Source organism: Haemaphysalis longicornis, unplaced genomic scaffold (genome assembly GCF_048455015.1).
Source record: "Haemaphysalis longicornis isolate Haplotype H1 unplaced genomic scaffold, Haemaphysalis longicornis Haplotype H1 scaffold_2, whole genome shotgun sequence".
NCBI lineage: Eukaryota > Metazoa > Arthropoda > Arachnida > Ixodida > Ixodidae > Haemaphysalis > Haemaphysalis longicornis.
The window spans coordinates 154,769,644-154,913,822 of record NW_027526295.1 but is presented as its reverse complement, the minus strand read 5'-3'; the positions used below and the strand labels follow the sequence as shown (position 1 = coordinate 154,913,822).

The 144,179-nt window shown below is 48.4% G+C and overlaps 2 protein-coding genes across 5 annotated transcripts; one reads left to right on the top strand and one right to left on the bottom strand.

Moving 5' to 3' along the window:
* Nucleotides 1-48,828: 48,828 nt before the first annotated feature.
* On the top strand, nt 48,829-75,543 carry LOC144169362 (polypeptide N-acetylgalactosaminyltransferase 1-like). The gene is made up of 12 exons (XM_077698471.1): nt 48,829-49,007; nt 58,283-58,677; nt 59,529-59,709; nt 60,652-60,821; nt 66,975-67,182; nt 67,837-68,007; nt 68,208-68,325; nt 70,430-70,616; nt 71,046-71,188; nt 71,686-71,799; nt 72,338-72,478; nt 74,843-75,543. The coding sequence occupies exons 2-12, from the start codon at nt 58,404-58,406 to the stop codon at nt 74,987-74,989; spliced, it is 1,854 nt and encodes a 617-aa protein (XP_077554597.1). The 5' UTR covers nt 48,829-49,007; nt 58,283-58,403; the 3' UTR covers nt 74,990-75,543.
* A 663-nt stretch (nt 75,544-76,206) lies between these two features.
* On the bottom strand, nt 76,207-126,461 carry LOC144169361 (activating signal cointegrator 1 complex subunit 2). Of its 4 annotated transcripts, none has more exons than XM_077698467.1 (20): nt 126,322-126,461; nt 125,787-125,867; nt 124,323-124,525; nt 123,059-123,130; nt 118,211-118,325; nt 115,283-115,480; nt 111,864-112,090; nt 110,802-110,882; nt 109,077-109,091; nt 103,407-103,514; nt 101,100-101,183; nt 100,256-100,330; nt 98,160-98,253; nt 96,193-96,417; nt 91,053-91,165; nt 89,560-89,658; nt 81,882-82,073; nt 80,749-80,833; nt 78,639-78,771; nt 76,207-77,326 (listed from the first exon to the last, which is right to left on the bottom strand). In XM_077698467.1, the coding sequence occupies exons 1-20, from the start codon at nt 126,349-126,351 to the stop codon at nt 77,193-77,195; spliced, it is 2,364 nt and encodes a 787-aa protein (XP_077554593.1). In that variant the 5' UTR covers nt 126,352-126,461; the 3' UTR covers nt 76,207-77,192. The 4 variants fall into 4 exon arrangements, with proteins under 4 accessions (XP_077554593.1, XP_077554594.1, XP_077554595.1 ...); XM_077698468.1 differs by having other exon boundaries at nt 78,639-78,768; XM_077698469.1 differs by lacking the exon at nt 109,077-109,091.
* Nucleotides 126,462-144,179: the final 17,718 nt, after the last annotated feature.

The following is a 144,179-nucleotide window of genomic DNA, read 5'->3' as shown; positions in this document are numbered from 1 at the left end:
GTGCCTTGAACCCCCAATACTTTCCACATCCGACGATTCCATGTGGCGCCATCACAAGTTATAAAATCCACAAAAAGACCACTGTTCTCGGCCAAGATTGTGGCTTCTACCATGATCTGTGCCAACAAGTCTCCTTTAACATTTCCATGTGTAGCGAACGTGCCAATGACCTGGCTCCATTTGCCGACAAATGGCACAAACAGTATTACCATCCCATGGTCTGATGGCACTTGCTTGTCTCCAGCTGAAGTATAATCTCCTAAATCTACAAAGCCTTCTATGTGGCCGGATTGCTTCACGCACAAGTGCTCTGACAGCTTTAACTCGTCAACAAGCAGGCCACCATGTTTCTTAAACGAGTCCATATCTTGTGTCTTCTGCTTGAGTTGCTCCAAAACTTTTTTGCTAAAGCCAAATGCACTCCTGTAGACAGCCATGTACCGCTTCAGCGTGGACTTGCTTGGAAGAGCAAGTATGTTATTGTCTCTGATGTGGTCGTAGAGGCGGGCACTCTTCATCTTCATAATTATGCACTCTAGAATCCACATTTTGCTATAGCGGAAGCCCCTTTTCTTCACTCTTGCCGCTGCGAAGCATTGCTTCACACTCTCCTGTTGCTTCTCCGGAAGTTTTGAAATGTACTCGTCGAGAACTTCTTCCGCAACCAGAGCATTTTGTGCTTGCATCTTCTTGATATCATCATTCATAGTGGCAATTCGTGATGAAAGACGCCTGTTTCTTCGGACTGCACATCTCAGCCTTTGGGAAACGGTTTGTAAAGTCCTGGCAGGTGCTCGCTTGATCCTGGACTGTCGAGTCAGAAGAACCTTACGGAGGTACTTGCAGCTGATACACTGTCCACCTGTAAACAAAATGACAGGTGAATTAAACTCAAAATTTGTAGTAAGGGATCGAAATGATAGACAAATACTCATTGATCTGAAGAAATAACGCACTTGTGATGGTACTAACCTTTGCTTTCTACTTTTCTCAGGCAGTTTTTGTTGTAGTACGTGCCTTGGCTGAGTGTCAACTGGTTCTGGATTCCTTTAGTTAGGAAGGCTGGGCTGTAGTCTCGGGCATTCAGTGCTCCAACACAGAGTTCAAAGGCTTCCACCTTTTCTAATAGGCTTTCTGCTTCTGCTTGGGATCTCGGGAAGCATTCATGTACCAGTCGCCCTCTCAGGTACACCTTACAGTGGGCATCAGGTGGCTTGTCGCAGACGAACATCACAACCTTTTCAGAAGTGACGACCGCATCCTGCTCCAAAACCGAGGTACAATACAGTACACCATCCAAGTCCGGGAAGTAATGGGTAGACCAGTATTTGGAAGGAGTTTTGAGGTGAAATAAGAACGACAAATGATGCGGCTCCCCCTCAAATCCAGCTGCTGCTTCACTTGCTTCGTCGGTGGAATGGGCGCTGGCGCCAGCGGTCGACGGCCCCGACGGATCAGAGTCCATCGTCTTTCGTCTCTTTTCACTGCTCGTCGTTGCTTCACTTCCCGAACACCTTCTCTTCCTTCTTGGTTTTGGGGTTGTTTTTGTCAGGTAGGCGGGAAGATTCGGAAGAATCGTGGGAACGGCATCATCCGATAGTTTGGCCTTACCTCGCGGAATACGCACCTCTGAGCCATTGATTACATGTACGTAATCCTTAATTACATACCGTGGCTCAAAATGCAATTCGCAGACTGCGCACGTCTCGTCCAAAACTTTATCCGCACGGTGCAGGTTTCTTTCCCACTGTTTTCTTCTTTCTTCGTCTCGCGGGACATTGAAGAGAGACGCCTTCGGCGCATCTTTTACACGGCTGTATCCTGTCCGGCACCCAGGCGCGAAACAGAAGTTCCGGCGACGGTTCGGCATTCTTATCTGTCAGACACGCATGTTGGGCGAACCACGAAGGACTGCAAACCACTGCACTGGTTAATAAAAACGCGCTTTTTTTGCTGCGAACAGCCGAGCGACTCGAGCGCAGGAAAACAGAGGCAGAGCGGGGCTGGAGGAGGCGGGAGAGTCGTCAGGAGGATTACACTGCAGCGCCTCTAGCGGCTCCGCCGCCGCCGTCAACATCAGCGGGGACAGCGAGCCGTATGGGAGGGGTGGGGCAGTGAACCCACTACAACCTTCTAGAGCACTGTAGCTGGGGGATGCGCCGAATGGGACGGCCGGAGCAACGGCGCGCCGCCGGAAGCCGATCGCGGAGGCCGTGCTGCCAGCACCGCGGTGCGGCGAGCGGCCGAAAGATGGCGCCACCTGCGCGCTAGAATGAAATCAGGCCGCGGCAGATGCCTTGGTCACCGATCGCTGAAACGTAAATTAGTATTGCCAAGATAAAGCTCCATATGCGGAAAAGGGGATGATAGTGTGATGAAAAGTTGTGTAAGGGATGGTCATTCGCAGTTGTACAGATACCAGCGATCAAATAGTCGCCACGATACTAAGCCTAAAGTTCACAACACCCAAGGTGACCCGTGCAACCCCGAGCCCGCTGTCTTGGGCGACAGTTCTTGCGGCCTCCGCTGCGCACGAACTCAGTCCACGTTTTGCGCTGCATGTCGTTGCGTGGAAAATAATGCAGCTTGGCGTCGCCGTCGATTTGCTCGGACAGGCTTCCACGAGCAGTACTTCGCATACCGCGAGCTCGCCATAGCACAACTTGGGCAAGCTCGGCGACGCGCATCGCCGCGTCGCCGCGGTGCCCGTCGACATCGCGCACCGCGCGGTGCCGGCACCGCGCAGTTTTCGGCACCAGTGCAAGGGAACACCATGCGCCGGCCACGAACTGAAGAGCAAAGACGTCGAACACGCAACGTTTACAAGCATTGCTCACACAGCTACGCCCACGTCTCCTGCCCAAACGAATACCACCGACAACAGCAGCGCAGGATATCGTTTCCGGTTCCGAAAACGACTATATGACGTCACCCTGAACCGGCCAGACACGCAGGCCGATGTTTCGTCACGCCGAAAGCGATTTCGCTAGTGCTGCCGATTTGTGGAAGCTCGCGGCCGGGACAATCAAAATCGATTTTAGATGTGATTCCGGCCTCGGATCGCTGCAAACATTTCTGTGAGGCATCTGTACAAACTACTGGAGCCAATTATATCATTTTTTAGGCGTCAAAATTTGGTGTCAGTACTCCTTTAAGAATTTGTGTGTGCATTGATTACTGCTTGTTCTAACTTCTGTGATTTTAAATGTTCTTCAAACTATTTTAGGCGATACATTTTACCTATCCTCAACTCTGACTGCCTACGAAAATTTTCCAGCCGACATCGCCCCCCGGTCGCCCATTCTTTAGCTTCGATTGCTGATACCCGACTTGCACCCCGTATAGTGTATTTCGCAGTGGAAGAAAAAAATAAAAAAGAAGCAATAATAGGCATCCCGTTTTTCTTATCATCAATATCTCTTTCAGCCAAGTCGTTAGACGGTATGTTTCGGCAGGCACTGTATATGATTTATAATATGTGGGAACGATAGGTTCCCACTTCTTACCCTCACTTATAAGAACCCCTTACACGGCGTTTAATAGCGCGGAAAGTGCACAGAGCTACTTGCACGTTTGCCCTTGCGGCCACTTACGATGTTCAATGCGTCATCGGTAAAAAACGATAAAAAGATAGGTAGTCAGCCTTTCCGTCATCGTTGTTCATCGTGTTGACTGGCTTTTTGATAACCTACATGCTTTGGTTATATCACACGTCAGAGCGATTGAGTGCATAACCGATTCCCGAAGGCTGCCCAACAAGGCGCGATAATATTCGACGAGGGACGATAAATGCCTAGCAGAGCTTGTCTTTACAAATATATGTGTTCTCAGTATATTTATCTATTTGCGTGACATTTTGTTTCAACCGCGGAAGCTCTAATCAAATAACTTCGCTTCGCTTGGAACGAGATAAATTTCTCTCATTTCTTGTCCTCGTAAAGCTAGTTACTTTATTCCGAAAAAAAAATACCGTCGATTTTTCTTTTGTAATTGACGGAAACAAGCGGCTAGCGATGGCCAGCACGGTGGCGCCGAGCTTGAGAAACCACCGAAAACCGACGAGGTGGCTGCCCTGTGTGCGCTGCTAGTAGGCAGCGAGAAGGTAACAGGAATGGAGCTGGGGACTCGAAGCTAGAAGTATCGCTTTGTCAAAGCGAAGCTTTTCACCTCTACACCAGAAGGGTTCTGTCGTGACTGTTGGTGTCAACAGAAAACTCCCGCGAACAAATAAAAGAAGCTAGTGGCACCACCAGGAATCCAATCTAGAACGAATAGAGAAACAGAGCGAGAGCCCTTGTGTTACCTATTGAGCTGCGAGTCCATGCGGAGACGGGGGAGACAGACGGTGCACTCACCAAGCACATCTGTGGGTTTACCCCCTGCGTTCTCGTTAAATGACACGTGGTAGCGTCACGCGACCTCTCGCGCCACTGTGCGCTCTACCCATGGCCCGTCTAGCGGCCGTGTGCGCGCGTTGCGCGTGCGCTAGGAGTTACAAAAATTCAAGGAAGCACACTCCAACGCATGGCATCGGCACTTCTACTCCGTCCCTGCCGCCGATCTCGCCGCCTCAGTCGGCGGCGTCAGAGACGGAGGAGAATTAGGATCGTCTAACACCAGGGCCCGTTTGCCCGTACGCATAAGTTCTCGATTAAGTTCCTGCTTACGAATAAGACGCCAGTAAGTTGAAGACGGCCACGGCAAATGAGCGCGTTGCCAAAAAACCCGACGGAAATGCTACCTTAACCGAGCGTTTGTATCAGTTTCGGGCAAACGACTTATTACCTAGACATCGCTAAAGTCGTAGTTTGAGAACTTATTCCCACACTTATCGCGTTCGGGCAAACGGGCCCAGGTTAGAGCTTCCTTTAATTTTATAAAAAAAAGTTTCCACTGATGTTCTTCTCCAATACAACTCAACGAACCACCGTTCATGAACCATGCATTGATTTAACTTTAGCAAAGAATGTCTCTTTTAAGTTATGAAGGGTGTGGTTAGGTGTATTTCACTTTTCTCTAGTTTCAGTCTTTGTAGAGCCACGTGTGTGAATTCAAGTGACGTCGCGTGGGTAATCGTTGTGGGTGTCGTTTACAGCTTCGCTTTCCAACCACCTTCAGAGGGTGGATGGGCGCGCATTTTTTAAATGCAGAGCATTTCTTAGCCTCGCCTGTTCCTGCGTCGGACGGCGTCCACAGCTCCGCGTCCGCAGCAGGTGCGCGCATGCGTCGTAGTTAGCCCGTTCGCTCCGTCGCGGTCTCTGCGTAACAGGTGCGTGATAGCAGCGCGGTGGCGCGTGGAAGGGCGCGCGCTGCTTGCGCATGCGCGCTCTCCCCCCGTACAGCTCTCCCTCTACTGCGCGCGCTGCAAATACAAAGCGGCTAGCGGACGCTCGTGCTTCAGTCACTGCGTTGCTCCTTCCTTCCTTGGTTGACGCTCGCTCCCACGTTTACTCGTGTCTGCTACTCCAGCATCACTGAAGAAGCGATGGAAGCAACACTGCCTTCAACCAGTACTGAGGCCCCAATGCTCTGCATTTACTCGTGTTCCCCTCGCGGGAAGGCGCGGGAATTTTTTACTCGGTATTAATCCTGCAGGGTCCGCGGCCGGTTACTAAAAACCTACAACCACAACAAATAGTTCGCACGTACGAAAGTAGAAAAACAGAAAACACAGGAAGGTATGTTCGTTAACCGCAGACGTTTATCTGCTTACACACCATGTAGAGACGACGTTTCTCAGTTTCTTTAAAGCAGAGTTGAGTGCTCGCGGCAGCGTATGGTATCAGCAACTTGAAGCCGGAGGGAAAGTGTACTTGGGAAGCAAATAATAATCGTGTTAATATTCATTAGCGCGAGAGAGTTACTATACTCATTTGAGCCATTTTCCGTGTGAGCTAACCTTCCGCAGTTGCCATGGTTATCAGCCGCGCTAATCAAGCGCAGGTGGCAAGACGTAATCACCGCCATCCAAAACTACGATGGCGGCGGCCAGAAGCAAGCGCTCGCCTGAAGCTGAAATCAGGCGCCGCGACAACTGGAGTGTGGAAAGGAGGAGGCACGGCGCTTCAGGCACTGGGGTTAACTGGCCAACCAATTGTCACTCATTTATTGATTGATTTATTGCGAGTGTTTAAAGTGTCGACACTGTTGATTGATTGATTGATTGATTGATTGATTGATTGATTGATTGATTGATTGATTGATTGATTGATTGTGACGTTCAACGCGCCGACGCTACACATGCGATGAGGCGCGCCGCAGTAGAAGGTCCGGACCAATTTTGACCACCTGGTGATCTTTAACCTGGGGAGCTTTTCGCCTCCATCATACACTCATTCCTGGCAGGTAAAGTGGTGCAGTGTACAATGCAGTGCCGTGCAGGGTGCCTACAAAACCGTTGCTGCTAGTCTCGCTCTTGCAGTGGTCCTGCAGGTCTCCGAGAGCACGGACGGTTAACGCAGCAGTTCCATGCACCTCGAAGACGACGTAACCCTAGTCTCACATCCCCAGACTTCAAAGGGGCCATGCAGTCAAAATACCAAGTTTATTTTATGCGAAAGATTTCGTGTTTTGTAGTGCCCCCAGCGCTTTTGCGGAAGCAAACGATGTTTTATTCACTGACAAAACAATCAATTTAAGTTAAAATTTTGGTTCTCCCGCCATGTGTAATGGCATCATATGTGCTAGGGAGCCTTTTTTACCGTTTGTCAACCTAGATGGCGCAACCATACCGCGGCGGGCTATTTTCTGCCTTTGCTTTGTTTGTGACCGTATTTTGAAATGGCTTGTTTTTGTTAAGGTAGGAAATAATCGTTTCGTGAAACATAGTGCTCGCTCGACCAATTAGCCACGTAAGACAACGTCGCTTCCCCCAATCGGCCAGTCTCGTCTGAGACAACCGCAAAGCACAGCAGTGCTGTGCAGCTAAAACAGCGTAGTGCGCGCAGTACCAACAGCACCACGCATCAGTACGTGCACTTTCGTAACTTCCACTGTTTGCCCTTACCATTCTTACTGCTATAACAAGAATGTGCCCTAAATGTGCAAATGGGTCGTTCGACAAGCTTATAAGCCCTGCTAATTGGCGTTTGCTTTTACCAGCCTTAGCTAATCGCAGAGCTCATATGACCTCATAGGTTCGTTGGCGGGAACTGAGCTAATGGGTCGCATGGCCATTCCCTTTTTTTTCCTAATTATGTGGCTTATTTGAGCGAAGTTTACGTTAAAAGTGGGATCAATATGATTCTACCAATCTTTTGAATGAACCAAACGTGTTTTGTCGGCATGGCCCCGTTAATGTAGATGGCCTGTGCAACTTCTTTTTGTACTGCGTCGAGAGTCGCGCTGGGTTAGCCTCGAGAAACGCGGCCCGCCGAACGTTCCAGATTTTGATGGAATGCTTTGTCCTTGGCTTTGTGCCGTACGCTGCGCGCTTCAGAAACTAAAGCCGAAGGCGAGAAAAAGGTTCGCGTTGATTTGAAGTCAGATTATGATGGTCCATTGAAGCTGATAGTCATTCTTATCGAAGAATCGGAACATGGGTAATTCATAAGCGGCAGTTTCGGTCATATCAATATTGAATAACGTTACTGCTCTTCTCCTATATCTGACGTCTTTCCTTTTGTAAAGGAAGGACAACGCGTCACCTACGTAACAGCGACATACAACTCAAGGAGTGACGTTGTAGTTATTTTTGTTTCGATATATCGAATATGGGCATGTGGAGTGCCAGTTTGAATAATAGTTGACGCGTTCGTCCTGCCTATCATTCGTCTGTCGTGTCTCTATTTTTCGCAATTTTTCGAAGAAATCCAGATTGAAGGGGAAAATGCCATGTCCCACGCTCCTAACTCGTTTGAGAGAGAGAGAGAGAGAAATGACCTTTATTGATTCGTCCTGCGAGAAAGGTGCGGGTCAGGCCACGCAGGGCTTCGCCGCACCTCGCCTAACTACATTTTCTTATTTTTACTCAGTGCAGACTTTGCAGCAGATTTCCTTTATCTACGCAGGTGGCGGACCCGAAGATCCTGACGGAGGTGCCACTCGCACTTTTGATCTAAAAAAAAAAAATCCCTGTCTTCTGCCCGGTGATTTTCTCTGTATTTAGGAAGCGGAACAGCGTCTACGAGTGAGAAATGCGGGGAAACTCGCATCCGAGCTCAGCTTGCTGCTGCACGCTACGCACACAAGCTTGACGCGACCGTCGCAAGTTTTGTCGCTTGTTTAATCGCCGCGAAGTAGCAGCAGCGAGGCAGCAAAGCTATATAGCTCGGCAGCTCTGCAACCGGCCTTTTCGCCGAGAAGCCCCAGCGATGCCAACTCAGGTTAGCAGGATATGGTACCACCATGCATGCCATGCATGGAATCCCTTCCGGCGTCTGCTGCACCGCCTCACTGCTGCACCGCCTCACAGGCTGGCGCGAACGGGAGCTATGACGGGCTTATTAGCAGCGGATGGCACCGTTGGTGCCGTCTCCTCCTGTTGCTGCTGCTGCGATCGAGTGAGCGAAAAAACGTGGAGCTTGCCGAGTCATTGTACTGTTCTGTCGGCGTCGCCGCCTCCCCCCTTCTTTTCTCCTACTCTTAGTTTCGTCCGCCTGAGCCTTTCTTTGCTCCCCTTCTTCGTCTTCGTTTGGATGCTTCCTGAGAAGACTCGTCCTTCCCTTCCCCGCCTTTCCCGTCTGCGTCAGTGCCGGTCGCTTGCTCAGTACCCGACGAGGAAGCGACAAGCCGCGCAGCGCTTAGCGCGTCCATCTTGTTTCTTCTTCACCCACGTATCATTTACTGTCTAAGCGCCTGGGCCCCTGCCGTGGCATTTTTATTACTCGTATGCTCCTCCGGCGTATGGCAAAGGAGTGGACACTCCCCTTTCTTCCGGCTGACGTAACGCTATCTGGCCTCGTCGGCGCTGGGAAACGAGTGGGGGACGCTTTTCCCTGTTTTTGGAGGCCGGATGACGCGCAAGGAGAGGGGAAGACAAGCCTCCAGTTGGGAGCATCTTTTCCAAATTGTGATGCCGCCATGCTGCACTTCTTGCGTCCACCCCTGATGACGACTGGTGAAAGCAAGCGCTGGAAAGGAAAAGAAAAACTTTAAAAGGAATGCCAACTTCGTAGCGGTTCATCTCACAAATGGCGTCCATCTTTTTTCTGCTGTTTAAGGGCTTCCACTTTTCTTCGTGGACTCAGTCGGCCTTTTCACTATCGCATATGTATGTAGTCAAGGTGAAATGAGGCCAACCCAGCACTCCAGTAGCAGTCGTGTTCGGAATAGATCTATAACGCTTCTTTAAAAACAACAGTCTTTTTAAGGCTACTTAAACGCAAGAAATTTGATATGTCTGTCTGCATGTTTGTCTTTCTGTCTGCCCCTCGATACAGCCGCGCGCTCGCAAGACGAAAGAAATATTCTTGAACGAGACGTGTAAATAGATAGAAACATATTTTCAAACTACTAAATCTGGAAGCATATTTTATACTTGATAACATTGTTCAGCAAAAGGAAAACATCGGGAGTATTTGAAGCAAATCGTAAGTAGAAAGTAATGTTCTCTTAAATAAATATAGACATGGGTGTATTTTTGCGTTCGCACTCACAAAAACCCATCAAAAACAATATTTTAACCACAAAATATAAAAATGGCTCGCGCTCAAGCCTGTAGCACCTGTCTTAAGACCGAAACTAAAGCAAAAGGTCCCATGCAAGAGTTATTGCGCCGGTACTGCGAACGCGGGAAAATCGAATGGATTTCAGCAAACATCTATTGCGTTTATTAAAGGAGGGCCAAGACAGGAGAGAAACAACGTCAGATGTGGGCGGAGGATAGTGGTGTGGCACGGGCGGCAAAGCAGTATCGTTTTCGGTGACATTTGCGGCGAAGCCAGCAGATACGCGGCCAATTTTCCGCGAACCCCGCATTCTTTTTTTTTCTTCTGATCACGCTCTCCCTACCGCATTCACTCGGCTATGCAGGTAGAGTAAAAATATATGTCGGATTTCGGTTCATAACTCCGAAATCAAACGAAGGTAAAAAAAATTGCAGCAACTCTCAAATGGGGCTCGTTGAATGAATTCTTACGCTAGTCTGCTCTACAACAAGCCCCTTCAGAATCGGTTTCACTACTACACTCATGTTCGTTGCTGGGAAGATAGTTTCCATGCGCCGTATAAACAGGCTAATACCAAGGTAGGAAAGACCTAGGGCCTTTTTTTAAATGCCTCATAAAACCCCGCGTATCCTTAAGAAGCGGTACGAATCAACCCCCTTAAATGTCGCCTTCACTTTTTATACACACGTGCGTTGCTGGGGAGGCGTCTGTAGGGAATAGCATAAGGAGTCTGATAATAAGCGTAGGAAGAACCCAGCGCCAAGTATTAATAGCATTTTCGTGTGCGGCGAAAGTGCGAAACATCAAGCGTTACAGAGGAGCATTTGGGTTCCCTCGCTGTGTCCCCACAGCAATAGTTAAGCGTTCAAAAACATAAAAAATAAATCTTGGAAGTAAAGAAGCCGCTTATCGGGGAATGCGATCACGCTTGTACCTTGCTATTTACTCAAAAAGCGATCGCACCGCCTTGTGAATACCACATTTGCCTAATTTGGGAAGCGTGCTTGCTGATTATTTTACTAATACTGTCCACGAGCGATGAGGCAAGCCTTCTTGAATATGCGGCTTTTTTTTTATTTATTGAAAGGCTTCTTTTTCTCTCTCGATTTTACCATGCTGTTCTGTGGCACCGCTCTTCCCCGCGTGCACAAAACAGTTCGCACTATTTCTTTCTGCGCATGAAAGGCAGGGTGCCGCGAAGGAGAGCCAGGACAACCGCTTGCCACATCTCTTACACGTTTCATACCTCATCTTTCTGCCGAAAATGAGCGCACACGACACCTCGCACGAACGCGCAGGATTGCAATCTGAATATGCAGAAAAAGAAGGAACAACAGGCAGATATCCTTTTGCCGCGTTTTTTTGAATTTAAGAAGGCCACAACTTCGTCCGACGTTACCCCCAAATCACCCACTTTTGTTGATTCGGTACGTAATGAAGGTTTCGCATTGGACTTGCAACATGACCAGACCGACCACGGTTCATTCCTCTCGCTTTTTCTCTGCCTGCCTGCCTGCCTGCCTGTGATGCTTGTGTCTAGTCTTCCTTGGTCCTGTTTTTTTTTTTTTTTTTCGCTGTTTTTTCCAGTTCGATCAGTCAACCACGCCTTCATTAAGCCACCACCTCCTCGTATTGATTGATTGTAGGGTTTAACGGGCCGTAACTACAAAGGTTATGAGGCGCGCCGTAGTGGAGGGCTCCGGATTAATTTAGACCACCTGGGGATCTTTAACGTGCGCCGAAATCTCGTACACACGGGTGTTTTCGCTTTTCGCCTCCATCACAAATCAGCCACCACGGCCGGGAATCGAACCCTCGTGCTCGTGCTCAGCAGTACAACGCCTTAGCCACTGAGCCACCATGGCGGGTACCTCCTCGTTCTAACGGCAGCAAAAAAATGTGTATGGGCGATGGATTTGTATACTACAGTGGTTGCTTTCCAGTGGAAAGATATGTCCCGCTGAATTATAAGTGTAAAATTGGGGCAGTTTAGTTTGAATTGTACGAAGGGCACTAATAACATAGTTATAAACTAGATTACCACTTATATAATGCGTAGCATTGTTTGCCCAGTATCCCCCAGCCAGGACCAAGCAACGCCCTGCATTTGCACGAAAATGTAGAACTGGCGGAAGTAACAACTTTAATTTCAGTAATGGCGTGCATCGGACGTAAGTTCGAAAAACCAGAAAATACAAAAATAGGCAAAATAATTTTTTACAAAAAGGAACTAACAAAAAGAACATGCATCTTGATTGATTGATTGATTGATCGTATATGGTTTAACGCGCCGACGCAACGCAGGCGATGAGGCGCGCCGTAGTGGAGGGCTCCGGATTAATTTTGGCCACCTGGGGATCTTTGCGCCGAAATCTCGTACACACGGGCCTTTCTGCTTTTCGCCTCCATCAGAAAAGCGGCCGCCGCGGCCGGGAATCGAACCCGCGACCGTGTACTCAGCAGCGCAACGCCTTAGCCACTGCGCCACCGCGGCGGGTAGAATATGCATCTTACACATCTCCTCCAAAAACGAGGCTAAATTAGAAAATGCCGGAAAAGAAGGTCGCAAATACGAATAAAAATGGCGAAAATGAGCCAACCTTGTAAAGCCCGGCGTTTCCGAAAAACGCATAAATGGCAGAAATATCATGTCTAATCGTAATAACAGCGTAAATTGAGATAATTCATCTAACCAAATTTCAAAGAACAAAAAATGAATACAATTAAAAAAAATTACACAAATGAATGGACGAAATGACAGGAGCCACGCGAAACGGCTATCAAGCGGCTACGGCGCACCGTCAAACTTGGCCACTGCGCAACGGAGGCGCACAGCTGGACAAGCGCCGGCGCCAGTGCGCCTGCCGCGGCTATGACGTCACTCCTCTGGAATGGGCAGACCGGCGAATGTGCAGACCCAATTCTCTACACACGCGTACTCCAATTGTATTGGATTTCCAATCCAATGCAATCCATTCCAATCCAATAATGCAATGCAATGCTCCTCGCGCTTGCGCAGCACGGCCCTTCAGGGTCCACCCGAAACTGCTCAACCTCGGCCAGTGTAGCTTACGCTACAAACAAAAAATATGCACCTTACACATCTCTGAAAAGATGAGGCTAATATAAAAATTAAAGCCAGTTCCACGCCTGTGAAATCTCCTGAAACAGCGGAGCTGACTTTGGCCCATGCACTGGCAGCCGGCTCGCGCAGGGGCGGGGGTCGCTCACAGCAACTCGCCGTGGTATGTACGTACTCGAAACTGACCAGCAGAAGTCTGGTAGTTTATCGGTGCATGTATGTGGGGTTTAGTACGCCGCGTGCCCCGGCACACGAGCCGAGATCGCACACTGGGCGGACGTCGCATCGTCTCTGGAGCACTTCTGGGCCCGCGGTCAGGGACCGAAAGTGGGGGGCTCGGTGGGCGCGTACGGCCGAAGGAGTACTACCCGTCACGATCGTGTACGGAAACTTTTAGTTCGGCCAGGGTAGTCATATTTCCCAACTTAGGCACGCAGGCGTGCCGCACCACTCGCCGCAATATTGTCACGAAGCCAAAGACGACGCAGTTGTCTTCAAGGAAAACAAGTTTTATTGGAGCGAACTTGTGCAACCCTAACAATCCAAAGAATACACAGGCGGCGAAGCAGCAGCCAACAAAGTGACTTGCGCAGGCGAGCGTCGTCGAGTCGAATGCCGGGCATCTGCCCTGTGGGAATTTATCACTCGGCGCGAGGGTTTTTCAAATCGTCGAATTGTATCCAGAACACTGAAGATCAACGAAGATTATTCTAGGCTGTTCGCGTTCGTTCGGAACGCTCTCCGTATCAGAAGAGATAACACATGCAGCACAGAAAGAACGGAACACGCGCCTCCCTTGGCACATAGACAACACTGGTAACACAGACCGGCGCAGCCGGGCGGCAAAAGCAAAACACAAATAAACAAACCCAATGCATGGTTCGCGGAAATATGTACGTACTCGAAGTTCACCCACATAGGTGTGGGGGTTTGTCGGTGCAAATATGGGGGGGGGGGGAAGGGGGGGGGGGGTACGTGCACTGCCGGCGCACGAGCTGAGATCGCGAACTGGATGGCCGTCGGGGTGGTGCGCCATCTGTCGGCTCAGCGGGGCAACTTCGCGTGGCGTGACGGACATCAACGTACATTGCGAGTCCTTAAGCAGCTCGGCTATTAAAAAAGCCCGAAAAAATAAACCACGTTGCGGATGCGAATAAAATAATAGCGACAACGGACCGACCCTGCACTAGGCCTTGCATCCGCGGAAAAATGCATATTGGCGAAGTACAGGCAATCAATCGCTATAAAGTTGTAAATCTACATCATTGGCGAAAAGAAACAGAAGAAACTTAAGAACACAAAATAACCCAACGTAGTTGGCTACTCATAACCAAAGCTGGCTGTTAAGAACCCACAGTGCAGACAGGCGGCGTAGGAATACTACGCATTAGTAGACAATTTTTGAATTTCTGCAGATTTTTTATTTACGGGTGGACACTTGAGGGAAGGCTGGAGATTTGGTCGTTCAAGAACAGCGCCCTAATGTTAAACTGCAATGGTTCTCCCTAGGGCTTGGTGAGAAGAGACAGAGACAGAGGGAGGGAGGGAGGGTGGGTGGATTTCCACCGACGACGATGCTACCGCCCCAGCACAACAAATAGGTCATGCGACTCGGAACAAAATATCGAGAGGTGCAGTAAGCGGAGTTACTTCCTCACCCTTTGGAGGAGTCGAAAAGAACTTTGTGCGACGCCAGTAGAGAAGTTCGGAAATGGCAGGGCAACAAGGCGAGAAGGAAGCTTGGAGCTTGTCCTCTAAGTGGGTTAGTATCAACAGAGTTGCGTAGGAGGACATTGTTACCGTTCTACGCAGGGCGGTGCCCATTAGAAAGAAAGACAAAGCCGGCGGGGGGTGTGGAGGGAGGGGAGATTCGGAGACATTTAGGGAAAAGCAGCAGAAGTGAAACATCGTGAAGCGGCACGCTTTCGTCTAGCCGCCGACTGTTGAATTCAGTTACGTACTAGCACGGTGTCGGGATCGGTCTGGTTGCTTGATCTCCATTATTTTTCGTTTCTTCTTTTTTCATTTTTAGTCTCTTTTCTTACTTTTCTTTCTTTATTTTCCCTTGTTTCTACTTTCTCTCTTCGTGTACGATCTCTTGCAGCAAAGGAGTCTCCCGTTCATTTCTCCATGCCCCTGTGTGTTGCAGACATTTGGTCGATTACTGCACGGTAGCTAAAGGATACCATGCGTAATGGTCCGCAAGATGTAGTAAGTTCCTCCGAAGGGAAAAGTTCTTTATGGCTGTCTGGCTGCATTTCGGGCGGCTGTTTCCCTTCGTACGTAGTGAAGTGGAAGTATAAGGAAACCTACGCGGTATTCCTTTCAGTCGATTCTCATCGGTACGTATGACAGTAAGCCGAAGGGCGTGAAAATGAGAAAATAAAAATGCCAGCTGTCTTATGGCCCGTGAAATTTATCCGAGGGAAGAAATAGAGCGAGAACTTGGGCGAAATAAAATCTGCAGAAATTCAGAAAATTCTCTAATAATGCGTAGCATTTTTATGTCGCTTGTCTTGAGTGTGAGTTTCTTACTGCCAATTTTTTCGTTTGTTTTTTTTCTAAATCCTGTCCTAACAATTATCTCCATTTACGCTATTCTAACGATTGCAAGTGTTACTGGCGTGAAATCTTCATTTCTTGTAAATGAAGGGCGTTACACGGCTAGCCATTTTCCATATTTTTTTATATTTTTTTTTATTTCAGTTTTTCAAGATTTCGTTCGACCGATTATCTTCGTTTACGCCATTATAACGATTGCTGGTGGAACTTCCGAGAAATCTGCATTATTGTGGAAATGCACGTCGTGATGCGGTTCGCCATTTTCTGTATTTTTCTATTCTCTTTTATTTTAGTTTTTCAAGATTTCGTTCCACCAATTATCTCCATTCACGCTATTATAACTATTACAGTTGGAACTTTTGCGAAATCTGCATTATTCTGGAAATGCAGGGTGTTACACCGTTCACCATTTTCCGTAACTTTTTTTATATTTCTGTCGTTTTTTAGTTTTTCAAAATTTCGTTCGAACAATTATCACCATTTACGTATGTGGTGGAGCCAGTTGGTTCATTATGAACATACAAAACAGCGCAAAAACACGAGGACTAAGAGCGTCGGAAGCTCAGACAAGCGCTGACAAGCCATTTTCGGTAATTTTTTAATATTTTACTTCTTTCAAAATTTCAAAAGTTCGCTCTTGTCTGTGCTTCCTTTGCTCTATAGTCCTCGTGTTTTTACGCTGTTTTGTAGGTCAATTTACGCTATTATAAAGGTTACAGTTGGAACTTTTGCGAAATCTGCATTGTTGTAAATGCAGGACGTTACGCGGTTTGCCATTTTCCGTATTTCTTGTTTTTCTTATTTTTTAGTTTTTCAAATTTTCCTTAGACCAGTTACCTTCATTTACGTATTACCGCTAGAACGTCCGCAATATCTGCGGTTTTGTGGATATGCAGGGCGTTTCACTGTCCTGGCTGTGGGTGTTCTCGGCAAATAATGCTACGCATTAAAACTGCGCCTTGACCCTGGTGTACGCGATAGGCTGGGAGATATGGTACTCATTTATAGCGTGCTCTCCGCCAACGCCTGGAGCCAGTAGCCAAAACGACCACCGTCATCTCGTCTTCGTCAGTGCAGTAGCTAGGCAAGAAGCTAAATGAAAGCCATCATAAGTGTATATAAACCCTCTTAATTTGGTGCGACGCCGCAATAGTGAAAGTACGTTGCCCGCTGGTTCAGTTTTAGCGGTAAATATTTTTACTCAAAGGGACACTGAAGCGAATTTTTTCGGAACATTGTTTGTGGCAGCATTGCGCCGTGTATACCCATGAAATCTGATATTTTACGGCTTATCGTATACAGTCTGGAGCCTTATTTATCTGCGTTCGGCGGCTAAGGAAAACATAACATATGAGCAGTTTGTGACAGCCGCACCAACCGAATAATGGCGTCACTGTGATTTTAATGGGTTTTCATCAACTCAAATCAAACCTTTATGCACCACTAGGATCAAAAGACTGGAACCGCCACAAAAACATACTGTAAGAAGAAGCTTGCCGTGTTGATTGCACTTTTATCGATAGCATCAGAATATACATGAAGGAGCACTGGCAGATACTCCAAAAGCGTTATCTGGTATGCAAAAAAAGAAAACATTATAGCATACAGAATATTCGTTGATGCATGTACAAGCATGTTCGTTGTTTTACACAATGGCGAAGCTTCAAGAACCTATTTCTCGGACAGTCACTTAAAAAGTGTAGAGAAACGCACAAAAACATAGAACGAGTAAAACAAACCCCCGCAGACCCAAATGGAACAATCCAATGGCAGGAAGTTACTTTGTAAACTGTTCTTTGGCAAGTGAATGTCTATAGCCGGTTCTCTACAAATTCATTAATACACGGGGCAGGGTTTAGGTTATCGATTTAAAAAAATGTTATTTCGTCGGGGCGGAACAAACCACGAACGTGTATTATTTTGCTGAGGATCTTTATATAGCCGGTATTTTCTCTCGGGGTCGTACTCTAATACTTATTGCGTTTCGTGTTCGGGATTGAAGAAAAAAAATAAGTCAGAAAACATAATAAACAAATGCGTACAGACGTAGTAGCCCACCGTTTACCCATATACGTGTTTTACATCGTAACCCTTCGATCTGTGGGGCTTTTCCTGTTTCCGATATCTGGCGGTGTATGACTACCTGCCTCTGAAATTCACACCAACAGAACCGAAAAGAGGGCGAGTTCGAGAAGTTGGCAGTTTTTTGCATCTTCTGAACGATACGAGGATGCATGGCATCACCATAGTCCACACATGTTAGGTGGTGGTGGCGTTTCGTGCAAATATTTGAAAAAAGTAAATAGGTGTTAACGCACCAGAAATGCCGCTGGGCTGGGACACCATCTTTGGGATGAGTCGCCACTGGAGCGCAGCCGGCAGGTATCGGTAATCCCCGTACCCTCCCAGTATGTGTAATTCCGCTTCGGCCCCACTGCCAGCGCGGTTCGTTCGTTATAGATAACTGGTGAGGACACAGAATGTGTGGAGAATAGATTGTACACGCGCACACGCACGCACACACAAAGTGCGTTTGTGTTCACACATGAGAGAGGGAGGAAGAGATCAAATCCGCTGTAGCGGAGGCAGAGAAGAACATAATCTTTGATAAGTGACCCATTGCTGCTTCCCGCAGTAAAAGCATCGCCGAATAAAAGCAAAGAGTATTCGAACGGCTCGGCGATTTCTTACGCAGGTGGTGCTTTCTTGCCGTGCACTACCGAGATGCCGGCGCCGGAGTGAGAAAAGTGGGGCGCCAGGCCGTTTGTCTTCGTTCCAAAAGCATCCCCTCGTGGCAACAGGAGTCTTCTTCCCCACCCCTTCATGCAGTATTCAAAGGCGGGCAGCAGCGGCAGCCTCAACACTTCGACAGTAGGTGGCTCTCAGCGAACGCGACGCAATGCAACTGTTTGGGCTGGCTCCGCTGGTTTCGGGTCATCACCTTCGAGTGCTAAAATGCCCCTGCAGTTTACCATCGTGCACTTGTAAGAGGGCCGTTCTTCGTCCAACGTAACACCTTTCTTAAAATATTGTATTCTATTCAGAAAATGTCGTCTCACCATCACAGCACATATGTGCGCAGCCCGAAGGCTTCCCTTGAAGGTGGCGTTTGAGCCTCATGCAGTGCTTAAGATAGCGAAGTCCCGACGCCGTCGTCGGTGCTGGATAGAATATCGCGGTAAATGGACGAGGCGTGCTGCACCGCACTTCTCGCTTCGAGTGCCGCGGGTGTGATTCTGCTAATGGCTACACGGCCCCGTTGGGTTCCGCTTAGTTAATGCCGCTCCTCTGGCTGGCTGGCCTGCGGCAGGATTTTGTCGTATGCATGGGAACGTGGACCGGCACTTGCGCAAAGTGTTTCCGCACTCGCGTCCTGAGCGGTTGGTTCGCGCGCGGTCTTATTTTCTTCGCTGCCAAAGCTGCACCCGCTGTTGGTTACGTCCGCTTCGCCGGTGTTGAGTTGTTCAAGCAGCGCCAAATCGCGCTCCGTAATAAACCTACACGTGCCTCAAAGGGGATCCTCAGCTTTTGCCATGGTGATGTATTTTCATCGGGCGCCGTGCATGCATCCTCACAGATATCCCGCTTGAAGTTTCCTCCATTGGTCAGAAATTTAATAAGTGCCCCACCCCCGTACAATTGGGGCGAAAATCGCCTGTATACGTTTACGGAAGCTTGTTACCGACGTCGGCCTCACACTAAATTTATTGTCTCGTTGGCAAGAACGTGCGGGGTCAGACGTAATTTACGTCACGAAGTTGTACTGCCATGAATACTACAAGGCAAAGAGCGAATGTCATTCATATTGTCGCGTGGCGGCAGGATGATGGTGACACGACCCATTGCAGATGGTGACTGGAAGATGTATTTGCAAAGCAATGCGAACTATGTACAAGTGGCCATGACATGCAGTCCCAGTCAGGCTGCCAGTAGCAAGGAACAAACCACCATCACCATAAGCCACTGCTCACTTCGTCATTTCGGGACAGTATCAATTCTGTCTAAGAGAAAGAACGGATAAGGGTCAATGCGCTGTTTTGCAGCTTTCCTTCGTGTGTTATGAATAGGTTTCGCACACCTGTTGCAGATTGCTTCGTTGTTGGCATAGCTATCTATGCGAGCCAATGAAGACTTGCCACCGTGATTGGTTTCGCAAACTTTATCAGAAGCTGCAGCGCCAAATGAGCTTACGATGGTTACATGGTTACAATCGTAACACGATCGTTGGGGTTTACCATTGATTATTTTAAGCAATAGTTTTTAAGCAATAGTGTTTAAGCAATAGTTTTTAGGCATTTTAAGCAATAGTTTATTGTGCCTATAAGTGCCCATTTTGGCTACACGGGCTTTTTATTGCCTAAAAAGGCCTTGGTTGTGTTATATATGCCTATTTGAGGTTTTTTAGTCGACGTTCTGCAAGTACTGTTCTCGCTTCAGAAGCGCGCAACTGTGCGTTTGCCGCACGCCGTTTGCGAAAAAATTCCGCGCGCCGTGCAAAACACACCGAGAAGCGCGAACCGAGCTCATGCCACCGCTACCCTCGACCTTGCCACCTCGACCTTGCCACCTCGCCCGATCCGCCAGAGGACCGTGCGCAGCGATACCGCGGCCGAGCTCACTGACGTCCCCCCTGTCCACACGAGCTCTTTTCTCCTATGTCCTCCTGACGCGCTGTGCCCACGGACCCACAGAGAAAGCTTCTGCCGACGTGCCCTATCTCTTGCTAAAGCAAAAAAAAAAACAGCAAACAACTAAATGGACGTGCCATAGCCGCGCAAATGTGGTTCAATGTCAAGGACGCATCCAGGGGGAAAACCACGTGCAAATCTGAGACACCAAAGTTTTAAGGTGACGTCACGAACACGTGCACTGCCAACCGCCGAACACGGGTACACCGGCGGCCGGCAAGACGCAGCACGTGTAGCACGAAGGAACGAGAAACGGAGCTTACAGGAATGAGGATCTCAGCACTTTACAAATACAGTAGAATCTCGATAAACGGTAATCGCTTAAATGGAATTGCCGCTTAAATGGAACAGTTGCCTGGAATTTGGTTGGTTTTGTATTCAGATAACGTAAAAAAACTCTCGGTAAGCGGAACTAAAATTTCCGCATCACCGTGTAAACGGAACCAGAAATGGAACTTCTTGTGAAATCCCGTGGCATGAAAATCACCTTTTTACGGTTCCGGCTGTTTCGTTCTTGTTTTTTTTTCTTCCTCCGTGCTTTTTTAGCCTTGTTGGCCTCGTAAGCCTCGTCTCGTAAGTGGTTAGCCGTGTTAGCGCAACGAATGCAACATCGCAGTTCTTGTTCCAGTCGTTCGATCTCGATTCTAGACGCCGAGGCTACAGGGCTCACCTCCTGTCGCCTGGTTTGTGCCATCGTTGTGCTATTCGTCCTTCATTACCACGTTGCCGTCTTCTAAACTCGGTGGCTCGTAAGCACTCGCGAAGTTGAGGCCTCTAGCCTCCGTGAAGATACAGTTGCAAGGACTCAAACAAAAATAATTGACGCATTTTGTAGTGCACAGCGACTCATTGTTGCCAAATCAACTTTGTGGATGCTGTGCCTACGCTTCTTGTAGTTTCCTTGCTTTCTGAAAACTATCAGCTAAAGTCACTTTCTAGTGGTTAGAGTTCCATGAAATGCCCTTAGAAGTGTGTACGCACATAAATTTGCACCTTAGAACATCTCTCTCAGTAAACGGAACTCCTGTTAAACGGAACTAATTTTTCCGGTCCCTTGAAGTTCCGTTTATTGAGAGTCTACTGTAGTCTAGTCGGGACAGCCGTCATCTTCAGTGCCGGGTAATCTTTTAGGGCATTTGAAAAACTATATATATATGGAAGCAATGGAAGTAGTTCCAAAGAACTTTGCGTGCTGTCTAATGTTGATAATCGGTATATAGTGCCCAGTTACTGAATGGTGTTAGTATTCCCGTAGCGTCACTAAACATCTACCTCTGCACCACAGAATGGCTCAGTAATTTCCACAGAATTATTGCACTTCACTGTCCTATCCATGGGATATTCATCAGTGTTGTGAAGAGTTGAGAAGGTCGTTCTGCTCTGTCAAAGAATAATAATAAGTTGCACTTAAGATCTTTCTGCGAAGCGCAGTTGTGTCTTCAAGGGGCAGTTACCGATTGTGCCTCTTGCGCCAGAGCCCATTGTTACACCTTCTCGGCTGAGGACAGAAAACTATAAAAAAATTAAACCATCTTCCCGTAGGGGAACCCTGAGTAGTACGCGAAGCAGCCATGGGGTCTACTGAAGTTCCCATTAGTTTTCAGTTCGTCGTTTCCATTGACGTTCAGCTTCGCGTGTCTTCGTGGTATCAGTAGCTTCTTGACGTAGTTTGAATGAGTGAAGCGCATAAGGCGGGTTCGTAGCACACGCTCCCGTCTCGGTTTGTAGCGCAGTGGGAAGAGCGCCACGTACCTCCCGTTGCGGCAAGAGAGTCGTGGGATGAACACCGGGCGCCGCCAAACTATTTCTTTTTATAGTGGATTGCGCTGACGTCAGCCCAAACGCTGACGGGGCTGAAGAGACGCGCATGCGCAGTAGAGTGCGGACGGCGGACAAGGGAGGGAGGGATACAGCCCCGAGCATAAGATGCTCCGCATCTAAAATCATGCACCCCTCCGTCTAAAGACGGCGATGGTTGAACGCGAAGCTTTTTCGTGACGGATTCTTTGGTTGTCGTCTGAGCTTTCCAAACCGCTTCGACTATGTCGAAATGGAGCAATTGGATAGACGCCGGCTTCATAACGCGAGAAACGCGAGGAACCCAGGTTCGATTCCGGCCACGGGAAGCATTTATTTTTCTTTCACTTCACCCAAGATCATTCATCGGCATCTTCAGAGAAAGTTGGCTTTCCTGCAGGGCATTTTCGCGTTACATTCGCCGTCAGTTAGAACACTACAGCTTCGCTTTAAAACACTCCGTTGGTACTAACAGATTTGCAGGCGACGAAAGCGTCGCAGCCCAAGGTATTTACACCCCGCTACACTTCAATGCGACAAAGCACATTCGTGGGCTTTTTTCGCATTCTTCGCAGAAAGCATTTCAGCAGCTGGGAGATTTGGCGCCACTCTGTCTAAGAACGCTGAGCTCATTTGGGAGGTCCATGACAGATCCGCCACCATCCCCAAAAAACCGGTTGCTTTAGTCAGTATGACATACAATTCCTCGATTCCGTGCGCTAAAATAACCCATGGAGGTTCTGAGCAGCAAACATTCTGATATTCAAGATCAAATTAGATCACGCAGCGTCCCAATGTACAAGAACGCTCCGCCAACTTCAATGGACGTTGAGCGCTGTTTTTACGTGCACAATTATCGACTGAAAGGGGGTACATCTTCAAGCAGCAAATAATTAAAATTGGGGTAGTTTGTCATGGCATCCAAGCCTTTCTTTTGGCGTTTAATCACCGTGAATTTCACGTAAATTTTAAACTAGCAACTCTTGTGTGGCTTATTTTCCCGAAGAAAATAAAATTACTTTCCCATAGCACAAAACATGTCCGCGGTTTTCACTGCAATTCAAAAAATTCAAAAATTTGTCCTAAAATATGCTTCTGTAGGTTATGCTAATTGAGCGTATACATGTCCAAACGAGAATACTTGGCGGCTATACAGGGTGATCAAAGTTAAGTGGACAGGTATTTTTAAAATTAGACGCTTAGATGTACGTGAAGACCACCTCTACAGTCAGGTTATGCGCCAAGGGGGACACACAATAAGGTGGTAACTATTGATGTCGGAGGCTTAATTAACTAAAATTGAATAACTTTTTTAGCGGCTGCAGTAAGCAGGCAAGTTTGCATTGAAAAGTTAGAAGCAATCGTGTTTCCACGCAGTTCCATTTGGCAGAATTCTTCTAGCGCATTTGTACTCCGAGACATCGAACTGCGAAGTTTAATCGCTGTTCGCATGAGTACGCATGCAAGACAGTGAAGACCGGCGCAAAGCTCCTCCCTTTTATTACGCGCCTGTTGTGTACGGTGCTTAATTCGACAACGGGGTGGAGGCATATGAAAAAGTGATAACTGGCACCCTTTCAGTCTTGGCTGGCGTTATCGCATTCTGCAGTACTCGGAACCCCTATCGAAACAGAACAAAGGGGAGGAGCTTTGCACCGGTCGTCACTGTCTAGCATGCGCAATCATGCGAACAGCAATTAAACTTCTCAGTTCGATATCTCTGAGTACGGATGCGCTAGAAGAATTCTGCCAAATGGCACTGCACGGAAACACGTTTGCCTCTAACTTCTCAATACAAACATGGCTGCTTACTGCAGCCACTAAACAGTTAATTATTCAATTTTAGTTAATTAAGCCACCGACATCAATAATGAGCACCTCATTCTGTTTCCCCCTGGGCGCATAACCTTACTGTAGAGGTGGTTTTCACGTAAAATAAACGTTTAATTTAAAAAAACAAACCTGCCGACTTAACTTTGATCACCCTGTATATGCCGAAATGGCACTTTTCAGTGTCGATTATACGCGTTTAAAACCTTGAATTTCCATGCCTTAAGTTAAGGTCTCTAGTGATGAATGATGCGGGAGCGACAGATAGATGTTGGAATGTAGGAATTTATAGTGTACCAATCGCACAAGGGCCTTTAAGCCTGCTCATTTGTCTCGTTTCAGATAAAGTTAGACTGTATGGTGCGACCGACCACATTACAGGAGTTCATCTTGCTTACTGTACACCGAGAGTGCCTCATTTCCTTGGACGAGTTCAGTGTTTACCCCAAAACGAAGCTTCAATTTTCCAATTTTGACTAAAGACATCCGTGCAGTAGAAAGTTTAGCAATATTTTGCACTACAACGGAACATTTAGCTCGCCAAGACGTAATGCAGTGCGTTTCAGTTACTGCATTAGAGCGAGAGCGGCAACAGTTTTCTACGACCCAACAGAGCTGGAGGCCGCTGACGATATCAGCGCCATTTATAGCATACTATCCATACTCTACCCTGGCTGTTTGAACAAATTCACAAGCAGCCGGCTTTCTGACTCTGCCTTCAGTAAGTTTTTTTTTTTTCCACGCTTCTCTGCCCTGCTTTTTGATTTCAGTTTCTTAGCCTAGGTTCGGCGGTTCGTTTTCGTTAAACAAGCGAGCGAACGAACGAACATACGTACATACGTACATACATACATACATACATACATACATACATACATACATACATACATACATACATACATACATGCATGCATGCATGCATGCATGCATGCATACATACATACATACATGCATGCATGCATACATACATACATACATACATACATACATACATACATACATACATACATACATACATACATACATACATACATACATACATACATACATACAAAATCAACAACTTTTCTTGACGCACATTATGTGGTTGAATAAACGGGATGACCACAACCGCTGGGTGCAGAAAGGCAGATATAGCAGGTCACTAATGAAACTTTCTGCACGAAACTGGACTGCATGTGCCTATAGACTCGACCACTCTTGTCGCTTTCCTCGCTATCTGTGATTTTCGCACCCCCTCTGCCTTGTACAGTGCACAGAGTACAGCATCTCGTAAAGATAAGGGGGGTGTATCGAAGTATTCAAAATATATAAGGCCCTTGGGCCTTCATAGATATCAGATTACTCCGCCCCCAAAGAATGCCTTCAAGCGAGGCATTTGTGCACAGTAGTGAAGCTGACGTTAAAAAGTCTCAATGTATAGCGTTTTAAAGGAATACACGAGGCCATGGATCAGATTGCTAACAGAGCGCCTTCCGTACAATGCATTTTTGTATTGGTGGAAAGCAAACTTTAAAGGGGCTTAGCGTGAGGCAGGGCTGCTTAACCACCTCTACGATTCCCAATACGGAGTTAGTCATTTTAAAGCGAAACTTTCTATGCCTCATTTGTGCCATCGTTTTGCCGAAGCGCACTCCAGGAAAGTCCACTTACACAATTGAATTTCACAAAAGCCCATCAAGCGTCTGGAGAAAAAAATGCTTCCTGTGGTTGAAATCGAACCATGGGTCCCTCACGTTAGTAAGCCGGTGTCTGTGCAATTGAGCCATTTTGACACGGTCGAAGCAGTTCGAATTTTGGACTTTGACTTTGACTCAGCTCGCATGGGATTGGATTGGATTGGAAAAACATTTATTGTGCCTGCGGTTGAAGTCCAAGTTAGGACTTCAGACTTGGCCAGTGTCGTCCTCGTTGTCGCCACCAGGTTTAGAGGCCCCCCGCCCGTTACCGGGCTGTGAAGTCTCCTGCCTGGCCAACGCCACGATGACCCGCTGGACGGCCTCGAGTTGGAGGTCTTGGTTGCCAGATCGCTTAGCCTCTTCAAAGGCGGGTGGAAGCCTTCCTGATGTAGAATCTTCTGGGAAGTTCAGACAGTCCCAGACGATGTGCTCAAGAGTCGCGGGGGCGTTGCGACAGAAAGCTTCGAGTTTTAACCATCTTTCTCCTAAGAAAAGAGGTGCGTCTTTATTTCTAATGATAATCTCGGCACAAAAAAGCATCTTCTCTGAACGGGTACAGTGTCCTATTACGGGGCAAATGCCACAGCAGCTGAACTCGCTCCCTATCTTTCGAAATTCCTCCACAAGAAAGGGAATATCATTGAAGAGGGGAGGAGACCGATGGGATGCCTCTACCGCTACTTCCCAAATCCCTACACGTCGCCCCGGACGCGTGCGGTCGTCTAAATTTGCCTGTATACTGCGCCTGCATCAGGAATGTCGGTTTCCGGAATGCGTATGCACGACCTGGTGCTATAAGCCTCGCGTTACGCCGCTGCGCGGGTATCTGCACACTGTGGAGCAATAAAGCTTCCGGAGACGACTTGAGCCGATGCGGTGGCCCACACGGCTGAGCCGGAACTCTTTCTCCTCCCATCCCCTTCCGCACCGCCTCCAGGCCTATAAAGAATCCCTCGCTGCTGTCGTCCTTCGCCGCATATGAAGCATTAGTAAAGAACCGACCGAAGGCATAATTCTGCGCGTTTCTTCGTTCGCCAGCGCTTCTCCTTCATCCCACCCATCCTTTCATCCTTTTCCCCCCTTTCTCCCGATTTTCCAGGGAAATGTGGAATAGCCTAACGGAGTTAAAGGGATTGAGAAAAAAGGGGGGTGAGGGGGGGGTGGGGGGTCTCTTGGGCGTCCGCATCTGTGACGTGGCGTCGCTCCATCATGCTTACAGATCGGAACGGCGCCAGCTCATGCACATCCTTCTCCTCTTCTCCCTAATTCCTCCTTGTCCTCTTGTTTTGTGTTTGCACTTTCTTTTTTTTTTCCTTTCTACTTGCGAGTAACGCTACGCCACTCTCACCTCGTTTAATACCACACCATACTTCTTTGATGGCATCGCCATCGAGCTATATAGATCCCCACAAAAACGAAAACTAGGTCACGAAATGGCTAGCATCTTTCTGAACGACTCTAAAAAGGTCAAGAGAAGTGAGCATAGAAACGCTTGAACAGGCCGCAGCTTAGCAAAGGCAGTTTGGCAAGGGAAGATTAAGGAACTTTATTATGAAAACAAAGTATCCATGCTCGTTTCTTCTGTAGCGGGCAGGATCGAGGTAATATGAAGATTGCGTAGGCGGTGTCACGTCGACTGCGCTGGCGTTACACCGAGCGTGCGGCATCTGCGGGGTCGGCGTGCTGGCCAGTTCGAATATCGAACCGCCTCGCGCCAGGCTTGTTTGAGAAAAATGGCAGCTGTTTTTCAGGCTCGCTTAATCCCCGTTTAACGTGCCTATGCGTCGATATACTTTATGTCGCTTCCGCTGGCTGGCGATGCCCTAATGACATGAGGGAAAGCCCCTAGGACCAAGCTGTAAATTTGGAGACTTCGCAAACTTGGCCGGACGTCGGCGTTTGATGGAATGCTTTCGTGCGCACATGTACCAACGACGGTTGTGATTTCGGATTTTAACCGCTAAGAGAGGCGGGGATGGACCGAGTAAGAGATATATGTGTCCTACTCGTGTAGTCTACCCTGTCTTCGCGTTATTTTCTCGTTACATATACCGTTACGTTCAGCGGCACTTTAAACAGCCCTATGCAGGTGCCTCAGTAACCTCAGATTTGCTGATGACGTTGCCTTGCTAAGTAACTCGGGGGACGAATTGCAAAGCATGCTTTCCGCACTGGATGAACAGAGTAGAACCGTGGGCCTGAAAATTATTATGCCGAAAACTAAAGTAATGATCAATAACCTCGGGACAGCACAGCGGTTTGAGATAGGTGGCGAGGCAGTGGAAGTGGTAAGCGAATATATCTACTTAGGCCAAGTTGTGACCCCAGATCCCAACCATGAGGCAGAGATAATTAGAAGGATAAGAATGGGATGGGGTGCATATGGCAGGCATTCTCAAATAATGAATAGCAGCCTACCATTGTCGCTGAAGAAGAAAGTGTATGACAGCTGCATCTTACCGGTACTCACCTACGGGGCAGAAACTTGGAGGCTCACTAAGAGGGTTCAACTTAAATTGAGGACGACTCAGCGGGCAATGGAGCGGAAAATGATAGGTGTAACATTAAGGGACAAGAAGAGAGCGGAGTGGGTCAGGGAGCAAACTGGTGTTAAAGACATATTAGTAGAAATCAAGAAGAAGAAATGGACGTGGGCAGGGCATGTAATGCGAGGGCAAGATAAACGCTGGTCATTAAGGGTAACAGAGTGGATCCCTAGAGAAGGCAAGCGTTGCAGGGGGCGGCAGAAAGTTAGATGGGCAGATGAGATCAAGAAGTTTGCGGGGATAAATTGGTCACAGTTGGCACAGGACCGAGGTAATTGGAGAATAATGGGAGAGGCCTTTGCCCTGCAGTGGGCGTAGATAGGCTGGTGATGATGATGATGATGATGCAGGTGCAAGATACGGGTGTAGTGGGAATTTTTCTTTCCTTTCACCACGGGGGACCAGTTTTGCTGCGTGACCACATTTAATGAAATAAAGCTTGTTGAGCTAGTTGGTTCATTGCTGCAGTAAGACAAAGAATAGGGCGTTAAACAGACGAAGACGAAGGTAGGCGAAGGCGCCTGTATATGCCTTTTGTTTTCGCCTTATTCGTCTTCGTCTGTTTAGCGCCCTATTATTGTTTTTACTGCAAAATCTAAATTCCTAGTGGCATGTCGCAGCACTGCAAGTCACTTCTCAGAACCGGTTGGAGAAGAAAGCTGGAAGGATCTATTTGAATCTCTTTGCAAGTGCGTGCTACGTGGACCCTTGTATGGGCGAAACACGTCCACCCCGAACTACAGCCGAGTGATGTGTGTGTGCTGTGCAGTGCTAGTCGCGCTACTATGGCGCACATGCTATGGACATGTGCTGTGACTCCGGACCCAACAGACGTGCTTCCACCCCATCTTGCTCGTGCGGTGGGCAAGGAAGACTTAGACTCTCAACGGGGAGCCGTCCAGTTTGCGATGGAGGCCCTACAACGCCAGCACTCATAGATGCTGCCTCCCCTACAAGAGGCTGGTATCTGCGACTAATTTATCCGGCCAATAAAGATGTTGTTCTCTCTCTCTCTGTACATTCCAAGGCCACCCTGCACCTCTATGATTGATTGATTGATTGATTGATTGATTGATTGATTGATTGATTGATTGATTGATTGATTGATTGATTGATTGATTGATTGATTGATTGATTGATTGATTGAGGGTTTAGCGCGCCGACGCTACGCAGGGGATGAGGCGTGCCGTGGAGGGCTCGGATTCATTTTGACCACCTGGGGATCTTTAACGTGCGCCGAAAACTCGAACACACGGGCGTTTTCGCTTTTTGCCTCCATCAGAAAAGCGGCCGCCGCGGCCGGGAATCAAACCCACGTCCTTGGGCTCGACACACCTCCCTGCTTTCATTACTCTCGCCTCGTGGCTAAGAAAGCAAGCCCAAAAGGAGAGTGCTGCTCATATAAAATAAAAAAATCTACAGTTTAGACAACGGTGGCCATATTTTTCCGCAAGCGCTCTTACTAACCTTTTCTTTGTGCGTTGTTTTATCCGTGCAAGCGGCTGGAATCTTTTCTTCGCTTCCTTCCTCTCAGCTCTGTATAAACTACAAGTTGTGTGCGTTTGATCTCACCTGCCTTTCTTGGGGTCGGCACCTTCAATAAATCAATATTTTCTCTCCCCCGTTCTTTCTCTCTCCCCGCTTGGCCTCTGTTTACACAGCCAGGCACAGGCTCGCGGACACGTGGACGACCTTTCTTGTTCCCTTCGCTTTCCATTTTTTCCCCTCTGCAGCAACGACATACAAACGTGTATGTACTATACATTGAATACTCCCTGGCCAGCGCTTCTTCCCTTCTCCTTGCCGGAGATTTTGCGTAACTTTCATTTTTTTCTGCTCGGCCGACCAGCAGGAACGGAAACTGTTTTGTGCAGAGTCACGTCGAACGTGACTTTCGTGTGAACAGGACCGGCAGCGGTGACGGAGATCCTTTCTACTCGCCGCCCAACACCTGACCTTATTGATAACGTTTTATTTTTTGTACCAAAGCGCGGGGCATGCCGGTCGAGGGTGTTTACGTTGTTTTGTTTTTTGTTTTTTGCAGGAAGGTGCGGGACGCGGCCGACGCGCACATTTATCGCGATTTTCCCAAAGTGCGGCGGATCAATGGGTATACATAAACTTTTCAAATATCCTTTTTGCTGATGAAAGAGAGAGAAGAAAGTGTGTCTGTAAAAGGAACTAAGGTTCGTTAATGGGGCAGCAAATTCTGGAACAAAATAAATTTGTCGGTATTAACGCCGTTTTTCTCTCGATGTGCATAAAATTTTACAACAGGTGACCGAGGTCACTTGTTCTTTCGTCACGTTTGGTAGGTGAGCACTGATCCAATCACGCATTCAAACACGCACGGACGCACGGACGCAGCCACATACACACGCGCGCCCATATGCCCGTTATGCCACCCTCGCATGTCGACTCTGTCTTACTTCGTCCTCGTCTCATTCGCGCCGCACCTATTGTACGCAAGGTGAGCCGAACAACTCTTTTGAAAAACACCCCATTTAATGCGAGGGAATCTTGGCAAAAAATGGGTCTGGCCGAACTACGTATGACTAGTGTGTGCAAGAGTGGGGTTAATACCCCAGCTACACGGGCACCTTAACGGCCGTTAACGAAAACGGCAGTCGGCCTTAACGACCGTTAGGCGGAGTTACACGGAAGCGGAGCGCCGTTGGAAACCCAACGGCGACCGGCGCCAACGGGGGTCGCCGTTCTCCGTACCACCGGTTTCCCTCCGTTCCGTCGGCAGATAGGCAAAATGGCTGCGCCCAGGAACAACGTGTCCCCGCTGAAGGCGAGCGCACTGCCGCAAAAACGTTCGGTGTTGACACCGTCACTGACGCGTTTTCTAAATTAACGTGAGGTAGGACAGCGGTGCCGCGGTTAGTACAAGCGATGGATCGGGAATTGCGACGCTTCACCACGTCTAATCCACAACAAACGCAGCCATTTGCAAAGCCATGGATCGGATTGAATTAGCTAAATGACGTTTCCTGGCATCGCTAGAAAAAACTGCTGGGAAGAGTAAAAGAAGTACATTGTGAAAATGTAGCGCTTATTATTGTGGGAGCAATCCCCGACCGGCTAGCGGGGCTGTTTCTAGTAATGGGTATGTGCTGACTGGTGGACGGAGGAGAAAGAAGTCCAAGCTCGCTTGCTCTAGCTTGCTTGTGGATCGCCAGTGTTTGCCGGCACAAGTTCGCCCTGTTAATAAACGCTTTTACTCTCCTTACTGGAGCTCATCGCTACATAAGTGGTGGAGGAGCTGGGTACATGATACCCCATCCGTCAAGGACGCACAGCTCGGGGTCGCCAATTCAAGTCGAAGTTTCGCCCGTCCACGGGCGAACCAGCCGTCGTCTACTCGGACTTCCAGCGGAGTGCGGCCTTTTACCTGATCGCACAACCAGGATGACAGGACGGGACGCTGGCGCTGTGAGCACGACTCCAACGGGCAGCCCTTTTCAGTACCTGGTTCAGCAGCAGCGGCAACCAAAAGTCTTTTACGGAGAGCCTTATGAAGACGCGGAACATTGGCTTGACCACTTCGAGCGCGTGGCAACGTTTAACGGCTGGGACAACAGATTCAAGCTGCGAAATGTGTACTTTTCACTGGAAGAGAACAGCCCCGTTAGCCGGTCGGGGATTGCTCCCACAATAATAAAGTCGCGGCAATATTTAGAGAAAAAAATATTTTGCAGTTCGCGACGAAAAACTTTTAGAGTCCCTTGATTAATAATCTAAACGGAACTGAACACCGAAAGTGCCGTGTGAGCCCAGCCGCCACCGTTCAGCTCCCATGGCGGTTACGGCATTCAACTGCCGTTTCCATTAACGGCCGTTGCAACTGCCCGTGTAACAGGGGTATAACATTCTTGTGGTATTGAAGCGGATTAGGGTTATGGAACTAAATTCCTTTTACCAACCGTCCGACTCTCCCAAATTTCTCCTATACCTCCCTATAGTCTATCCCTCCACCTCTCCCGGTTTGTGAGTCAAATTGCCCTCCCTTCCCTCGCTACACTGTCTATTCGAAGGCAAAAAGAAGGAAACAGAAAAAAAAGGAAACAGATACCAATAGACAACTGGATGAAGTTGCTTAGGACTTCTAAAAGCATAATAAAAATTGATGGTACATAAAATGATGTCTTGGTTTCTGGAAAGCAGATACATGCACCCGCAATAGTTCCGTGGGCACAAATCGTCTATTGACAGTATAATCACCCTTATCTCATCAGTTGAAGAGGAATTTGATTCTGGCCACACAGCAGTCGCAATTTTATTAGACGTAAAAGCAGCCTACGACTCTCTCACCCACACAGCCATTCTTACCGCGCTCTTGTAGCACGTGGCTTGGGCGGAAGACTTTACGCCTTGATCCAGGATTACCTTGCTGGGCGCCAGCTTTTCATGCGCACTTGGGACGGTGACAGGTCACGTTACCCCGTAGGAACAGGCGTTCCACAAGGAGCTGTTTTAAGTCCATTGCTGCTTAATTTGACTGCTATACAACTGAAACGGAGCATACCGCGAAGAGTCAACATTACGATTTATGCAGATGACATTTGCACCTGGTATGCATCACGTTCTCGACGAATCACTCAGTAACGTTTCCAGTAGGCCCTATTCAATACCTAAAGAGGCTCGACCTACCTTGCTGCTCGAGGACTCTGCCTATGGCACGAAAAAAGCTTCACAGAGGCGTTCACAAGAAAGGCCATGGATCGGTACCCACTTATGCCGTGCCCTTCAGTACGCCCGGACTGACATGTATCTTGGAGGGGTCACTGACCAAAATCTCCCTTGGTCGCGTGATATAAAAATATAGTTATTCAGATTTTCGCGGGTCCCTCGATCCAGGACCCCGGGTATTTTCCGCTCCTCCACAGGCTCTAAAAACCCAGTCCATCTGAACCTCAGGGTCGGGGCTGGTCAGAGCTGCCTCCCATATAGCTCGAGAATGTTTGTGGTGTTGGGTGCTGAAGTCCATATGATGGGGCAGCCCCAGGGTCTCGCTGAACAAGTACGACGGTTTTCCGCACTTTTTGTATTTATAATAATCACATTCTTGTGGAAATTACAGATTATAAGCAGCCTGCACGGCTGTTTCCAGATACCTAATGGCGCTTTTATTTCTTAGGTCAGTTTTCATGCTAAAGAAGCTTACAAAAGTAATGAGGTACGGATTCCTTCGTGTTACGCCCAAAGACACAATGGTTAAGGCAAGGAAGTAAAAGAGTTATTTTCAAGCATTGCTGGTGTTTGAGGGAAGGGCAGGTGAAGCGATAAGTTATAAAGTTCGAAAAGTAAAACTCCATCGATGACGCCCACGGCAGTAAATGCATTATTTTTCCTGACGTCACGTGCCAGCGCACTACAAAACACGGCGCATGCTACCACTATTGTCACAAGTGCAACAGGGAGACCGTACGCGCTCTTGCAACGCTGTGCTTGCTAGCTGTCCTCATTCAGAAGTTTAGCGCGATGTTGTGGCTCCTTTTTACCGGCCTCCCAGAAAGGCATTTTCTCGATTTTATTTTTCGGGAGACCATTGCTGCATTTCCGATGTATCTTTTTTTTTTCATTTGCAGCCATTTCTGCTGGCCAGAATGTTTCTGCTACAAAGCTTCGGGTTTACAACGGTACAACTACACGGCAAGACACAGTTGCTACGGATTGATTGATTGTGGGTTTAACGCGCCAACGCAACGCAGGCGATGAGGCGCGCCGTAGTTGAGGGCTCCGGATTAATTTTGTCCACCTGGGGATCTTTAACGTGCGCCGAAATCTCGTACATACGGGCGTTTTTGCTTTTCGCCTCCATCAGAAAAGCGGGCGCCGCGGCCGGGAATCGAACCCGCGACCTCGTGCTCAGCAGCGCAACGCCTTAGCCACTGAGCCACAGCGGCGGGTGTCACAGTTGCTACCGGGTTCCATGCGCCTTTAAGTATTTCCAAGCCATACACGACATTCCGGGCCACAGCACGAACCGATATGGACGCCATCAGTACTGCACAAGTGACTTTGCAGTCTGCTACACCTCCCACTATTGACATTACACTCCCCACTACACGGAAGCCTCTGCAGACGGCGTCCAAAGAACCGTCGGCCCAGCCGGAGGTCGACGGCCTGGTGAGAGGTGAAATCCACTTTCCATGGGCTGCGACACCACCCCGGCCACGAACGGCACTGCCACTACTGTTGCAGTAAGAGCTCGTTAATCCGCACTCGAAGGGGACTGTAAGGGTCGGGTGATCCCGTCATTATTGCCCTAATTTCATGCCCAGGCAGGCAACAGGGCAACGGCCTCGCGGGCGTAGAGTCCCCCCCCCCCCCTTATGCGCCGTGTTTCGGCCTTGCGTGCCAGATGGAGGCAATCGAGGGAGCTGCTGGGTGGATGACCGCGCTTTGTATTTCGCGCGGCCGATGCAGTGTGCGGCCGGGCCGAAGCTAGCGCTAGGTTGAGGCGTCGGATATCGTTGTGCACGTGCGTTTGGTTTGAGTGGCGCGTATGGTTGCGCGCCCTTGAACGAAGGGCCCGCAACAGTGCAGGTGCGTGGGAACGCGGTCGGAGCGAGCGCGACCTCCTCCCCCGGATGCGAGGTTTCTTCGATTGCAAGCATGCGCTCATCGGACAGACCGGGTTGAGTTGTGGCTCGTCTCTGACGGGGTGCCGCGGGCACATAGCGACCAACGGCCTCAATGTATCCTCTTTGTAACCAACTGTAAAAAGTGTAAATACAAGTTTTCGTTTCGTCTCAACGGGTCGTCGCCTTCATCACAGCCGCAGCGCTGCACTAAACGCAGCGCAGGGCTGGCAGGAACTCCAAGGGTCACCAACGCCCGCCTCGCAAGGAGGCGAATTGGAGAAGAACGAGACTTTACTGGGACCATAAAATTGTTCGAATTAAGCGGAGTTCGAAATAGCACATTTGAATGAATGGGCATCGCGCCGCATTGCGCGGGCAGGACACAAAGAAGCCACCTCTGGACTCGTTGTCGCTAATTAGGCGCTACTGCACGTTTGTGGCAGGTGATTTCGTAAATAATGTTCATGGCGCTCGAACTGCGAACGAAATTGATTGATCAGTCAGTTATACGCCACAAATAGGCACCTACATGCACTCATGTGAGCAGCGAGCGGTATTGTCGAAATAATGACGCTGTTTATGCTCAAAAACGCGTTTATTTACGTGTAATGGTCGAAGCAATCAAAATTAAATGTAATCGCAGGCCTAGAGCAGCTAACGCGGCATAAAGAAAACCTGCAACGGCATGCGCCGGAGCACTGGCGCCGGCGGCGCAGCGCACGCTGCGGAAGCGAAATAAGCTGTCGCGTAAGTGTAGCGCGCGCTTTACGCTGTTGTCTTAAAGCAAAGCTTTACTTCTTTCGTCGAGCGATTTCACAACGGACGTGCAAGTTCACCTTTTGACCTCAGACACCCCTCCAACACACCTCTCGAAGCTCATCGCGTGATTCGCTGGCTCGCTTTCGGCGCTGCTCACAAGGCCCCGTTTTCAGTCACTCTGTTCAACTAATCAGCTGAGCGGCACGTAGTTGTGGGCGCACAGCTTATCCGCAGCCGACCAACCCCGGCGCCTCCCACGCATGCACCCCGGTGTCGTCTCGGGCTACGCGACTCATCTTACGCCTGGCGAAGAGGAACACCTCGTTCGCCGCGAATGAAAGCAAGGAGGACGTTGTCAGCGTTGTACGGGGCCGAACGGCGTTGGACCGTGGTTCGCAATACAGCTACATCAAAGGTAACAAAGCGTAACCAAGACTTAGACTGAGCCCAGCTTTTGCTTTGCATATCCAAGGTTATCTGAGCTAAGCCGCAGCCATTGTTTTCTGTTTCGTTGTTTTTCATATCCAGTAAATTTGGTTTCGTTTGGATTTGCACCACACTGCTATCACTCTGGACCGACTTCTGCGAGGAGCTATAGAAACGAGGAAATCCCAGTTCAAATTAATTGGTATGGATACCGGCGCGTTCGAATAATCGGGATTTTTCCCCCATTGACATATACAGGGCTGTGCCGAGGCCAGGGCGTCAGTTCGAATTAACCGTAAGTTCGAATTAACAATCTTTTACTGTACTATACTCGGTTGCAACTCAAGAACGGCACCACCTCATGTAGTGTATCACTCCGTCAAAGCACCGGACCCGTGACGTCAGTGCGCGCGCGTTTTGAAAGGGGTTTGCTATGAATGCGTGATATCGTCTGCCTTTTCTCACGCAGTTTGTTTGTCGTCACTAGAGTCCTTTATAGGCATATAAAGTCCAAAAAAATCACGGGAACGGCTCACGCCATGTTCAAAATATTCCCAGTAACGCCCTACTTGCGCCGCGCGGAGAAACATCCGGCTACGGTGATAAGGCACAGCGGCAAGTTCCGGTGCCGTTCTTAAGTTGTCACCGAGTATAGCACCACTCCGTCTTTGCCGGTTTCTTTTGTGGCGGAGACATCCAACGGTAGCAGCCCGGTTGAGGTTTTCGCTGTCGCCGAGACGGCCGCTTTACACCTCTCCCCTTAACGACCCCTTCCACGATGCTGACTACAACCACATTCTCTGAAGCGCACTCCTACTACTGCAACCTTCCCTTCGTCATCCCCAGCAGGCAGTATAAAATGGTTACGACAACGTTTATCCCCGTTTCTATCCATCTGCGTATCTAAACCACGTTACTACTGATTTGATTTCATTTCAGAACAACCGTATCTTTTATAAGGGGCACTATAACAGGCGGTAACAGACCTAAGTTATTGGCCAATGTCTACCCCCTCAAGTTCAACCCCCCACTGAGTGGCTACACAGAGATTCTCAACCATTACAGGCAAACTCGCCGCAGCCTCCCACCGCCACACTGGCGCCTCTCCAGAGAGGAAGCTACACCTGGCGGCGGCTCCAGACAAATACCTAGCCCCATCCCAGCCGCCTCCACCTCATCTTTCTCACCAAACAACCTTCCCTCTGTGCTCACTGTACCTAGCCTGGCACCCTATACCACATAGCATGCGCGGGCCAACGCACTCCAGACTTGCCCCCACTTCCCAACCACACCTTCAAGCAGTGGAGGGCTTCCCTGGCCAGCCCAAACCCGGATGCCTACCACGCTCAAACTGGTGACCCGAGCAAGAACAGCCAGCCCAAGTCGAGGAATCCCGGATTAGGGATGCCCTCCGCGGCGCGAGGCCCATACATCAGCATCTGCTCGATAAAGAAAAATATTTATTCTCTGTCTTTGTCTTTCTCTCCCTAGTCTTGTCAACCACGGGCTAACCCGTGTGCTTCTGAACGTGTTTAATTCGCAATTGAATTTTCATAAAATACTGCTCAAGAATTCCGGGTGCTTGGTGACATTGAATGTCACTTGAATGTACTTCACGTAGCCTCTTGGGATAGCAGGGAGAAGCTAAGAGAGAGAAAAATAGAGAAACGAATAATTGAATCTGGCCATTTGACAATTTCAAATTAGTTTTACAAATGGTGTCATTTGGCTAGCAGACAAGATCCACTTATGATTTGCATTTCTAGCAAACTTCCTCGGGTGGCAACTAGCTGGAGCCTACTGGCCATAGAAGAAACTACTGTGCTAAGCTGAAGCTCTCCACGGCACACCTGGCTTGGTGGAGATTGTTACTGGTGTAATTTAGTATGTCTTCTCTCTCTCTTTGTGGTCGGGGTCTTCAGTCCAAAACTCCACTGGTACGGCCGGCTGTCTTCACCTTTCCTCTAATAAAAGCTGCGTTTCAGGGCAGGAGCTGGCCAGCGTACTGTCCCACTGCTCGGCTGATGTCGGGAACATCACATGCGACAGCTAGAACCCTCTGGGAGCAACAGGTGAATAGAGCTGTGACACGTCCGGCAACTGGCTCTTCGTGGCTGCATGTGGCATTCGACGTACTCACAATGGCTGCAAACGAGGTGACGTGAGGGTTAGACGTAGCGTTCGCTGCCAAGGAGTGTGAAAAAATGCACAAGGAGGTGTTCTCTCACCTTCGGTAGGCCTACTTATTACGTACTTATATGACATAGGGTACTTATTATGACACCTCTTATTATATCATCGCTACTAACCGTGTATCCCCAATTCCATGCTGTATGTCTTCGTAGCCTGCATGGTGCTATATAGTACAAGCAGTAGTGCAAACCAATGCCCTAAAGTTGTATCTACCGTAAGCCGCTGATCGTCCTATCCGCTGCACTTGATGGCATTTGCATATTTTTTCTCCTGCGAATATTGAGGAGGGGGGATGGGGAGGGGGGAACAGAGCACAAGAGCTATCGTTTCTTCATCCTCACAGGTGTCGCAGCGGTCGCTGCTGGCCGCCTTTCGTGAAGGAGCAGGCTTTCGCCCAACAACGTCATAGGTGTTCGAAAAGCGGGAGTGGAGAAACCAAAAAGTGTCATTATGGATCAAGAAAACTCGCTTGATAAGCTAAATACCCCTCCAAACAAACTGGCACAAAAACAGGTGCATTTAAGCCCCATAATTAGCGCAAACAATCCTGGAGAGATACGCTGATGAACCTGCCTTTTATTTTACGATGCGTTCGGTATCACACCGCAACAGCAAATCAGAAGCTTTAGTGCTTCGTCAATGCACTTGACAGGTACACGGTTTTATATTTTACGTGAGTAACCATACAGCTATAGTATTAAAAGCGACTGTCACTCTTCCAATAAACATCTAAAACTCCACTTCCTAGCCTCGTGCCTTTGCGCGTAGCGGAGTCCCTCGCGATGATAGTCGAGTCGGACCTTGTACAGATCGCCGTAGTCATCTCTTTTGCCGCCCCAGTTAGAGTCCACCATGCAAGGAGCCGAGCTGTTTCTTGCGGAAGCTGACGCGTTGACCTGGGGGAATCGAATGTCGGCTGCCGCGAGCCAGGTCATTACTGGATGCTGCGGTTTTGAGGCATTCTGCTGGCGGGAGCGTGACTTGGAAGCCACGCCGACGGATGCCGGCACGAGCAGCATGCCGAAGATGACGCCGTCCATGGTCGCGGGTGTCTTCGGGTTGAGGCGAGTTCGTATCAGAGCGCGGAGATCGTTACCGTGGGGAGCTCCGTGTGTGACGACAAGCTCCTGAACATCTTCTCCCCGGTCTCCTTGTCGAGCTTGGAGAGCTTTGGTGGGAAGCCACGGGGGAAGAGACGGTCCCGGGAGGCGGGCCTTGCAGCGTGTCAACAAACCGCGGCCAATCTGAGTGATTCCGAAGCCCCTCTGGAGCGGGCGGTGCGCGTGAATCCTTGGATACCTGTGCCGGTTGCGCGTGGTCCGAGGAAGACGAAATGGGCGCGCCCAGTTTCGCAAAAAAAAAAAAAAGATCTCAAATAAAGGCAGCACTTCAAATTCGAATACATCGATAAATAACCCAAAATTAGCGCACTTGTCATTTTTGACGCAACCAGCGCTTAGATGCTGCCATATAGTCTCATTTTTTTCTCAAAGCTCTCGACACAACTTAGCGCATGCCATTCACAATATTAATGAATCTTATGGTGATAATGGTGATGCCCTAAGCAAGAGGGATAGGTTCCCATGGGAGGTGCTGTGAAGGGGGGGAAGGAAGGCACAGATCTATAGTGTCTGCTGTGCGCCGCTTACAGATAGGTAAAATTAAACTCGTGGCACGTCAGAAAAAAAATGAGAAGCCCCTCCGTCTAACGACGATGGCGGTCGAAACGCGAAGCTTTCTTGCTTAGGGAATCAACTGTCAAAGCCCCCGCAATCAAAGTCACAGCGATATACAGGGACAGCGACACAGCCACAGCGATATACGTTGCACTCTCTCTAATGTTCGCGGCCACAAGGGGCCGTGATGGATTCATGTACAAGCGTTTATTAGAGAGCAAAGGAAACTGCAGTAATAGGGAAGGAGCGAGAGAGAGTTCCCAGGTGGAACCCGAGGTCCCGGGTGTGACATACAACTGCGCCTCCGTCCTCTCATCTGGAAGGGACAAGCCGTCCAGGGGCGCCTGCGATGCCTCTGGCAGTTACGTGGGGTGTTTGTGTAACCCGGTCATATTCGAGGACCAGCAAATGTTGCGTGAAATATACCACATTTCGTCGCCCTGCTGTCACTTTTCATTTACTCTCGTCGAATTTTTTTTCGGACATAAGCGATCATCGGGACTTAGGAATGAAAGTTTTCGTCGAAATTTTTACATGTGGTGTGGCTGCAATTGCAGATAAGTTGCTGTGAGGCACAGGAAGGTGACGTTCTCGCAAGCGTAGAGCGAGGAGAAGCTCACAGTGTCTGTGGGGAGGGTAACGTGGTATCAGTGGCCATAGATGGCGCGGAGTGGGAGATCGCGCTCCACCCGGTCGGCCGCGTCGTTCTCCTCCAAGCCCTCGAGTCCAGCAGGATCTTAGTAATGGAGTAATAGTAGTAATCGAGTTGGCGTCTGCTACACGCCAACTCGCGTCCGAGTAGGCGCCGCACTAGGCCGTCCATTGCCGTCCAGTGCCGCCGCACCAGGGCGTGAAATGTCGGAAGAAAACGCAAAGAAAGCTTCGCTTTAAAAATCGCTGTAGGCTTCAACGTCAGTTCTCATTAGCTGTACTCAAATGGAGGCTAAACTAGAATTGTATCAGTTCCTGTAACCGGCCTTGGGTGGGCTCGCTTGTACAGGAGGTCCGGCGTTGCGGCGACCAGGCGGGCCCTGTCCACTAGCGACAGCTGATTGGTTGGGTCCGGTCAGCCTTCAATGTCGTCCCACTCGAAGGGGGGGGGGGGGGGGGGGGGAGGCGTGTAGAGGAGAGAAGGGGTATACGCGCAGGCCCAAAGGATATGATAGTGCACACCAGTTACATGTGGCGGGATATCAGGATGGGATGGAGAAAGGTGCCATTAGAGAATATATTAGTCCGAAGCCATCAATTGCCGAAGAGCTTACCGCCAGACACGCCTCTGCCACGCTTAGGCTGAGCGCCGTGGTTACGAAGAAGGCATAACGCACAGAATGGAGGTTCCGGGTTAGTTGCGACGAGATGAAAGATGTCATGTTAATAAGTGCCGCTGTGCCTACCAAAAGAATACCTAGTGCGTTCCTTTGCACTTCTTGCCAGTGAGCGTCCTGTGTAACACTTACGTTTCCTTGCTTACAGCCGCGTTGAAGGCGTCAAAAGCCACATACAGGGACCCGCCTCCGAGAGCAAGGGAAGGGGGCCTATCTACGCTAACTTCCCTTCAGTACGTGAACATAGATAATGGAAATTCGAGCGACGCGTCTGAGGTGAGACAACCAGAACGAGAGGACGGGGCCCCCGCTTAATCTAACTCCGCCTAACGCTGAAGTCGCTCGCACTACCGAATACCCCCCCCCCCCCCCCCCCCCCCACCCCACCCAACCGCCCTCACCTCAGAAAAGGAAAGCAGCCAGGAGTAGCTGCTTCTTCGCCGAAGCTTTTACGCGGCCCCTTTTTTCCTAACCAGAGTTCAGGATCCAAAAGTGCGACGCACGGCTTGTGCCGTTTGTTTGTTTCGAACAATCTGGGGATTACCCGGTATCGGAGCGTTCGCTGTAAGGAAACATATATGGGTTAGCCGCAGCGATCGGGGCTGAAAACGGCGCCGGTTTCGTATGGTCCTGCGCCGTGCACAGCGGAACGCAATGGCACCTCAATGTGGGCGCAAACACGCAGACAGCTGAGTAGACACACAAAGAAGCCGAAGCAAATCAAGCAACGTTTGTAGCAGTGCTCGGCTGCTGCTTTTAGTCTCCGCAGAACTCCACTTCAGCATGGGTTTTCTTTCTTTGCCTCGTCACCCGCTTCCGCGCGTTGGGCTGCCATCACCAGGCGCATTAGTCTTGCCTCGACATGTGCGGCGTCAGAGTTAACACCGTTCCCCTGGCTGGACATAAGCAGAAAAATGGGGAAATCGCAGCTCGGCAAACTATTCAAGTCGCGGAGTGTGGCCGCGGCGGCACTCAGTGAAACCCGACTTCATCGTTCGGCCAGTGCTGCTAAAGGCTGTTCCGGGGGCGGCGCCTGTGCTCGAAATTCGAGAAGCCCACGGCAGAGGCGGTGTGTCAGTCGTGCCCGCTAAAGGCGGCTCTGAAGAGAAAAAATATGCCGCGTATCTGCTGCTTTCGTTGGAAATGTCGACGAAAGACAAGAGTCTTTCGTCGATGGACATAGACGATAGACGTTTCGTCTATCATCTAGAGATATATTTCGTCGATAGACGATAGACATTTGCCAATTAAATGCCTCCCTTCGCTTTCCTGCTCACCTTTGATGCTGCTCCTCTCCCGTTGCGCTCCTCCCAAGGTAAACAGGCTAGTTACAAATCCTGCGTTCGTTTGTTGTTGTTCGTCATCCCAGACGACGGTTATCCCCGCTGAAATTGTCGAATCTCCTAAGGTCTGTCAGTCTACGAGCTCTTCGAATGAAAGACCAGGATATGCTGCTCTTCAAACTAACGAAGAGCAGCAAAATTATTTTCCCGTCCAGTTCTGAGAAAAACAACTTTCCGAGAAGAGCATGCAATTATTACGCCACGGCTGACGTTAACTACTCTGCGTTTGCTACCTTTTCGCTGTTTTCGCTTCCTTTTTGATGGCGGAGCACAGTGTTGCTGGGATGACCTACTGCTCCTTTTTTAGCGCTCGGGCCGTTTCGCAAAGGGTCTACAGGTAGGCCCTGATATTCTCCATAGTTAATCGATAAAGGGCCCTTGTGTTTTCAAAATCGGGAAGAAACTTTCCCGTCTTCCGAAAAAGAATACGAAACTCCGAAACTCTATACTTACCTCATTTTTTCGCGCGCAAGGATGTAATTGGGGACGCATACGAGCGATACTGGTTAATGTATTCGAAATTCAAAGGCGCTGTTTACTTTTTCATGTACAAAATGTTTTCGAGCAACCCGAGTTCACGCGCGGCGTTATTGATTCTAAAAGAGAAAAAAAGGTTCCCGCACATGCAGAAAATGTCGAACATCGGCACTGTGTGGCGGCATGGCTAGCCCGCTGCAGCTCGAGCAGTACAATTGACATGGATAAGCATTTCCTTCCAAAGACCGCTTACTGAACAGAGATGAGAGCGCGTAGCCCTAGATGAGCACAGACTGTCGTTTAGGGGCGCTCAGGTAGTTTTTTGGTTCTCCGATAAATGGCCCTATGTTGTGCCTTTAAGATAATGCCATTTAAGCTCCAGAATTAGCATTAACAATGCCAGGGATATACGCAGATGAAACTACTTTATTATTTAGGATGCATTCGGAATCCAAAAGCAGCAGCAAACCAGGTGCGTTAGGGCCTCGTCAATGCACATGTGAGACACACCGTTTTTTTATATGACAAATCAGACAGCTGGTAATAACAGCGTCGGTTTCTTCCAATAAACATTCATCTAAAACTGCACTTCTTAGTTCCCTTGCCTTTGCGTGTAGCGGAGTCCGACGCGCGGGTAGTCGAGTCCGATATTGTACAGTTCGTCGTAGTCATACCTCTTGCAAGGTCCGCCATGCAGGGAGCCGAGCTGTTTCTTGAAGAAGCTGACGCGTTCACCTGGACGAGTCGGATGTCGGACGAGTCGGACGAGCCGGCTGCCGGAACGCTGGCCGCGACTGGATGCTGCGGTTCCGAGGCATTTTGGTGGCGGGAGCGCGACTTGGAAGCCACACCGACGGATACCGGCATGGGCAGCATGCCGAAAATGACGCCGTCCATGGCCGCGGGTGTCTTTGGGCTGAAGAGACAGAGAATGAGGGCGCGGGGATCGTTGCCGTGGAGCAGGAGCTCCGCGTGTGACGACGTGCTCTCGAACATCTTCGCCCCGGTCTCCTTGTCGAGCTTGGAGAGCTTTGGTGGGAAGCCACGGGGGGAAGAGTCGGTCCCGGGAGGCGGGCCTTGCAGCGTGTCAACGAACCGCGGCCAAGCTGCGTGATTCCGAAGCCCCTCCGGAGCGCGCTGTGCGCGTGAATCCTTGGGTACCTCTGCCGGTTGCGCGTGGTCCGAGGAAGACGAAATGCTCACGCCCAGTTTCGCGAAAAAATTGGCCGCAAATAAAGGCGCCCAATTCAAACCCAACTAGACCGATAATAACACAAAATTATCGCACTTATGTCATCGTTGACGCAACCAGCGCTCGGATGGTGCCGTATAAATTATTCTCTTTTTCTCGCAGCTCTCGACACAACTCAGCACATAGCAATTACGATATTAATGACTCTGATGATGATAATGGTGATGCCCTAAACAAGAGGGGTAAGTTCCCATGGGAGGTGCTGTGAAGGGGGGAAGGGACAGGTCTTTAATGTCTGCCGTGCGCCGCTCACAGGTAGGTAAAATTAAGCTTCTAGCATCAGAAAATGAAAAATGAGAAGCCCCTCCGTCTAACGACGAGGACGGTTGAAACGCGAAGCTTTATTGCGTGGGAAATCAAATGCCAAAGTCAAAGCCTACGCAAACAAAGTCAAAGCGTCGACGATCAAACAGACCACAGCAGAAGGCGCCCTCACGAGAAAGCAGAGCACTCCCCTCCACCCCCCACCCCCCCTGCATGTCGTTAGACCATCGTCGTCGTTCAAAATCAGGACTACCAAGGTCCAAAGACAGTGTCCACTTCAACTCAACCAAATTCCAAAGCTAACGCCCGCTCATCGCACGAAAAGGAAATTATGAGCGATCCGAATGCGATGATGGCGTAATCGGGTAGACGTCAATTTCATAACGCGAGGGACCCATGGTTCGCTTCTGACCACGGGAAGCTTTTTTTTCTTGTTTGGTTATCGTCATCATGTGTCCTCCCATTGCGTAAAGTTGGCTTTCCTGCCGTGCGTTTTGGTTGTGACACCTCCACCCGAGAGACCAAAAAAAAAAAAAAACCTTTCCTCTCAAATAAGCAACGCGAATTAAAGAAGCTAGGATGTAAGTAATGATGACCCGATTTTTTAAATAGTTACACCTTTAGTAATTCATTCATTCGGTCTATCGAAAAGTGGTAGGAACGGATAAAGTGGCGAATAACCCCCTTAGCACGCGCCAGATTACATCCGAAAAGGCAGATGCAGCCCCATGTGCTACATGGTTTCCCCGTCTAGCACGGAAGAGCGGGAGCAGCGTGAAAAAGTGCGGATACCGCGCACACGTGGGAATCGACGTTAAAGGGAAACTAATGGCTGGATGAAATTTTGTTCTAAATGAAAGATAATGCGTTGCGTAGCGCTCTCGGCTTTTGTTCGACAAGAAACGATGCGTTACTTGCTGAGAAATAAGTAAATAAAGCCGGCATTTCTCTCTCCCGTTTCCCTTTCATTTCTCAAAGTAGGGGCTAGGCACCGGTGCGGTCTAGGCGACTCACGCGGGCAACGGTATATGTCTGCCCGCGACTTTACGGTAGGAGCTCCTCGACAAGATAAATGAAATATGAATACGTGGACACGTTCCACCTGCTTTAAAACAGGCTGTAATAACTGCCCTTCCTAAACCATAGAAAGACTGGTCCGATATGGCCAATATTCGACCTATCTCTGTCCCGTCAACCTTTTGTAAGATAATAAAACGGATGGCAGTGACCAGACTGCATTACCACCTCGAGGAGGGAGCTGAGTACTTCCACCCGTATCAAACTTTGTTTCGGCAAAATCTGGGGATACGTGATTCCCTGTTTCTCCTGCGGCGTATCATACGAAAAACAAATCACAAGTGACCGCACATCATGGTTGCATTGGATCTCCGAAAAGCATATGACACAGTTACGCAGCTATTCTTGAGGTACTGACGGACGCCTACACGGGCAAAACATTGAACAATTTTCTAAGAAGTTTCTTGGAAAACCGGAGTTTTGATATCCGCTCTGGCCGCCGCGAAACTCTGCAATTTCACAACCATACAGGAGTTCTGCAGGGGGCCATCTTATCTCCCACTCGTTTCAATTTGGTCATGACTAAGCTTGTGCGAGTTGTTGCAGCTGTCCCTGGCGTCCATGTCACGGCATATGCCGATGATGTCACCATATGGACCAAAGCTGCGGATCATTCCTCGACAGAAAGCGCTCTTCACAGTCTCCAACAAGCTCTTGACACGTTCACCAGTCTTCTCGCCGCTACCGGAATGGAGGTTTCCTTGACCAAAACAAATTTTATATCATCATTAGGGGTAAGCCAGAAGAGCAGGCTCTAGTTGCTTTGACCATGACGGGTCAAACACTTCGGCGTGCATCGTCCCGGTGGATCAGAGTGCTGGGCATCCCAGTCCACGAGTACAGAGGAGCTTCAGAATGGCTTCGTAAGTTGAAAGCGCAATGGACTCCTCTGCTAAGCTTAATACGAAGGATTTCTAATACATTCGGTGGAGCGTCCCAAAGTATCACCCACCGATTATTTCAAGACATCCTCGTGAGCAAAGCCTGCAACGAGGCCCTGTGCTTTCGTCTTACGAAACGTGAGACGGAACAGCTAGAGACACTCTGCAGGGCAGCCCTTCGAGTCATCACGGGGTTTCCAAGACACACGAAGGTCACTGAGCTGTACCACTATGCTGGGCTTCCTACTCTTTAAGAAACAGTCGTTGGACGGTCTTCTTTTCCAATACTTTCTTTCTTCCATTAAACCTTGAATGTGCCGGCTCAGTTTACGATAGCCTTTAGTTAATTTTACTCGACGGCAACAATCCACGCATGCGCACTATATTACAGGACTACCCTGCGAAAAATATAAGCATAAAAGTAATTTGGTACGCATAAAAAAACGAAAAATAATGTTCTACACCCTGCCATCCAGTTAACGAGCAGTGTGAAATTTAGCATTAAATGTTAACGGGGCACTGAGCACGATTCAAGAGAGTTTCGGAAGTGAGAGAGCTTTGGGAGGTCAAAGGAACGATCGCGTGGAGACGCTTAACCCGCTTTGCTCTGAGGCCACCGAAGAGTGGCTTAGGATGAAAAATAGAAACGGTTTGAGTGCTTCCTGCCCCGGCGTTGCGGGCGCGTTTATCGGTCCAGCGACGAGTTTATTGTAGCGTAAGCTACACTGGCCGAGGTTGAGCAGTTTCGCGTGGGCCGGGAAGGGCGGTTCTGCGCAAGCGCGAAGAGGATTGGATTGGTTTGGATAGAATTGGCTTGGATTGGATTGGATTAAATTGGATTGTGTCGGATTATATCCAATCCAATTGGAGTACGCGTGTGTAGAGGATTGGGTCTGCACATTCGCCGGTCCGCGCATTCCAGAGGAGTGACGTCATATCCGCGGCAGACTCACTGGCGCCGGCGCGGGCCTAGCTGTGCGCCTCCGTTGCGCAGTAGCTAAGTCTGACGCTGCGCAGGAGCTGCTTGGTAGCCGTTTCGCGTGGCTCCTGGAGAGCCGTGCTGCGCATGTGCGAGGAGCAGACTGTACTGGACTGGATTGGATTGGATTGGATTGGATTGGATTGGATTGGATTGGATTGGAAATCGTTTTAGCAGCAGTAAGCATAATCAGCTAATCCTAGGAAACCAAGAATAACCAGCTGAACCTTAGCTCACGCTACGTATACCCTGGCATAGCCGAGCTAAACCACTGCTAATTTTGTTTCTTCCCTGAAGCGCCAGGTTTCCGCAGTCCTCCCCTCTGCAGAGTCGTTTTAACGGAAGAGTTCATGCTGCACGCGGTAAAAGTTTGCGGGTCAGCGGGGCAAGAAGTAATGCCTTCGCGGTCCTGCGCGCAGGCGCAAAATTCGTTGCGTCTGCTGCTTGACTGGAAGGCTTGTGCCCTCATCGATCTCGCATTTGTACAGGTGTCACTAATTCATCACGTAAAAACGGCAACGTGTTGTGTGCCAACGGCCATTGTGTGCAAAAAATTGCGTTCATCACGTCTGCTCTTCCGCGTCCTTCGTCTTCCTCTTTGCGCGGTTACCATGTCGAAGTTAAGCGACATCCGGAAAATCAGTGGAAGGGTGAACCAAACATGTGTCACAGAAAGACTTAATCGAAAATTCCAAGCCAAATATGCCTGCGGTCGTTGCCGTCACGCAAAGCATTCGTTGTGACGCGGAACAACATAAATCAGTTCTTATGGCGGTGCACAAGGAATGGAATAGTGACCTCGTTCCCAATTAGATTCCTGACTAGAGTAAAGAACGGGAGTTGCTTACTCATCATTTTACTCCCCACATTCAAGTAAAGGAATCTACAAGAACCTGCTTGGCGTCCCAATAAGTGAGAGTCAGAGTCACTTTATTTTCCGCATAGCAGGGGCTCCTCTACACCCTTCCCGCCACCCCCACCCACCCTACGCGGGACACAGCCGATCTCACCGTATAAAAGCCGCATAAATGACGCACAGGGCAGCTGCAGCTACAGGTACATAATATGTTCCTGTGTGACAGGGGCACGTTGCAAATGACTTCCTCAAATCTACCAGAATGTTCATTAGAGTTCCTTAGCTCCTGGAATCTCTTCCCGGAGGGCGGTTAAGAACGGACTGCTGTATTTTGTAGACCAGGTAGCCGTCTGTATCTCAAATGTACTTGTACATTTGTTACGTAACATTTGATTACCTGGCGAGCGTGTGGCTGTGGAGTTTTATGACTTCGCAAGCAGAAGTCAGTGTCCGAGCACTTCTCTAGTAGCATAGCTAAGCTTCCCTCATCAGACAGAGTACGCGTTGAACGTTCTTAAGTTCAAGTTCCACAGGCGGCCTATCCTCTGCTGCGTCGCTGGCCCGACCGCAGACAGGTTCAGGTGCTCTCCAGCTGCTCAGGACTGAGGGCCGAGAGCTGCGGCTTTCAGTACTATCCCATGGTGGTCAACTTCTTCTCTGCTTAGACGCGCACCTGTACAAACTCGAACTGCACGGTCCGGAACTTGCGGGTCAAGACGGTAGACCGATTAAACGCGATCTTAACGGTTCCCAGCGCGCAGGCAGGTGCGGCGAAGCGCCGCCTGCGCGTTGCTGCACGGACAGGAAGGGATTTGGCGAGAGAGAGAGAGCATCCTCGCCGTCGCGGCCGGGCGCTTCCGAAAAAAGAAAAAAGAAAGAAAGGCACGACTGGAAGGGGGGGCTACCTGGTCTGACGAGTTGCGTGGTCGGTGCGCCGCTGCCTGCTCCTCCTAGTTGGGCAACTCCGCGTGGGTACGATGGGTGTGTTGTGAGGAGGCTTCCGGTGGTGGCGACCGTGCCGTGCTCGCGACGGATGATCCCACGAGGACACGGCTTCAGCTGTTGCTGCTGCCATGGCACGCCATTCCTAGCAGGGACGACGGCACACAAGGTGGGAACATGCACCCTGGCTTGACGTCTACGGCCGCAGCGCAGCTCGCAGTTAGTTTAACGAAACGCTAAGGTGATTGAGAGTGACCGCTTGATGGAAGGAACGAACTGGCTGCGACTTCACCCCGAACTGAAGTTGCGTGCAACGTAGGCCGCGCCCTTGATCACTCATTCAAGCGACAACACCGAATGTAACTTGTTCTTTGCGCATTTAATTACCGCCAATCGTTTCGAGAGGAGGTGCACCTATGCCGTCTACGTAGGACATTTCGTCGTCGTGTGCGTGGTTCACTTTGAGGCGTACGTGGACGGAATGGCTCCTGGGTAACGGTGGCTGTGATAGATATCTTTTGAGGCTTCGGAATCAGGTTTGCTCCGGCCTTCACTCAGTGGTGCCTGTAATCCGAAGTACAGTTATAGGGCGCCAGCGTGGCATTCTGCCGTGCAAAATAAATAAATAAGGACGTCTTGTATTGCCTTGTTTGTCAGTTGCAGTTTTGTTTCTGTGTGGACAAATGTAGACGTGCGAAAAAAGCTGTGAAAGGAAACACAACATTTTTTTTAGCTTTAGTTCGGGTCAAGTCGGCTTCATGCTGATACTTCACGGCAAAATTAATCGGCACAGTTGCATTTAACTTGAAATTCCACAGCTCTTTAATGACCGAAAAAGCGTTTTGGTTGTGCTTGCACTTGCGACGTGACAATCGTGCGTCAGGTTATTGGCCACGGCCAGAAGGAGGGTAGTTTACACCCTTCGCTCAGTTTTCGCCTTTGTGACATCTCCCGCGTAGATGGTTTCTAATGTGACTGTGACAAGAAGCATAGCACTTACCTCAAAACAGGCTGCAGTGGACGTACGAAAAATTTGAAGTAATTGCTGTAACTTTAGGTTTCTTCATTCTGTTTTCTGTCCCTTGCCGGGCACGCTATACCACCAAGTATGGGATTGCGGACAAACCCCGGTCCTACCCCCCAACCCTTCCCCCTCTAACGAGCAGTGGGTGGCCTGCCTGAAAAGTCCAGACCCTGGGACCCAGCGTATACTGGTGAAGAGGGCCTGGACTGCCAGCCAAGGCCAGGGCATCCCGGACTAGGGACGCCCCCCACCGGGCGGGTGCCCTAACAGCAGCACCAGAGCTCGTGGAATAAACATTTATTCCTCCTCCTCCTTCATTCTGTTCCGGATTGTACAAACCGGAGCGACGACCCAACCAGCTGTTTGTCTTAATTCTTTTTCTTTATTCCACCGAATTTTGTAACCGCTTTATTCGGAGTTGTGGCCTCTTATTTAAAGATTGAGTAACTAAAATTTACTTATTGTTCAGTTGTTCGAATTCCACTAATTTGAATTTCGCGCTGTTCGAGTGTATTTTGCCCTCCGATGTTTTTAATTTTTTTTTTCAATAAGTGACCCGCTGACACAACTTGTCTCCAGCCTAAATATGCACCATGGCTCAATTCAGACAAATATTTCAACATAAGCTTGGGATTGGGATAAGTACGGAAATGTAGATTACTGAGTCTTTCTTTGCGGTTTGCCTCCACGTTACATGCCCACTTTAGGCTTCATTAAATTGGTTTTTTTCATTTGGCTTAAGGGCACTTCCCCGGCACTCTCAGAGGCAATCTTAGAAGACGGGCTATCATTCTGCCAAGGCTACATTTTTGATACTTACAATCTTGAGTTGGTGCATAATGGGAGTAAGATCAACAGCGAAAATATTTCGGGTTGCTAAGCTTGCATTGCTGTAGTACTTGGAACTCGAGTGGATTATCCCATCAAGCGGGTTCAATCACTCGACTTTTTAAACTGTTTCTTTAATATGTTTTTTTGTACTAGGAACTGTATTAGGCTATACTTGTAGTCGATTATACTAAGAAAATATCCTGTTGTGTGCGTTTACGTCGTTTCCGTGATTTGCTGGATGATTTGGTGGATGCTACAATGGCAATAGAAAATGCAGTTGGAATAGAAAGGAGAGAGAGAGAGAGAGAGAGAGAGAGAGAGAGAGAGAGAGAGAGAGAGAGAGAGAGAGAGAGAGAGAGAGAGAGAGAGAGAGAGAGAGAGAGAGAGAGAGAGAGAGAGAGAGAGAGAGAGAGAGCGTTTTTATGTTGGCGCCCCAGCCATTCAGAATACATTTACCCACAAGCCCTCCTTGTGGTCTTTCCAGCAATGCGCAGTCATGCTGCTCTTTGTACCTGCAAACTCGGTTTCTTTCTTTTCCCATGTTTCGTCCTTTCTGTTATCAACTCCAGCCTGACTCTCTTCCCCAGCCTCCGGCAATCACTGCTCTCGGTCTTCCGTGAGTCCTGAGCAACTAGCACAATAGTTTGTTTAGCTCTTTCGGGTAGATTAGTTTGATTTTTCGTTTCACACTTGGGGCTTTTCCACATTGCTTTCTTATTCTCCGTTGGCAGGAGGTAGTTTATTTTTTTTTCTCACTTCTATTTCCCTTTTATTTTCTATCGCATTTCTTTTCCTGGGATTTTTGTGTTTGTGCCGGCAAATGGAATTCGTGCCTAGCCTCGGCTATTCTAACTGCCTATTCCAAAGTTTTACAACCACGTACCTCCTACCTATTTCTCTTCTAACTTCTTTTTAGATGTATCCCGTAACAACTGATACTGAATGTTTACCTTACATACAGGAAGCGAGGCCCTGACAGGCGTCAGGTTGTCGTCTTTTTGCCTCTCTTACCTTGGCAGCAGTGTGTATTTTCCTGTTGAATTTTGAATGTATTATAAGTATATCAGCATTCTCAGAAATAAATTGAATTCAATTGAATTGAATTCACTACCGACGCGGCATCCTCGTAGTAACAGAACAGCCTCATCCTTGTAGCTAAAGGTTGATGTGCACGCTCGTTAACTTGTTCTTCTATTCACCAGCGGATCCAGAGGGTTGCGGTTAGGGGAGGAGGACAAGTATTGCCCCTAACTCTTTCTCACCTAGCACTGCTGAAGCCAGTGTGCAGTGCACCGCACCTCTACTGACGACGACCTAAGTTATTAGAACCCTTGTACCCCCTGTACAACCACTGCCCCCTCCTAATGTGAACTTTGAATCCGCTCTCGCCCCTATATAGGTTGATACGGCTCTACGGTCTCGTTAACACTGCCCCGGCCCCTCAATTTAAAGCAGCAGCTGGGGGCTGTTCTATTCCTTTGTCAATCTAAAATTCCGTTCCTTTCATCTCGATGTTTTGGGTAGCATAAGATATGCCCATCGACATTTTAATGTTCCACCATCTTGCACAGCATTTCGGCGAACGAGCCACGTAAGAGTATCGCCTTAGCTTTCCTTTGAGCACTTCGGGCGCTACCAGTGTTGTCGCGATGCTGCTCCATGCCAGGCGATGAGGAAGAAGAGGTTCTCATGCGGTCTTGAAGAGAATCGTCATCGCCTAGCTCGAGATGCTCCGATGCTGGTGTACACTGTGCCTCAAGCTTTATGTACATAATGTAAATACCGTTCGCTTCCCGTCTTCACCTCGTCACATCGTTGGTGGAGGTGCGTGGTACCAAAGAGGACGTAGAAAGGGGGGTAGTCTGCGATATCGTGGGGGGGGGGGGGGGGGAGTTATACGCAAACGTCACGAATGGTAGAGCAGCGCCCCATTCTATAGGTGGTCGGGAGAAAGATACACTAACAGCATACCGGTGAGCGTTCTGTTCAGTCTCTCCGTAAGCCCTTCGGTTTGCGGAATGACACGGCGTCAAGAAACAAGGCTTACGGTAGGTGAGGAGTTATCGGGGGGGGGCCCATGGTAAAGTATTATATCACAGAGGAGGAATTCCGCGACGTGACTATATGGTAGGGCGCGCGTGATTCCGTAGGCGGGTCGCGTACTTGGTGGCGATGGCTACCCACTTTTTGCCACATGTGGACGTAGGAAACGATCCGAGTATATCCAACCCAAAGCGATGGAATGGTTCGCTGGGTATGCTCACTCGTTGCAGTTCACCAGAGTGTATAGGCCGGCTGGTTTCTTGCGGCGTTGACAGTATCATCGGTTCGTTACACTACGCAATAGTTCACTACATTACCCCGTCTTCTATTGTCTCATTCGAAGAAGCTGCTCTTCAAATTCCCACAATAACCTTCAAATGGGTGCGTAATTTTCAAGGTTTGTCCGCAAGTATAAACGCTTTAATTGCTGCACGAGAGCTAACGGTTGTAACAAATACCCGAAACAAAGTTATGCATACAACAATAATAAATTTTCTGTTTGAACATTAGACGGTTTTTGAGCGAGCATAAACGATAGCATATAGTGCTTTAACCAACAATAATAAGGCACCTTAGGCACTGTTGGCGTGCAATAGAGTCATTTGCAGCTAACTTTTCATGAGAGAACGTTGTTTGTGGGAGCCAAGCCAACGGCACTAGAAGTAAACAGCGTCGGTGCCGCTTTGTTTTCCTTCGATGCACCAGTACACTCTTTATTCAGACCCTACTCTAACAACAAAGTAAGCTGTACTGGCAACAGAGCACCCGACAATAAGCTTCTTTTCTAACCAGCTCTTCTTTATTTTAGCGGCTCCTTTCTTTTCTTCAAATGAGGTCGCTGTAAGGCAGATTAATTCAGCTGGGCTCGGGGGATGATACGGCACGGCGCATTAGCTTCCTGGGTCCACAGGCGTCGCTTCGTGCCAGAAGCGCGCGAGGGTGGGCACGGTTGGGTGGTCAGTGAACTGCCAGCGGCGGCGGCGGCGGCGGCGGCAGAGGCGTCGGCAGAAGAGAAGGATGCCACACGACTGTCAGCAGGTGCATTGCGCAGCGCGGTTTCAAAAGCGAAGCGGTGGCGAAACCCCCAAACAATGGCCCCCCGCCCGGTTATCTGCGCGCCTCCATGCGTGACGCATTATCCGCCTCTGCAAGCGCATGCAGCGCGTCCAGGAGACTTCGCAGAGAGCCGGGCCATGACGGCCGCAGTCTATGGCAATAAGGCCGGCCGAGTGTTACAGCCCCGTGCGGAGGAGAGCGATGTGAGAGAGTGCTACACACTAGTACCAACCTTTCGGCACCGAAGGCTTGTGCGCCGAGCTTTTCTTTTAAAATGGGCGAGCATTGTGGACACTATCTATACAAGCAAGCGGACGTGTCTCCGATAAGGCGCTTGTGCAGTGAACCGGTGGTAATGGTCGGACAAAAGACGCCTTTTGACACGGCCTTTGTTGTTTCGCCAACGTGTCCGGCTGCTGTCTGCTCGAGCGATCTTGCGGAGAAGCGTTAGGGAGAAAGCTGTGGCGTTATGTACTGTCCTTACGAAAAAGGAGCAGCTTGATGTGCCGGGTTGGAGGTGACAATTCTGCATCCGTTGTAGTTTCCCTCGTTAAAGACCACCGTTTTGGCATGATAAATTTTATTGGTTGTATTAAATTAATTACAGGTCTTCCCTTGGGAGAATGAATACGCGTAGTGTGGCTGACCATGTGATCGCATTGCGCTTCATTGGCCGTTGCCTGCAAAATAAAGCGGTAGATGTGCGCGGTGTGTTCACGATGTTACTGGAAAATGTAGTCTACGTTGATCCATGGTGTCGGAACGAAACAAAAACCGGAAACGAAAAACGAAAAAAAAAACGATATTTTTGGCTGGAACGAAAACGAAAACGTAACAACATTAATTATTTCGTTCAGGAGCGAAACCGACAAAATTTCGTTTCGGTTTTCGGTTTGAGTGGCAATTTCAGGTATTTCAGAAATAATTTCAGTTTCCATTCAGCGAGATGAAAAATTGCGTTGATTCTCTGGCATAAAATCGTCTTTCGTCTTTCTGGCACCCACTCTCCTTCGGAAGGCTTGCTGCCTGCTCCCATACTCTCTCCGTTGGTTCCGATAGGCGCAGTACTGAGCACCACGCGGGATTGCCGCGGTCATCTGGCTGCGATGCAGATGTCACGGCCTTATTTATTTATTTATTTGGTTAGTTTAATAAAATACCTACATTAGCCCTAAATTGTTTAGGGGGTGTGATACATGTATAACAAACACTAATATTCTAAATAAAGACAAAAACAATGAGGAAAAAATACAACCTTTGTTGTGTACGCCACTACCAGCGCGAACAGCCTTTTCGTGTGTTCATCACTGCAAGCGCGAACAGCAGATTACAGCCGCACTCAATACAAACAGCTACACTTGCTGCGAGAGTGCAGCGGAAAACATTTCAGAAGCAGCGGAAGCAGCAGTTTCGATCAGGGCAGTATTATTTCCAATAGTTTTTCGAAAAATACGCATTCAATGCGGATATGCGCCATTATTATTCACCAATTTTCGTGCTGTTATGCTTTCGTCTGGATATATATCAAAGGGGGGGGGGGGGGGGTTGCTGAAGGTACTGATGTTAATCCATTGCTACCTATTCTCTTACACTCTCTTTTAAGATTAAAAACAGGAGTTTTACAGTGTTCCATGAGACAGACCATTTTAAACTTTTAACATCATCACAACTATATGAGTTCCTCAGAAATTATATTTTTCATTAACATATTAGACATGACTTCACCTTTTTTAACGAAATTTCATAATTCTCAATCTTTTCAAGAATTTCACAAATCTAAATTTTTTTCGCGCAAACACGAACCGTTATGAACCGTTACGACCCATTATTTTTTTCGTTCCGGAGCTGAAACGGAACGGAACTTTTATTTATGGAACGAAACAGAAACAGAAACGAAAAACATTTCGTTCCGACACCCTGCGTTGATCGCTGGCCTCTCCAAATCAACCTATTGTGAATGGGTAAAAATTTGGAGTCCCACATATGGAGCCTCTTATCATGCAAGCAGTTCAACTATCGGCATGCCCTAGGATATTGCTTTGTGGGAAAGGCTTGTCTTATGCGACTCTGTTGACCCAAGCTGTGTGTGCACTTTCCAAGAAACGGCGCATGATATGTCACATTTACCGCACGCGCACACGGTGTGGTTGGACGAAGCTCCCTCGTTTACGAAATAAGCAACGTCCCTAAATGATTGATATGATAGCGCTCTTCAGGCGGTCGAGGGAAAGAGGTGCCATATGTGGGTCGCTTACGTAGTCAACTAATTAATATCCAGAGAAAAAAACTGTGGTTGATTCCTCTGTCATACGAATCAGTAAAACACGAAAGCGAAATGTGCAGCGAAATCTGCAGCTGAGCATGATTTGCGGGTCGGCGGCTGTCTTGTGGATATGCTTGGCGATCGACGCCGTGCTGGCGGGTAGCTTCGGCAAAGGTGTGCTGGCGTCATTTCCGCGACGGATATTACGTCAGCAAAATCTTGGTGTATCGTGGCATAAAACACTTACGTGTTAAAATATAAAACCCGAAAACGAACAACCCAAGTATAACGTACTCTTTGGTACTAAAGGTTGCTTCCTCGCAACAAGACCCTGTGTGCAGGGGTGCACCCTTTACAGGCCGCTTACTTCGTTGTACTGGCGTCACTTCCGTGACGGATATGACGCCAGCGATATATTTGTGTATCCGGGAATAAAACACTTTCGTGTTAAAAAGAATCCTTTAAGACTCCTTCTTCCGAATACATCGGGGGCGAGCAAATAGCCTTCAGCAGCCACGTCGGTCAGTGGGTTTGTCCGTATGTACGTTCACCTGCCGGCAGGGGCTGGTGTCGAGATAGTACTAGGGGCTTTCTCGTCTGCGTCCTAGCTAGCTCCATCTGCCACTCAGTTTCAACTGGCTCGTTTTCTTTCCTCCTGGCGTCGCGAAAGCTCATGCATTTAATCGCATTCGGCTTAATGTTCAGTATTTATTTATTTATTTATTTATCTATTTATTTATTTTTTATTTATGTATTTATTTATAAAAAGCAATACCTCTGTTTGTTTCAAAACCGCGGAGTGAGTCGTGCTTCACTCCACTTTTATAGCGTACATTTGCCCCATATGCCTGCGCACATGCGATGCTCGGCGTCGGAGCGCTTTCTGTACTGATCTCTCTCAGAGCGAGGATCAAAGGTTGTGGTGGTCTGGCACTGGACGTATAGCAAAAGCGGAATATTCTCCACGAGCGGCTGGGACGGAGCATCCAAGGCTTCCTTTCCTTGCTACTCACGAGTCTGCCGGCTCACCCCTTTCGGGGCGTACCTCCAATGCCGTACAAAAACGCCGGTGTTGCACACCGTCACGCTGCCGAGCACGAAGAGGCGGTTGCAATTTGTGCAGCGGAGGCTGCTTTTCCGCGCGGAAGGTCGTGAAAAACTAAAACGCCTGAGCGTCGGAATTTCAGTGCGTGTGAGAGTTTCCTAGGCGGTCTTCTGTAGCATATATACAGAGCCTGGATGGACGCGTCTCAGAGCCTCGATGTGGCTTCAGCGCGTAAAACACGTTTTGTTTTTAAACGCTCGGGTTAGCGAGTAGTTTGTTGAGTGACAAAGGTTATAACTGTGTTTTTACCAAATTGGAAAACACTCCAGGGCGGCGCGCCTCCTACCACTATGGGCTTCGGTGCAATGCACGCAGAAATCGCCAAACTGCGTGATTTGGCTCAATTGGGCAACGCAAGCCTGAAAAGGTTGTTCAGCCCGAGTTTAGGGACGGCCGAAAAACTTCGAACTCTTTTAATATTCATAAGACTGTTGCAGTGAACTTGTCCTGCGTTCCACGCCATCCCTCTTTAAATGTTTATTGCGTTGAAAACGCACATCGGGGCCAGTGTGGGGGGTCACTCTGGGGTCGGGGGATGCCAAGCAAAATCGTGCGGAAAGGGAGAGCTGAGGAGAACCATAAATTGCAGACATGTAAATGGTCCTTTAGCTTACGTTGGGGCATTAAATGTAGAGTGTGAGGAATTTTTTTAAAATCTGGAAACGGGGGGAATCTGGAGACGGGAAATAAAGTTAAGTCAGAGCTCATGTTTGGTGATGGAAATTGGCATCCTTCCAGTTGTGCAACCGATCTGTACTGACGAACTGACCCCCCATCTTTTATTTCTCCCTCTCCCTCTCCCCTTTTTCTTTCCCCTCCTCCAGCTTCGGTTCCTTCCACAGCACCTCCACTGCCTCCATCTCTCTTAGTTTTTATTCCTAGCTGAAAGCCAAACAAATGGCGGAACGGGGAAAAAATAAACGACAGATAAAGACATAACTGGGTGAAGAGACCAAGAATGTACCAGTTTTCTTGGGTTCTTCACCCAGTTTTATATACGTATTATATTAGCATATTTATCCGTATCATTCATCACACCCGCATCATTAAAACTCGTGCGGAGTCACTCAAAGCACTGCACATTTCATCACAAAAAAAAAAATATTCTTCGAAAAATTGCAGCCTGCAAGAATGGCGACGAGCACCCGACACAAGGAGGCCACGCCTCGGGCATTGCGTCTGCAGCCTTCGCAAAGCTACCCTGGCTGCAGCCGCTGATCGAAGCCTCCCTCAGGGGCCCGCGATGCGGCAGCTGCGGCCCTGCAGCCGGCGACTCAGGCGCTGTCCAGCCCTGCTGGCCGCCGCCCTCACGTCAGTGGCCCTGCTCCTTGTGGTGGCCAAGCACGGCGGGGTCTGGGGCGACGCCGGCCAGGACGACCAGGACCCGGACGTGCGCCAGTGGATACGCCGGGACGAGCGCCAGAAGGAGTACATCAACCACCGGGGCATCCACGTCATCGTGGGACACTACATGGGCAAGGGACTGCCCTGGGAGAGCACGCCCAACCTCACCGACGGTGCGTACGCCCCAGCTTAGCTTCCCGCTTGGTAGGTTGGCTGGAAGACTTCTGCGATCGTAGTAGCGCGCAATAGCTTCCAACCGACACCATACGGAACCAGCCGAATACGGACTTCGTTCCCGAAGTCTATTACCCTAGTTTTCTCGCTTACGGTATGTCCATTACTAAATCTTCATCCGTTCCTCTGAACCCATCCTATTTTTCCCGCGTAGTCTTCCTAGGCTATTTTTACCGCGCAGTCCTCCTGTCATTTTTTATCGACCGTTTGTCCAAAATCTACTTTTCGCTAACGAGTTTCTCTCATAGTCCGTGATACTCCTTCAACGCCCGTGACTCGGACTCCACTAGCCTTTCCGAAAGTTGTACCTCTTACTATTATCGGTCATTGTTAAGAGGGGAACTGTGCGACATAAGTGAAGCACCGTAAGTACGCTTGTTCTATCGTGATAAATTGAAATACGAACAATGGTGCGCGTAGTTTTCTGTACATGCTGCACTCCCTGGCGACGGGACGTGTATGCCCAGCAGGTATAAGGTTTGGAAAGCCTTCTGGTAACTTATTCTTACTGTACAGGCACAGCCCCTCGCTTACAATGCGGATCATATACCAAAAACCACGCGACCGTTGTTCGTATTTCAATTTATCCCAATAGTGCATGCATGCGCGGATGCAACCTTGCTCATCGGAGACTTCTCTCTTGTCGTTTCCCGAGTGGCTTAAAGGGTTTAGCCGAGGCTATGGCTGGCGCGGGGCTATTGTGGGGATCTGGGCTTCCAGACTGAGTTACTTCCGCAGCACTTCATTCGGCGGGAACGTTTACCCCCTCCCTTCCCCTTTCGTTGCGCAGAAATACTCAACGCCAACGACTTCGCCCCGGAGAAAAACGCCGGCGCGGAGGGCCAGGCGGTGATGGTGCTGCCGCACGAAGCGGCGCGTAGCAAGTTGCTGTTCCACGTGAACAAGTTCAACCTTCTAGTCAGCGACAGGATTCCCCTCAACAGGACTCTTCCAGACGCCAGGAAAGAGAGGTACGGCACAGTGTGGTGCATGCCACTTACTAGCCAGGACGTTCAGATAGAAATGCATCTGCCATTAACGGCCATACTCTGTCTCAGGTAGCGGTAATGAAGAATACAGCGCCTCACATTTAAAAACAGGGCAATAAGGTGGAACAATTTACTATTCGCAGGGACTAACCTTGGAAGCACGCGGAGATTGAGTGCAATATAATTGTTGCGGGTACTTCAAGTAATTCCCCTTGCATTGCCTCGGAGATTCTACTTCGTGCCTTTTATCTCCCCAATTTTTTTCTGTGGTGATTCTTGAGAGAACTGATACCTCTTACCTTCACGTTTTCCCGTAACGATTGTCCTCCATAAATAATTCTCGGCAGCGATGTGCAATAATGGTGCCAGCGTTGAAAACCCACATTGCTAGAGACGATACGAATGCCCGAATGTTTAAAACAACCATTATCTATTGAACACCCTGCCAAAAAGAAAAAAAAATACCAGAACACCTAGTCACTTTTGAGCGTTCTGAATGTGAAAGTGTCGGTTTCGAATGTAATTTCTGAGGTATTTTGCTTTCGCTCCGCGTTTCGGAAAAGAACCTTCCTCTTGCCGTTCGACACGATTTGCTTCGTGGTCTGCTTCCGCCGAATGCTTTCGAAGGGCTTCGATCTGTTTCCTACACGTTGCGCTGTTGCTCGTTTCAGCTGCCACATATGGTAGAGTTGACGACGATGGCTGATTTCGATGCCTGTCACTTTCGCTCGATTGGCTTGGGTGACTTCTTTTTTCCTTGATGCGTATTTCAATTCACACCCCATTACACCGGCTTTTAAGTCCTTATCCGGTTTCTAAGTCCCAATATCCTTGCATGCCGAAAACGAGTTCGCGAACGCATGACGTTATGGAGGAAGCGCGGAAGTAACGAAGGACCTTCCCGTTGCCCTCCTTTGACCCCAGTTGCAAGAAACTGTCGTACAACGTGAGCGGGCTGCCCGACACGTCCATAATCATCGTGTTCCACAACGAGGCCTGGTCGACTCTGCTAAGAACGGTGCACTCAGCCATAGACCGTTCTCCCCGGAGCCTCCTCCGCGAGATACTCCTCGTCGACGACGCCAGCGAGAGAGGTGAGCACGGGGCCCGCAAACGCGAGGGCTGGCCACCTGTATATCGCTTTCAGAAAAAAAAAGGAATGGCGGGGAGGCTCCGCCTATAAAAGTGTAGCTAAAGAATGTTTCGCCTTAAGAATAAGTCCCATTTGATCACGCAAATAAAGACAGGGGAGCACAGACTGCGTTGATCAATGCTAACCACCGCGGATATGTGTGTCAAGCTGTGTGACGAGGTTAGTCGTGGCAGTGCCGTGAGCTACCGCACCGGGGAGCCAGCTGCGCGGCTTCTTTTGGCTGTCAGCGTCTCATGTCGTCATCGTAACAGTCGTCTCATGTAGTCACGGGACTAAAACACCGGGCCACTCGTTTCGCGTTAGTGGGCATGGCCAGGGATTTTTTTATTTTTCAGCAAAGCCATGTATGGCTAGGATCCCAGGGTCTCGCGGCCGCGGTAACAATTTACTGTGTGTAAAGCGTACGGAAAAATTCATAAACAGTAAAACAAGTAATGCACCCGTCTGTCTTACGATGGCAATGGTTGAATGCGAAGCTTTGTCGGGATGGATTCTTTGGTTGGCCAATCCCACACTGCGAGTATGTGCTACTCTGGTGGTATGCACCACTTTTCTAGAGTACCCACAGCAACTCTCAGGTGTACACTCCGTAGGCCTAACATTTGGGTTTGGGGCAGACGACGCAAGGCGTATGCCCGAGGACACCACTCTCGCCATGAACTCGAGTGAGCACGAGATACAAATACGGATTATCCAGCGGCTCGAGGCTGCTCTTGCAGGGCAGAAGCGTAGGGAAGCGTCGTCGGAGGGTCGACGGGTCAACACCCGCACACCCAACGCGCGCCGAACGCGCCGACGCCCGCGAGGCATTGCTTCGGGGACGACCTGACCCTCGTCTAGGAGAGGCCAGCCCTGCGTGGCCGTAGCCCCCTCCTTCCGCAGGAACATTCAATAAAGTCATTTTCTCTCTCTCTCTCTCGGCGCGAATCAGTACCTGCTGCTTGGCCTTCGCTTCGGCCATGACGACATTGGGCAATCCGTTGGACGCCGGCTTCATAACGCGAGTGACCCAGGCTCGATTCCGGCCACGGGAGGCGTTTTTTTCTTTCACTTCAACCACGATCATTCATCATCATCGTCAGAGAAAGTTGGCTTTCCTGCAGGGCGCACTGTTGTACAACGGCATCAGTGGGAGCAATACAGCTTGAAGGTCTTAAAGGGGCGCTGCGACTCTCTTTGAACAGTGGAAATAAACCTGCGCGACGTTTAGATTGCACTGCCAGGAATATCTGATCCAAGTATTACACGTGCGCGTGAAGCGGTAAGCGCGGGAATCGACGGGAAAGACGTGGAAAAACCAACCCACTCTCTTCAATTTTCCTCATTATGCACCACTGGCACGGCCGAAATGACGTCATTTCTGCCATGGCTGTCCTATTGGCTGCGCTGGTCAACTTCAGGGCTTTGTGTACCAACCTCTTCTATGCCTGAACCTGAACGCACAGTTTTGGCGTTTCTTTTGTGTTTTGAGTGCGCACGGAGTTTGAGTGACGAGCTCAATACTTCCCTTCCAACCATACCACTCGACAACAAACGTTTATTGCTTCAAAAAATGCCTGCCAGCCTAAGCGCGCGCTTGGGAGCAGGCAGCCATGCCTGCTTTTTTGTTGCACCAGACCGGAAATAGGCCCCTCTGCGTTGCGGAGGAAAGGAGGAAACTCCCCGGCCTGTGATATGTCGAAGGCCGCCTAAGAGAACGCCGCGAGCCGCCCCCCTCTCCGGGAGAGAGCGTGCAGCTTTCGTCGCGTTGTCCGAGGTCGAGTTGAGAGGGAATGATTATGCGCGATTTCTCATCGCGCGTAGTTCCGGTGATAGAGAACGGATTTTCATAATTCTGCAGGGAGGAGACTGCTGGGACAATTGACTCTACCCAAAAATACATTCTGAGTAGTCGATGGTAAGTGCTGCAGGGCCCATGTAAGGCCTCCATATCTTAATACAGGCCGGCCTATATTGCCCCCTAATACATGTCTTCTCACCAATTCATTCGTGCTTAGAGGTTAAGATGACCTTAAGGGAATGAGTGTAAGCTTGGTCTTTGAAAGCTGGCCTTTCCACATAGTGTGTGGCACAATGAAGCATAGCCATCCACGGATGAACTATGAATACAGCCCGACTTTATAGGTTGTATTCCCTGGCGTGGCGCGCATGTCGGCAACCATGTGTGTCGCCTAGCAACGGAGACGCGTAGGCACAGGCATGGCGGCGCTCGCATGAGGCCTTCCCAGCGAGCTCAAAAGCATCACCTCGATGTTAACTGCTGTTTCGCGCAGCCTACCTGTCGCAAGACACGAGGGAAGGGATTACTAACTGCGGACAGCTGATTGCCAGCTGCCGTTTTTGGGGATCGGCCACAGATTGCTCGACTTTCTACGAACGCTTCCACTTCGACCGTTAGGCCCCTCGCCGATAGATGTCGCTAGTCTTCCAGACGCAGAGCAAGATAAGTTTAAGGAGCGACTTCATGACATGGAGGACGAAAAATGGGCCGCGAGGATGTTTAAGTACCTGTACATGAGGAGCATGGACACGCGGTGGAGACGGAGGACCAGACAGCTGACCAAGCGGTACGGAAAGTCGGTAGGGGAAAGTGGAGTGTACCCAACATGTAAAAAGCAGGTCAAGGCAACAGAGACGACGAAGTGGGCACTGAGAATGGAAGCGAAAAACAACCTGAAGACGTATAGGACAGAAAAACTAGAAATCAGGATGGAATGTTTCTATGGCAGTACGAGAGGCACTGCATTGCTCTTTGAAGCACGGGCGGAGTTCCTGAGAACCCAGGCATACACGGGTATCTACAGGCAGCAGGATGAAACATGTGCATGTTGCTGCAGTGATCGGGAAACTATTGACCATATTGTCAGGGACTACACACAAATATACAACCGCGGGGCGACATGGAACCGACGTTGGTAGAGGCTTTGGGATTTGGGGTGAGAGGGAGCCTCAACTTCTGAGCCATATGGGGACGAAGAGGCGGCTTGAATGGCGGTGGAAGAAAAGTAGGGAAGGGATGGGTACGCAGGCGGAATAGCCATACCGATGAGAATTTCGAACATCGGGGGAAGGAAAAAGGGAGCGTCGAGCCTACAAGATAGCCCTGGGGCTACCGGCTTTCACTTCCACCAACAAGCTCCTTCAACTTGGCATACATAATTCGCTCTCCGAACTTATAGAAGCCCAAAGAACCAGCCAACTCTCTCGCCTTACGCTCACCCCCACAGGCCGCACAGTCCTCCAGAATTTAGGCCGTCCTACATCAGAACCCCACGAAGCACTACAGCCGATACCACCTCATATTCGGGCCACCATCAAAGTCACCCCCATTCCACGACATATGCATCCCGAGTACAACAAAGGACGTCGCAACGCTCGTGTTCACTACCTACATAAGAAGTACTCATCGGACAACGACACCCGCTACACCGACATCACTCACTCAACTTCCCACTCAGCCCTAGTGGTCACCGACACCAACGGCACCTTATACACTGCGGTTACATACCGCCACCTCTCCCCATCTGCAGCGGAAGCTACTGCAATAGCCCTAGCAATGCATACAGCAACGTGCGACTACCTCCCAATATCACGGACTCGCAGCAAGCCTGTCGAAGATACCTCCTTGGAAGAATTCCTCCACCTGCCCTCAAGCTTCTACAAGTCGTAGTATCACCTCCTAATGTGACCATCGTTTGGACCCCAGGTCATGCCTCCCTCCCCCGGAACGAAGCAGCCCTTGCTGCGGCCCGCGAACTTCACTTCCGGGCACTCCCGACGAGGCCGGGCGACTTGGACACCCTGACTGACACGCTACACCTAGAGTCTCTAAATAAGGTTTAGTGACACTAGCTACACCCACTACCAGCCACCTACTCCGACATCTTAGCGCACTATCGACACACCCGCCGAGAATACCCTCCCCCACACCCTGCACTCACCAACGAAGAATCCCGCATCTGGCGACGTCTCCAAACAAATACATTCTACAACGGCACCATCCTCTCCCATATCTCCCCCAGCCGTTTCACCTATAACTGCCGTGACTGCCACACCCCAGACACAACCCCCCACCTCGTATTCTTCTGTGCACACCACCCCTCCCCACTCCCCACACCTACTCTCGAGCAGTGGGAATGCGCGCTGACCAGCTCGGACCTGCAGGACCAGCAAAGCCTGATGCAGCGGGCCACCCGAGCAGCGACAGCACGCGGCTACCTGGACTAAGGCGGCCGCCCATCTGCTCTAAATATGTAAAATAAACGTTTGTTCCTCCTAGCGGAGTTTAAAACTGGGGTGAGGGGGAGACGTGAGAGGCAAATCTATGAGGTTAGCTAGGAGTAGGGAAAGTAAGCGGAATAAAACAGGCAAGTCGGTTGCTCACAAACTACGCCCCGATTCGAAGGGAGTGCCACTAATCATCATCATCACAACGCACTCGCTGCTACGGCGCTCCGCTACCGCCGTATCTCGTCGGCATTCGCGTGACCCTCACAATTTCTCTGTAAGCATTATTTGACTTTTGTGCTGAATGACTCTGCCGTGTGCAAGGTGCGGGCGGCCAGGTGTTCACATCCGTGTTCCTAAGCAACTGCGCTGCAGTGAAGGCATTTCGCGCGTCGTGCCGCTTCGTTTCGCAACCGCGGCTCCATTCTCCAGCGGTGGAGGGGGAGTTCTGTGGGGCAAGTAGAGCATCACCGCACAATGCCACTGCGATTATTCGTATCTGTTGACTGGCGCCACGGCCGAGAATCGCGTAGTAACGGCGCAGACGACGGACACCGGAGCCTGCTTTTTTTTTTTTTTTTTTTTGCGAGATGCGGACGCATGTGCATACATGGTGGACGCGGTCATGGATGTTTTCAGTGTTGCAAGAGAAGAAATCGCCTGCTAAACTTTTATGGGAATACCATTTATACTCTTCTCCACCGCCGCCGCCTCTTTCCAGAGTCGTACACACGCTTCTTCACTCGCGGCGTCTCTCTCCTCCCTACTCTAGAGTTCCTCTATATAGGTCCCGCTATGCTATGCTATGAGGTTTTGGGGAAGGGGGGGGGGTGAAAAGGACCCGAAACTGCCTGACGTGTGAAGCTCCCACAGAGAGTTTTATTATAGCGGAACCCTGCGCTCCCCCCCCCCCCCCGACATTGCGCAATGCCACTCCCTCTAGCGGCCACTACTTATTTAGTGACTCTAGCGGCCACCTGTGCGGGGCACTATAGCCTGCGCTGCGATTGGCGTAGCCGCGCTATAATCAAACGTCATTGTATCTACCCACAAATCGTGGGTGTCCTTAGTCGGTGATGTAGAGATCGGGCCACTGTCCTTCAATTCAATATAGCGAATCCCCAATATAGCTAAACCACAACATAGCAAATCCAACCAGAGCGCCGATTCCACTGGACTTCCCTCTTTACGGGGCGAAAGGTCTCTGATTTGTGTGCGTGTGCGCGCACGCGTGAGCGTGTGCGTGTTCAATGTGAAGGCTGGCTGGAAACGTGCGTGCGTGCGCGCTTGTGCGTGTGTACGTGTGCGTGTGCGTGTGTGCATGTGTGTGTGCGTGCGCCGCGCGAGTGACGTCATAAGTGAAGCGGCGACGCTCCTGTCTACGGCGTGTCGCAGCTTTCTGTTTTGTGAGGCTACCTTGCCGCGTTCCGACGCAGTTTCTAACGAAGATGAGGAAATAGTGATCTGTACTAGTAACAATTAACCAATCCAATGTTTACTGTTAACCGTGATAGCGTCAGTAGCGCACCCGTATATATATATATATATATATATATATATATATATATATATATATATATATATATATATATATATATATATATATATATTGCTGACGGCCTCCTTCACATGAATGATGTTGACATGCGTATAAATTGTGCCACTAGTGGTGTGGTAGTTTGTAAATGTGTTCAATATTGGCGGCCTATTACCTCAAAATCAAGGTTTAAAAGGTCAAGCTCATTGAGGACAGCAGGGTACGCTTGGGATGAAAAAACAAACAACAAGAACAGACGAACGTCGCGAGTCGTCACCGCAAGAGCGCCAACGCGTGCTCTTCTCGCGTGGCTGCGTCGCCGTGCCGCAGCGTTCCTGAAGGCGCCGCTGGACAGGTACGTGGCGCGCCTTCCCGTGCCCACCCGCGTGCTGCGTGCCGAGAACCGGACGGGGCTGATCAGGGCCCGGCTGCTGGGCGCTGCCCATGCCCGGGGCCAGGTGCTCACCTTCCTCGACGCCCACTGCGAGTGCACGCGCGGCTGGCTGGAGCCGCTCCTGGAGCGGATCGCCCAGGACAGGTCAGTGGCGGACTCGAGATTCTGGCATCGCGGAGCAGGATCCCGATCATTTCATCTGGAAAAGGATAGGCGTGACTTTGCTCCTGATAAGGAGCAGGTGGAGGAGTAAACATCTTTTTTCAAAAACCAGCATTTGGTGCAAAGTAGCAGAGGCACCAGCCGTGTACGTGGGGCAACGTTATTAAAACGTTGAGGGGGGGGGGGGGGTCTTCCCATCAATGCATACGTGTTCCAGCAAAATGTCTTCTCAGCAAGGCATGTTCGTGTAGTAGTGAAGCCGAGCGGCATACATGGGCCTTCCTACTTCGGTATGACATCTTATAAGGGCGCTTGAAATGTTCTCCCAGCGAGACATGAAGATGTACTAGTGAAGCTAACTTTAAAGAAAGCTTGGTTTATGGCGTTTTATGGGGTCTTGGGGAGGTATTTAATAAAAGACCCTAGGGCCTTCCTAATTTCGTACGAAACTGCTTGTAGGGAGCGAAGAAAAATTGTTTTCCCAGCAATGCGAGTGTGTGTAGTTGTGAAGCCGGCTCTAAAGAGCTCGGTGTATAGCAAGGTGGACTAAGAATTTATTCGACGATTCCCACCTGGAAGCTTCCGCAAATGTTTTTGCTCTCCCCTTTTTTGTGTACGTTGAACAACGTCTCGCAGGACACGCGTCGTGTGTCCCGTGATCGACATCATCAACGACGAGACGTTCGCGTACGTCCGTAGCTTCGAGATGCACTGGGGCGCCTTCAACTGGGAGATGCACTTCCGCTGGTTTCCCGTCGGCAGCAGGGAGCTGAGAAGGAGGAAAGGGAACTCGACCATGCCCTTCAGGTGAGGCTGCAGTGGTGCCACCAAGGTCGATCGGCGCAGTGCCCGAGAAAAAGAGTTATCCCTCTAAAGAGGCGGAGCGGAGAATGAATCAGCACTCCGAGGATGGTCGTGCTAGACTGCCTTAACCGAGAAAATACCCTGGATACGAATTGGCTCATTTACCCGCGAACACCGTCTGCACGTGTTTCACACTATTTCAGGACCCCCGTGATGGCCGGCGGGCTGTTTTCCATCGACAAGGGCTACTTCTACGAGATGGGCGCTTACGACGACCAGATGGACATCTGGGGTGGCGAGAACATGGAGATCTCCTTCCGGGTTCGTAGGCTCTCCGCCTTGGAGCATCTTTCATTTTTACGATCAGGCCCGTGCTTGCGGGGGCAACGACGAGTCCTATCGTGGTGTTTCGTACGTACGTACCTAAGAGCCAGTCGAAATTAGGCACCAGTAGTCGACTGGTACTCCCTTTGCGCGAGTGTAGGAGGATGCCTCACATTGGTTGTGCGCAAGCCTCAGTACTAGTACGCTAGCAGACACCGGACCAAGGCTACTTTTCTGGTCCTCTGGAGTAATGAGGTGCGCCTCGCTTTCGGTGTTAGGCGGTGAAACCTAGTGTATGACGACGCGCAGGAAACGCTGCTTGGTAGGCTTGTGTGTGGCGGCTCGGTATTTTTGTTGTTGACGGTACATTCAGGCTTTAAAACTGCGCGACTAATAGGAGAAGTATGCTTGAGAATTGTCAGTTTCTGGCGATGAACACAGTGAGTGCGGAGCGCGTTCATATTGCTGTCTCTTTCCCTCCATTTTAGATGCAACGCATCTCTTTAACTCGCCTTGTCCCGCGTCGTTGTCGAGGCGTAGTCCGCATCCCTCCCCCATTCTCCTCGCCGCGGCAGCTGCGCGCTCCGCCGCTCTCACCGCAGCGCCATCTGTGCGTCAGCGCGGTCAGCGCGCAGCTTGCGCTCGGCTGCGCTCGCTCCCGTTGCCATGCCAGCTGTGCGTTAGCGCGCAGCTTGCGCTCGGTTAAAAATTTATACCATCTTCCCTCGAGGGGAACCATGGGGTAGATGCGACGCATCGGGGGTGAACATGCTGCGTAAATAGGATACACAACAACAGCAATCCACACGCTGACATCGCTAACATAACGGAAACGCAACGACAACCCCGTATCCGTTGCATGTACCCCATGGTTCCCCTCGCGGGAAGATGGTGTAATTTTTTTTTATTTCCTTCCTTTCTTTTCTTGGCTCTTGTCTTTTTTTTATATTTTCCTTTTTACAGCGGAGCTCTTATCGACCAACTCCCAAGTTTTTTGGGGGGCCCATACGGTGCGATAAAGCCAGTACCTCCTCACTAGCCCATACTCTCCCTTTGGTCACCAGTTCGCCTCCGGAGTTTCATATTTTGCCATAAGATGGCATATACTGTCCCTGGAAAAATCACTCAAAAATGTCTAATTTTCACCAGAGCATTTGTGGGGTACGTCTTTGTAAGCTGGCTTTCCCACGATGTGTGCTGCACAGTGAAGCCTACTCCCAATCCCGTTGAAGGCTTCCCAGGCGCGACGGCGCGGTTTGAGCGGGAGTTGTGGCCAGCAGCTCCGCTGGTCATCCACCTTCACAGACTTAAATGGCACTGAATTTTTAAAGCCAAGCTTTACTACTTTCGTCCAGCGGTTTCGCCGCGGATGCGCAAGTTCACCTTTTGAGTGGATACACGTACACCTCCTGAGGCACCCCCTCGAAGCGCATCGCGTAATTCGCCGAGTCCGCTTTCGGCGCTGCGCACAGGGCCCCGTTTTCATTCGTTCTGCTCAGCCATGAGTGGCGGCGGCCGAGGCGGTTGCGGCAGATCAGCTGATCGGCAGCCGACCACCCCGCAGCGTCCCACGCATGCGCCGCTCGGTCGTCTCGGGCTACGTGACTCGTCTTACCCCGCGTTCGCCATGAACGAGGAACGCCGCGTTCGCTGTGAATGAAAGCGAGGCCTGGCCTCCCTCTGTGATCGTTGCACTTGACCGAACGGCTTTGAGCCGTGGTCGGCAATACAGCTATATCAAAGGTTAACCAAGCGAAACCAAGGCTCAACCAGACTAGGCCAAGCTTTTGCTTTGCATATCCAAGGTTTTTTTTTTTTTCTTCCTGCTTTTCTCTTGTTTTATTTCTTTCTCATCACTTTCATCGTCTTTTCTTTCCAAACTGTTATTTTATCCTTTTATTTCTTTATCTTTGATGCTGATTAATGTCCTGTATTATGGAAGCAGTGGAAAACACTGGGCAAATGTCCATTCCAGTGAAGGTTGCTATTTCTTTTTGAAACCAAAATCCCACTGTACGGACCAATATCTTAGTACGTTTATCCATGACCACATTCAGCGGCCCGATTTTATGCTGATTGCGTTGCGGTACACCTTTTGCAGGTGTGGCAGTGTGGCGGGTCCGTCGAGGTCGTGCCCTGCTCACACGTGGGCCACCTGTTTCGACGCACGTCCCCCTACACGTTCCCCAAGCCGGGCGGTGTGGGAAAGGTGCTCTTCGCCAACCTGGCCAGGGTCGCCGCCGTCTGGATGGACGAATGGGCAAACTTCTACTTCAACATCAACCGTGGTAAGCAATATGTGCATGTGCGGTGGTGTTATTCTACGCAGCCGTCTGTTGAATGCGGGCTCAAAGGGTGGTGATACCGCTTTACACCTCAATGCTATCTGGTAAATTTCGCGCCACAAGCGGTTCCAGTTCATGCAAATGTGAATGCAGAAAACTCCAAAGGAAACTCGTAGAAATTTATTCCAGAAGCTCGCTCAGTCGAAATCATCACAGCCACAATATATATCGGCTCATGAGCCCGTGCGGTCATAGCGGAACAAATCTGTTCAAACGCTGCTGCTGCTGCTGCTGCTGCTGCTGAATGAAGTAAAGGCATACTTGAGTGAATTGAGGTCTTGTTGGAGTAATGCAGCAGCCACTTGCTACGTACATTCGTGCGTGTTCAGCTTTGCCATACACTCAAACTGAAGTGCATTCTCTCTCTTGCAGAGATGAAAAAGAGCTACGTTCCTCAGGATGTGGAGGAGCGCAGGAATCTGAGGAAGAAACTGGGCTGCAAGAGCTTCCAGTGGTACCTCGAGAATGTCTGGCCAGAGAACTTCTTGCCGGGTGATAAAAGATTCTTCGGAAAGGTGCGGGCTCTTATAAATAGCTCTGGATAACTTGGGTTTTATACAGTGCAAGAGTGCATTCCTCATTCACTTTTGGGCTTTCAGAAACATGCGGATGCTCGGCAGCGGTGCATAGTGCTACGCTCCTTGGTTCTCGAAAAACAAACTGCACGCAAATTAACAGGGACAAGAACACATGAAGACGGCACAAGCGCAGTTCATGTGTTCTTGTCCCTCTTAATTTGCGCGCAGTTTGTTTTTCGAGATGCATCATTACCAACTCGCCCAACTCTCAACCCTTTTACGTTCCTTGGTGTTGGTCGATTTTCTTTTGCATAGCCTATTTCATTGTTTTTGTCAGCCTCGATACCAGCTAGAAAAGTTTCTCATGAAGAAATGATTAATTTCACTTTCGCCCTGCTCATCGATTTAGAGCCAGTAAGACCTGTATAAAAAATTAATGTACAGCCTGTTCACCCTTTATGCAAGTGCTAACGAGTTTAATACCTATTCTGTAGGTGAGGAACAAGAAGACCGGGAAATGCTTCGTGCGGCCAAGCTCCAAAAGCTACCACCAGCCAGTTGGGAAAGTCCTTCTTGAAGAGTGCTCGCTCACGCATTACCCTATGCAGGTAAGGATATCCTCTAGGCACCATACACTAGAAGAGGAAGAAAAAAAATATGCCCTGTAACGCTTTAATGATGCATGAAAGAACAAACAGTGCATGGAATAGCCTGCCGGGCCACGAAGCATGTCCTTCCTGAAATGTGGTCGGTGGACTGACTTTTGGCCAACGCCTTTCACCGGTGTCAAAAAGGTTTAATTTAAAGAGCGGGTGTCGGTTTTAATGCTTTAGGCATGCACGATGATAGCTAGATCAAGCATTTCTTGTTGTTGTTGCCGTCGAACTGTGATTTGTCAGCTGCATATATATTTGTAATGTATCCCTATTTGTGGACGGTTCTTCTAGATGTCATTTCTGGTCATCCTGTCACAAATTCTGCTTTTAAGAGTAAAGGTACAGCCAAACACCGCTTAAGGAAAAATGTGAGCATAGCGTAACCTAACGGCGCAAACCAGTCGGTTGCACATTACCGAGCAGTATTGGGTAAGGTTAGCGTGAAGCTGTCCTAACGTGTGCTCTACATCTGTTTCCTTCTTTTTTTCAGTACTTTGTCATCACTGAAGAAGGGTACCTAATGACTGACGAAGCCATCTGCCTCGACTCACCTGAGTCTCAGGCTGACACCAACGTTGTCATGATCGCCTGCAATGGTTTGTCCAGGCAAAAGTGGCGATATGATTCAAAGGTACACGTGTATTTGTATGCAACATCCATTCCCTTGTAAGTGTATGCAAGAAAGAATGATGGTTATAAGTTGTGTGCTAATTCAGAGTTAAGCTCTAAAGAAGGGCCCAAAATGTATGGGTGGAGACTATAAAAGGAGTTTGGGAGTGTTGAAGGAAGCGAAACAAAATGAAAGAGTAAAGAGAAAACAAAGATAATACTTGTTTAGAACATCAATTCTGGCCCACAAAAAACACTCTTAATTTGCCGTATTATACAAAGCGAATGCATCATATTTTCTTAAAATGTTCCAAATAGCAAGATATCAAAGACCTTTTATACTGTGTTTTTAAAATAGCATTGAATCCCCCAAGCTGCTGCCTTGATTATTCTTTGGAAGCTTAAATGTAGTGACAAAAGTGGCATTCTACAGAGGTGATAGCTGGAGAAGACACAAGACAAGGACAATAATATACAGCCAAGCAATGAGTTACCATAAAGCTAACTATAACTTGTAAACTATACAACTAACTAAACTTTGATTTTCTGTGCATGTGTGTGCATGCACGTGGGCAAAAATTTTTGTTTTGGGGTTTCCGGCGACGAAGCTATGCCTAACTCGGATGCATATGTGGCGTTCTGTGATTAAGGACTACAGAAGAATGGAGACCACCTGGGTACCTCTCACAAGCGCTGATATCTTGGAACATGGGCGCTTCCGTTTTTTGCCTCCATAAAAAAAAGGTCCACTGCGGTTGGAATCGAGCCCACATTCTTGGGCTCAGCAGCACAATGCCTTAGTCGCTTACCCTCCGCGGCGGGTCGTACGCGGGCATAGATTTGATTGGCTGTCCGTCAAAGCTATTTGGTGCTGTACTCGAATGCATACTTCCGCACATGTACGTTCATACTCCTAACTCCTTCATGAAGGCACCGAGCTGAAAGAATGCCTTCCGAGTAGAAAGATGGGCACTCAAAGCAAGCACACCGATATTGGCTAGAACTACAACGAGCTCTGTGTATCTCAGGGCAACAGTGAATAAATTCCTGGAATTTAATCATTTCTACTTTAAGTGTAGGTTCAAAAATGATGAGAGACGAGTGAATACTTTATCAATTGTTCGTGCAGGTTCAAAAATGATGATAGACGAATGAATACTTTATCAATTGTTTCAAATCAATTTTTTTTTTCACCACTCCTAGCTTTCAACTATCCACTAACATCTTGTGCACTGCACCCAGCACAAGGTGTGTTTCAATCATGGAGTTACACACAAGATTATACTTTAGTGCAAAAATATGGTTCCAATATGTCTGTTCAGTTTCGAATGCATTAGCTGTCAGGAGTTTTATTTTAAGGTTCCAGGTGAGCTGGTGTGAAAAGCTCCCTCCCTCAACACTTTTCCTGGAGGTAAACACACGACTACAAGTGTAAAAAAGGATGTGGACAGAGAAAAAAGCATGCAGGGTACTTGCAAGCAGCCATGTTGTCAAGTCAGCACAAACTAGCTCAACTCCACCTAACTAGCTGAACTCTGAGTTAGGAGGAAAGTAAATGTGTAGAAAGGCTTTCGTGATGAACATTGCCAGGGAAAATGCAAAGCACCCGAGTTAAGTTCTTTGGTTAAATTGTATACTGCTGCTGTGCTGACGACATTGATTTTAATTTTCACTGCCAGTGATACGTAACAGGCAGCAACAAAATAAAATGGACCGTGCGAGCGATGCGCGAAAAGTATCAGCGCCGCCTGCTGTCAAGGTAGCCATGTGTGTATGCATGTTCTTTGCAAGTAAATGCATGCCAATTTTATCAGTAGCAACCACTGTGCTCCGGCGCTCTAGATTGTGGCACCAAGCAGCGCCTTCCACAGAGCGGGCAGCGTTCAGTGAGCAATGAGGAATAGGCATAGACATTTGTCGGATGTTTAATGCGAAATTATTAAACGCCAGATAGACGAAGTGTGCGTAATATGTAGCTAACATCACCACAAACATGCACGCCACTAAGATACTAATTGTGTATATCGTCTCCAACACACTTTAGAAAAGGCCTAGGATACCCTTCCGAAGATTTCCGAAGCTGCGCTACCCGGGGTACTAAATTCAATATGTTCTAAAAAATTACAAAAGCAAGTGCTTATAATTCCACGTAGTAATGAAAAATACTTTTGTTGATGTAAAATGGTGGGCTTGGTGTGACACGTTATCCGAAGCAGTTAATGCCAGCTGCATGCTAAGTGACTCACAGCTGATTTCATTGCAAATGTTTTGGGCAGTTCTTTCTTATTGTATCCAGGGGCTTCATTTGCCAGGAATGTAAAAAAGAAATGCTTCAACATCTTTTCCGTTACATATTATGCATCCACGTTTTCCCGTTCCTCTCCAGACGGAGCAGATTGTGCACAGAAAAACGAAGCTCTGCCTGGACTTGCCAACTCGTCGCGGACCCCAGGGCGTTCGCGTGCAGGTGTGCCACGGAGGGAAGAGCCAGAAGTGGATCATGGAGTCAGTTGACTGGAAGACATTGTCGTAGGCAGCAGCTACGATAGGCCACTTAAAGTTATCAACGTTGCATCTGTTACAATTCCCCGATTTGACAAACAATCTTCGATCCTCTTGCCATATAGTTCTTGTGTGTTCAGTTCTAACCTAAAAAAAGAAGTCTCGATTGGAACAAATTAATTTTCCTTTCCCTCCCACCAATTTATATTGCACTCCATCTGACTTACCTTGAGATGCCCATTATTTGATGAATCACAACACAATGCTAGAAGGGACAGCCTCAGAGAATTGGGTCATTTTGAAGTTTAAAATGCACAGTTATCGCCGCTAACTTCAAATTGAAGTTATCTTTAATGTCTCTAACACCAGGTTCCATAGCATTATTCTGAGCAGCTAGCATTATTTTTTCTACTGAAAGAGAGAGTTTTATGCTCTTTCTTCAGTGCTAGAAACATTTTTTCAGTGCCATGTATATACACGTTGGGCAGGGCACCTCAAGAGGCTGACAGGTGATGCGCAAACGTCAGCTGGGATACTAACTTAACACAGTATTTATATGTAAATAAAACATATTGCTTAAGTATATACATGAATGCATCTGTTCATTTTTTTCGCGCAATCATAGTGTCACTGCCTGTGAAATCGGTGAGACGGTGTTTGAAGCCACTCTCGAGCACAGCACAGAAGAACACCTGTGGCTGGCCACGAAATATACAGAGAGCACCAGCCCGGGAGCGAGAGAGAAGAATGCTGCAACTCTTGGATTCCCGTACTTTCCAGCTTATAACTAGCTTGTACAAAGGTTGATGCACAGTTGGAGGGTGTGACGCAGGTATGCATTGGGTTGACGTTAGGCGTAAACATAAAATGCTCAGCCCAACTCCACTCTCTGAGGAAGCTTGAAGTACACAACACGTTGTTGAAAGCGGACGCAGTGTGCCAAGGTGGTGTGTGTTTTTCTGACAACTGCACCAGCGATTCCACGCCAGCAACTGCTTCTGCCTCTGCCAGAAAACAACACTCCGTGCTCGCAGCACAGCTATTTGTACCAATAGTACGCATACGGAAGTGCCCTTTGCACACCCTTGGCTTACGCGGTATAGTAATGTTTCACAGCATTGTTTGAGTGCCCTTTAAAGTTCCCTTTACTGCACGAAAAGTGAAGTCGAACAATGTGGTACAATTTTTTAATCCTGCAGTAATTTTACTCTTAGCAGGCATGCGTAGACAAAAAGACAATAGAGCCAGTAATTTGTAGGTACTCTCATTTTATTTCACTTTTACTTCACAGCAGTGAAGCACTGCATATCACAGACCTTTGTGCATACAATGCATAGATTATTTTGTGCACAAAAAGAAAGGAATGCCAGCTTTAACTTCCCGTTACGAGAGTGGTAACTCTCAGTTACAACAAGCTGCCCTGGCTCGCTATATTAATTAGGAACCGTAGAATTTTCTATACACATTGTTCTTTTTTCTCCGCAAGGTCTAGTATTCGAAGGCTCTGAGATTTTTTTAGTTCATGCAAGCCTAACATCATGGTTTCTTCAAATGATAAAAGCTAAAAGAAAAACACCAGTTGGCAAAGGGTGCAGTAACTTCTAAACTGCATCAGGGGAAACAAAAAGCCACCGCAAAATACACCCCCTCTCTCCAATAACAACAGGGTACACCAAAAAATAAACAGGCAATCACAAAGATCATTTTATTGAACAAGAAAGGACATAGATTGCCAAGAGCAAAAACTAATTCGCAAATCGGCCCCCACATGATGCCAGTAAAACCAAAGAGGATCGTTCCAACCTGCCGCTGTACGCATTTTGCCACGAGGCTTTTAAATGCTAAGAACGATAAAATACTCCATATTTCCTGGCCGCACTATATAACAGTGCTAATGTGACTTGAACACATGTTTCACAGCATCAAGATTTTCCACCAGGTACAAAAACAAACAAACAAAAAAAAAGGTCAAAAAGCTGCAACACCGCCCTCACACTGTGTTTTTCAGGTTCATGAAGGCATGGCAGGAATTAGAAAATTACGTAAGGAAAACAGCTTGCGCTACAAATAAATACACCACACACACTCGCTTCCCCTCCCTCATAAGGCACAGTGTTCTGCAAGCGCAATCGCTCCATTCCCTGCACAATCACACCTTTATTACAAACAAAGTGAGCCCAGGCACCCTCTAAACACGGAAGGCAGTGAGTCTGTACAAAAGAAGCCACTCGGTGCTAAGAGTACATGCCGCGACTGCGCTTGTGGTCGGCCCCTGCCCTCTGGTTGTGTGAGAAGGTCGACTTGTGCCTCTCCTTGTACTGTCGATCCCTGAGCACCTCTTGCGACTGGCCTTGCCCCCGAGCGCCACCTGTGCACGAAAGAGCACGGCACTTGTCCAGCAGAGGAGTACCAGCAGCTGAGGTTCTTGCCTTTACATAAAATGATAGAGCCAGTTGCAGCTTAATAGGTACGCCCGTTGAAAACTTCGGCACTATGTGCTAAACATCAAAACAAGACGCACTGATTGTAGAAACGGTAGTTGCTCTACTGATGTGATGTGCTAGGATGTTGGCATCTCCACTCTGCCAAGCCCTCACTTTAGATCTGCCACTGCTGTTTTGTAGCATCTGTGTGGCAGCACAGTTCTAAAATGCTTCCAATATTCAGTGAACAAGAAACATCTAACATTGGGACAGTTAGCCAAACACAAAAAATTTGTAGGAAAGCTGATTACACAAATAAGAAGAAAGCAAAAAAAAAAGCTGAAGAGCTTTAAAGGGGCCATGCAGACAAAACACAAGTTTGGTTCATTCGAAAGATTGCCTCATTAGAATCATACTGACGCCACTTTTAAAGTTAACTTCCCTCAAATAAGCTATACAATCAGTTAAAAAGAATGGCCATGCGACGCACAGCTTATTTCCCGCAACAGAACCTATGATGTCATATGCCCAGCTGTACGTTTGGCTGAGACCGGCAAAAGCAAACGCAAATTAGTCAGGGCTTATAAGCTTGCTGAATGAGCTATTTTGCACTTAAATGTAATGCATATTCATTTTACAGCAGCAACAATGGTGAGGTAAGCAGTGGAAGTTGCGAAAATGCACGTAAACGTACAAGTACTGATGCACACTGCTGTTGGTACTGGGTCCACTATACTTGTTTTAGCTGCACAGCAGTCCACCGCTTTAGAGTTGTCTTACACAACACTGGCCACTGGTATAAGTGATGATGTCTTACGTGCCCCTGTTTGTTAAGCATACCCTATGTTTCAAGAAACGATTACTTTTTACCTGAAAAAAAAAAACAAGCCAGGAGCAAATACGGGCAAAAACAAGGCAACAAAGGACATTCGTCCGCGGTTGCGTATGGTAGCGCCATCTGGGAGGACTGACAGCAAGCAAGGCTGCAGAGCCTAATGACCCCCTGGAAGTTTGTTTGAATACCTGTCCCTGCGACTTCATGGCAGACGTCACGAAAACACACAATTTAGCGGGAGAACCAAACTTTAACCTAAATTGATTAATTTCTCAGTGAATACGGGTTTGTTTGCTGCCGGACAAGCACCGGGGGCCCTATAAAACACGAAATCTTTCGAATAAAACAAACTTGTATGTTGTCTGCATGACCCCTTCAACACGCATCTTGGAGTCTGGCATTCGCATACTGCCTTGGCTCACCCTTGAAGTCCCTCCTGCGTGGTGCAGTGCCCATTCGCTCCATCTTCTCCCGGTACCGCCTTTCCCGCTGCTCCCGAATCTCAGCTGGGTTGGGGACAAACTGGTCGCGGGGAGGGGCTTCTTCCGGCTCCTGCTCAGTGGTGAAATACAAAAGCAGACCCCAATTTGCTTCCACCCAATTCGCCACATCAAATGGAGGGTACATAAGAAAGCTCTGTAAGCACCATTCCAATTTTAGTGAACTCAGCAGATTTTTTTTTTACAAAAAGGGACTTAACTATAATTTTGCTTTGAGCAGTCCTGTAATTTGAACTTTTCACAGACCTAAATTTTTGAACTTTCTCAGACGTGCTGAAACTATATGGCGGAGGCTACACAAAACATTTTTCATTCACTGCTTGGCATCATTTTCAACAATATGCAACGATCGAATTTAGCCTAAAGCTAGTTTTAAGCAAGGAATCGGATACAAATCAGCAATTCGGAGTTTCGCGTTTGATCGACACAAGTAATATAAAGGATAAATCCTCAAGTGACTTCTGTACCAGGTAAAAATTGTGCAATTTTCATCGACTACGGCACAAATTACCCGCAAAAGTGCTCGACGTGTTCACTACGATGACTCGATTGACAAACTAGCCCCGAACAAGTCAATATAAAATAATTCGGAATGCAGATCATTTGTAACACAACAAATTCGACAAGACCTCATTACAAACCCCTATATTGTCCTTGAAAGATTGTTGAAGTGAATTCCTCGAATCCTTAATTTGGCTACACTAGGTAGCTATGTAATCCTTCACCTCACTATTTATTAAATGTCTAGGGCCTCAGTTTACATCTAATTCTTGAAAACAGAGAAAATGTCATACAGCCTTGCCAGCCATTTCACAAAGTAATGTGACCACATCTCCTTATCTCCTTAACCTGCAATATACTTCTATCTCAGTCTTCAAAATATTGGTTTCCACCTATTTCACGGTATGTAGGTTAAACATGTTTGTGATTGGTTTTGTTTCAGCCTGCAGACTCATGGGTGTCTCACAAGAGCTGATATCGGCAAGTTAAAATGGGAGAGAAAAGGTGTGAGAGAAGCGGGCCTTCTGAATGTCCTTTTCAGGTGATGAAATGCATGTAAATTGGGAAAAGAACTCGTAACACGGCCAACAAATTTCAGACTTCAGTCAAGTAAGATATGGTTAGAAAAAAAAATTACACCATCTTCCTGTAGGGGAACCCTGAGTAGTATGCGAAGCAGCCATGGGGTCGACAGAAGTACCCATTAGTTTTCAGTTCGTCGTTTCCGTTGAAGTTCAGCTTCGCGTGCCTTCGTTGTATCAGTAGCTTCTTGACGTAGTTTGAATGAGTGAAGGACATAAGGCGTGTTCGTAGCACATGCTCCCGTCTCGGTTCGTAGTGCAGTGGGAAGAGCGCCACAGACCTCCCGTTGCGGCCAGAGAGTCGTGGGATCGAAACCGGGTGCCGCCTAACTATTTCTTTTAGATGCGACTGCATCTCATTCACTCGCCTTGTCCCTCCATACGGCGTTGTTGTTGTCCATCCACACCCCTCCCCCCATTCTCCTCGCCTCGCCGCGTGAGCTGCGCTCTCCGCCGCTCACCCCCTCTCCTCTCCGATAGCGAACACTCTCTCGCGAGGGGCATTGGATTGGATTCGATTGGATTCGACTGGCTTGGCTTGCATTGAATTAAAGTGGATTGTGTTGGATTGTGTTGCATCATAGCCGCGCCACATTGCGTCATAGCCGCGGCAAGGGGTTCACGGCACGTTTCACGCGATGGGAGAATCAACCTAACGGAAACAACAACGGAACCCCCCCTGCGTCGCATCTACACAGGGGTTACCGCGAGGGGAGGTGGAAGAAATTTTTATAGTGGACTGCGCTGACGTCAGCTCAAATGCTGACGGGGCTGAAGAGACGCGCATGCGCAGTAGAGTGCGGACGGCTGACAACGACAACGAGAGAGGGAGGGACACAGCCCCGAGCATGAGATGCTTCGCATCTAAAAATTTATACCTCACCTCCCGTGCCCATTCAACTGCCAACCACAAGGAAGGAACGAAATAGAGTAATCCAAAAATCACTCACAGGCTCTGCATCTCGGTCCCCGTATCGGTTCTCGTGGCTTCTTCGGCCTTGCCTGGGCTCCAGCACTCGAGGCATGGTGAATGGCCTGACAACGAAAAGGCAAACACAGGGGTACCAATGAGTCCTGTAAAAGGGAACTTTGTGACTGATGCTTAACAGAGGACCCCACGTGTTCACACATGCTGCTTGTTGTGAACAGCTTAATGCCATCAAATCGTTTGGCTGGGGAAAGTGCCGTGAACTTTCTCATGACACTAGTCAACAGTTTGTGACACTCGAAACTTCGATCAACTGACCAGGCAAAAACTATAATTTTGAAACGATAAACAGCTGGCATGAAAACTTGAAAGTGGTGTCACTTTCACTCAAAGAAATATTGACCTAGAGTATAGCTAACGCGGCTGCTGAACTTGACACTGAAAACTGAGGAGGCAATTTCTGGGCTTTGAGATTCTGGATCGAACTTTGATGATTATAGTGCCAAGGGCAAGCATTTGAATTAAATTACCCCGGCCAAAGCAGATAATGTGGTAAGTGGGTGCACATGACGAAATTAACCAAGCTTGTTATTTGGGCAGATTATGAAGGCTGATATTTTAACAAACATAAAACAAAGAAAGAGAAGCAAAGCAGCTCAAGAACACCAGGACACAGTTCGAACAAAGAAAAGAAGTTTCAAAAGACATTTCTGAACTTTCTTTGCAAATAAACGTAAATTTTAAACCAACCTAAATTCAAATGGATATTTGTATACACTCCACTTTGGCCATCTTTTAACTCAAGCAGTAGTAGTAGAAACTTTTATTATGCCCGTGATGGGGTCAAAAAGCAAGCAAAGTTTTATTCTGCCTTCCCTGGTCACTGCAAATAGTCAGGCACCACAGGAACCAATCTTGGCAGCAGGACCTTCACCCCTACTACCCCTACACCCCCTCAAAAAATGAAAATGCAGTTGTTGGTGCCGTTCTGACACAACATCCCTGGCTGCTCTAGCCTAGAGTGGGCACTCGGTGCAGAGAACAAATAAAGCAGCACTGCTCCTGAACACGGCATCACTTGAGCGTAACGTTTCAACTCAGCGTCCGTACGACGTTCGGGCAACAGTGCCCCTACCCTTTCAGCAGGCCACTCACCGGCGCGTAGACAGCTCATCCTCGGGGGCGGGCTCAGCGAGGCCGACATCGTTGCTGTCGTAGGTGTCGTCGTACTCGTCCTCGTAGAGACCCTCGTCGTCCACCACCTCGTGCACGATGCTGTACTTCTGGTACATCTCCTTGAGCACCTTGTCGTGGCCCCGGTCGTCCAGGGATTTGGGCGTCTTGCTCCTGGGTGGGGGCGCAGCAGCAGAGAGCGGCGTGACTCAGGGGGACACATGTAGGCAGAACACTCACCGCCAAACGTTGCTACAAGAAGACAACAGGTGAATGCCATACACTGCTTTTTCATCTGCCAATGGGTTGATGTGGTTAAGCATAGAGTTTCTCACTATAACTCACCTAGAGTGGAATCTGGCGCTAGCGTCAACGTGATTCGGCGAAGGCGCTCTACGCCTCCATGAGTGCCGCCATAGTGTGTAGTTCGGCCGGAAGTTCGGCGTGGCATGGCCGGCAACGGCTTTGTGGCTATGCAAATTGAGTTTTTATTTAAAACATTGCTGCCAAAAGTGCCGCTGTTAACAAATTTTATTTTGTATAAGACACTGTGTTAGAGGGCTTATGTTTCAAAACAAATTTGGGGGTTACAAAGAAAAAAAAAAGCAGAAGTTCTGCCTTTGGCTCACGCCGCCAGATACAGCGGTCCGTCCCAGACTTATTTTTAAATTATTACATACTCCAAACTGGGCGAGGTTTTCTTTGATTTTTTGTAATATTTAGCTGAAAAGAATTATTTAGATTATCTTAAACTGTGTTCTTGCTTCCTCTTAATACAGTATTATTATCGTATGCTACGCGCTTTGGCAGGCGGAGCAGATGCAACATAGAGATGCAGGAATGCATGACGTAATTACGTTGTATTTATTTGTTTTGTTCAAGCCGATATTATTTAACTTAGAGGCGGAGCCTATTACCACAAGTAAGTCTTCAAGCATGCATGCAAAGCATCATGAAATTGCATGAACGCTTTAAATGGCAAATAAATACTGGCTTGTCGAGTAGCTGTGTATGTTGCCTCATTGTGCCTGCCCAAGCAGTGCATGCTTCAAGGGGTAAGTAAACGCAGCGGTGGCGACGAGCGATGCGAAAATCGTAACTGAATGTGTGCTGAAAACGGATAGTGTGGGCTAGCATAGCTTATTTAGTGGCTGCAGTGTGGGCGGCGGCGGCAAGCGGTATGAAACGGTACATAACAGGCCACTGGGACCCTCGCTCGCTTTTTGCTGGCCAGAAGCAGCCCACAAGCGAGCCACAGCGGCGATACAGTGAACTGTAGCGACGAGCGACGACAACAGAGGACATTGGCGGCAGTGTATTACAGTCTACCGGGCCCGTTACAATGGACCGTCTTAATCTGGAAAAAAACGTCCACTGTAGCCGAAGTATGCAGTATTCGACAGGGGTGGGGGGGGTGGGGAGGTATGAGCTCTAAAGTGGGTACTTTGACCGATATTGCATATACATAGTACATACACTTTGTTCTTTCTACACGCCTGCAGCACCTCTGCACAGTGTTCGCACGAGGGCAAAGAATCGCGGAAACACCGTTTCCAAAGCTTAGCACCGGCACTTGGAAAAGGCCTAGCGCATGCGGTTAAGCGTGTAAAGACGCATGATAAGCTGAGTAAATAAAGCAAGAGTACAACTAGGCGCAATTATTAACCGGCTATAAAACATCAGCCGTGGCCATCAGAATTAGCTAGGCTTCTTTAAGTCCCTTCACGACGAGGCAGGTTTTCCCGAAACCATTCGTCAAACAAATCGGATCGCTGCCTGACGTTCCCCCAAGGCAGCTTCCACATTTTTAACGATTTTATTCTGGTCATTGAAACAGCTGTTATGAAATAATCTGATGATGGACAGCTGCGAAATTGAAAGTTAGACCAGTTGGACTTGCGCACGGTTACCGGCAAGTTGCACACAATGGATGGGAACCAACCCCCCTACTTGAGGCATTTCTTCCCTTTTTCACCGAACGGAACGGGAACGATGCATGCGTGGGAATAATAAAGACGAAACTCCACTGAACCCGAGTTTTTTATTACACAAAAAAAACTGGCGAGGGCAGACTCGCCTCCGGGTGCACCACTTTGCGTATTCGATAGCGCTGTTTTCAATCTCACCGGAGTCGTGTTTATCGGCTGCAGCCTTGTTCTTGATGGTAGAGCGGACCGTCTGCTTAGACAGGCCTGTAGTTCTGGCGATGTCGGCCTGTTTTTCCCCATGTTCGACTGCGTTAATTACGCTTAATTTATCCGACAAAGAAACCAGCTACCCTGCTGCTCATGCCGCTGGTCGCACAAAAAAAAAAAAAAAAAAAAGCCACTGGCACTGGCTTGACTTGGCTGCACCAACGACCCAGCTGCCAGCAATGTAGCCAGACATAACACTTTTCTTGCCAAACTGAACAAAGAAAAAGCATATCGGGTGCCGGCCTCGTGGAAATTCGCTATAAATATTCCGCCGAAACAACTTCCGCCTAAAATTTAGTCTGTTGTAGCCGACAGTCCGCTCTAGCCGGGTCCGTTATGAGCGGAGTGGACTCCATTTAAAATGCATAGGGACCAGACAAACCAACAGAAATGGTCTGTTGTAACCGAGAGTCCGTTGTTGCCGGATCCGCTGTAACGAGCGTAGTGTGTAATTTTTTTTTTCGCTTGTCGCTGTCACCCAGTACACTCTGCTGTTGTACCTTTTGAGTTATGTTTTCCGCGTCGCTTGTCGCCATCACTGCATGTGGTCACCCCTTCATCTTAAGAAACTCGCCGCTAACGCGATCACATGCGTTAAAGGAGTACTGACACGAAATTTCTCGCTTTCAGTTTTTATGCTGTAAAGAATACCTATTGGCCCAGTAATTACGAAAATCGAACCGAAAGCTATCAGCCGCCAACACAGAATTAATTAGAGCACGTTTATTGCAACCAGTTTCAAATTTGGTCACCGCGCGGGAAAATGGCCGTTCGAAGGCCAGCCTTACGTCACGGTCTCACCCGTGACGTCAGGGACGTTCGCCGCATCGTCTGCTACGATTGCACATGGTCCGCACTCGCCCGCGCAGTTGACATGTCGTCTGAATCGTCACACTCGGATGAGTCGCTGCCACCTGACAGACAGAACAACTTTATTTGGCCCGGCGATTAGGCCGGCGATTAGGCCGGCGATGTCTTCGCCGTCGTCCGTTTTTTAATATCACTGCGGTTCGAACCGGCGCAGACCGTGATAGCAACAGCTTGTCGCCACTCTTCTAATCAATCTGATCGCGAAAAAGAAGTTCCACATGCGAGAAAGTAGATGTTAGTGTGTTGAAAAATTGTGCTAGGGGTTGTTATCAGCGCTGAATTTAAAAGCGGCGTTCAGATATTTGCCGCGATGGTAAGCCTATGCTGACCGGCAGCGGAGGTTCGGCGCTCCGACCCAGCACTGCCGGCACCGCGGTGCGGCGAGCGGCCGAAAGATGGCGCCACCTGCGCACTAGAATCAAAACAGGCCACGGTAGATGTCTTGACCACCAATCGCTGAAATGGAAATTATCGCCAAAATAAAGCTCAGTATGCGAAAAAGGGGATGATAGTGTGGTGAAAAGTTGTGTAAGGGATGGTCATTCGCAGTTGTACAGATACCGGCGATCAAATATTCGCCACGATACTAAGCCTGAAGTTCCCAACACTCAAGCTGACGCGAGCAACGCCGAGCCAACGCCGAGGAGGCTTTGGTCGAGCCCGCTGGCTTGGGCGAGTTCTTGCGGCCGCCGCCGCGCACGAACTCAATCCACGTTTAGCGCTGCATGTCGTCGCGTGGAAAATAATGCATCTTGGCGTCGTCGTCAATTTGCTCGGACAGGCTTCCACGAGCAGTACTTCGCATTCCGCGAGCTTGCCATAGCACAACTTGGTCGAGCTCGGCGGCGCGCACCGCCGCGTCGCCGCAGTGCGCATCGACATCGCGCACCGCGCGGTGCCGGCACCACGCAGTTTTCAGCAACAGTGCAAGGGAACACCATGCACCGGCCCTGAACTGAAGATAAAAGACGTCGAACACGCAAAGTGCGCAAAGTTTACAAGCATTGCTCACACAGTTACACCCGTACGTCTCCTGCCCAAACGAATACCACCGACAACAGCAGCGCGGGATATCGTTTCCGGCTCCAAAAACGACTATATGACGTCACCCTGAACCGCCCAGACACGCAGGCCGATGTTTCGTCACGCCGAAAGCGATTTCGCTAGTGCTGCCGATTTGTGGAAGCTCGCGGCCGGGACAATCAAAATCGATTTTAGATGTGATTCCGGCCTCGGATCGCTGCAAAAATTTCTGTGAGGCATCTGTACAAACTACTGAAGCCAATTATATCATTTTTTAGGCGTCAAAATTTGGTGTCAGTACTCCTTTAAGTGCTAATCACTCTGTTATTTCGACATATCTGTGATAGCCATTGAATTCCCGAAATTGACATCCTGAAAACGGAAAAGCACACCGAAAGCGGAACTAACAAGCACTTCAGAGCTGAGAAGCCTAATCCATAGCCCTTTGTACTAGCCACTTGCTGCCAATCCGATTCCCACACTGCCCACAATTCCCATGGCGGCGTGCGATCGCAGCGACACTTTCCGCTCTAGGTGATACTGAGAAACTCTATGTTGTTAAGGTGACGTGACAACCTTGAGCAAAGTCACTGAAAGTCTTTCTCTCCGATGTGAAGTTCGGTTTTACAGTAATATGGATTTTTGTTGCCTGAAAAGTTTCCCTCCCATAGCTTTGCCTTCTGCGTTGGATGGGGGAGAAAGACTTTTTTTCACCTACCATAATATCCCGGAGACATAATAATTTAGCAAACACTTGCAAAAATAGCACCACTTGCAACTTTTACGAAAATTTGGGTAAAAAAAATGCAGGATAGCAGTAAATACCTCTAGAATAACAGTAAGGATAATGATAACGCCACAACTAGGCCCAAGTATTAAATCATACGGAATATGAGACATGCAAAGCCAGCAACAAAAAAATACAATTTAACAAAACTTATTACTGAGCTAGTTGTTGGTACATTACTCTAAGAAAGAAGAAAACACAGCGCAAACTAGACATGGACGAAGGAGGGAAGATACGACAGATGCAGGCGCCTGTATCTGTCGTATTTTCCCTCCGTCGTCCACGTCTAGGTAGTTCGTGCCTCATTTTTTCTTTCTGTCAGCAACAAAATAAATCACAGGTGCAGGTGGGCTGGAGCCTTTTAGACCAGCTCAGGAACCAGAAAAAATGCTGTTTTGGAGCAGCTTTTCAGCAGTACAAGGAGAGTTTTGGAGCAGCTTTGGAGCAACGAAAGGCGAATTTTGGAACAGTGCAAGTCTGTTCGGGAGCAGATTTCTGGAGTCAAACATCATTTATTCGCAATTTTTCCTTTCTGGTAAACACAAAAAACAAAAATTCAAATGGCTTTTACCCAACATTCGATCAATACTGAGCCAACCCCTTCTTCATCAAGTTAGAAAAATATACGTTCCCAGAATTAAAGCATCACAGCCGACAGAGCAACAACCAATAAAAAAACTAGAGATAAGCGATGCTTTGAATAGCTACGCCTCACTAGACTTTGACAAGTGAAAAAGAAATGTTCCTGTTATTACAACACTATTACAGCCAAGTGGAAGAACCAAGAGCAAACCAGAGATAGACGAAAAGGTCTCTCTTTCACCTAATAATAAAGGTTTACCTTCATTCTACACCTAACAAGACTAAAAAAAAAAAAAAAGGAGAGAGAAAGGAAGAAGTTAGGAGGCAAAAAACTAAGAGGAAACAACAGATAATTTGAACTAAACCTGACTAGACTCCGCAGAAATTTTAACTAAATGTTCACATTCGCAAAAAAAAAAAAAAAGTGCAAAACAAAATCTAAGCATATTACTCGCACTACTGACCAAGCAATACATGCTTCTACCTAAGCAAAAAAATACCGTGCAAGCAAATGTGCCGTGTTTATTTAATTAATAAGCGTGCCAGTGTGTATCAACTGTTTTTTTCCAGGGAGACAGCGGGCGATGGAAAGGTGGGAGGGGGGGGGGGGGGGGGGGGGGGGCCTTGCTCTAATCCTCGCACAAGAAAAAGCAGTGCTGTATGGCTAGGCCTTCCTACTGAGTTGATTACTAGCAGATACTTGGTATACTGAGGAACAAATTAAGAACGGCAACAGTTTGTGTACGGCATCCACTTTGTGTACAGCTCCACTTAAGCGACAAACCCGGATGTCAACGGGCGCGTCCTTTTTGAAAGGAGGTTGCTATGAATGCATGATATCATCTGCCTTTTCTCATGTACTTGGTTTGTCGTCGCTGCAGTAGTTCATAAGCATACGAAGTCCAAAAAATCAAGGGAACTACTCGTGCCATGTTCAAAATATTCCTAGTAATGCACTACTTGCGCCACGCAGAGCAACATCTGGCTGCGGCAATGAGGCACAGCGGCAACTTCAGTTGCCATTCTTAACTTGTACCTGAGAAGCGCTTAACAGATTCTCACCTCTCGCTTGTGCCAGGGCCGGCCTGTTATCTCATCCTGTTCAACACAGCACAGCACGGTGGCATCTATACCTTTGTAGCAGCAAGCCCACTCGTGATAAGATAAAATGTGAGGGTCTGACTGAACAGTAAAACTATTTTATTCATTGCTTTTGACACTGAGTGGGAAGATTGCAATGACTGCTGATGATGACACATGCATTATGGCGCTGTGTGCTGTGCAGTAAAGCTGCATTTAGGGGCAAGGTTTGCCCATTTCCCGCTCGCCAAGTTCCCTCCCAAGTCCAGTGAAACCACGCCAGCACTTGGAGACCCGAAAATTGTGACGAGTGACTCAGACCGTTAGTCCTTTAGGGAGTCCGTTGGAGCATGCCACGCCAGGAACGGCGGCTGAACGAATTAGTTTACTGCTCCCTGAGCAATGTGATTGGCACTCATCATCTCCCAGTTGCCTCACATTTCATGGCACCACTAGGGCGCAATATTGCCTTATGAAGCAGGATGGCGCAGGAAAAGCAGATTGGCACAGCATGGCGCAAATGGTGCGCCACTTCCGCCCCTGATAAATGCAAACCAGAAAACATCGTCCTCAACACACAGATTTTGTGATTTTGTGACAGTTTTTATACTCCGAATTATAACCTGCATGAAGCCCGCTGCGCGAGCCCCACCAAAAATGCTAAAATTTCTATCCTTCCGTTCAACCTTCATCTATCGTACAATACATAACCCTGTTTACTCAACAGTCAAGAGAACAGTGACGCACACTGGCATACGAAGGAACGTGAACTGATGTAGACTAGTGTATTGGTACAAAAGTTGGTACTTTTTACCTTTCCACTGTCAGACTTCATAATGCAGCAATGGGACCACTAGCCGTTTCCAATCCTCAACGTTACCGGTGTCTATGTCTTCACTTCTCTCCGACAAATGTTCTAAAAATAGTGGGTTTTAGTACCAGGCTTTTTCTTTTGAGCGAGAAATTACAAAAAAAAAAGGAAGAAAAGAAGCTATACCTAGGAATCTTAAAATAAAGAAGTACAATATCTATTCAGTCAAATTCATTTCATTAGTAATTGCGCTCAATGAACAATCTCAAAATCTCGCCATAAGCAGAAGAACCGTAAACCACGCAAACTTACTTTTTCCCAATGTGAATCCTTGACATATCTATGTCGTCCCTCCTAAGAATGTCGAACTCGTCGTTGTCGTAGATGCTTCTTGGCTCAAACACTGGTAGCCTGGACAAAACCAAAACAGAAAACTTTGACAAAATGTCTACACAAAACTTGCTAAGCCTGTACTGCACGCAGGGATATTTCAAAGAGAGGGAATGGCACGTGTTCTGCTCTGCAATAGGCGTTTAGCATCCACAGAAACTTTTAAGAACTGCTTGGGTGTATCAAATTGCAATTTTAAAGGTAGGCCCAATTCGCATGGGCAACTGGTTTCTGACAAAAGTGAACAAAAAAGGAAAGAAGACCGAACAAGAACAACACGGAACTGGTCGTATGGCTGGGTTCTTGCTAAATGCCGGCCTGGTAAAAACATCCAAAATGTGAATCAATCAGCTGGTGCTGAAAAACATAGTAGTAGGCTTAACCACTTTACGAGGCAATTCGACCTCTACAGGCAACTCAATGGGCTTTTGAGAACAATAAAGGAGCTGTGAGAGTCCAGGGTGGTACTACGATAATTGGAACACTTTAAACATTTTTCCTGAGTGAACTTCCACTCTGTTCGTGCTCAAACTTCACACGAAGGTCTCATTTTGTGGTCTATTTTGTTCGACACTGGGAACGACACTGGGAACAATGACGGTGCTTACCTGTTTATACTGAAAATAAATAAAAAAATAATTTTCGCCTATGGGAAAATGGCAGCTAAATTGAACAAGCGAGCAAGTGCAAGCTGATCTTGAAACGGCGGCGCCACCTGGGGTATGCAGAGTGAAACAAACGATGGGGATTCACGGTAGGAAGGAGCAAAATGGTGCAGCAGACGATCAGAAAATCTCTCGTCCCTAGTTTGCGATGATCACAAATAGTTGCATAACAGCTGATACCAATCACAATAAAATATTCCTATGGTTCATCGTCTCCAACAATTTGTTTCCTCACCTGCTTCCCCATTTTCTGCAGAGCACATAACTGATTTTCTTATCGTCTGCTACCCCATTTAGCTCTTTCCTGCCGTGGAAGGAGTGTGAATCCCCATCGCTCGTTTCACTCTGCATGCCCCAGGTGGCACCGTCGTTCCAAGATCAGCTTGCACTGGCTCACAAGTCTAAATCGGGCGCCATTTCCCCCCATAGGCGAAAATTGTTTTTATTTATTTTCAGAATAAACAGGTAAGCACCGTCGTTGTTCCCGGTGTCAAATAAAATAGACCACAAAATTCGACCTTCGTGTGAAGTATGAGCGCGAACAGAGCGGAGGTTCACTCAGGAAAAAAGTTTAAAGTGTTCCAATTATTGTCGTACCACCCTGTATAAAAGCAGCAGCCTTCTGGCGGGCAGCAAATGCAAGTCAGACATGCCACACCATGTGAAATCTTAAAGGTCTCTCAATAAAGGGTCTTATGATCGCAGGCGACCTCGTCTGACACTAAGATGACAAAGGGCAGGTCGACTTACGGAGCGGCTGCCGATGTGGAAGCAGTTGGCTCGCTCAGGCTGGGCGGCAGGTTGTTGTCCAGCAGAGCCATGACCACTTCCTCGTGGTTGTAGTTGTAGTACTTCAGGCACTCCTGCAAGTACAAAAGGCAGCACAGAGAGGAGAAAAGGATCAGCAGAACACCAAAAAGAAATCACGCCATTGTCAAAGTTAGCCCCAAGTGAACGACAGTTATTCATGCAGTGCCCCATTGTTGTAATTACTAAGAAAAAAGAAAAAATTGTGGTCGAAGTATATAGGTTGTATTCACTGGTGAGGCTTGCATGCAGGCAACCACGTGAGTGCACCGTCACTGGTTACGTCGGGCTCCGCGGGATGGCGGTGCTTGTCAGTGCCAAGCCCATGATCTGTGTTGGACGTTCCAAACTCTATCCCACCGAACGCAAAGTAATGCCTCGACTCCAATGTGAGTGCGATAAATAATATATCTGTTGACACCACCGCTAAGAATTGGGTTGAAACGGAGCAGATGATGCACGCCGGTGTTTTTTTTTCTTTGCCATGCGGGCGCAGTGGCACAAGCCGCGCCATGTCCGTGGCCGTTTCCAATGTTGCCAAGTGAAGAAATTGGCAGTTAAATATTATAATGAATACCACCTATAAGTACACCCTCCAAAATTTTTAATATCACGGGACTGACAACCAACTGTAATGTCAGCACCTTATCACAGTGTCCAACGGCGAAATGGGCAAGAGTACATGCACATGAAAAGAACTGTCTGCTGTGCGAGTGTCGTCTACTATGCTGCTCCCCTTAGAGCCACACACCCCCTACTTTTCTTTGTGAAGGCCATTCCACTAGCAGCCACTAGCAGTGTGAACATTCCTGACGCACATGTTGCACAAGTGATACAAAAGGAAAATCAAACGCGAATGGGACATGCGCACGTGCTTCAAATAACCCCGGTTTCTCGTAAAGAAGGTCATGCAAATACTGTGGCAGGGGGCACGCCGCCCTCTAGAAAATAGACTAGCAGACGATGCTCACACAGGAGACAGCTTTTTGTGCGTGCACAGGTTTTTGCTTGTGTGTTTCGCCGCTGAAAACTGTGATAGAGTGACTTATTACACACCTATCAGTCATCACTCCCAGGACATTATTAAAAATTTGGGAGGGTGTACATCACCAACGTTTTTCTTACTGTGCACACCAGACGGTCGATGCACCGATTGCAACCTAACGCCACCGAACACTGGTAGCTCTTGACAAAAGCTTTATTTTCTAAGGGTCACCCATTCCACAGGGCGGCAGATAAAATGTAACCCACAGTTTACAAGCAGCGTGCGAGAAGCACCCACACAGCATCCAAAAATGCACACTCCATACGATCAATCTGTCACACAGGTGAGGTAATAACAGAGTGAACGTCAGAGGTGGCCTGCAGGCATTATGCAGCAGAAGCGAAAAAGGAAATACATAAAGGGAAAGGCTGAATTAGAGCGTAATAAGCACAGAACTAGAGTTTATGTAGCAAGCTTGTGATGGAACGGCTATTTCTATGCCACCAATAACAATCGACTAAGTAAACAAATGCAATGCTCTCATTTTAAAGCTGCTGCTGCTGCTGCTGCTTACTTTTTTTTTTTTTTTAACCCTTCCAGCCCAGCATGGGCACAATTCTGACGCAAAGGCAACAATCATAGCAGGCTATCAGGCTACAGTGCCCCCTTTTTAATCAGCGCAGTCAGGTGCTCTCTGCTCCAGATAAATGTTCATTTTCTCTCTCTCTCTCAAACTTTCATATAGCTCACATTGGCATAGACACAAATATATATGGCGAGTGTCCACTTCATTCGACTTCTGAGCCTTTTGTCTGCCAAATGTTTACTGCAGCAGGAACCACATAAACAGCTTGCCCAGAAAACAGGACGACGGTCGCGTCCCGTTGTTTCCTGCTCCTGATGATTATGATGACTATAGGTTTTTATGGCACAACGCTAACAAGGGCACAGAGCACCAAAACTGTGTGAGAAGGCACTTTTCGTGATGCCAGCAGTCGCGGAGAAAAGAAGCGAGGAACGTAAAGTGAGTGTGCCGTTGTCAGTGAAGAGCGCACGGGGCAAAAGAAAAGGAGCAGAGTAAGAACAGGCAAGGAAGTGGAAAGGGATGTGGCCAGTTGGAAAAATGAGACAATCGGCGAGTTCTCGGCTGGACGACGACGCCTGGGAGACCTCAAGGACAAGCCACATTCTCCTTCTGGCCTTGAGGACTTTCAACGTCGTCTCTGCAGCTTCAGCAACGCAGCGTCCTTCGACGAAAGAATGCTCGGGCCACAACGCTGCGTTGTCACTCGGCCACGACCGCGCAACGTCTAGCACATCTGCTCAAGCTCTGCCAACATCATTGAACCGCGTTGAAGCTTGACCCCCGCATGCAACCCCAAACATTTGTGGTTAAGACTTTCGCAGGACTGAACCCGATAAGTCTAGTTTTGATTTCCATTGGTTTAATTTGTCACATATCTGTCCCGTGAATACATTTTGTCTATGTGCAACGTCAACGCGCCTAAATTCTTTTCCACCGGGTCAACTGAACCTCCTCACCGTACAAAAAAAAAAAAAACTGCATTACAAGTGGGTTTCCTGCTCCGGTTGTGCTCTCCACCCATAGGGGCTTCCTACAGTCCTTATCACAGCAATGGCGACTCAGCCACTTGGCACTCAGCTCTGTTCAGCTCATCCCGTAAACCACACTGGTATTGGTCTCTGCAGTTTCGGTCCAGCAAGGTGGTGCCTTCTTATGCATAACTTCTTTACCCCAACACTGCATATAGCGGAAAGTATCCCCGGCAAGCAGCATGTTTAGGAGGGCGCTCAACACATTAATAAGCCCTCCTGTAACCACATTTCTGGACACACCATGAAAGCAGCATACAAGTTTGCTTCAGTTGAAAGACTGCTAGGGTGGAATAAAAAGAAGTCACAATTAATGCAAACTGCAGTTCATACGGCCAGATAATATGAAAATTAAAGCTGTTCCACTCAATGTGAAAGCTGTCGGAAGAGCAGAGCAGTGATTCACCATAATGGGCTGTGGCACCGTTATCCGCTCACTCTTACCACCCATCACGCTCTTCGCCACCCTGTCTCATTTCTTTCCTGATGAATTCAAAGGAGGTTTGTCCAACACACCTAAAATTTCTCGCCTTCACAGTGCTCGCGCACCTCCTGCCTGAAACTGCACCAGCGGGAGTTCTGTTCTTTTTGTGCTTGCTTTACCTCCCGCACGTGCCGGCGTGGCACTGCCACTTTTTTTCAGTGACTATCGTAAAAACCAACTCAACGAGCGTTCCTAACTAAATGAATGCGGGCGCTGCCGGTTAATTACGTATGTTTTGCCTCAAATGTACCTCCAGTTTTCTTTGCGCTAAACAACGGGGAGATGTGTGACAAGCGCCAGCGGTTCACGAGTTTTGAACGTTTATGACTATGTAAACTACTTGGCTTTCAAAGCCTCTGGGGTATGCCACGACGACAGCCGCGACAGCAGAATGTAGTGTGGCTCTACTTGGGTCCAGCGAGTGAGCTACAACAACAAGGCGAGCCCCTAAAGTGCACTGCACTTAAAAGAAGATAGGACAGCGATGTCTTGGGGAATTCCCAGATTGGCCGGTGCTGCTAAAGTCCAATTTGACAGGATTGTGGGCTACCAACTTGAATTGAAATCTGGAATTGTGCTATTTTGTGGTTATAAGACTATTAACGAATGGCCACAGTAAGAAAAACTTGGACAGTGACCTCTCCGCAAGGCCCCTGTAACAGTGTGACACTATCAAGACGAAATTATCAGGAGCTGGGGTTGACCGTATTCTTACAAGCACACTGAGACTTTCAGGTGCGCACAAGTAATCCAGGTCTAGCCAGTAAATCTGGCATAGCCATGCCATTATGCCCTTTAAACACTCTGCTGGGTTTCACTAAGTTTCATGCAATAGTTAGTTAGGTTTTACCATTTCTGCTGGACCGAGTTCATTTTGGCATCCACTGACATGTATCCAGCCCTTTTTGTCTGAGCCCCAAGGCACATCACAAACTATGGCACGTAATAAGGTTTATTCTGGAAGTGACTTGAAATCTGCCTTTTAAAAATTTCTGTCATAACAGCACTGTTTCCATTTAAGGGAGCAAATGGTTTTTGGGACTGAAAAATTGCCCCCCAAAAAAATCTTTTTATTAGGTATCAATTTTCTCTTGATTTTCACAGTTTTTCCTCAAAAAATTCGGTACGTGAAACAGTACCAAGTACTTATCAAAGCCATAGAAGCCCTATTGCAACAAATAAACAACAATTTTCCCATAATTCCCCACTTTTTCGTCACGAGTGGTATCGCAGTGTTACGAAATTCTCGAGAGGTACATCCCAGTATGTAGTGCAGCTAGGAATATCATTTCTTTCGCACTTTGAAGCTGAATGTTTAAACCATGCAATATGGGAAGCAGATTTTGCATTTTGTGTTTCAGTAGTAGTTTAATCAGCAGTATTTTTAATTGTTTAGCAGGAGTAGTTCAAACCTAGAAGTTAGAATTGATGTAAACGTGTATGTGAATGCAAAACAAAAAAAATCTGCCTCCCACAGTTCATTCTCCACAACTTCTGGTATCATGCCTTGCTGGTAATCTTTTGTTGAATAGCTTTTTTTCCTATTGTTCTCAAGAACAATTAAGGAAAATTATAAAATTAACTCGGAAACTAGCCACCTTACATCAAAACTAATTAGATATTTGAAATCAGCTAAAAAAACTGAACAAGCCCATGAAGTTTCATCAAAATTGGTTGGAAAGCAAAAAAAAAAAAAAAAACTTTCTAAGACCAGTGTGTTCTCTTACAAAACTGTACCAAGGCAAATGCACTACTCAAGCAAACCAAAGCTGCACGCTGTCTTGGTGGTTCCTATAAAGAGACCCACACTATGACCAGAGAGTTAAGGTACCACTGTCTTTCCCTCGACGATCTCCATGCATTAATGAGCTCCTGTGGACATTGTTACCATGGAGGTAGCAGTGCTCAATGGCCCCAATGTGATACCAAACATCGTGGACCAAGACCACAGTGGAAAAAAAAGCAAAAGGGCAGCAGTAGCAGCCTGCCCCCCTGCGTACCTGCAGGAATACTTCCGAGAGGTCAGGGAAGAGCTCCTTGAGGTTGTGGACCTCGGGGGAAGCCTCAGCTCCCCCACACGCCCCCTCCTCCTCCTCTCCTCCCCACGCTCCTTCCTCGAACTCCGCTTCTGCACTGCTGCCTGCCGCCTGGCCGGTGTCGGCCACGCCGTTGGTTGCCTGGAAGGGCGGGACCTTGGGCACCCGCCTTGGCAACTTGGCCGCATCCTGCAGGAGGTGACAGATGGACGCTGAGAGAGGGCCACCAAGACAAAATACAACCGTGTCTAATTTGGGGGAAAAAAGAAAAGCAGCCTTGGTAACCCACTCAGCTCCACTTCAGCCATGAAAGACATCATTTTAACAACAACAAAAAAAGGAATATTGAAAACATGGCACCCGCAGGGATGTAACAGAAGCCAGCAGTAAAAACGTAGTTATCAGTACGTGTTAACTGCACGTTAGCAGTCGAGTGATAGGATCAAATGGAACTACAGGCCCCAATAAGATTGCCCAATCATGTTTTTCGGCGGTGGCCTTGGTTGGTGGCCGCCAATCGCACAAACAGGATTCTGTGATGTCACGAGAACCTGACAACAAAATGGCTCGCGAGTCACCACTTCTTCATCTGTTTTCCTTACTAACTCAATTCGTTGTTAGAAGTTTATGATAAAATTCGTACTGTGGTTATGGGGACAAAGCAGTCTCTTTAAAGGGGCCATGCAGACAAAACACAAATTTGGTTCATTCAAAAGATTGCCTCGTTAGAATCATACTGACACCACTTTTAACGCAAACTTCACTCAATCAAGCTACATAATTAGGGAAAAAGGGAATGGCCATGTGACCCACTAGCTCATTTCCCGCAACAGAACCTATGATGTCATATGTCCAGCTGAGCGATTGGCTGAGGCCGGCAAAAGCAGACGCAAATTAGTCAGGGCTTATAAGCTTGCTGAACGAGCTATTTGCGCTTACATTTATGGCACATTCTTTTTACAGCACTAAGAAAGGTGGGGTAAACAGTGGAAGTTACAAAAGTACCCGTAAACATAGAAATACCGATGCGTACTGCTGCTGGTACTACGCGCACTATGCTTGTTTTAGCTGCACAGCACTGCGGCACTTTGGGGTTGTATAAGACAACACTGGTCGATTGGCGCAAGTGATGGTGTCTTACGTGACCATATCTGTCAAGTGAACACCAAGTTTTGCGAAATGATTATTTTCTACCTTAACAAAAACAAGCCAGGTACAAATACGGTCAAAAACAAAGCAAAGGCAGAAAATGGCCTGCCGCAGTATGGTGGTGCCATCTAGGCTGACTAATGGCAACGAGGCTCGCAGCACACTAGGTTTAGCTTGAAGACCTGCTCTTGCGATATCATTGCAGACGTCATGAAAACACACGATTTGGTGGGAGAATCAAAATTTTCACTTAAGTTGATTAATTTCTCAGTGAATAATGCATCGTTTGCTTCCGGACAAGAGCTGGGGGCACTACAAAACACGAGATCTTTCGAATAAAACAAACTTGTATTTTGTCTGCACGGCCCCCTTTGAGCAAGGACAACACAGTTGCTACCCAAGAGGTCCGTCCCATCTTCAATGAGCAGCTGCGACAATGCAGTAAATAAATTTACTTCAAAGCGCGGGTAAAGTCTTCGAACTCAGCAGAAAAAAAATAGTCCCCTTTCTTTTTTTTCCCTCCTTGAGAATTGCAAATGCATACAGCCTCCAACTGTGTACAGCCTTCAGTTAAGAACAGACTCTGCCTTTGCAATCTTCTTGAGAATTTCTTTCCCCCAAACATGGCGGGACCAATTTCTCTGGAATGGTGGGGTCAGTGCGCTCCGTTCGCACCCATATCTTGCAGCTATGGTAAGGCTTAAAAAATTCTGCAACATAAATTGCACAATCACACTTGTTGCACCTGAGCGCTCCCGCTACTTCAGAACAATTTGACTCACCTGTGCTTGGAGCAGGTTACTCGGCGGTGCGCTGCCCAGCTCGGAATAGATGGCGCACATGCTCTGAATGACATACAAGGCACGTGTGTTGTCGCTGAGGGATGAAGAGCAGTCAAGGAAGGAGATTTGATTGATTGATTGTAGGGTTTAACGCGCCGACGCAACGCAGGCGATGAGGCGCGCCGTAGTGGAGGGCTCCGGATTAATTTTGACCACCTGGGGATCTTTATCGTGCGCCGAAATCTCGTACACATGGGCGTTTTTGCTTTGCGCCTCCATCAGAAAAGTGGCCACCGCAGCCGGGAATCGAACCCGCGACCTCGTGCTCAGCAGCGCAACGCCTTAGCCACTGAGCCACCGCGGCGGGTAGTCAAGGAAGGAGGCGGCCTCCCCTACACTCACACAGCAGGCAGCACTGCACCCAACTAGCTTTCAAAATTACTCCAATGTTCAGGCAAGCAAGCAAGCACAACCTTCAGGACTCAATTTTTGGGGGGATATAGGAATGCGACAGCTTACGTATTCCTTGCTCAGCTCGAATAAAGTTGAACAACAAAAAGGACAATAAAGCATCATATGGGAGTGGCGCAGCTTTACGCTGAGCTACGTGAAAACATGCTCAGGGGGATATCACGTAATTGGCGAGGGATTTAAATGCAGCGGGCCAAGCAAAATGTCTGTAAGAAAAGACATTTCCGCTCCCTTGCAGCGCCAGCCTCACTCTTGGGCCAGCACCTTTAGTGTTCCTGTCAAGCACTCTTCCAGCAACAAGTGGTGTGGCAGGCACAATCTGTACGGGGACGCCACACCACCGCTAGTCGAAACCAGCAACGCGAAAGCGCCTTCCCTAACGAAAAACTTAAAATATGAGGTTAGCTACGCTGAAGTTATAGATTCCAAGTTAATTTGGGGGAATCTGTAAAAACCCAGATGATGATGATGACCAATGTGTACATCCATTCGCATACTTTCTCTCAATTCACTTTTCACTAACATAAGGATCTTTTAAAGGGACACTGAAGTGAATTTGCCAAACCTCTGTTCTTGTTTAGAGTGCATATACTGGCTCAAATAAACACACTTTTTATCATTTATCCTGTCAATAAAGCAGTACTTAATTTATAAAGCCTGAAACAAGAAATAACACCATGCGACATTCGCAGCGGCCACAACTAACATTAGTGACGTGCATACGAGATGCGATGCGACTGGACGATGTCCAAGAATAGAATTCAAACCAGTTTTGGTTTCAGTTCTGTGAAAAAAACATGTTGGTATCCGATGTTATCGTTGGCTGGGCATTCTTGATATCTTAGTAATACCACGCTTCTGCTATGTCGTCGGCTGTAAATGGCATCATCAGATAAGCCTGCGAGCACGGCTCGAAATCGTAACAGTTACTAGCCGAGGCATAAGCAGCGGATGAACCTCCTCCTCCTCACCGGAGAATGCGATGCGCTTTGCCCACACCTTTGGAGCTTGCCTAGCGAAGTGTCGCGTGTGTGCTTGTGTGGAGTCTTTTTGACTTAGAGCTTGATACAGTCTGCAAAATAACAAACTAAAGGGACATTCTTCCAGGCACAAATCGTGTCATGGCTTAGTTTCAACTGAGCGAACAAATTGCGACGACTCACTTGCGGGCGGCCGACTAAACACTGGGCCGACGGATTCTGTCGGATGGTCGGCGAGCCGTGCAGTAGCGCAATCAAGCAAAGCCATCTCGTTTGAGTGTCATGTGAAATGTCATAGGAAATCGGCAAGGAGGATGCAAAGAGGAGGACAGCTCTTTCGAATTGATTTTTTTACTAAATAATGTCGCGTAAACGCAGCGAGTGGTTGAAACATGGCCTAGAGACTCCAGACTACAGTTTGCGCAAGTAATCCCGCAATGTTTACAAAGCCCTTCAGTGTCCCTTTAAGAGGAGAGGGAGCAGGACAACACTCATCATCATTCCACCACCTCGGTTAGTGAAGAGCTGAATACGATGGTTGTGATGTACAGTGCACGGACAAGTTTTCCTCGTCGGTGCGAGGCATAGATGATATTCTATGATAAGAACAGCATCAAGTTTCCAGAAAGGCCAACACAAGGATACACGAAGAAGTTGTACTGGTCAAACATGCTAATGTCTTCCTCGACCGGGTAGCGTTGCTGGTAGGCGACGATGAAGCTGGATGGAAAAAAAAAAGGCACAGGAGTTTAAACAGTGGGACACACAGACTTCAATGTGAGGCCCAATGGAAGTAGTACTGCTCAGAACCGATCCCTTCACGTGGCCTCAACTTCTGCGAGTCTTAAAGGCCAACAGCACTCAAAATTTCAATCTTTTAAAAACGTTATTTTCGTATAGTCTGCCTGCCTAAAATCATTGCAAGATACAAAGCATGACAGCCGAAATACGCGTATCCGCGGTGCAAACGACCATCAAAAATAGAAGATATTGAAACCGAAATTGAGAATAGCGCAGCCATTACGGCCAGGGTGAAGTGACACTCCAGCTGGCCCAGCTGGCAAGCTAGCAGCTGCAAATGGCCGGCTGGCCAACTGGAGCGAACCAGCGCGCAACGGTTTGCTCTCGCCGCAGTCATAGGAAAAGCACGCCCAGCAGAGCTCGATCGAAAAGCACAGGGCCGACCGCTACGCCATTTCCGCTTCATGGTTGTTTGCGCGATTCGCCGGCAGGTGAAGCATCGCCTGCGATGGAACTATTTTAAATGCTTCTAATTAATTAACCATGCATTTCATGGGGCTACCAGTCATGTTCCGGTTGGTTTGGTGGTATGTACTGTACGTTCAAAGTAAATTTGGCCAAGGCGAAATTTGAGTGCAGTTGGTCTTTAACGGTTGTGAACGCGAGAAGAACACGCAGAGCTAAACAAAGAAAAGCAACGAAAAGAGAAGGGGAATGAGCACGGCCAGAGGCTGTTAGAATTACTCACTGCTTTTCCGTGAGGCAGTTGCAGATGACTCCAAAGAACGATTCGAGGTAAGGAAGCTCCAGCCCATTGGCTTGCTTTTCCTGTCTGAAACACAACGTGCAAAAACAAACAGGGCCATAAAGAACAGGCGAGACCAGTCGGTTCCTTCCCCATCTGTTTCCTTTTCCGAAGAAAATGAGGCACAGATACGTACTGTCCACCCAACTTCACCTTAAATTCAAAGCAAAGTGCAGTGCAATACAATGGCCGGGCTATTTAAACATACCCGCTTTAAAGGAAAGGAAAAAGAAAAGAAAAGCAACCCAAAGGTAATGGGAGGTAACCAAATCTCTCCACTAAGAATGTGACTTGCTGAGGCTGCAAAAAAAAAAAAAAAAACAGGAAGAAAAGGGAAAAGAAATCAAACTCCACATGCACTCACACACCCACACTTTCGCATGTACAGGTACAAAGTGAATGAATTCAAATGCACTAATTTTACAGCTCAAAAAAAAAGAGTGAAAAAGAAAGGGTCCACTTCACGCATGCATGCATTACACATACACAGAGAGAGAGAGAGAGAGAGAGAGAGAGAGAGAGAGATGGAGATTAAAAGAAAAAAATATTTGAAGATCCACTGGTGGATCTTTAATAATGAGTGAGCATTATTTCGGGCTTCTCCCAAATGCATGAAGTCCACAACGTTACGTTTCTCACTCATTGCTCATACACCAAGCCAACTGTGCATAGTGCTCTAACTGTGTCAGTGGTCACATTTGCTCACTTGAGCAGCAGCGATCACCAGCTGTAGCTCCTTTAGTTGCCCACCAGTGCGGGCATTTTGTCGCCACCATTTACATTCCTTCACCTTTGGCACCTGCGCCGGCTGCAGACTTGATTTTAAATGCTTACAAGTGGCCATGGGAGTTGTAAGACCCGTCAAGGCAGAGGCAACCGGCGTCTGTGCTTCTATTCACCTGCACGGCAACATGAACAGCCTTCCGAAAGCTGTCCATGCTATCTCTACCTTGTCATTCATAGCGCCGTGAAAATTTGGCCAACATGCACATCTATTGCTCGCACAATAAAATGCGTTGGGTTTAACACTTGTAAACCTAGTTACCATGAGCGAAAGGTCTGTCTGGCTTGGGTTTACAGAGACTAAGCACACAGAGTTGAGTTTCGTCAACGTTAGGTCACACCTGCCCCAATCACGATCCGGCAGCGCCACGCCATAAACGGTAAGACTGAGCGACCAAGCACCAGCAAGGCAGTTGTTAAAGGGGCCATGCAGATAAAATACAAGTTTGTTTCGTTCAAAGAATTTCTCGTTTTATAGTGCCTTCAGTGCTTGTCCGGCACCGAACAATGCTGCATCCACTGCGAAATTAATCGATTGAGGTTGAAATTTTGATTCTCCCGCCAAATCGTGTGTTTTCGTGACATCTGCCATGAAGCCACAGGGATGGGTATTCAAACAAACTTCTAGTGTGTCATTAGGCTCTACAGCCTTGCTTACCGTCAGTCCTCACAGATGGCACTGCCACACAGAGCCGTGGACGGTTGCCCGCCGTTGCTTTATTTATGACCGAATTTGCACCTGGCTTGTTTTTGTTGCGGTAGAAAATAATTGTTTCGTGAAACATAGGGTATGCTCAACAAACAGGGTCACGTAAGACAACGTCACTTACGCCAATCGGCCAGTGTCAAAAGGGCCACTCCAAAGCAGCAGACTGCTCTGCAGCTAAAACTAACGTAGTGTGCCCAGTGCCAACAGCTGTACGCATCGGTACTTCTATGTTTACGTAATATTTTCGTAACTTTCATTGTTTACCCCGCCATTCTTATAGCTGTAAAATGAATGTGAGTTGCATTTAAGCACAAATAGCTCATTTGGCAAGCTCATAAGCCCTGTTTAATTTGCCTTTGCTTTTGCCGGCCTCAGCCAATCGCACAGCTGGGCATATGGCATCATAGGTTCTGTTGCGAGAAAAGAGCTAGCGGGTCACATGGCCATTCCCTTTTTTCCTAATTATGTAGCTTATTTGAGCGAAGTGTGCGTTAAAAGTGGTGTCAGTATGATTCTAACGAGGCAATCTTTCGAATGAACTAAACTTGTATTTTGTCTGCATGGCCCCTTTAAACCTTCACCTAGTCATGTGGTACAGCAGCAGTGAGGCTCCAAAGCGCAGCTGCAATGCCTCTGAGCAACAGATCACACCACCTGCCACACTTGCACTCCCGCGGCTCAAGGCCATTGCGACACAATGAATGACCTTGTGAGACATGGCACAGTGGAGCTTCTGCTCTAAAAAGTAAGCAACTCACCCCAGCTCCTGCAGCGGTTCCAAGCACTGCGACTGAAGCAGAGAGCGGAAGATCTTCAGCACACAGGACTTGGCGTAGGAAAGACGCTTCTTGAGTATCGAGAAGACCCTGGTAAAAAGAGCACGAAGAAAAACAAAGCAAGCGCACAGTGTCGACATCTCCCCTAGAACGTCGAGGTGCACTCTTCAGAAGCCCTACATGGCTGCTTGGTTTATCGTATTGTGTGAATGGAAAGAGCGGACTACGACTTGAACCTCGTAGAGGAGGGGACCAATTCAGACCAACGAGGGAAGTATGGCTACGGCCACAATTCAAACGCTGAAAGCCAGGCAGCCAACACAGAGCCTCAGCAACCACTGGGCAATAGCGTGAGTACAGTAGACTCTCGATAAGCAGAACTTCAAGGGACCGAAAAAATTAGTTCCGTTTAACAGGAGTTCCGTTTACCGAGATCAATGTATGAAAGCGCAAATTTATGTGCGTACACACTATCAATACCACTTCATGGAACTCGAAGCATCAGAAGGTGAATGCAGCTGATAGTTTTTCAGAAAGCATGAAAACTAAAAGAGGTTTAGGCAGAGTACTCACAAACTTAATTTGGCAACAATGAGTCCCTGAGCATCAAATGCATCAACTATGTTTGAGTCCTTGCAATGGCATCTTCACGGAGGCTAGAGGCCTCAACCTCGCGAGTGCTTACGAACCATTGAATGTAGAAGACGGCAACGCGGTAATGAAGCGCGAATAGCACCACAATGGCACGAACGAGGCAATAGGAGCAGAGCCCCGTAATCTTGGTGTCTTAAGGGGAGACGCGGGTCTTGGAATCCCGAAATTTGGCCAAAAAATCGATTTTTAGAAATCGCCATTTTCGGAAAGTAGAGCTATTTTTCTACCGGTTAGCAAAATATCCAGACCCAGGAGTACGTATTTGAGCCGTAATATCAATTTATAGCACCGACGCCCGCTAAAATCGGCCAAGATTCGACGCGAAAATAGCATTTTTTCGACGACTCGCCCCTCGGGTCCTACATGCGCCACGGCGTCCATCTTGGTCTCATTCGAAAGCGCGTCTTTTCGTTTTCAATTCCCCGCCAGAACCACTCCGTTTCGTCCGTTGGTTGCGAGTAAAACCGGGGTAGAAAAGAGACGGATCGCGCCGCCTAATTGGTTACTGACTGCACGTGACCGCAGGGCGCAACCTCATTGGCTGGGCGCCGTGGGTCGTCTGCTCGGCACTCTCATCACAGGGCAACGGCTCATGTATTCGTCTATGCGAGGTCCGGCAAAAGCCCCGCATGGCGTAAAAATAAAGTAAAGATGACTATCGATAACCGAAAGGAAGAACAGGCATTATTAAAAGCGCCTGAAATGCGATTTTCTCCTCCTGTGACGACGACTTATCGCGAGAACGGCGCCGAGACGGAGGTAGGCTTAGCGCCCGCGCGGGCTGCCGAGACGATAGCGTAGCGATATGATTACGCCTGCGGGGGCACTAAGGTGCGTCTATCTTTCGATCAGCAGCAAATAGAAAGAAAAGAAATGATTAAGTGGAGGATGCCGCATGCCGACGTCGCAAGGGAAGTGTGTTCATTCTGTTATCAACGATGCCGCGGCGGGTCGGCCCGCACTCCGGCGCACGCTTCCTCGTCGGCAGGTTACCATATAGATGAGCGATTTGAAAATTATAAATGTTCGCACTGTGCACAATCAGCGTTGGTGACGTGATATACGAGCAGATTAAACCGAAAACGTGGTTATCCCACCTAGCCAAGCGCATGCATTACAGAACAGTGGCGGGCATTCCGTTACCAGCCCCTTCGCTGCAACTCACTTCACGCGATGCAAATCCGATTTGATTGCTACAAATGAAGCAGTAACATAACAAAATAAACGTTTACAACTGTGGTGCACGCTCGGCACCTCAGCCCTAGTCGCCAAAGAGAGACGGCGCGATGCCAACAGCATAAAAATTGAAGCAACGTTCTGGCTTTGCTTTTGTTCAGTTTTTCTGCCAGGTGCCATCAGTAGACAGAGGATTTCATAATTTTCCCACCAACTGATTTCGGCAAACTTGGTATGCTCGTGTTGAGCGAAACGCGAGCTACATTCTAGAACCTTTCTTTTTTTCATATGCTCAATAGATAAAACTGTCACTTGTAGTAAAACTTCAACTGCGATTTTCTCAGCTTCCCTTTTTTTGCATATGTGCCTAGCCTTACAGGGGTTTTGAGGTAGTTTTTTTCAAAGGATTTCTACAAGTGTTATACCGTTGAATTCGGGATAAAATGAACTGCATGCTGAAGCTATTTTAATTGGCTCATTTTACCTCAAATAAATGTTATGAGTAATAATTAGAGGTCTTTAAGTTTTCAGAAAACTGTACTTGGCATAATTAGATTAATTCTATCCAATCAACTATCTTTACAGGAATATAAATAGCTTCAGCATGCATGGCAGGTCTTAAGCTACACATCCATACCATTTATTTAAAAAAAAAATTGAATAAAAAGTTCCTTAAAGGCCCGTAAGAAATTACTTAATTAGGCTCCAGTGTTTTCTTTATAACTCAAAAAATAATTCTACCACTTGAAAACTAATTACATATTTGAAATGAGGAAGACAAAACACATATGCACAGTGATTTTCATTATCACAGAGCAATTAATAAAAAAGTTCATTTCAAGACCCACGTCTCCCCTTAAATCGAGACCATACGACTGGAACAAGAACTGCGATGTTGCATTTGTTGCGCTAACACGGCTGACCACTAATGAGACGAGGCTTACGAGGAGAGAGGAAAAAAAAAAACAACCACGAAACAGCCGGAACCGTAAAAAGCTGATTCTCATGCCAATTGGTTTCACAAGAAGTTCCATTTCTGGTTCCGTTTAAATGGTGACGTGGAAGCTTTAGTTCCGATTACCGAGTTTTTTTACATTATCTGAATACAAACCCAACCAACTTACTGGCTACTGTTCCGTTTAAGCGGCAATTCCGTTTAAGCGATTTCCATTTATCAAGATTCTACTGTACATTCACTACGAGCAAACACCAATGCGAAAAATTCAGAGCCCCAATCCAAACGATTCTCAAGATGCATCAAACAACAACCAAGATGGAACAAAGCAGCTGGTGAGAAATCGTACAGCCGCAAAACATTCTCAAACTGGGACTCAGCTTACGTTTGCTTTTGCTTTTGCATTTGATTTCGACTGGCGAAAAAATAGAGCAACAGCAAACTGATAAGCTATAAACCCCGTTCTTGCATTTTTACAGATGAGCTAACACAGGTTCATTCAGCAATCGTAGCTTTCTGTCTGATAATTCTGAACACGATAAGCTTAACCCTTCGACTGTTCTCTTCCTCTACAAGCAAGAAAATCATGCCCACCACATGCTTTCAAGGCTGCGGTCTCTTGGCTGCGAAGCATACTAAGCTATCTAAGCAGGACTCACAGCAAAATACTGCATCTCCGCCCAGCCACCGCCCCCGCCTTTCACACACATGCAACAAGGACGGTACACAAATCACACCCAATTCTAGTGTCTCCCCCACTTGCATATCTTGTCCTCATGCAAGAAAAGGTGTAAAGGTGTAGAGCTAATGGTGGGATGGAGGAGGGAAGGGGGAGGGGGGGAGGGGGAGTAGATCGATCCCCCTCTGGTGTCTAGGCTTAAGGCTTAAGCTGTGTGGTTCTTCTTTAGGATTGGTAGCTTTGGTATGGCAAAACCAGATAATAGAGAGTTGCAGCAGAGAAAGAAATGGTCCTGGTACAACAGATCAATTGTACCGGGACACGTGCACACATGCGCATGTGCCACGAACTGTTTCAGTCCTTCGCATGCGCAGTGGCCCCAGACAAGCACCACCCACCATACCATGGTCTAGTGCAACAATCTTTTCCAGAGGTTTCCTGCTGACAAGCTCTGACTAGCACTTTGCTCACACAGGCAGTACAAGATGCATTTTGCTTGGTAGTCACTGGCTGGCTGACTTTGCCCAGAGCAGTGATGATCAAACTGTGGCCCCGAACTGCATGCATTAAGTGCTAACAAGTTGCAGCCAGGCTGTCCAATGACTCTTTTCTCCAGTCATATTTAATCATCCATGATGCAGTCGTGAGCCCCTTCTTTTAACTCTTTCGTTACGGTGGAAAATTGGCAGATTTTGAGTGCGGCTACAAAACTTTTTTTTTTCTCTTGAGCTACTGCACACATTTAGCATTGCTATATATGATACTGTAGCTTATAGAATGCTCTTTCAAACATACCAGCAGTTTTGTGAAAGGTACAATTATTTACAGTTGATTGGTCAAATAAGAGAAAAAAATGCACAAACAAGTATACAAAATACACATCGGCGATTGTACTGAGCCTAACAATTATTTTAGGAATTCTAAGATATATGAAATGTTCCTATGTTCCTAAGCTATGATTCAATATATACGTCAATGGTGTGCACCAAGTTTTGAATTTTTGCGGGCCGCCAACTAAGCGGCCCTGACAGCTGCGCCACTACACGAAGTCACTCAAGAGTAGGTTGGTCTCTCTAAAATATGCATCCAAGCATACTTGTTTGTGTTCTGACAAAATTCTTATCACTTCAGTGGTAAAAAAAAAGAAAAAAAAAGCCAGCGCTCTTGAGAAGCAGTGCGCATCACTTCGCAACGCTACTCTGACATGAGCGCGAGGCCATCTTGAAGGTGATAACGTGGTACGAATCGGTGCGTTTGACAAAATATCCCCGTCACACATTGTCCAGACCCTACACATGAAAGTAAAACTGCAGTCGTCAGATAAGAAGCACGTTTTGTTTATAAACACAGTGCAAAATCAAAAACGAACCTTACTTCCAGCACTTGTCAAAATCTGACACCACTGAATGGGAGCGTCTCTATCAGAACTAAAATCTGATGAATTCACATCGTTGCTAGAGTCATCACTACCACTGAGGTAAAAAAAATCAGCAGCTGCAGCTGCTGAAGTCCCTGCCACAATTGTCTGCTTTTGCAGAGCCACTGTGCACTGGATGCCATTTTCGTGCTACTTGCCGCTGACGCGGGTTCAAATTTCACGCTCGACGCCATCTCCGCACGCGAAATGTCAACAAAAGATAATAAAATCGGAAAAGGAGTTGTTAATAAATACACCAGATGGCGTGAGTTGTCTGCAACGTGCCGTTTTTAGCTTTCGTGGGACGTTTGATATCATCGAAACTGTGTGTACGATGGCCTATGACGCCATAGGAAAGAGATAAAAGCTTCGCCCAACTTTGTTTCAAGTTTTTTTTTTCCCTCGCTCTAAAGTGTATGCTTTCCAGTGACACAAAGCCTGGCAGATGCGAGTCCATAAAACCATTTGCTGAAAGCTTTCAGATTGACACATTCGCCTGCTCAAATAACGCAGTCTGAAAAATGCCACGACTTCCTGTTGGTGGTGACCAAAAGAGGAGTACAATCTAGCACGACATTTTTAATTTCTGTTAGGAGAGCTTTTTTACTCAGACAGTGTTGGTTTAAGCCGCAAACACTTTTTTCCCATATGGGTGGGATCTGGTGAATTCCTATTTTGTGGGCCCAGGAAAACCAAGGATGGGCAAAAAGTCATGCAGTGCTGTTGCATTATCGTGTGCAGTACCAGTGCTATTAAAACAGCCTTCCTCACCTTTGAGGCACCTCGCTGCATGAACAAAGAAACCACATCATTCGCATATTAGACACGCTTATCAGAGTCATTGTTCAATGAAGCAGGACAGCCCCTTTTGCTCACTTATTATTTCGTTTTGGATCGAAAAACAGCACACAGGGGGGATGAACAGAACACAGCAAAAAATCGTTACTACGCATTGTCCATGCGAGCACTGCAAAGGAAGGTGCAGTTCCTGAAAGCCAAAAAATTGCCAGGAAGCACTTCTTTCTTTTTTTCTTGTGTACAAGTTCCTTGGAAAGCATTTGAAAATATTATACAGCTCTTTATTCAGTATTTGTTTTGATCGATTTGATCTGATTATGAGGCTTAAGTGCCGACGCTACGCAGGCAATGAGGCGTGCCGTAGTGGAGGGCTCCGGATTAATTTTGACCACCTGGGGATCTTTAGCGTGCACCGAAATCTCGTACACACGGGTGTTTTTGCTTTTCGCCTCCATCAGAAAAGCGGCCGCCGCGGCCGGGAATCGAACCCGCGTCCTTGTGCTCAGCAGCACAACGCCTTAGCCACTCAGCCACCGCAGCGGGTTTATCTAATATTTACTAAGCTGCCAAGCTCTGAATTACTCCAAATCAAGTTTTTTTGGCCATGTTTCTAGCAGGGCGTCAAACTTGAAAATATACCAGTTAAGTTCTGATTCAGGTGGCTTCATTTCATGCTGATTCAGTTTGGGGTTGACTAAACAAGGTAGCATAGTGGTTTGTGAAGCGGTTCAGTAAGCATAAATTGACAAGTGCAAAAAAAAAGCACTTTATGCTTTACAACTTGATTTCAAGGTTGTGCAATCACATAAAATCAACCCCAAGTGGTCGCATGTTTGCTACCGCTATGGAGGAGAAACTGGGTTAAGAAAGAAGTAGACGGAACCACCTGGCTGAACTATTTTAACAAGTGTTTATTTGAACTTGCACAGCCAACGATAACACGGACAGAGTCCAATGAAAGGTTCGAATAGCGATAACTATATTTCTGGAGCCACCAGATGATGAAAATAAATTTTATCGAGTGTTCATAAATTAAAAAAAAAAATTGTAAAGATGCTCACGACTTTCAACCACAGCCAGTTAAGTACATAATAGCAGACATTATGGAACCCTATCTTGCACGTATGCATACATGATCTTGTATTGCAATCTGGTCATACGTAGTTGATGAGAATAGTTAAGGTATCAGTTTACTTTGAAACAATAAAGACAGTGGTGTTAACTACAGGCTGATATCCATACTTCCTCTATTCTCTGAAAGATTACAGAAAAAACTTTTTTCCTGCAGAATCAACTTTTTTCTAAAGCAGAATATCATTTCCAATTACCCACTGAAATTAGCATTTTTTCCTGCAGGATCAACTTTTTTCTAAGTAATATATCATTTCAAATTACCAAGATAGCTTTCAACGAGGCAAATCTACAGAAATGGCCCCACTGGCACACAGAGAAAGCTTATTACTTGATACATTGAAGAAGTTAACATTTCATTTATTTGTTGACTACAGCAAAGCTTTCAACAACCTGAATCACAGTATACTGCTCCCCATGTTAAAGAGCCTTCAAAATAACTTTGAAATGTTGGTCCACTTTCTGCAAATATAACCACTACCTCATAAGCGTCAATTGAGTTGTCACTTAACTTATCCCATTTTAAAAATGCACCAAAAAATGAGGCAGCTGGGGACAACTACTTACGGATCGAAGGACTCCAAGTTGTTGCGACGAACAAGCTCTTCCTTTAGAAGCGGGAAGGTGCCGTCAAAGAACTTTGCCAGCCTGCATATCGAATGACAAGAAGGGACGTTTGTGAGGCTTTGCATTTATATTATTTCAAATATCGCTTCGTGGCAGCTGCAACTCAACTCTTTCATTACCACGCCTATTCTAAATCGCTCAATTTGAATGATACCTTGGGAGCCCCTATTCATAGCATTCCAGACATTTCTGAAGCAAGCAAAGCTATTTGGGGATAGCTCAAAAAATGCCCTTTCAAAATCAGTGTTGTTTTCATTTCCGCAACAAAAACGTGATTTTTGACACACAATTGCATCACCTGGGTGTGGAAGCACGGCACAATCATTGCGTGCCACTGCTACCGAAGAAGAAGGCATGCCGCTTGTAATTACTGTGCATCAGCGTTTCGTTTTTGTTATAAGGGCATGAATTGTGAATCAGAAGATGATTTTCAATCATTAGGTTTGCACTCTGACAGTAATGGTCACTGGAATAGGCTGAAAATGTTAAGCAGTGCCTGTGTGCAAAGTTATTTTAGGATTTCATGCAGTTTTATTGCCTTTGCCTACATTGTTCTAGGTCGTGTTGTAGTTCTACTTACCACAGGACCATTCACAAACAGTTTACAAGTTTCAGTTTCGTTTCTGCACCGTGAAATTCATATTTGGCACTACTACGCAGTTACCCTACTTCAGGCCTATCTGCCATGTCACCTTTAGCACACGCTACTGATCCTCGAAAAAAAATGTCGCTCATGATTTCATCCCACCCTTACCCAATTTCTGCGATAGGAACTTCTGATAACACACAGTCAAAAGATAACACGCAGTCGCCAGATATCAGTTCTGACAAGAAGAGCCCTTCTGATTCTGACTGTAGAGACTGTATGGCACAATTACCTACCTTTGCTTGCGAAAAGTAGAAGCCCAGACCAGAATAGTATAGCAGAGCCATGTGCTAAAATGGCATTGCCTATTTGAAACAGAGAGAAGAGAGAGAGAGAGAGAGTTAAAGGGGAGAGACCTGTGTCCCACATTCTCGAGGGTGAAGATTTTGGCAGCTGTGGGGTAGACCTCGAAGAAGGTGGCCTGGCTCGTGGCGATGTCCACCACGTAGTGGATGCGCTCCAGCAGCTTCCAGAAGGGCATCTGGCGCAGCTCAGAGGCGTCCGCCGCGTCGTCCAGGCGGCGCGGGCCGCCTCCCACATCGTCTTCTGGCGACTTGATTGACTCCTCAGCCCGCTCCAGCGCCTGCGGACACCGACCACACCACACGCTCTAGCAGCGACTGAACATGCTGAGGTCAGCCACACGTGGATTGTGAAGCGTGCCACACGGTGTAGGATTTACGGATTAATCTGGACCACCTGAAGTTCTCTTAGTGCTCATTGAAGTTGTGCACAGTTGGGTGATTTTAATTCTGCAGCCACCAGGAAACCAGCCACCTCAGCTGGGAAAGAAACCGGAAACCTTCAAATCAGTAGCACAGGGCCCCATCCACTGAGCCACTACGGCGGGCGTGGGCCATAAGAGAAGTTTTCAGTTTTGGCCACCTGGCGCCATAACTATATTTACATTCCAAATAAACCTCTTCAATTCCCCTGCCCTGGCTTGAATAATTCAACCAGTGCAGGACTCCGAGTCTTGATTTGGTGCTGCTCTACATTACGCCTAGCACCAAAAGAAGCTAGCTACAGAGGTCCCCAGAATTGAAAAAGGAAAAAAGGAAAAAAAAAAAAAAAAAAAAGAAAAAAAAAGTGGGGGTGGGGGGAGATTAATGAAAACATAGTGCCCGTTTCATTAACCTACAATTTGAAGGAAGTATGCACAAAATGACTAAATTTTACCCCCATTATTTGCCTAGTACGAAGACCCGAAAACTGATGCACGAAGACCCGACAACGCAACAAGAGGTGTAGTAGACTCTCGGTAATAGATCTATAAATCTCTCAGGTAGCAAAAAAGTATACTCAAGCCTCGTTATAATGAAGTTGAAGGGGAGCCGTAATTATTTCGTTGCATCAATTATGACAGTTTATGGCAATGTACGCTCAGTTAGGCGCACAACCCCCCCCCCCCTCCCCTCCCCCTGAACAACCATCAATTTTTATACCTGATGCAAGAGATTGGAATGCTGGTGAATACTGCCATATTTGGGCCCAGGCTGTTCCTTTTAAGCTACAGAAAAAGAAAAGGCCGCATCTATTGACAAATATCAAATTTCTTAAAAGCAAAAACAACTTTACCAGTTTTACTTTGCTGCAGGGCCTATAACTGTGTTGAATAAACTGACATTTAACAAAACCACAACAAAGTTCCAATGCTCTTAGGCTTTCTCTTATGAGACACTGCCATGGTGTTTGCCTTTTCGTTTACCTACCAATATTGCTTGGTGCATGGCATCTTTATCATTTGTTTCAAAGAGTCCACGAAAAGAAAATACAGCTTGGTTCAATTTGAAAGAACTACCTCTAGGTAACTCACTCAGCTGCCTTGCAGCCAAAGAAACACGTTTTTTAACCGGAAAAATGCAAGAAATACTGAAAAAATTTAGAATTTCTAGTTACAGTGACGTAATGTGAGCAGGATTGACACAATAAGGGCCAGCACTAAAAACATACTGTATTTACTCAAAAAAGTCGTTAACAAAACTCGGGGGTCGGCTTAGATTCGAGGATGCGGCTTTCCTGCCACCGCTAGACACTCAATGCATCTCGCGGCTACAGGCTTGCAGCTGGCAGGTTTTCAATGGGTTTTCAGAACTCTAAGGTTTTCAGGCTCCATTTTGCCTGTTTGAACTTTGTGAACCATATGTTGTGAACCCAGCTCTCAGCGTTCTATGCTGGCTTGTGTATGTCGTCGCGTGACCTCGAGAAGCGCCCGTGTTTGCAGCACAATGGCGCCCACCAAGCAGTTACACTACACCGCAGCTTTCAAGCGGAAGGTAACTAGTCTTTGAGGCCGAGATAACTTCAAACCTCCAAGCACAGCACAACTTTGGAATAAATGAGAAGAACGTGCGCCGGTGGTGGAAGCAGCGGAACTAACTTTTCAACTGCGCCGCTAAACGAATTACCTTTACAGGACCCAAAACAGCTGGACACCACAAGGTGGAGAAGGAAGTCACTGACTTTATCCGGCAGCAAAGACAGGGTGGAATGCGTCTGACGACGGAGATAATACAGGCGAAGCAAGGGAGATCTCAAACATTCAAGGCGTCATGCGGGCTCAGTTCAAGGCCAGCAGAGGCTGGGTCACTCGTTTTATGAAGTAGTTTGCGGTTCGGGTTCAGCCCGCGAGTGAGCATTGAACATGCTGCGACAAGCACCGCAAAAAATAAAGTGCATGTTCTAGTCTCGGTCCAGTGCCTTTTTTCTTTCGACTTGCATTCGAGGCAAGCTTTTTTTTATTTTCTGACTTTCTGAATTTCGGGGGTCGGCCTAGAATCACGTCCGGCCTAGATTCGAGTAAATATGGAAGTCATCAGTGTGCTAACTGCACGTTGGCTTTCAAGTCATACGACTGAGCGGAAGTAGAGGCCTTAAAGAAGTACTGACACAAAATTCTCGTGTTATGCTTTTTCGCTGGTATGGGTGCCTATCAACCCACTAATCACAGAATGGCACATTAGATGGTCGATCGCAGCGTAAACAATCATTTACGGTGCCGTTTATTCCTGTCAGTTCCGGTTTCGACAACGCAAACACCGCGCGGCCGCCATGACAGGAGGTAGCACCTGACGTCACCATTCTTGTCACACTACTGCCAGTCTGGATGCGTGCGTGTGCGCCCAGATTGGTCAAGGTTTTCACCATCCCTAAGCGCCCGGGCAGCATGACGTCAGTCCCAAAACCATGACGCGATACATACGGCGTAGTAGCGCGCACCAACCACAGCCAGCGCGTCAGCTACGTCACGGGAGCCCCAACGTCAGCAGTTTGGGGCAAGGAGCAGATGATGTCATGCTGGCCCGCTCTGGGCTTTCTTGTACGGGCAAAATATCTTATACTGAACAGTTACTGTTGAAACTTGCTGGGAGTATCTATTGGTAAAAAGGAAGCATTTTACATAGTTATCTCAGCTTTTAAACTTCGTGTCACTACTCCTTTAATTAATACAATCACCCAGTCATGTTCCTAGCGGTGGCTTAGGTCAGCGGCCGCCAATCGCACAAGATTCTGTGACATCCCGGAGACCTTGCCAAAAAGTGGCTTGTGAGTCACAACTGCCCCGTCCATTTTCTTGAATATTTCGATTATTTGTTTGAAGTTTGCAATAAAAGCGGTAACATTGTTATCCGGACAAAGCAGTCTTTTTAATTACCTAAATGTGAATTTTGTTATCATGGCCACTTGTGTCCGAATGTCCCTTGGACACTAATCTAGGCATGTCAGGCTGGTGCAACTGGCTCCACCCGCGAGAGGGAGGGGAAACGCAACTTGCCAAGAGCATGGTGTCCTCAGTGTCCTTCAGGTCCGAGGTGTACTTGGGCTGGCAGCTCATGATGTGGTTGATCATGCGGCACACCAGGTCGTGGTTGCCCCGACTGAACATCGTGCACACGTCCATGATCTTGGGGATGTCGAAGATGAAGTTGTCATAGATGGCGTCCGCAAACTTGTCCTTGTCGATAAAGTTCAGCTGCCGAGGGCACAAAGAGACAAGAAACCCGTTAGAAACACACCTCCAAACTCAACACAAGGGGTGGGCATGCCCATAACAGTGTCGGAAAAGAACCCAAAAAGGAGAAAGAGAGGAGGGGGAAGACAAACAAATGAGACAGAAAAAGAAAATACTCATAAACTTTCCTCAGACGCCAAGGTCTCGTGTAGCTGAGCCCAAGTCTGCGGTCAGAACCAAAGCCACTGAAGTCAAAAGTTCGTCTAAATAGATAGACACATCCCCAGAAAGCCGATACGCCAGTCCCTGGGGCAGTACCTTGAAAATAATCGCGTAAATAATCAAAAAGTGACGCTACCAGTCACCCAGCAGAGATGAGGTAAACAGCAACTGAGTGGATGTGCCAAGAGTCACGTGACGAACAACAGAACGAGAACCGTGCACACAAAGTCTCAAATAGGCATTAGCACATAAAATCTGTCTTTGCATGCTAACGTTCATAAGACAAACAATTATTAATGCACAGGTATAACTCAAGCCGTGCCAACATTTGCAAGCTGCCAAGCCGCGGAGCCGGTAGCAGTAGCGATGGTTATAATTGCAGGATCGGCATAGTCACATGCCTGTTATCTCCTAATTTACACCATGGCGACAAGTAGCGCGTTGGCCTTCCATGGTTGAGCTCTTCTGTGGACAGTAATTTGCCCCTGATAGAAAAAGTGTTTTACTCCCTCACACAGTGCTGTCTGCACGAACAAAGTTTTGCACCCAGGCCGGCAGCCGAAACCGTGTGTGTGTTGTGGTCACGTTCGCTTCGCAATGAAACGCAACGGTGAGCTCCTGCGGTTGGACTGAGCTTACTTTACAGGAATTATCACTAGTGACGATTCAACCCACACCGTGTATGTAGATTTTGCGCGACTTTTTTTTAAAACCTTCTTGGCTAGCGTCGGAGTGAACTAACTTGTTCGCCCCTGTAAATCGCAATAAGCGAGTGCAACTTTTACGACAAACGAGAGGCAGTCGATTGCCTGTTAATTTTGCGCTTCGGCCTAAGCGCATGCTTTGAGGCCGAACCATTCCTTGATCGTCTTGAAGTTGAATAAAATGCGTGCGTCAAACCGGGTCTTTTGATTCAGGGCGTTCTGTGCCGCTATGCTTCCACTACGGTGCGTACTTAGGTAAAATGATATTTGTATCATCTTATGCACGTTTTTCATCTCACACTGGCGCCAAGGCGTTTGTTAGTAGTGGTTTAGGCACTAGAAGAAGCTCTAGGCACACTTCTTGAAGATGGGCTAATAAGCGACTCGCTTTGCAAAAAATTCAACAGACGCCGCAATAAGCGTTACCATATCACCACCGAAAACTGACGAAACGTTCTACTAAAACTCACGCTGCGGTGCCGACACAGCCACAAAAATTTAGCATTGCACGGTGTTACAAGTAAAACTAACAGATGGCGCCACACACTGTTGTGCTGAGTGCATTGAAGCAACTAAAACCCGACTATCCATAACAAAAATGAAAATCAAAAGAGCGCCCCTGTCATCGTTCGGGCTATGGTTGCGCTGTCCGCTAGACATTTTGTAGGTAAAGTAAGAGGCCGCACAGCACATTCACATTGTTTACCCACCATCTCTCGTCCCGTGCAGCACCAAGATTGACGCACAGCGAGTGGCGGGTAATGGAAATATAGGCGGGTAAGTTGTGTTGTGATATGTGCCGAGTGCACGACATGTGGCTCCTGCGGTAGGTTTTAGTTTTCCAGCTAGACTACACCGCTGCCTCACTTGCTTCCGGAAACTGTCTCCATCACGCGAAACGTCACGAAAAGGCACGAGGAATGATTTTCATTTGGTAACTTCTCAGCAATTAAAGCACCTTTCGCCACCAAATAAATGCTGACAGGGTTTCGAGGCAGTTGAACTTTCGTCTGAGCCCAACTTGATATCTGCCTTCAGTGTCCCTTTAATTACTGGCTGGCATAGCCATTTAATAATGGTGGTAAAAACATTCACAGAACGAATCCATGCATACATAAAATTTTATGCACACTCAAAGATTCCCATTAATTTATAGCACACCATACGGCATACCTAGCCTCTTTAGTGATGCTTTTGTATATTGTAAAGCTAAATGATAACGAGCCAGAAAATGAACAAAAGCTTCGTTCCAGTAAGGAAACAAGAAGAAAAAAGAAAAAACACTAGTGCATTAGCCTGTGCAAATGGGCCAGGATCACCCAACATACAGGGTGCAGGCACAGCTTTTGTAGCCAAGAGAATCAACTTCAGTGCCACGAAAGTACACAAGAAAATGTACGTTGCTGCATCGCACAAGTGTTTTGCGTCCCACAAAAACGTCAGCTGTTCACACGATTCCCAGCTGGGTCGTGGAATCAAACCTGTCGTCCACCTGTTCATGTGGCAAACCATCTACAGTTGCAGCAGCAAAGTGAGATGCAGAAAGCGAATTGAGTGCAAAATTGAAGGATTGGTAGAAGCCGGGACAGTCACAAGCACGTCTCTAAAATTGGCTCTCAAATCAAAACATCACAGCTCCCTCTTGGAAGCTGCAGAGACGTGGCAGCAGCCCCCTAGCATCAAAGCCTTCCCTGTCACAGGTTAGAATTTTCACGTGGTTAGCAGCTAACTGAAGGAATGATCCCAAGTTCAGGGAAGCTAAATCGCTGCCAAGTATTTCCATGCTGGCTCCCCAGGGTAGTGGTCAGTGGTGGCCCCCTTTCACCTTAGACTCCTTGTTGGTGGAAAGGCGGAGGAAATTTCGGAAGACCAGCTTGTGCACTCGGTCCTCAGCCTCTTCCATCTGCTTGGTGATGAGGTACCGGTGCAGTGCCGTGTACCTGTGCAGGGGGAGAGGAGAAGGACGGCATGATCATACCGGAGCACAAGTCTCCATGGAGGGGGAAGTAGTGCTATGGAAGAGATGACAAGCCCATCTGAAAGCAAAGTCTAGGCATCTATAAACAAACCTAGCGCATAAGGAGCGAATCAGCGTAAGCCATGTGGGCATGGCCACACTTCTACTAAAAATTAAAGCTATTCCACTCAACGTGTGACACAGGTGGCACCCAATGCTGCCCCATCTACGACACCCGTGCCCAGGAGGAGTGTGCAACAGCGGAGACCGCCAGACCATTATTCGCCAGGGTAACAGGCGTCGTTTGTGTTTGTGTTGGACAAACAAACTTGGGGGTGAGGGGTGTGACAAGTATGTGGCACCCCCCGACCCTAACCTTCGTTGGCCACTAAGCTTGGTGGCCCCGCCAGGATCGGTGGGAAACATTGTGCACGGCTGGCCAATAAACATCCGACGAGCACAGCAGCTCGCGGTCAGTCACTGTCACCACAAGCACGCTGCGGGTCATCACTCAGCAGGAGGGTACCGCGAAGTGCAGAGGAGTGATTCGCCATAATGGGCTGTAGCGCCGTTATCCGCTCACTGTTACCACACAATGCAATTCAAATTTCCCGCCTCTGCAGTGCCCGTGCGCCAACTGCCTGAAACTGTGCCAGCGGGAGTTCTGTTCCTTTTGTGCTCGCTTTCCCTCCTGTACATGCCGGCGTTGCACTGCCACTTTTTTTCGCTTACTATCGTAAAAACCAGCCCAATGAGCATTCGTAACTAAATGAACACGGGCGCTGGCAGTTAATTTTGTATATTTTGCCTCAAATGTACCTGCAGTTTTCTTTGCGCTAAACAACGGAGAGATACATGACAAGTACCAATGGTCCACGAGTTTCGAACGCTGATGACTATATAAACCGCTTGGCGTTCGAAGCATCTGGGTTACGCCATGACGACGGAACGCCGTGTGGCTCTACTGGGGTCCAGTGAACGAGCTATGGCGACAAGGTGAGCCCTTAAAGTGCTCTGCACTTAATAGGGACAGTCAGGCTTATGGCCATGTTCTCGAAGCTTTCAGACCAGCCAGGGGCCCCCTACAGGGGTCGTGGCTGATAGTTGATGGCCACTTTCACTAGTGGAGCAGATGATGATTCTTAGTGCGATTACCCCCCGCCACACTTGTGTAACTTTGTTTTTGCCAACAGTTCGATTCGGCATGAGTAATGTGATGACAAGCTGAGCCGCCGTTACCCATGTCACTCATGACTGCAGGCAGAGCCATGCACGTCGCTGCCCGCCTAGTCACACAGTTCTGTCTGCAGGACCCGGAATAAGCGTGGAGCACTTTCACACGCAGAAACACTTCATGCTGCTTTGCCTTGTTCACCACTTATGCACATTGCAGCAAACCTGCAAACGCAACTAGGCTATCGCTGAAGACGACAATGCTAATGGGAAAAAACTTAAAGCCCCTTTCTTAGAAGAAAGATGGTTGAAACATGGAACTTTCTTTCTCCATGCAAACTGAGTCAAATCAAAGTCCAAAATCCACGCTCCCAAGTCCAAGATTCAAACTTCCAAAGTCCAAAGCCGAAGCCCACTTCAACTCAGCAAAAGTCTGAAGCCAATGCCCATGCAACGAACCCAAAGGAAATGCTGAGCGACCCAAATGCGGTCATAGTGCAATGCGACAGACGTCGGCTTCACAACACAAGGGACCCAGGTTCGATTCCAACCATGGGAAGCGTTTTTTTCGTGTTTACAGCATAATCATGCGACCTTCCATTGAGTAAAGTTGCATTTCCTGCAGTGCTTCTTGATTACGACACCGCCATCAGTGGGATTAAGAAAGCTTTGCTATAAAAACAAACTCTTAAGGTAGGTCAGAGGCTACCTTAATAAGGAGATTCCATTCACCAGTAAGATCCCAAAAAGATAGCAGCACTAAGAGGTAGAAGTTAACCTTCTGAATATAGATATTCAGGTTTAACGTTCTATGAGGTTTAACATTCCGACACTACACAGGCGATAAGGGGCGCTGTAGTGGAGGGCTCTGGATTAATTTTGACCACCCGGGAATTTTTAACGTGCACCGCAATCTCGAACACACAGGCATTTTTGCTTTTTGCCTCCATCAGAAAAGTGGCCACCGCGGCCGGAAATCCAACCCGAGTCCTTGGGCTTAGCAACACAACACCTTAGCCACTGAGTCACTGCAGCGGGTAGATTCAGGACTCTCTAATATGAAGATAGTAGGAGCAGTCGCAGACTGCTCAATGGCACTGGCATTATACAGCAAAAGCCCGTTAATTCGAACTCGAAGGGACCAATAAAATTGTTCGAATTAGGCAGAGTTCAAATTAGCGGGAGGGCGCTAGAATGGATGGACATCGTGCCACACCACGCAGGCAGAACACAAAGAATCCACCTCTGGACTCGTTATCACGAATTAGGCGCTACTACACGTGCTGGCAGGTGATTTCGTAAATAATTGTCATGGAGGTCGAACAGCGAACGAAATTAATGGATCATTCAGTTATACGCCAGAAACAGGCACTGACATGGCATTTATGTGAGCAGTGAGCCATAATGTCGAAATTATAACGCTGTTTATGCGTGAAAACAAGTTTGCTTACTAGGCAGGGTCGAGGCAATCAAACTTTAAAGTAATCAGTATTATGCATTTGCTTGCGTTTCTTCTGTCACGACTCCATGAGAATTGCTTGGAACTTGCCGAAGAGCTCCAGCGCAGAGTCAGAAGTCTCATCTGCTGAGAAATACCGTGCTGCAACATCCAGCCTCGACACTACTTCGTAAATAATTGGTTTGGATTTGCAACACATTGCAATCACTCTGGGCCAACTTCTTCTGCGAGGAACAAAAGAAACCAGGGGATCCCAGTTCGAATTAACCGTTCTGGATACCGATGCATTTGAATTATCGGGAGTTTTCCCTTATTGAAATATACAGGGCTGTGCCGGGACCAGGGCGTCAGTTCGAATTAACCGTAAGTTCAAATTATCAACCGGGTTTGAATTAACAAGCTTTTACTGTACCGAGTATCCTGAGCTTTGAACCAGCAACACAACTGCACTCCCACTTGCTGCCAACATCTCCAAGTAAAACCCAGGGATTTTAACACTGGTACAATTCTATGGATAGCACCAATAAAACTGTGATGTTGTCCTTGTTGGACAATTGCAGGAAAAGTAAAGGCAGAAATCACTGCAGAGACTGTCGACGGAATGTGAAGCACCTACGAACCCGATACCTTATGAGGAGTGAGATCACTCAGACCTTGATAAAGTCAGCAATGAAGAGCACAAGCCACACGTGCCGCACACTCCGAAAATTAAAATTAAAAGACTGCAGCTCAGTGACTGTCAGATTAGATTTTGCTTTAATTCAAAGCAATGTCCCCTTCCCAGCATATGTTCCTGTTTAACAGTATCTGAATGCTTAGAAACTATATACAGAGAATAACTGACCTCAGTAGTGGGTGCTGCTTTGCACAACTACACAAGCCACTGGGTTTCAACTCTCGGCTGTGAAAGTTGTTTACCTGACGGAGGCCAAAAATAAAAATGCCCATGCGTACAAGATAAACGTGCAAATTAAAGATTCCCCGGCTATCTAAATTAATCCGTAAGTTGTGGGATTTCTATGGCCCTGTTCACGTTTCCTTAGATGCTAGATTACGGGCAGTTATCCGCCGGCCCTGAGCAGCTGTCAGTTGGCAAATGCCACGACCCCACTTGGGGAAATTTTTCCATTCCACTGTTTGCACGTTTCCTCCCCGCGACCTAGGTACGTCACATTCAATTACACCCTCACAGGGTGGGCTCCCAATAGTCCCCCACGGGACTTCAGAAGCAGGCAGCACGCCTGACACCAATTGCTTCCTGCTTGCTGATTCGCATCACCCTGTATATGGCCACATAAGGCCAAGCTACTCTTCCAGCGACCCTGACTGCCGGTTGTGAACACCACATTCCTGTATGTGTCGTACGTATACTGTCTGTCTTGAACATACTTGTGAATACTGTAGCTAAAACAAAGCTCTTTTGTTCATCCTGCCTTTCAGAGCTCATCTTTGCCCTGTCGGCAAGTCGAACCTGTCACACTGTCCACATGAAGCCACGTAACACTCGGCGGATATTGTAGGTGTTGGGGCCCACCTTAGCTAGCTAGCTAGCTAAAAGGATTTTCTATCTTTGTGGTCTGCAAGCCCTTCGTTAGAGCAAAGCAAAGCTCTGGCTTTGGTGCCCCATGCAGAGGCTGAAAGGGTCAGCCTGGGGACTTGTGCATCCCTCGTGTAAGGTACCTCTAAAACTCTTTTCACCACCTATATGCCCTTGTACTCTCTCCTCTAGGAAGGAGATTCCGTGCGCAAAACATAACACATTTTTTGCCCTTTACCTATTCCTGGCTTCCTACAAGAGTGCACAAAGTCCTATTTTCCATCCCCTCCGCTACACATGGGACTACCACTGAACAAACAAAAGTATAGGTTATTAGTAATGTGCACACAAGAGATGGGGATGACAGCTCTGAAGACTTGGCCCCTTGTTGTCCCCCTCTCCCTCCCCCGTCTTGTAAAGCAGTTAGCACCAGCCTTCAGTTTAGGTCAAGCTCACAAAATGCTTGGCTCATGCATAAAAAGCATTTTAAGCGTGTGAAAAGGTGAAACAACTTCCTGCGCAGCAGACTGTTTGAAAGGGTACATACCTTGGTGCCAGGCGTAGGTAGGACTCCAAGAGCTGGTGAAATCCATCGTCGTAAAGAGCGTGAGACCAGAACCTGGACAGTAGAGAAGTTTCTGTAAGCGCTCAGATCTCCTGTCCCCTCAGTAGCCAGTTAACTGCTCTGACCATGCAAAAAGACCTTACATATTCAGTGGAGCCCTGACAATACGACTTTCAAGGGACCTCGTGAAAGCGTCGTGCAACCAAGGTGTCATATGATTGGGGTAAACGCCGCCCTAGTACACCATCTCATGCGGCAGGTGGGCTAAGAAGCTATATCTAGCACATTCTCGCGTGATCTGCGAACCCCTAACTGGAATGTCAAGTTTCTAAACAAAAAGCGCATATTATGCGCACCTCCCCTCTCCCTCGATCAAAGCACACTCACCCTGGCCATCTGCCAGTCTACAATAGTTGGCAATCACTTCTCGTACCGACAAGTTTTCACAACATAATAGTTCATTGCTGAGAAAAAATGTTATGCAGGTCACATTTTTAATGTTATTTTTTTTTATAGCATCTGGAAAGAGTCAAGCTGAGCCTTTAAAATAGGGTGTCGGACTGGGCCAGGGCATGCACTGCGTACTCCGTGTACTCTTGCACGGATACATTTATTAAAAGAAATATAAAAAACAAAATTCCTTTCGTCCAAAAAGTTCAGGGCATAGAACTCCCCTTGGCATTACCACTTTCGAAGCAGAAATCATAGCCATTTGGCCATGATACTTTATTAACAAAAGAACGTAACCAAAAGGTGTTTTTTTAAAGACATTTCCCCTCCCACCTCCGGTCTCTACCAACTTATCACTTTGAAGGCCAAATTGACACCCTACAAAAGGATAATACTAGTCAGATAGATTCCAACAGACCAAAAACTTGCTGAAGTGGTCCAAGAATGTAAATCACTACATTAGGAACATGCAAGTGCTGCCTGACAACAATGCTTGCATACTCTCACAAGAGAGATGCCATTGTTGACATTAGGCAAAAAAAAAAGGGGAGAATCCTTCCGTACGCAGGCCTGGAAGGCCCCATGACTCAATACACATACGCACAAATATTACATGCCCACAATGGGGGGATTGACCAAGAACAAATTGAATGCACGTACTATAATTACGACTTGTTTGGTCACTTGTTTTTCTCATTTTCTACAAAAGCCCACTTCATTCAATGACTTCCTCAAGAAAAAGCCACCAGGCACTTTCTTTTTTTTACCCCCTGCTGTAGCCTTTCAGTGTACTCGCCTGTTGTGGGGAATCCGCAACATCTTGGTCAGGTCGTCCCCGATATAGGACATGCGCTGCAGCCACTCGTCAATCTCTGCACTGTACTTTTCAGCCAGGCCGTCAGCCTCGTCGGCACAGATGGACATGAGCTCGTCGAAGGTGAAGATGATGCGCGCAGGCCTGTACTTGAGCCAGTAGATGGGCTCCACAAAGCCCTTGCCCTGGAACGAGTGTGTGTACACAATAAGGGAACGTATATTGAAGCGCGTACCCCTCTGCTCAATCTCACCACAGACAACGGCTGGACCCAACCAACACTGTACCGGTCATCTGACAGTGGCACAGTCGAGCCCGCTTCTAACGAACACATCAGGAAACTGAAATCAGTTTCTTACATCCACTTTTCACTGTATCTGGACACAAAATATATGTATACAAATGGTAACGGCAGACGGAGATTTGTTCGTTATAGCCGCTATTTCATTAAAACCAGGTCTGCTATAAGTGGGCTGTACTATCGCGCCCAATTTGACTCGCAACAGGCGAGCGGCCGCCGCAGCTGCTCCCCGGGAGGCGGTGGCGCCTTGCAGCGAAGCACTCGAGAAGTAAAGGGAGAGGGGGCCCACTCTTCCGATAATCATCAGCAACCCCCGAGTGCTCTGTTGCCTTTCGCGCTCCGAATGCGGTGCGCATGAAGCTGCGCGATGTAGCTCAGCTTGGCGCAGCCTTGCGACTCCAGAATTGTGGTAAGGCAAATATAGCGGCGCAGTGGCCATCAGTGACGTAGATGAAAGCATAATAGTGCATTTCGTACCGTGAGGCATTGTCAGAATTAGAGGCAGAAGCAGTAAATAAAAAAAATGTCGTCAGCCAGTGTTTCAGATATCTTTACTTGTGTGGAAGATTGAACGTTATTGATATTTCGCGACGCCCTATTATTGCCAAGCTTGAAGGCTTGCGCATATGCGCATAATAGCATTGCAGCCAATGATAAAACTTATCGCTGGCGATGCGGTAAGCGGCCCCGAAAACTTCTGAGGTAACAATTTATACCAGCCGCAAAGGAAAGAAGCCACCAATGGTGCACACGGGGGTTGCTGATGATTATCGGAAGAGCGGACCCCCTCTCTCTTTACCTCTCGAATGGTTCGCTGCAAGGCGCCACCGCCTCCCGGGGAGCAGCTGCGGCGGCCGCTCGCCTGTTGCGAGTCAAATTGGGCGCGATAGTACTGGATAATCGAGTTCCCATACAGTCACCACAAAGCGATGACTGCTAGTGATGTTATGCGGGTGATAAGAAATAAGCCAGTAGCAGCCTCAGTTGTCTTCTAGTTTCTGTTACCATTTTGAGACAGCTTATTAAGCGTACCATCCAGATGCTCTGGAAAGACACAGCCTAAAGGAATTAATGCAGTTCACAACCTCACTGTTGCATCTCTACGTGCAAGTTGGAAATATAGGGGCAGAACAAAAGGAACATACTAGTGCTGGGACTTGGATTGGCTGGCCTTGCTTGTCAACAACATTCATCACCCTGTCATGCAAAGCCACACCTGTGGAGTCCTGGAAGGTAAAATCGGCAATACGCTATAAGATACGAGCAACGCAATTTTGCACGCCTTGTTTGCGTGCCGTGTTTCACTGCGCTTTAAAACGAACGCAGGCATCGGACACTCAGCAACCTGAAACTTTAAGCATGTGGAATGAAAAGAAAGCAAGAAAAAGTTCGCATTTCGGAACTTAGCTCCACGGGATCGCTTTCGCGGCGTGCAATCAGCCCTTGCGGTCAACTGACAACGCTTCGAAGCCTGCTCTACGCGTTTATTCACCACGACACCGCTTTTTCTTCTTAAAGATCAGAACGAGCATATGTTCCGTAAAAATAAAGAAGTAAAAGGCCACACGCTGATTACGTCAAGAGGGAATCAACGCGATCGGCTAACAGACGCCGGCGGAAAGGTGCATCCGAAAGAAACACACAATTAAGCAGGTTATAGACGCAACATTTTAAACTTGCCGTAGGTTCTTTTTTGTTGCCGGACGCCATCGTTCCAAACAGCCAACATAGAGGAACAAATTAGACTTCGTCAGTTGTTGGTGTACAAAAGCACAGAACCAATGCCGCTTGACAGAAACAGAACAGCTCGTGGCCCAGCTGATCATGATGATGATACAAACATTAATAAAAGCAACACAATCAACGTGTATCAAAACGTGAGCAAAATATTAAAAACACCAGCGAATAATACTGTTATTTACAGTTAAAACCAGCGTTCTTTTTTAATTTGTTTTGGGGCACCTTCGTGATGTTGTTCTCACGAGCACAAGGGCGGGAACCAGAGCTGAAATCATAAGTTCGAACCCTGTTCTGTGTTCGAACCATAGGGCTGAAATCCCAGCGAAACGATCAGGATATCTCTACGACTGCAACATAGGCTGAAAGGCAATCAGCTCTCGTATCAGAAAGGTGTTTATTTCTTTCGCAACAGCGTCAATAATAGGGCGGCTGGATAGCACTGATCAAGCCTTCCTCCATAAATCAAGCCAACCAAAGCCGGCCAATCCTCCATGCGATCCATCATGGAGGATGCGATCGAACATCGAACTCTTCGCCTGTCTTCGCGGTGAACTGCATATTCCGACTGCTGAGCCATAGACTCTGTGGCTGAGCGTCGGTTTGTGCTCTCCAACGCGACTGTGGTTCTAGGTAATGGGTGCAGCGTGGCCAAGAACTGCACGAGAGGGCGTCTCTGGACGCGTCATGGGGACTCCACTGCGAGTGACTTCCGGATGTGCCCAAGCCCTTGCCAGTGCAAGTTATTTGTTTCTGCGTCCCATCGAAGTTTTTAGTGCGCTAAAGCCTTCACGACACTATGGTTATCTTCACCGGTCCTGAAAAACGCCAGTGGCCACCTGAACGAGGCCTTCATTGGCACGTTATCCGTGGACAGCAGCATTCGACAGACCCACGGAGAATGGCGCAGTGGTAATCACTGAAGTGCATTACATTGAAAGAGGCGTCATGGCTGTTTGGAGTGCGTATTGTATCCGCGGTTTGGTGTCAACAGCAGTGAGCCCGCCCTTCAACTTGCAGGAGCTGTGGAAATGCTGTATAAATGCTCTTCGAAGCTGTATACCGCATCTTCGAAGAGTGGCTAAAGTGTTCGGCAAAGGCGTCTACAAGGTCGGCTTGTTCATCACGAATTCCGGAATGAAAGCTGGTCGTACGTGAAATACAAGTTCACAGGATTTGTTGAGCTAGGCTCCAGCATATGTCGTTTGTGCTTGCCGTCGTCCCCATTTGTTTTAGCGCCCTACTGCAGACATGAACCAACTCGCTCAACAAGTTCTGTGATTTTCGTATTTCACGCGAAACTTTCGTTCCGGTATTCGTGATGAACAATTAAGCCTACCTACCTTGTGGATGCCTTTGCCGGTCACTTCCTTCGCCGTCTTTCGAAGCTGTGGAATACCTGTTTATGTCATTTGTGTCTATCTTCGTCCTCGTCTGTTTAGCGCTCTATTCTATTTACTGGGCATGAGAAGGACAGCGTTCCAACGCGACCACCCTGGCTGTGTTCCAATCAACGTTTTTAGAAAAACGTTGGTTCCAATTCACGTACGGCTTGGTAGACAGGTTACGAAGCAATCTAATTGGATGTCTAAAGGAAGCAGAATTGAAACGGTGCAGCGGTCACCAACGCAGATGACAACTTCGTAGCAGACGTTGAGGCACGCAAACCGCAGGTTTCGTAAATATTATTACCGTTATTATTAGAAACATCATGTGATTTAATAACTAAACAAAAGCACCTTCACCACTAGTAATTTATATTAAATATTTCAATAAAACAACGAGGTAATTTTTCACAACAATAGTACACAAAGAGGTGGCGCTGGAGTCACTGAGTATTTTAGGTAGCCTGCCAATCACAAAGTTATAACTTCATAAGATTAACGTTTCGGCTTCCACAGACATAGCGTTGGTCACAATAAAAGAGAGAGAGTACAAATGTGCACCTTAAGTACGCCTCACGACACTGCCCAGGTCTGAGGCATACTTTTGCACTCTTTTATGACCAAGGGTACGTGTGGGAGCCGAAATGTTAATCTCTTGAAGTTCTTAACTTTGGGGTCGGTGTCCCTGCCGCTAAGTTTTCTACGTGCATTCTCACCAGATGGGCTTCCGTCATACCCTTGACCAGGGCCGTAGCCAGAGAAATTTTTTCCCGGGGGGGGGGGGGGGGGGTGTATGGATTTTGGGAAGGGAGTAGTTTTACTGAAAGCACCAGTAAGTATTGCTTACGTGCTGCCTGGAAAAGATTTCGGGATGGGTTAGAACCCCCAAACCCCCCCCTCTGGGTACAGCCGTGCCCTTGACTTCAAATACAGTAAAACCCTGCTAATTTGGATTTCACGAGACCAAAGAGAATGTCCGAATTACCAGAGTGTCAGAATTCACGGGGGATGACTTAACAGGGCTTTAATGTATTCACATGATGATGAAGTATGTTGTAATTACTTTGCCTTTTTTTATGCAGTCACTATGTATTATCTGTACTACTCGGCTAATAAAGACAGGCGAAATGATTTAATTGCTGAGAGTCAACTTTAATTTATGGCAGCCCTTCAGTTGTGGCACTGCATTGGTCTATGCTGAAATGTAGCAGCAAACCCGCTCCAACGTAACTAAGGCCCATGCAACAAAATTTCACACTCAAGATTTCGCACACACTGGTGTCTGCAAGAGTGGCTACCGCAAGATAAAAGGTGCTCACAGGAGCCCTAAAAAAGTGAACATGTTCTCCAAGCCGCAGTTGCCGTTAATAAAGATAGGCATATTTTATCGCAGCTTTTCTACATTTTGCATAATTTGTCTATCATAATTAACGTGCAACATTGGGCCTACAAAGGAGAAATAATGAATGGTTGTAGCATGCCGGGGCCTTCGCATGCTTCTTTCTGTGCTTTGTGAAACAAAATATTTTGTTCCGTTTTACAATGACCAACATGAACTCAGTCTTCATCGACAATATTAAATTACAGCTTTTCTTTGTACCATCTACATTTTGCTAATGACGCACTTCGCAGCGGACCAGGGCAGTTTACGGTGGAAATCGAAACTCATGCACTAAGGCAGTAGTGGCAAGGGGTGCGCTAGCGCCATCTGGTTTAGGCTAACTGCTTGCTGTAAACACTCTATAGGAAAGAATGCAGTGTGATTTCATATAAAATCTTCACTAACAACCTGCAGCACCTAGCGCGTCCAACTGGGAACCAACCTTTCTGAGTGCATTGTCTCCAACAGTCATCAAACCAGGGTACATCCACAGCAGGTGCCTCAGCCACCGGAGCTATAAATGTGGGACAGTTTCATAGATCTTGTGGTACAAGTCCCCTAAGTCCCAATGACTGGTGGCATGAAGAGCACCTCAACTTGATGCCGGCAGAGAGAAACTTTTCCCACCCAAGAAATGTTAGGCAGAAGGAAGCAGACACTTGGGGAATCAGGGCATGTCTGTCTCAAAGGGGAATTTCGGGCTAAAATACAGGAGTGGAAATCACGAGGCCGGAGGCTTAGCAAGGTTTCAGGTAGGGGAGGCAAGTGAGAAATATGGTCAGTTAACTGGTTGAGGAGATTTGTACTGTGTCCTTCCAGTAAATGCCACAGATCTTTCCACCTTTGTGCAGACAGTGCATCTGCTGGAAGCTGCTTTAGAGCACTGCGTGAATATTTGTATATATGTCCCTCTGCAGTGTTCGGCAGTGGGCTGACAACTTTGTTTCATGCATGGCCTGGAGCTTCAGTAGCAGTGGTTGCATAGCAGCGGGAGGCTTGAAGTTCTGGATTGCTTCTAATAGACGCACGAGGGATAGTTTGTGGTGCGATTCTGTGATGTGAAGCTTTAAATTTACAAGACAGATGACTAATAGAGGGCATGCAGAAATCTACGTTATCTTTGTCCAGTTGTCAATGTTTTAATTATAGTGCCTCGCACAGAAGTACTGCCTGGCACATATTAGTTTGTTGTCGTCACCAAAATTAATCCGGAGCCCTCCACTACGGCATACCTGTGCAGTTTCGGCACATTAAAACCCCATAATCAACCAGTCAATTAGTTTTTAAAATTCCATTGTGTTACAAGGTTCAGCTGCGACACCAATGTATGTCTTGTACTCATTTTTTTAAGAGCTACACAATTGGCATTTTGCTGCTGTTTATAGAGACAGCATGTTTTTAAAAACCCATTGCGAGCCCAACAAAATTTGGCATCTTTATGTAAATAATTTTTTTGTCGTGTGCTTAAAAGGTCCTGAGCATGTGGACTGTTTGGGGCAACAAAAAAAAATTGGCTGGCGATTACGATACTCCCTAATGCGATATTTGGGCGCAGGAGCAGTGCACTGAGGCAGCACTCTCATGGGTTCTCTCAATGGCAGCGATGATGAATGAGCCTCTGAGTCGGCGGCGCCTCAGGAAGGGACCACGAACTGAGTCTTAAGCGAATGCTTAAGCGAACGCCAAGTATTGCACCATCGAGCACCTCGTGCGGGCACAGCATACTGCACCGTCCCCTCCCCCACTGCACCCTTTTGGAGAGTGCTGGCTTGCGTCACCAGGGCGAACTGCCCTCCCCTCCCGATTTCGCGACTCTCCTTTTCTTTTTTTCGTCGTTCGCTTTTTCTTTCACTCGTTGGTCTTGCCATCGTTCGGCCGGTTACGCCGACAATGCGATGGACACCAAAGGGCTGCGCCCTAAAAAGAGAAAAAGGGATGAACAGGGCAACCCAACTTGACTGAACCCGGCAAGTTTCTTGGGTGGCCTTTGTAGAATTGAACTGCTGTGTGCAGCTTGAACAGTTTGGGTAGAAGCACTGTCTAACAACATTTCGTCCCCAATGATACAATTGTGAATTTATTAATTTCCTTAAAGTTGCTTGCTCATGTGGCTACCCACCACAAAGCCGCTTATCAGTAGTGCTGCACCTTCAGTGCGCATTCATTTAACTTGTACAAGCAACAAAATACTGGTTGCCCATTCTCGCCAACAAATCAAAAGGCTGTGCACTCACTTTTAGTGTTTTTTATTTTCACTGGCAAGCAGGTAGCATAATTTAGATATTTACAACAGAGAGAGGGAACGTATTGCCAAATACAAAGTCGGGCCTCGCAAAAGGACACTTCACGGCACACTTTCACTCTTCCCCCTCGATGACCGCCGGGCCTCCAAGAAGTCGCCAACCTCACAGAGCAGGCCATTGTTGGCAAAAAAGAGCCGCACCTGCAAGAGCCCACGCAAGGAGTCGACAGTTTCAACCAGGATGTCCTTGCCACGCACGCAGTCGGCAAAGGCCTGAACAGAGTCTTCGTCCCATCTGCCATTCTTGGGGCCCTTAGTCAGGAGAAGGCGCGCCGGGAGTGCCTGCAGAGGCAGGCGCATAAAGCAGGGGTCGAGGCGTCGCACGTTCCTCACTGGCACGTGCTCGCAAAATCCATAGTCGACGTAGAACAGGCCAAGGAGGTCTATGTCTTCTACCGACACCACCTGTGCTCGGTACCACTGCCTTTCTTGGTCGCTCCAGGCAGCAATCAGATCGCCCTTCATGGCAACCCAGTTCTTCTCACAGCTTTTCCAGTTGCAAGCAACTTGCAGCTCCTCCATCAGTGTTTCCAGCATCTCTTGCCAGTTGGGGCCTGCGTTGCTTTCCGTTATGAGGCTGTCGACCGATTGCTGCCCGTATGGAAAGACGAGGTAAAAGCAGCTGGGGCTGAGGCACGCAGACACTCGGCCGAGCACACAGCTTCCCTCTTTGGGTGGTTTCAGGGGTTTCACGCCACCCGTGACGGTCTTTATGGCAGGACTGTGACAGCGGGCAGAACCATCCCCTCGCCCACTGGAGCCCTGGGTCTCGCTGAACTTGCAAATGCGATGCCCCATTCCCACGGCAGCCAGGTCCAAGTCGTCCTTGTCGAAGACCCTTCTCCCATAGCCCTCTCGAATCATGCGCTCTGCCACGTTGCCGTACTCCGCGCTGAAGAGCTTCACCACGTGAACTTTCTCGTTGAAATCCTCGTCACCGCCCGTAATCCCCACAAGCCTCGCTGTCAGCGGCGTGTCGCTGCATGTCAGTTTAGCAAAACGAGAAACAGCTGCTTCTGTCCAGTCTGTCCATGGTTGGATGCCTGCCAACTGGAACCTCAAGGCCTGTGAGTCAATGCCAAAAAGCCTCGGGTCGGTCTTGTACAGATTTGAGCAATGCACAGTTTTCCTGTTGCCATAGTCAATCAGGAAGACCCGGCATCTCCCAGACTCGAGCACATCTTCGACCCTGACCCTGGCTCCCATGTGCCATGTTTGCTTCCGGTAGACGTGGTGAGCTCCCCGCGTGACCTTGCTCCGTAGACGTTCGGTGCACGTGAGCACAATGCTGGTTACCTTAGACAGTATTGTTGTGGTAGACAAGTCGTGCCCGTAAAAGTGACCTGGTGTTTTGATGAACGTCATCTTGATGTCCAAAGGGCTTTTAACTTTCACAGGTGACGACCTGGCCCCAGTCACGCAGATGTCGCAAGCGTAGGGTGGTAGGATCGAAAGAAGCGGCCTCACTGGCATGCCACCCTGGGCGCACTCGCGCCTGGCCCGGTACACCCTGGTGACACCGCGAGCCACATGCCCTATCAGTGGGTCGTCGCTGAGATACGTCACCGCCTTGGCATAGCCGCTCTGGATGAGGAAGTCGGCGACGTTGAGCCTCTGCAACGCCTTCTGCGTTTCCGGGCACCGCACAAACAAATCCACCTCGTAGGCGCCCGAGTCGGTCATCGCGTGGAACACAGCCTCGTAGACCGGCTCGCCGTAGCGCGACAGCTGCTGAAGGTCGCGGCGCGAGCTCTCCACTGTGGGCCTCAATCGGCGCATGCGACACGCGACAGCCCTGCATGGTTCTGCGGCCGCTTCCGCGTCGATAGCGTACACGGACTCGATTCCCACGAACTCCTGACCACCGCTGTCGACGTAGTGTACTTCGATCGTCACCTGCGCGCCCGTGCGATTCCTGTGCACGTCGGTGACCATCGCTCGGAGAGCGCGGCCGTCGCCGTTAGCGCAGACCATGCAGAACATACCGACGAAGACTTCGTACACGGGGCGCTTTCCCGCGGCGATGTGGAAGTAATCGTTATCGGCAGTTTCGTAAACATCGGGCAGCTTGTAGCGCAGGAAAAGGTTCATAGGACCTTTGTAGTCCGTGACCAGCACCGGCACGCGCGTTCGCGTGGGCACGTCCGGCGGATCCCGTATTATCGGGTGTGCTGCCGCCGTTTCCTCGTACGCCACTCGGTGCCTCATCCCTCGGCGCGGCCTTCGGTACATCGCCCGTCCAAAACCGAGGCTGAACAGATGTGACGCAGCTAAATCGCCTAAACGCCTACAGAAACGTAGTTGAAGCGGGGCGCCAGGGAGCCGGCCGGCGTTCTTTGGATTCACGAGCGATGTCGGATTGGCTACGGCTGGTGGGCTGGTCGGTTTCGGCGTCGCCTGGACAAAAACCGCACATACCTTTGCAGGGGATCGGCCAAGACGCTAGAGTGCCGTGCACGGAGCGTGGTGCCGTGTACCAAAACGTCACCTCCTCATGACCGAGGGGAAGGTTTCCCAAATTTATTATTCGCCAAGAACAGTACACGAGAAGGAAGTCTGCATTAGGATATGCGATAGCCTGCGTATCTTTAGCTTGTGCGATCGCCTTTTCATATCTTATCCGTCAAACGTTCCGAGCAAATATAACCAAGATACAACAGTACGCCAGGCATATTCTGGCAATCCACGTGTCTCAACATTTAGCTCCACGAAATAAAAAAAAAGTGCGTGTCATTCCTCACAAACCAGGAGAAAGAGCGAAAGAAATCAAAATATCCGAAGAAGCGTGACCGGCCTCTTCGCCGTCGAAGCCGCTCGCCAAACACGGAGCAAATCTTTTTGCTTTTGCTGTAACACGTGCTTCCAACGCCGGCTTGTTCATGCTTGGAACGCGAGGCTGCGTTTGATTGAGCGTTGTCCACACACGTGCACCACACCTCGCGTCGTGCAGTGTGACCTCGACCCCCAGGCTGCAAAGCGAGCACGTGCAAGCACCTCCCCCGTTTAAAGTGACGAATGAAATAACAATTAGTGTTGAAGTTATATCCCTGCATGGTTTAGAACACCATTTGTGCAGATCGGGGTGGCTCCTAGCTTTACTAAAACTGGTAGGGTGTCTGATGCACGGAGTAATTGTAGAGAGGAGCGCCGACTATGGCCCAGACAAAAATCATTTGCTCGAGCATTAATGTCCCCGCGCCGTTGGCCTCAAACTGGTAGGGTGTCTTATGCATGTGGTCTGATGTAATGGTACACAGGCTCCTATGTTCTCTCTCACACACGCACACACATCCGACCCGAAATTTTCGTGTTACGTTTTTTTTTTTTCGCTGCTATGGGTGCCTATCAGCCCACTAATCCTAGAATGACATATTACACGGTCGATAGCAGTGTAAATAATCATTTACACCGTTGTTTATTATTTTTTATTGGTGCATCAAATTTGGGATTTGGGGTTGCAAAAAGGGATACTATATATATATAATTGCATTCAAAATTTTCTTTCTGCTTCAGGTCGTTTGAATTGCTGAACGGCCTCTTTCCGGAAAAAACTCCCACCTCCCCTCGCGGGAACCCCTGTGTAGATGCGACGCATAGGCGGAGCGGCGAAGGGACCGCGTTTTATAGCGCGCATAACGTTGAGGGGACTGCGTAAGCCGGTACCAGTCGATGACGACGTTGGCGTACTTGTAAAGCGGCGTGGACTGTAGGTGTTTGAGCCAAGCGTGGATGTTGCTTCGCCGGAGAACGGCACACCGGTTATATGCGCAGCGCGCCCGAAGGAGAGGAAACCGCGGAAGAGAGAGTACTGCACATGCGCCGGCCCCAGCGCGGCTATGACGCAACGTGCCGTGGCTATGACGCAACACAATCCAACACAATCCACTTTAATCCAATTCAATCCAAATTCAAGCCAAGCCAATCCAATATAGCATCCTCGATTAACCGCACCGGTGCACACCGGACTTTTCAGGTAAAGGACGAACATATTGACCCCCTCCAATGCTTCGGCTGTGGGAGCTTCGGCCACATCAGGGCAGCCTGTACTTCCCGCTCAAGTTGTCCAACATGCAGGGGCAGACACCCAAGAGGGTCATACACGAGAACAGACTGCCCAAAGTGCCCAAACTGTGCCCTGCCACATGACGCATTTGATCGCCACTGCCCAGCGTTTCAGAAGGCCAAGCAGGTAGCCGCACTCGTCGCCAACACGGGATGCAGCCGAAAACAGGCGCTCGAAACAGTGAACTCTAAAGAGGCCATCCACCCGCCGAGACAACGGCCAAGCATAACACGCGATGATAACATACTACAAAAATTTCCCCGAGGGGAAGAATGTGAAAGTGCGAATGCACGAGTTGAATTTGCGCGGTTCGGTAATGTTCGCGAAAGAGAGATCACACACACACACACAACTACAAAGAAAGAAAGATGCATTTATTCACAGACACCTATTTGTGTTGTCGTTGTACTTGATTGCTAGAGCGGATCTCAGCTTTGAAATTTCGTGTCAGTACTCCTTTAAGCGGGTGCATTAGCCCTTCTCACGCCCGATTCCTGGCCAATCCCCCACGTGGGTATGTGCCATGCACAGACACCTATTTGTGTTGTCGTTGTACTTGATTGCTAGAGCGGATCTCAGCTTTGAAATTTCGTGTCAGTACTCCTTTAAGCGGGTGCATTAGCCCTTCTCACGCCCGATTCCTGGCCAATCCCCCACGTGGGTATGTGCCATGCACAGACACCTATTTGTGTTGTCGTTGTACTTGATTGCTAGAGCGGATCTCAGCTTTGAAATTTCGTGTCAGTACTCTAGCCCTTCTCACGCCCGATTCCTGGCCAATCCCCCACGTCGGTATGTGCCATGTCAGCGGCCAGGCAGCGCGCGCCCATCTCCCCCCGTTGCCAAGGAAGACGAGGAGCGCGCGCACCCGCAGCTGTTGCTATGTGGACGGACGGCGGTCGCCGGAATTCAGGGTCGCTTATAAAGTGCATTCGCACTTAAAAGCCCCCAACCGACAGGCGGAGTACAGGAAAGACTGGGAAATCAACCCGGATGAATTCCCCCCGATTCCCCCACACCCTACAACAGGCGCCCTTGAAGCAAATACATCACCTGAGCTGAATGGACAGAGCTCACTAGATGGTCGGCCTCCCCCTATGAGTAAGGCAAATACACCAGCCGAGGTGAATGAACAAGGCACACTGGAGGGTCTGACCCCCCAATCAAGTGAGACCATGTGTAAGATTATGACAACCGACCAAGAAGCACATAATAACCAAACAGGCAGAGTCGCTCTGGAACAAAGAAAAAATCACACCTACGGAGAAAGAAATGAAGGTGAAACTACAGACGGACACCTTGAATGGAAAACTGCCAAACAGCGAAAATCCAGGGCAGTGTACAAACGCACGTACACATACAACCAACCACAGAGGCAAGCTACGTCGAAGCAGCAACCGCGTGGAGAATTAAGACCCAAAACAACCGAGAGTTCATCCCAGACAGATCACTTTAGGGAGGAGAACATCGAACATCACAAGACCAATGAGAGCAGTAGGATTTCCCAAAACACCTTAACGGAACGGGCAGGTCCTTGGACTGGCACACCTCCCCCTGCTCTCATGGGGCCTCCCTCAGGACAAAACGAGAAACACGGGGACACCCACAACAGAGGAAGAACCATAGCACCCCCCCCCCCCCCCCCACAAACAGAACTGCCCTATAGGATCACTCGAGCCCCAGGAAAACCTCTCCGAGTGGACTCCACCCAACCAAACAGCAGAGGACACTACGAGTGTGACCTCTGCGGCCACACTAAAGGCTTTAATCAAAGTGATCCTCAACACCCCCAGTGCTATGATGAAGTACATAGTGGACCTGCCCGAGGCTGAGGACATCGCACACCTGCTGCACCGCCTGCAGACAACACTTATGACTACAAGCATACAGGCAACACCGCAACATGCAGCAGAACCATAGCAAACAAATCCAACATGCACAACCAGCTGCGATACCTTCAATTCTGCAATGAAATTGCAACGGGATGCGCCAACGATTACCAGACCTGAAAACACAGCTGCGGCAAATGCCGTATGACATCTTGCTTATACAGGAGCCAAGAATGGAGGCATCTAAGCTACGGATCCCGGGGTACACAGCATACCAGAACAAACCTCAAGACAAGCTCCCTTGGGTAGCTATATTTGTGAGGAATGTCGTAGACCACAGCTTCATCGACCTCTCCGGGCACTGCACAGACAATGCAGAGTTTGTGGGTGTGCGTGTAGTGAAAGGAAACAACTTCCTGACGCTGGTGTCCTCCTACATACATCCCAGGGGCCACTAGCACCCACAGGTACTTGCCCAGATCTCAGCATCCGAACCCGGAGGAATTATATTTGGAGGCGACTTCAACGCCCACAATCAAACCTGGGGGGACAGCCGAACAACGAAGAGAGGACGGCAACTACAGCACATCATCGACCAAGCAGGCCTCCAAAACTGTGGATCAGGTGAGCCAACATTCTTCCGCCCAGGAGTGGGAGGAAGTGTAATCGACCTTACCATCGCATCACCGACCCTCCGCATCAGGGCCACACCCCTACCAGATGGTTGGGGGAGTGACCGCATGCCCATCATTATTGGACCGCCCCCCAAACCCCAACCAAGAGGTGTAAGGTGATCGACTGGAACAAGTACCGCTACCTGTTGACCCAACTCCAGGGAACGGAACTCACGTCTGAACACCTCGCTGCAGCTCTGGCATCAGCTACGAAGACAGTCAGTGTACCAGCACACCGACCAAACCCCGACATTCGGTGGTTGGAACTAAGAGCTAAGAGACGACAGGCGCAACGGAAGGCTCGACGGACACACACACAAGAAGACAATGTCAAGTTCCGCCAGCTAGATGGCCTCTTCAAGAGGTACACCCTAAAGCTGACGAGACAACAGTGGACCCTGCGATGCGAGTCGTTTGACGCCCCACGTGGTGCGACGCGTGCCTGGCACATGGCCCGAACACTGGCAAACAAACCAGGGCCGCAAAGACCCATATCGAGTCTGGCCATTGCCTTGGGCATCAGCACAGAGAGCGCAGTAAACATACTGGCAGACGTACTCCTTACCCCACCCTGACCACCCCCAGTGGATGACCCACCGTACAGAGCATGGAATATGTGGACGCCGACCGCAACAAGGACCATGACAGGAGGAAACGGTGACTTTGAGATGTGGGAGCTGGAGCATGCCCTACGCACCTTGCCACGCAAAAAGACAGCTCCGGGACCCGATGGAGTTACTGCAGCAGCCCTACGAAACATTGATCCCAAACTACGACCAGCCCTGCTCGAGATGCTGAACAGGGCATGGCGAGACGCAGCACTGCCGAGTAGCTGGCAGACCGCAAAGGTGGTCCCTCTTCTTAAGCCAGGCAAGCCAGCATCTGAACCAACATCGTACCGCCCAATTGCCTTAACATATTGCATCGGTAAACTGTTGGAAAGGATGGTGCATCGCAGGCTCTCACATCACCTCGAGACAACAGAGGCACTCCCAGGCTGTTTTTATGGCTTTCGACGACACCGCTGTACGGCTGACGCCATCGCCGACATTGCCACAACCCTTGAAGAGGGCAAAAAGAAGAGCTGGACGACGGGTGTCGTGCTTTTGGACGTCGCACGTGCCTTTGACGCAGTGAGACACGACAAGATCCTTGTTGCACTGCGCCAGTGCGGAGTCACGGGACGGATGCTGCGCTACAGCGAGGCATTCCTGACAGGCCGAACTGCCAGCGTTTCCACGTCAGGAGAAACAAGCCACCTAAAGTGCCTCACGTGTGGAGTCCCACAAGGCAGCGTGCTGTCTCCCCTCCTGTTTAGCGTAGCACTTGCCGCCCTCCCACAGGCCATCCAGATATCTAACAACAAACGCCTCAAGACCCAGGTACAACTGGCAGTGTACGCTGACGACATCGCACTGTGGTCAAGCGCCCGCGGAACTCAGCGCCTCACCGTTCAGACGCAACTACAAAAAGCTCTGAACAACACCCGTCACTTCCTTGCTACACTTGGCCTGAAACTATCAGCAAGCAAATCGGTTGTATTGTGTGCAGCCCCCCGTCAAACACACAAGTTCCAACTGGAACTGCACTTGGGAGGCATACCAATCCCAGTGCGAAGAAGAGCCACTTACCTAGGCATCACATTGGACGACAAAGCAACATGGAAACCCGCTGTCAACAATGTCCTCAAGGCCAAGGCGAAACACAGCAACATTCTCCGAATGCTTGGGGGACAGAGTCATGGTACATCACAAAGACTTCTGCTCCAGCTTTACAAGGGACTCGTACTGGCACGACACCTATATGCCCTACCGCTCCTACATCTCGACCAGCGGTCATGGGTGCGTCTCGAACGAGCACAGCGGAGGGCTCTTCGTATCTGTCTTGGGGTGCCGCCGACAACCTCATCACGGCACACGCTCAATGAGACATGCGTGAACACGGTCCAAAATGCGGCAACTGAGCGAGCCCTCCGCCACCTCGTCCGCATCGCGGAGACACCTGGTGCAATGAACCCGAAGGGGCTCTCGAGTCGCGTGAAGGGCAGACAGAACTCACAACTGGGTAAACTGACTGGCATTCTCCACCAAATTGCTGGAGAACCAGTGACATTGCCATCCCCGCCACCACCAGACGAAAGACCGCTTCGAGTGGAAATGGAAGCAGGGCTACATCGACCAAAACGAGAGCTCCCCACCATGGCCGCACGTCAGCTTGCCGAATGGCATCTAGGCGAAAGGCTGGCACCGGGTCTACACTGATGGCTCGGTAGACCCATTACTGCGGATGGCGGCAGCAGCAGCAGTGACAGGCGGCGAGGAAGAAAGTGTAGCAGAACGCCTTTCGTTCTATTCTTCCTCAACAACTGCTGAGCTGGCGGCACTCAGTCTGGGCCTGGGTCTGCTTGAACGGCGCGCAGCTGACCCAGAGAGGGTCGTCTTTCTATGTGACTCTAAAGCCGCACTGGGCCACCTGCGGAACCCAGATCGGGCACCCGGGCTCGCTAAGAGCATAGTGGTAAGGGCAGGCCAGCTACAGCGGCAAGGCTGGGACCTCGCATACCAATGGTTGCCCGCACACTGCGGCATATTGGGGAATGAAACGGCGGACAGAATGGCAGCAGCGGCCCTAAAAGGCGCAGGCAGCCAAAACCCCACTGTCCTACCCTTCGAAGACGCGTGCCTGCTGATCCGCCGTACAATCGCCCTAAAACATCCAGAACTGGAGATAGGGCCCCTCCCGGCCCGAGTCCCGGACGGCATATCCAGGCAAGCCGCCGCCGTTCTGCACCGGCTCAGAACTGGCAGTGCCCGGACACCAGCGGCCCGGGCCCAGTGGCAGCAAGGCAAGAGCGGCAACTGCACAAGTTGTAACGTGTTGGCAGACGCCGAGCACCTGTTGCTGCACTGTGCCGTCTACAAGGAAGGACGAAGTGCTCTACAGGTGAGCTACTGCCGTTTGGGCGGCGACTCAGGAACGTTGGAGCCGCTACTGCGCCCAAGGCTGCCGCGACACTCTACAGACAGGGCCCTGAGGGCACTGGCCTCTTTCGTGGTTCAAACGGGCCTGTGCGACAACATATGAACGTTTGCCCGAAAACTGAACGACCGCGAACAACTGTGTACAGCGTGTACAGCCATCGCCTCCTTTGGCTCTCCTCCTTTCTCCTTACTATCTTTCCCTCTCTCCCCCAACCCCCATCACAACGGTGACTTGCGGGCCGACAGCCGCGCACCCTATCGTTGTGTTTATCTCTCATTCTCTCTCTCTCCAGGTGCGCCTTTTCATCCTCTATAAACCGCGCCGGTGTGCACCGTCCATCCTCGATAAATCGGGGCCATAGAGATCGGGGCGCACCGTCGCGGGGCAATCTTCGGTTGCACCGCCGCGCACCGAGAGAGTCGACGGTGCGCCGGGGTGCGATCCCGAGATGCATCGCGGACGACGCCGGCGAAGGGGCTTCCTCCATGGCTTCCTCCGCCGTCTGCTGCAGCAACGGCGCATCGCCGCACTCGTGTCAAGGCGGAAGGAGCTGTGTGTTGTTGCTGACAAGGATGGCGTGCTTGTGAATTCATCGGGCAGCGATGCGACAGGCTCCTAACGGGTGGTAACAACGGCCAGAGATTGTAAATGAGGACGCGAACTTCGTCGACTTCGTGTACTTGAAAGACGGCTGCATGCATTGCCAGGCAGTTGGGGATTGACATTCGTTTCGTTCGATCGAATTATCATGAACTGTCACCGGAGTGCCTAGACGATGAAGACTTACTTGTTTTGCTGTAACGGAAGGGCGGAACAAAACAGGCACTCGCATTATGGCTGAAACGAAGATGAGAAGCAGCTTGTATGTAGCTGTTTAGTGGAAGCGGTGGCGGTACGTTGTTCCGCATGTGTGACGGATTTAAGTTGTGCGTACATATAATCATTGGCCTGCAATAAATACCACTCTTTAATAGCTCTGTGTCTCATTACAGTGTTGTATTGCTACTTGTGAACGTTTTTATGAGTTGATTAAGAGATGGCGCCTGGGTAGAACCGCCCTGTTTATCCTCGATCAACGCTCCGTGCCGGTACGCACCGTCGTTGCCGTCGTGGGGCACTGCGCACCACGCCGGTTTTGGGGGCAACACCGGTGCGTGTTTATCGAGGACGCTATTAAAATCCAATGCCCCTCGCGAGAGAGTGTTCGCTATCGGAGAGGAGAGGGGAGGAGAATGGGGAGGGGCGGACAACGCCGACGACGACGACACCGGGGGGACAAGGCGAGTGAATCAGATGCTCTGCATCTAATAAATTAGTTTTTTTGAGGTTCCCACGTATTTCAACGACCGATTTAGCCCTGGCCAATCCCCCCTTGTGGGTACGTGCCAAAATCTTTGAGGACATCATCATCATCATCATGAAATGTTGGTATCGCTCTCAGAAGGCAAGTAGCAGGGTTACTCAGAGTAACCCTGGGCAAGTAGTACGCCGTCACGTGGTATATTTTCCCTGGATAGAGTTCACTATATCCGCAAACTTCAATATTTTTTTGTAGGTACATGTAGTAGCACTGTGTCGTGGTATGCGTTAGCAATGTTTGTTTTCCTGGGTAGCATAATAACCCAAGAGATGCCACTTGGTTTGTAACTTCGCGCAGTTCAGTTGGTCCTCGATGAAGTCTTGTCACCATTAAAGGCTCATGAAGCACAAGCTCACAAATTTAAGGACTCATCCAAACCGTAAAAAAAAGAAAAAGCGACCTTCCCGAAGCAGACGATGCTTTTCTTTTGCCTCAGTTCAGAACTGGAGTACGCATCAACATGACCATCAGCAATAGTATTTGCTACTAGAGGGAAGAGAGAACGAGGTCGTCCACCGGGTTTCAGCTGTTTCAGCCCTACGGCAAGGTGCAGTCATCTGCATAGGAGGCATGGAAAACGACCTGCGTGACAATCAAACCAAGCAAGGGGGGTCCCATGCTCAGCGGAACTCGGCGCTTTTGTACCGATGGCTGAGGCTTCCCAGGGTTGGACATTCAGTGTTGGGCCATGTGTCGGCGTATGTCGACGCTAATTTCTTCTACCTACATTTCCCTTACGGCCGGAGGCTGTGTATCAGCAAGGGCACGGATCGTTGCTCGCTTCACCGTCTCATGGCGGATCTGCAGGAGGTGTACAACCATCAGCTCCTGAACGACAACCGGCAGCAGCTGGTCGCCAAAACCAGAGCAGAGATGTTTGCCGTCAGGCGCGGCCACGACCGGCTGTGGTACAGAGCCCGAGTTGCGTCGGTCGGCGAGAACGGCGTCCTGGAGGTATTCTACGTGGACTACGGCTTTTCCGAGTATGTGTATCCGGAACAGGTGAGGTCCCTGGAGCCACGCTTCCTAGACCTACCTCCGCAAGCGGTGCAAGCGTGCCTTGTAGATGATCATGGAAGCTGCCTTGGAGACAAGCCCCTGTGGGACGCGGCCTTTACCGCGACCTTCTTAGACTGCGTTCGGGACCGGTGCCTCCTGGTCACGGTTGTCGGAGTATCGGAGGGTGCCATGTATGTTCATCTAGCCTACCTCGAGAACGACATGCTTCGCAGCGTAGGCGATCGCCTGAGAGCCCTGCGCAGATAAGAGCTCCAAGCCAGAGTGTGACATTTTCTACAGCGTCTGCATTCTTATTTATCAATATGGGTCACATTATAATAAGAAAAAGTAAACGCTTGTGTGAGCAAATTTTCTCGCTTTTCTTTTTTCTTTTTTTGCTCTAGTCAAGAATTTACACAGATTATCACTAGAAGTCTGTGACTAGAAGTCACAGAGTCTGCCGTTGATCCTTTTATGTCAGGCAGTGTTCAAACTTCCCATCACCTTGTTGGCTTTCGATGCTAACTGTCTGTTACTGGAAGTATAAATGTGGTGCGCTAATAATAAAATTCTGTTGTTAGCAGCGCAGGTTTTCATGCTTCTTTTTCGTTGTGTCGCCGTGTAGTGCGCGTAAAGTTGCCGTCATAAATGCTAACCAAGTAGCCCACGTTTCCGCTGGCTTCGCTGAATATGGCATCGTAAAGTGATAGCAGGTGTTGCATCGCTATAGGAACCGGGCAGCTGGACAGGGTGGCGCCACCACTCGGCGCTCCCCTCGTCAGTGGAATGAGTCGGTGCATTGGACTACACAGCCTCCCGTTGTTTT

What these genes read in the sequence shown, in the direction of transcription:
- LOC144169361 (XM_077698467.1), bottom strand. Translation starts at nt 126,351, where the DNA reads ATGGCGTCCGGCAACAAAAAAGAACCTACG. An exon ending in GACCAGTACAACTTCTTCGT is followed by an intron (nt 98,254 to 100,255) that starts GTATCCTTGTGT and finishes TTCATCCCTCAG; the next exon opens with CGACAACACACGTGCCTTGT. An exon ending in TCCACATCGGCAGCCGCTCC is followed by an intron (nt 89,659 to 91,052) that starts GTAAGTCGACCT and finishes GGTTTTGTCCAG; the next exon opens with GCTACCAGTGTTTGAGCCAA.
- LOC144169362 (XM_077698471.1), top strand. Translation starts at nt 58,404, where the DNA reads ATGCGGCAGCTGCGGCCCTGCAGCCGGCGACTCAGGCGCTGTCCAGCC. An exon ending in GAGCGGATCGCCCAGGACAG is followed by an intron (nt 67,183 to 67,836) that starts GTCAGTGGCGGA and finishes AACGTCTCGCAG; the next exon opens with GACACGCGTCGTGTGTCCCG. An exon ending in ATAAAAGATTCTTCGGAAAG is followed by an intron (nt 71,189 to 71,685) that starts GTGCGGGCTCTT and finishes CCTATTCTGTAG; the next exon opens with GTGAGGAACAAGAAGACCGG.